The sequence below is a fragment of the Salmo trutta genome, chromosome 28 (assembly GCF_901001165.1).
Source record: "Salmo trutta chromosome 28, fSalTru1.1, whole genome shotgun sequence".
Lineage (NCBI taxonomy): Eukaryota > Metazoa > Chordata > Actinopteri > Salmoniformes > Salmonidae > Salmo > Salmo trutta.
The window spans coordinates 31967899-32112077 of NC_042984.1; the positions used below are offsets into that span (position 1 = coordinate 31967899).

A 144179-nucleotide genomic window follows, 5' to 3' on the forward strand; every position below is an offset into this window, starting at 1 on the left:
GCTGGGTTTCTGTACAGCACTTTGAGATTTCAGCTGATATACGAAGGGCTATATAAATAAATTTGATTTGATTAGATTTTTTGGAGGTATCTGTACTTTACTATTTATATTTATGACAACTTTTACTTTACTACATTCCTAAAGAAAATAATGTAATTTTTACTCCATACATTTTCCTTGACATCCAAAAGTACCTGTTACATTTTGAATGCTTAGCAGGACAGGAAAATGGTCCAATTCACGCACTTATCAAGAGAACATCCCTTGGCATCCCGTTACTGCCTCTGCTCTGACAGACTCCCTAAACCCAAATGTTTTGTTTGTTATGTCTGAGTGTTGGAGTGTGCCCCTGGCTATCCGTAAATAAAATAAAGACAGGAAAATTGGGCCGTCTGGTTTTCTTAATATAATCAATTTAAAATGAATTACACTTTTACTTTTGATACTTAACTGATTTGACTGGTATAGTGATGTTGGAAACTCCGTTTAGCTAGCCAATGCCTCCACTAATCCAGTGCTTTTAGATTTGTGGGAAGTAGTGAACGAGTGTACACTTCGAAGGAAAGGAGACGCACTTTGTGTGCAGTATCTGCGCACTAGACACACGGTGCGCATGCGGGTTTACCATTATTTTCGCGCGCTCCAGCATCCATCACTCGACTCACAACTTCACTGAGGAAAACTGACAGGTAGCTAGCAACGTTGATACTTTGCAAGCTAGAATAACATCTATTTTGTCAAAAACTAAATGTATTCAGTCACACTATTTACGATCACCATTGTGTATTTACCAAATGAAGTGTGTAATGTTGTTATGTTCAACGTACAGGAAAATGAACACGCTAACGTTATGTTCTGAATTGTCAACGTTAACTAACGACTGTAATGTTAACTGTTAACGTTAGGTGGCTAACGTCGCTAGCTAACGTTAACTATCTTATATCTGAGTGACAACACAACATGACACTTATTGTAAGCTAGCCAGCTTTAGCTAAAAATTACACTTATGTAAAGACGATCCACTTTAATTTAATGATCTTTCACAGTGCGTGAATGTATGATGGCACCACCTCAGGACCCACAGGTAAAAAAAGCTGTTGAAAGTATGTCTAGTATGTGAAAATTGTAACGTTAGCTCTATTAACTTAAACTTGGTATCTGCTAGCTAGCTATGACATTTATCTGCTAACCCTGTTCTTGCAGTTGGAGAAGCTGGTTGATGAGGTGCTTAAGAACAGCAATTTTCAGGCATTGGGTGACTTCTTGCAAGATGATGAGGGGACAACTTGGAAATGTTCCAAACAATTCCTCGCCAAATTGGACAAACTTGTTAGTAGGGTAAGGATGGACTGTAACATTACATTCTTCTGCTCAACTCACTCGTTCTGTTTCTTTGGATGCTTTTGCCCAGGAGTAATCCCACTTGTTACTTGTGAGTAAATGTACTTTATTTGCAAGTAGCTAGCTAAGGACAGTCTATTCACATTCCTCCCTGTTTTGGTTTAGTGTTTTATGTGGTTCATATTTTCTTACCTTGTTTAGGAATTAGATCACAGAAATGTCAAGCATGCTTGTTTGGGACTCACGATCCTGCACAAATTTGGGAAAAACCTGGCTTTACCTGGGGGTCAAGGCTTATCTGGGATGGTACTCCAAGGTCTTGTCAAAAAGATAAGTATTTCAACCCTATTATACACCCAGTTGCCAGTATATTAGGTATACCACCCCGTTCACGAAAACAGTTTGCTCCTACAGACACTGAGTCACGTGGCAGTTGTTTGCTATATAACGCAGGCAGATAGGCATTGTTCATTCAGTTACTGTTCGATTTAACATTAGAATGGACAAAACGAGTGACCTAAGCAACTTTGAGCGTGGTATGATCGTCGGTGCCAGACGTGCTGGTTCCAGTATCTCAGAAACAGTCAGCCTCCTGGGCTTTTCACACACGACAGTGTCTAGGGTTTACTGAGAATGGTGCTGCAAACAAAAAACATCCAGTCAGCAGCAGTACTGTGAGCGAAAAACAGCTTGTTGATTAGAGGTCGAAGGAGAATGGCAAGAATCGTGCAAGTAATGGGCATTCCACAAACAGGCAAATAACGGCACAGTACAACAGTGGTTGTCCAGAACAGCAACTCGTCAGTCCTTGTCACAGATGGGCTATTTCAGCAGACGACCACACCAGGAGTGGGGTTCGCCTCCTGTCAGCTAAAACAAGAAGAAGCAGCTCCAGTGGGCACGCGATCCTCAACACAGTTGAGGAGTGGAAAAACATAGCCTGGTCCGACTAATCCTGGTTGCTGTTGAGTCATGCTGATGGCAGAGTCAGGATTTGGTGTAAGTAGCATGAGTCCATGGCCCCATCCTGCCTGGTGTCAACGGTACAGGCTGGTGGTGGTGTAGAGGTGTGGGGAATGTTTTCCTGGCACACGTTAGGTCCCTTGATACCAATTGAACAATATTTCCACGCCCTGAAGAATTCAGGCTGTTTTGGATGCAGGGGGGGGGGGGTCTAACCCGGTACTAGGTAGGTGTACCTAATAAACTGGCCACCCTACATTTATAACCATATTATATCAGGCTTATAGGATAATGTTTGTTGTATGAGCTATACATTATGTGAATATATTTATATTGAGTGGTGGATTGAGTGAGTATCTGTCTGTGTGCACATGGTGCAGTGGTTTGAGAAAGCAAAGCTGTTGTGGATCGAGGCATGCACACAGAGGAATGAGACCTTGCTGAACCTAGCTGAAGACTTATTTGACTCTGTAATGGTGAGTATTGAATGTGGAAGTAGTCAAATGTACTTGACCAGACAATTGCTGTTTATAAAATAGTTAAACAACTTAAGTAGTTTATTTTCTAGCAATTTTTTTGCACTTTAGCTACCATTATCTGCAGCTTTGTTTTTCTTCCAATAGGTTGTTCATGAATCAAGTCAAGAGGGTATGTGTGCACTTTTTAAAAACTTATCCTGAACTTTTTGCTCCTATTGTCTTATCATAAAACATGCTAGGACACAAGCATGTCTGTGTTTAACTGATAACTTGTCCAATACATTAAATGAACTAAATTTATGACTGATCATTTTTTTAGGAACATATCAGGTCACTGAATGCTTTCTACATCTCATTGGCCAGCTGGCTGCAGACCCAAGAGTCCACATAATGATCCAAAAAGAGGTGAGGGAGAGTTATTTCAATGGAGACCAAAATACATTTCTGAAGTGTAGAAAGAATATGTCATTTACATTACATTACATTTAAGTCATTTAGCAGACGCTCTTATCCAGAGCGACTTACAAATTGGTGCATTCACCTTATGATATCCAGTGGAACAACCACTTTACAATAGTGCATCTAAATCTTTTAAGGGGGGGTTAGAAGGATTACTTTATCCTATCCCAGGTATTCCTTAAAGAGGTGGGGTTTCAGGTGTCTCCGGAAGGTGGTGATTGATGTCCTATAAAGTGATCTACATGGGTTCAGCTGCATAAGTTACTACTATAATGGATTATATCATTGTTTGCATTATTGAGGCAAATTAACCAACTTGGGTCTCATTGCCCAAGTCTCTGAACGGGATAGTGTAGCTCAATGACATGGTTTTATACTTCAAGATCATTGTTGAATGACATTTAAAACGTGCTTTTCAGGTACATTGACTTGAGTCCATGTCATTTTTCATAGGCTATTCGGAAACTGAACATCATTCTGGATAAGATCCCAGCGGAGCTCAAGAAGGAGAAGAAGATCTTATCGTCTCAAGAGGCCTCAGATGTCATGTATGTGACGCAGAGGGCTGTATCCTGATACATTCAATTCTTTACTTCAAATGATGGGTGTATTCTATTTATCATCTCACTGTGGCCATCTGTAATGCCCTGTGTCAACAGAACCCCACAGTTGGTGATAGCAAGTGGTGGGCACCTATATCAATAATTCAATATGATATTGATATGAGCGAGGCATGTCGTGACATCGTTTAACCATTGAATTCTATTGATTGGTTTGTTGGTTGATTGGTTGACTGGTTTGTCTGCTTCATTCCACAGGAACAACCTGGCCAGTCGAATTGTAAAGGGTGGAGGTAATTGCCCCTCCAGTGCCCTGTTCTGGCATGCGTTAGATTTCAACCATAATCTATGTTGAGCAATTCAATGTAAATTTAATGTGAAATCAGCAAAACATTTCACCATGTCATTGGGCCATGTCATTTTGGGCTACTGCGTGGCGCAGCGTTCTAGGGCACTGCATCGCAGTGCCAGAGGCATCACTACAGACCCTGGTTCGATCCTGGGCTGTATCACAACCGGCTGTGATAGGGAGGCGCACAATTGGCCCAGCGTCGTCCGGGTTAGGGGAGGATTTTGCCAGGGTAGGCTGTCATTGTAAATAAGAATTTGTTCTTAACTGACTTGCCTAGTTAAAGGTTAAATAAAATAAAAATTAAAAATACATTTAGTTTAAAAGTTGGGTCAAAAAAAATACTAAATTCCTTTACGTTGATTTCTTTTTGCAAATCTAATCAGTTTTCCACGCTGATTTAACGTCATCACATTGAATTATTTTGTTGAAATTACATGGAAACAACATTGATTCAAACAGTGTTTGCCCAGTGGGATGCTTACATTAGAGGCCACACACATATACAAACACTTTCTCTTGCCCACTCTCTCTTTTTCTCGCTCACTTTCTCTACCCCCCCTCCCCCCCACCCACCCCCTCTTTTCTCTCACTTTCTCTTCTCTGTAGATTATGACTTGCAGATAGCCTTGATGGAAGCCCTGTGCAGGATGACCACCCGTGCCCAGAGGAAGGAGCTGGCTCATGACTGGTTCTCCATGGAGTTTGTTGCTAGCACCTTCAGCAAAATTCAGGACTCTGAGTTTGAGACGGTAAAGCCTGGCCATTATAGCAAAACCCAGGCCGGGATTCAAACAACATCCCACCTGGCCACACTGGTTGAATCAACGTTGTTTCCACGTCATTTCAATTGAATTACATTGAACCAACGTGGAATAGATGTTGAATTCAATGGTGGGAAAAGTACCCAATTGGCATACTTAAGTAAAAGTAAAAAAAAAAGTAAAGATACCTTAAAACCTGTTGAGGCCACGGGTTAGCAATGAACCCTGAGACGGGATTGCTAGCAAGGCTGGAAATTCAAAACATCAAAAATCTAATAATTTCAATTTCTCAAACAATCAACTATTTTACACCATTTAAAAGATAAACATCTCCTTAATCTAACCACATTTTTCGATTTTCAAAGAGGCTTTACGGCAAAAGCATAAAGTTAGATTATGTTAGGACAGTACATAGCCACAAAAGTACAAACATCCATTTTCAATTCAAGGTCAGGCGTCACCAAAAGCAGAAACCAGCTAAAATTATGCACCAACCTTTGACAATCTCCATCAGATGACACTCCTAGGACATTATGTTATACAATACATGCATTTTTTGTTCCATCAAGTTCATATTTATATCCAAAAACCGCATTTTACAGTAGCGGTGAAATTCTGATTTTTTTCTTCTCTGAAATGCTTCCGGTGAACAACGTTACAATTTTCAAAATTACTATTCGAAAACATTGGTAAATTATAATATTGTCATTCAAATAATTATAGTTTAACATTTCGTAAATGATACTGTCTTGCCAGATTTCAAAATAACTTTACTGGGAAATCACAAGTTGCAATAAACCAGGTGCTGTGCTAAGAACAATAAGCTAGCCTAATTAGCTTAGCATCATCTTGTAACCATGTAATATCAATAATACTATTGTCAATAATCCATTACCTTTGATTATCTTCATCCATTGGCAGTTCCAGGAATTCCAGGTCCACAACAAATGTGGTTTCTTTTGACAAAGTTCATAATTGATGTCCAAATAACTCCAAGTTGTTCCATGTTGTTAGCGCTTCGGTGGCTACTAAAAAGTAGCACGGGGGGGTGTGTGAAGTCACGGCAAAAAGTTAAAAAAGTTACAAAAATAATCTATTTATGTTTGTTCAAACATGTCAAACGTTGTTTAGCATCAATCTTTAGAGCCATTTTTAACGTGAAACATCAGTAATGTTTCAACCCGACTTCACCTGTGTCTAGAAAAACGTTTTTTTAAAATGTCTCGTGTCTCATGATTGCGCAGGTGCAGGCCATAATGGAAGTGACGACATCCCACGGACGTCAACTTCAATGCATTCTAATTTGCTCCCTGTTAATCATGGAAGCTTCAAACAACTTTATAAAGATCGCTGACATCTAGTGGAAGCCGTAGGAGTTGCGAACTGAATCCTTTCTCACTATGGTATCTAATAAACAATGACACTAAATAGTACAGCCACAAAATTCTCATTTTTAAAAAATCTATTTTTCTCAGGTTTTTGCCTGCAATATGAGTTTTGTTATACTTACAGACACCATTCAAACTGTTTTAGAAAATTCAGAGTGTTTTCTATCCGAATGTGTTAATAATATGCATATCCTAGCTTCTGAGTTGGTGTAGGAGGCAGTTAAAAATGGGCACGTATTTTTTTCAAAATTCTCAATACTGCCACCGTGGCCCGTAGAAAATGACTCAAGTAAAAGTGAAAGTCACCCAGTAAAATACTACTTGAGTAAACGTCTAAAAGTATTTTGGTTTTCAATGTACTTAAGTATCAAAAGTACATTTAATTGCTAAAATATACTTAGGTATCAAAAGTAAAAGTGTAAATAATTTCAAATTTCTTATATTTATATTAAGCAAATCAGATGACACCATTTTATTTTTTAATTTATGGATAGCCAGGGGCACACTCCAACACTCAGACATCATTTACAAACTAAGCATTTGTGTTTAGTGAGTCCGCCAGATCAGAGGCAGTAGGGATGACAAGGGATGTTCTCTTGATAAGTGTGTGAATTGGACCATTTTCATGTCCTGCTAAGTATTGAAAATGTAACTAGTACTTTTGGGTGTCAGTGAAAATGTATGCAGTAAAACATACATTATTTTCTTTAGGAATGTAGTGAAGTAAATGTAAAAGCTGTCAAAAAATATGAACAGTAAAGTAAAGTACAGATACTCAAAAAACGACTTAAGTAAAAATACTTTCAAGTACTACTTAGGTAATTTACACAACTGGTTGAATTGACATCTGTGCCAAGTTTGATTGCACTTGAATTGACTTTGCATTGTGCCGCTGTGATTCGGCAGTTTAACCGCAGGCTTGTTACTAGGTAGAATTAGTCTAAATTAGTGAAAGACAATGCCATATGATTGAAATGACCATATACACTGAGTATATAAAACATTAAGAACACTTGCCAGTTTCCTGTGTGTATCAAGAATGGTCCACCACCCAAAGGACATTCAGCCAACTTGACACAACTGTGGCAAGCATTGGAGTCAACATGACCAGCATCCCTGTGGAACGCTTTCGACACCTTGTAGAGTCCTGGGCGGCAGGTAGCCTAGTGGTTAGAGCGTTGGACTAGTAGCCGAAAGGTTGCAAGATCGACTCCCAGAGCTGACAAGGTAAAAATCTGTCGTTCTGCCCCTGAACAAGGCATCTAACCCACTGTTCCTAGGCCGTCATTGAACATAAGTATTTGTTCCTAACTGACTTGCCTAGTTAAATAAAGGTAAAATAAAAAAAAATGTCCTAACAAATTGAGGCTGTTCTGAGGGCAAAAGGGGGGGTGCAACTCAATATTAGGAAGGTGTTCCTAATGTTTGGTATACTCATTGAACAGCAACTTTAAATTTTAATTCAAGAACAAAAATGTGATTGACAGCAATGCAAAGCAATTTGCCGCTGCCTGATAGATGGTTTAAATCCAGGCCCCAGTGTTTGCCAATTCCGTCCATGTTGCTGTATGAATTTTGCCTCAGTTATGTACGTTTTATTCTATAATGCTTAATGGGACAATGTGCAACGTGTCTTTTTGCAGGACTGCCGCAAGTTTCTAAACCTTTTGAATGGGATGCAGGGAGATGGGAGAAGGTACATAGACACACATTTGATTAGTGATCACACTGTAAAACTCACATGGCTCTACTGCTATCTCACAACATATGCCTGTTGTTTTTCTGCCCCCAGAGTGTTCTCCTACCCTTGTCTGGAGGTGTTTCTGGACAAACATGAGGTCAGTCCCTACATATACACACACACAGTTAATACATGCAAACCAAATGTTTTGCGTAAGTGTGATGTTTTTCAGTTGCTTAAGAGATGTTCAATTTGGCCGATTGAGTCAACTGTGATGTGTGCCCCCAGTTGCTGATGCCCGCTGATGAGAAACTGGAGGAGTTCTGGATTGACTTCAACCTGGGAAGTCAGAGCGTCTCCTTCTACTTCTCTCTCGCCGATGAGGATGCACAGGTACCGCTGACACATGACATGACTGTGAACACTAATGGGTGGTTTCCCGGACCTAGATTAAGCCTAGTCCTGGATTTTAAATCATTTTCAATGGAGAATCTCGATTAAAGTCCCGAGCTAAGCTTAATCTGGATCCTGACCGTCACCAAGGTTTATTTGACGTACACTAATGCACAAAGTGAAATGAGTCCTAATCTAAATGTTGATCAAATCTAGTTGCCATAGCCACAGATTTGATATGCATCAATTCCTCACTCTACCATTGGCAGCATTACATGCTATATTTGGAATTGACTTTCCCTCAGAGTCTGGAGTCCGTGTTAGGTGGATAGGATAGATTCAGAATTAGGGGAATCAGTAGTAGGACTGGTTACCCTGGCAGGTCAGCAAAACATTTGTATTTGAATTTTTCCACAGGACGGTCAGTGGGACACAGCCTGCATCCCTGAGAATGAAGTCCACAGTTACATAGTCACAGGTAACCAAACGTATATGGACATACACTCACCTTTTCTCTCAGCCCACAAGTCAAAGCTAGCCGTCTAATGCCCGTCTAGTAGGGTGGAAAGAATGTGTTGCATAGAACAGATATGATTGTCCGCCTTGTAGAAATAGGGAATGGTGTCAACTATATTCAATACATTTCTATCTGAAAAGTTTTTGCACATTTCATATTACTAAAAATCCCCAGGTGTGTACTGAAAACTCCCTTGTGTGTGTGTGTGTGTGTGTGTGTTCGGGAAAACACCCTGCTGTGTACTTTCATGTGCTCTCTGTCCAGAGGAGGGTAGGAGGAGGGTGCTGAAGCTAAAGCTGACAGAGCCGCTGTGTGTTAGCGGGGTGGAGGGCTCCCACCTCACCATCCACTTCAGCTCCTCCCTGGACATCATGCAGGCAGCTAGGAGCGTCTACGGAAACAAGAACAAAGTAGGTAGCGTTTATATCTACCGCAGTGTATTCATTAGTGCGAACCGTAGGAAAACATTTTGCAACGAAGAACGTTTTCCAACACAAATGACAGTTTCTTATTGGACAAGTTCAGGTAGGTCTTTCCCTGGTTCGGGAAGTTGTGTTCTATTTGGTTTCTAGTGAATACTACCCTGCTAACAGGAGACAAGATGGCCCCCAAGCCTGAGAACTGGTGCCCTATGTAATGTCTCGCAGTAGGAGTGCAGGTCTAGGATCAGCCTGTCCATGTAATCTTATTCTTTGTGAACTACAAGACAAAACTGATCATAAATTAGCACTCCTACTCTGACACCTATGTTCCGTGGTCTTGGATCAGTATTCTCTTCGTCCTTTAGCAGAAGTTCTGAATGACATCCAAGTTTGAGTGACAGCCTTATAGTGATATTAGTGAACTTTAAAAATCTGTAGCCATCTTAAATGGATCATTAACTAATATCACATTTGAAATAAATGGTGAAACAAAATTCAATTTCACGGTGTTCCAAAGAATCAATATCACTGTAAAAACATTTTTTTTTACAGCTTTTTCCCTGCAGACTTCACAAATCAATCCATGATAATGATAATGAATGTGTTTTTTGGCCTAACTGTTGGAGGCTTAAAGTGCATTCGGAAAGTATTCAGACCCCTTGACTTTTTCCACATTTTGTTATGTTACAGCTTTATTCTAAAATGTATTAATTCGTTTTTTTCCCCCTCATCACTCTACACACAATACCCCATAATAACAAAGCAAAAACATTTTTTAAAACATTTTTGCTAATTTATTAAAAATAGAAAACAGAAATATCACATTTACGTAAGTATTCAGACCCTTTACTCACTACTTTGTTGAAGCACCTTTGGCGGCGATTTCAGCCTTGAGTCTTCTTGGGTATGACGCTACAAGCTTGGCACACCTGTATTTGGGGAGTTTCTCCCATTCTTCTCTGCAGATCCTCTCAAGCTCTGTCAGGTTGGATGGGGAGCGTCGCTGCACATTTTCATGTCTCCAGAGATGTTTGATCGGGTTCAAGTCCGGGCTCTGGCTGGGCCACTCAAGGACATTGAGAGACCTGCGTTGTCTTGGATGTGTGCTTAGGGCCTTTGTCCTATTGGAAGGTGAACCTTCGCTCCAGTCTGAGGTCCTGAGCGCTCTGGAGCAGGTTTTCATCAAGGATCTCTCTGTACTTTGCTCCGTTCATCTTTCCCTCGATCCTGACTAGTTAATCTTTCCCTCGATGCTGCCACCACCATGATTCACCGTAGGGGTGGTGCCAGGTTTCCTCCAGACGTGGTGCTTGGCATTGAGGCCAAAGAGTTCAATGTTGGTTTCATCAGACCAGAAAATCTTGTTTCTCTGAGAGTCTTTTGGTGCCTTTTAGCAAACTCCAAGCGGAATGTCATGTGCCTTTTACTGGTGGAGTGCTGAATTGATTGTTGTCCTTCTGGAAGACTCTCCCATCTCCACAGAGGAACTCCATAGAGGAACTTTGTCAGAGTGACCATCGGGTTCTTTGTCACCTCCCTGACCAAGGCCCATCTCCCCCGATTGCTCAGTTTGCCCAGGCGGCCAGCTCTATGAAGAGTCTTGGTGGTTCCAAACTTCTTCCATTTAAGAATGATGGAGCCCACTGTGTTCTTGGGGACCTTCAATGCTGCAGCGTTGTTTTGGTACCCTTCCCCAGATCTGTGCCTCAACACAATCCTGTTTCGGAGCTCTACGGACAATTCCTTCAACCTCATGGCTTGGTTTTTGCTCTGACATGCACTGTCAACTGTGGGACCTTGTGTGCCTTTCCAAATCATGTCTAGTCAATTTACCACAGGTGGACTCCAATCAAGTTGTAGAAACATTTCAAGGATGATCAATGGAAACAGAATGCACCTGAGCTCAATTTCGAGTCTCATAGCAAATGTAAATAAGGTATTTCAGTTTTTTATTTTTAATAAATGTGAAAAAATAAACCTGTTTTGACTTCGTCATTATGGGGTGTTGTGTGTAGATTGAAGCGGGAAAACATGTATTTAATCAATTTTAGAATAAGGCTGTAATGTAACACAAAGTGGAAAAAGTCAAGGGTTCTGAATACTTTCCAAATGGACTGCATATCTTGGGGGTGATATACTGATACGAAGGCCTGTTTCCTTGTTTCCTGTCAGTCGTTTGTGGGCAAGAGAAGAACCTCTGTCGTGAAGACCTCAGTCAAGATTGTTATGGATGACAACTGCTCCCAGGTAAGGATTTGCATCCTGTGTAGTTTACTCCCTGTTCTACTTGCAATCATACAGACATTTTACAGTGGAAAGGCAGAAAAATCTGCGCTCTCAGATTGTTATGATAGTTCATACAGGGTTCTCCCCAAAGACTAAGATTGGCGCTGCCCTACCTTGTGGACTGGCTGCGCCACTATGTAAAAAAAAAAAATATATATATATATATATATATATATATATATATATATATATATATATATATATATATAGTACCAGTCAAACGTTTGTACACGCCTACTCATTCAAGGGTTTTTCTTTATTTTTACTATTTTCTGCATTGTAGAATAATAGTGAAGACATCAAAACTATGAAATAACACATATGGAATCATGTAGTAACCAAAACAGTGTGAAAGAAATCAAAATATATTTTATATTTGAGAGTTTCCCATCCCTGACATTCTGTCAACCAGCTTCATGAGGTAGTCACCTGGAATGCACACTTGTTAAAAGTTAATTTGTGGAATTTCTTTCCTCCTTAATGCGTTTGAGCCAATCAGTTGTGTAGTGACAAGGTAGGGGTGGTATACAGAAGATAGCCCTATTTGGTAATAGACCAAGTCCATATTATGACAAGGACAGCTCAAGTAGGCAAAGAGAAACGACAGTCCATCATTACTTTAAGACATTAAGGTCAGTCAATCCAGATCATTTCAAGAACTTTGAACGTTTCTTCAAGTGCAGTCGCAAAAACCATCAAGCGCTATGATGGAACTGGCTCTCATGAGGACCGCCACAGGAAAGGAAGACCCAGAGTTACCTCTGCTGCAGAGGATAAGTTCATTAGAGTTGCCGGCCTCAGAAATTGCAGGCCAAATAAATACTTAACTTCTTTGGGATAGGGGGCAGTATTTTCACGGCCGGATAAAAAATGTACCCGATTTAATCTGGTTACTGCTCCTGCCCAGAAACTAGAATATGCATATAATTAGTAGATTTGGATAGAAAACACTCTAAAGTTTCTAAAACTGTTTGAATGGTGTCTGTGTATAACAGAACTCATATGGCAGGCAAAACCTGAGAAGACTCCATACAGGAAGTGCCCTGTCTGACAATTTGTTGTCCTTCTGTTGCATCTCTATCGAAAATACAGCATCTGTGCTGTAACGTGACATTTTTTAAGGCTTCCATTGGTTCTCTAAAGCCGCCAGAAAGTGGAATGGGGTGTCTGCTGTCTCTGGGCAAAGAACAGCAGCAGAATTTGTTAGTGGTCAGCCTGGGGACAGTGAGACTACGAGACTACTCCATTTTTTTTCTTTCAGCCTTTAAATGAATACAACGTTTCCCAGTTGGAATATTATTGCTATTTTACGAGAAAAATTGCATAAAAATTGATTTTAAACAGCGTTTGACATGCTTCGAAGTACGGTAATGGAATATTTTGAATTTTTTTGTCACGAAATGCACTCGCACGTCACCCTTCGGATAGTGACCTGAACGCACGAACAAAACGGAGCTATTTGAATATAACAATGGATTATTTGGAACCAAAACAACATTTGTTGTTGAAGTAGAAGTCCTGGGAGTGCGTTCTGACGAAGAACAGCAAAGGTAATCCAATTTTTCTAATAGTAATTCTGAGTTTAGGTTGTCCCAAACTTGGTGGGTGTCAAATTAGCTAGCCGTGATGGCCGAGCTATGTACTCAGAATATTGCAAAATGTGCTTTCGCCGAAAAGCTATTTTAAAATCGGACATAGCGATTGCATAAAGGAGTTCTGTATCTATAATTCTTAAAATAATTGCTATGTATTTTGTCAACGTTTATCGTGAGTAATTTAGTAAATTCACCGGAAATTTTCGGTGGGTTTGCTAGTTCTGAACATCACATGCTAATGTAAAAAGCTGGTTTTTGATATAAATATGAACTTGATTGAACAAAACATGCATGTATTGTATAACATAATGTCCTAGGAGTGTCATCTGATGAAGATCATCAAAGGTTAACTGTGTTTTGGGTATTTGTGATGCATGCTAGTTGCTTGGAAATGGCTGTGTGGTTTTTTGTGTCTATGTACTCTCCTAACATAATCTAATGTTTTGCTTTCGCTGTAAAGCCTTTTGGAAATCGGACAACGTGGTTCGATTCAGGAGAAGTGTATCTATAAAATGGTGTAAAATAGTCCTATCTTTGAGAACTTTGAATTATGACATTTTGTGGTTTTAAATTTGGCGCTCTGATTTGTCACTGGCTGTTGAATAGTGTGGGTTCGATTTCGTCCCACCTCCCCTAGAGAGGTTAAATGCTTCAGAGTTCAAGTAACAGACACATCTCCACACCAACTGTTCAGAGGAGACTGCGTGAATCAGGCCTTCATGGTCAAATTGCTGCAAGAAAACCATTACTAAAGGAGAATTCAAGGCACACTTAACCAGCATGGCTACCACAGCATTCTGCAGCGAACATAGGCTGTGTCAGGGCTATTTGACCAAGAAGGAGAGTGATGGAGTGCTTCATCAGATGACCTGGCCTCCACAATCACCTGACCTCAACCCAATTGAGATGGTGTTGGATGAGTTGGACCACAGAGTGAAAGAAAAGCAACCAACAAGTGCTCAGCATATGTGGGAACTCCTTCAAGACTATTGGAAAAGCATTCCAGGTGAAGCTGGTTGAGAGAATGCCAAGCGTGTGCAAAGCTGTCATCAAATATATTTTGATTTGTTTAACACTTTTTTGGTTACTACATGATTCCATATGTGTTATTTCATAGTTTTAATTTAATGTCTTCACTGTTATTCTACAATGTAGAAAATAGTAAAAATAAACAAGTAGGTGTGTCCAAACTTTTCACTGGTGCTGTATGTTTTTTTACTTGGCTAAGCACCACACCCTAATGGGGTATTTGTTTTAGCTCTAGATTGCATGAAATGGCAGTTACAGGTGTTTAAAAACGACCTGGCCAGCCAGGCCTTCTAGAGAGATCAATGAATTGTGAGCTTTTGTATTCGACTTGAGCTTTGCAGATTTCCACAACCATTTTCGTGTTGCTTCCTAACGTATAACGGCAAATGCAGATTTTTTTGTTGTTGCATATTTGCGTTATTTAACAATGTAAATCATAGGTTTTGAGTGAGTTATTCCTTGAATATAAAACAGTATTGGTGTTCCAACACACAGCAAATGTCTTCCAACCATCACGAATATCAATGTATTTGCCCTCTGTGATTTCATTGCCTGGGAAATGTTCGGAAGTGAGACTGACAGACAGTCATATCCAAACAGGCTCTTGTTCCCGAGAGTCAGATGTCCCCCGACGGTGATGTGGAGAGAGAGAGGGACAGTGTCCCTTGTCTGCTACACCCTCGCCCCTCTGGACCCTTAGAGGTGACTGATAACCACTGGGAAGCAACTAGTTCGTTATCTGAGTTAGCAATAAATAATTGCTGGTGTGGAGTATTTAATGCCATGTAAATCTTGGCACAGTGTACTACTGTAAGTGGACAAAGACCGCAGAACACCAGTTAGTAAATACCATTGGTGGCTTGTGTGATATTCTAACTGAGTATGGTCTTATAATGAAATGCACACATACACACACACTGTTTTTTATCCCAGATGGTGACTCCAGCCAAGAGGAGGGTGTCTGAGTCCAGCACGTTCATCACCAGCAGCGGAGGAGGGAGGGGGACAGGAGCCAGCCCCTTTAGCGTTGTTATGGCAGCATGTGGGTACCCCCGACAAAAGTATTTAGACACTCCTTCAAATTAGTGGATTTGATTATTTCAGCCTCACCCGTTGCTGACAGGTGTATAAAATCGAGCACACGGCCATGCTATCTCCATAGACAAACATTGGCAGTAGAATGGCCCGTACTGAAGAGCTCAGTGACTTTCAACATGGCACCGTCATAGGATGCCATCTTTCCAAGAAGACCTGCCCTGGTTAAGCTGCCCCTGTCATCTGTAAGTGCTGTTATTGTGAAGTGGAAACGTCTAGGAGCAACAACGGCTCAGCCTCAAAGTGGTAAGCCACACAAGCTCACAGAACGGCACCGTGCTGAAGCGCAAAGTGCATAAAAATCGTCTGTCCTCAGTTGCAACACTCACTACCGAGTTCCAAACTGCCTCTGGAAGAAACGTCAGCACAAGAACTGTTCGTCGGGAGCTTCATGAAATGGGTTTCCATGGCTGAGCAGCCGCACACAAGCCTAAGATCACCATGCTCAATACCAAGTGTTGGCTGGAGTGGTGTAAAGCTCACCGCCATTGGACTCTGGAGCAGTGGAAATGTGTTCTCTGGAATCACGCTTCACCGTCTGGCAGTCTGATGGACGATAAGGGTTTGGTGGATGCCAGGAGAATGCTACCTGCCCAAATGCATGGTGCCAACTGTAAAGTTTGGTGGAGGAGGAATAATGGTCTGCGGCTGTTTTTCAGGGTTCGGGCTAGGCCCCTTAGTTCTAGTGAAGGGAAATCTTAACGCTACAGCATACCATGACATTCCAGACGATTCTGTGCTTCTCACTTTGTGGCAAAAGTTTGGGGAAGGCTCTTTCCTGTTTCAGCATGACAATGCCCCTGTGCACAAAGCAAGGTCCATACAGAAATAGTTTGTCAAGATCGGTTTGGAAGAACTTGACTGGCCTGCACAGAGCTCTGACCTCAACCCCATCGAACACCTTTGGTATGAATTGGAATGCCGACTGAAATCTAGGCCCAATTGCCCGACCTCACTAATGTTCTTGTGGCAGAATGGAGGCCAGTCCCCGCAGCAATGTTCCAACATCTAGTGGAAAGCCTTCCCAGAAGAGTGGAGGCTGTTATAGCAGCAAAGGAGGACCAACTCCATATTAATGCCCATGATTTTGGAATGAGATGTTAGACGAGAATGTGTCCACATACTTTTGGCTTGTAGTGTATATCTGCCTCAACCGAAATAGAGTGGAATGGAACAGTACTTTGTTATTTAGTTCTGTTGAATGTGATGTCTTTTTGCTTTCTCTTTGTTGAATGGTGGGTGTGTGTGCGCGCGTCTCTGTGTGTTTTAATGTTGCTCTTCGATGGATTCCCCTCTCCTACTTTAGCCACTCCCGGAGGCAGCAGGCCCAAAGTGAAGCCGGCAATGGAGCTGGTCAGGTCGTGTGAGAGACAAGGCCAGTCGGGCCTGGGGGAGCTGAGGATGGCCAAACCCTACTACAACGCCGCCCCTGGCATTACACTGAGCCACAGCAGGAGGGAGCAGGTGCAGAAGGACTTACCATAGAAATGGAGTTACATTTACAGCCATGCATTCATTACAGATATACAGTGCCTTCGGAAAGTATTCAGACCCCTTGACTTTTTCCACATTTTGTTACGTTACAGCCTTATTCTAAAATGGATTAAATTAATGTTTTTCCTCAGCAATCTACACACAATAGCCCATAATGACAAAGCTAAATACCTTATTTACATAAGTACTCAGACCCTTTTCTATGAGACTCGAAATTGAGCTCAGGTGCATTCGGTTTCCAATGATCATCCTTCAGATGTTTCTACAGCTTGATTGGAGTCCATCTGTGGTAAATTCAATTGATTGGACATGATTTGGAAAGGCGCACACCTGTCTCAATAAGGTCCCACAGTTGACAGTGTATGTCAGAGCAAAAACCAAGCCATGAGATTGAAGGAATTGTCCGTAGAGTTCGGAGACAGGATTGTGTCGAGGCACAGATCTGGGGAAGCGTACCAAAAAATATCTGTAGCATTGAAGGTTCCCAAGAACACAGTGGCCTTCATCATTCTTAAATGGAAGAAGTTTGGAACCACCAAGACTCTTCCTAGAGCTGGCCGCCCGGCCAAACTGAGCAATCGAGGGGGAAAAGGGCCTTGGTCAGGGAGGTGACCAAGAACCCGATGGTCACCCTGACAGAGCTCTAGAGTTTCTCTGTGGAGATGGGAGAACCTTCCAGAAGGACAACCATCTCTGCAGCACTTTATGGTAGAGTGGCCAGACAGAGCCACTCCTCAGTAAAAGGCGCATGACATTCCGCTTGTAGTTTGCCAAAAGGCACCAAAAGACTCAGAGAAACAAGATTTTCTGGTCTGATGAAACCAACATTGAACTCTGGCCTCAATGCCAAGCACCACCTCTGGAGGAAACCTGGCACCATCCCTACGGTGAATCATGGTGGTGGCAGCATCTTGCTGTGGGGATGTTTTTCAGCAGCATGGACTTGGAGACTTGTCAGGATCGAGGCAAAGATGAATGGAGCAAAGTACAAAGAGATCCTTGATAACCTGCTCCAGATTGCTCAGGACCTCAGACTTGAGCGAAGGTTCACCTTCCAACAGGACAACAACCCTAAGCACACAGCCAAGACATCGCAGGAGTGGCTTTGGGACAAGTCTCTGCATGTCCTTGAGTGGCCCAGCCAGAGCCTGGACTTGAAGCCAATCGAGCATCTCTGGAGTGGCCTGAAAATAGCTGTGCAGCAATGCTCCCCATCCAACCTGACAGAGCTTGAGAGGATCCGCAAAGAGCAATCGGAGAAACTCCCCAACGACAGGTGTGTCAAGCTTGTAGGGTCATACCCAAGAAGACTCAAAGCTGTAATCGCTGCCAAAGGTAATGCAACAAGGTGCTGAGTAAAATGTCTGAATACTTCTGTAAATATGATATTTCATATTTTTATTTTTGCTTTGTCATTATGGGGTATTTTGTGTAGATTGATGTGGAAAAATAACAATTGAATCAATTTTAGAATAAGGCTGTAACGTAACACAATGTGGAAAAAGTCAAGGGGTCTAAATACTTTTCGAATGCACTGTACGCTTTCTATTTTATTGTATTTACTGTACTACTCAGTAGTGGCCCAATTCTAACTGGAGATGTGTGTAACTATTTTGTGTAACTGACAGTCAATCTCGCACTGTCAATGGGAGATTTGAGTGAAAATTACAGATGCACTTTGTCATTACATAGATAATGCAATTCTCACTTCGGGACTAACCCTAACACATTGATACCAATGGGAGACTAAGTGAAAATTCAACTTAAATTTAAGTAAAGATTTGTCCCTTAGAGTAATGCACTTGAGACTAGATGGAAGCTAAACCCTCCCGTAGCATAGGCAGCAGCACTGAGGGGGAAATACTAACTTCAACACCAGTTGAAATATCTCATATATGACAGAGTGGAAGTTAGGATTTGCTTCTAAGAGTTTCTTATTTTTTTCCCCAGATGGATGCGGTGGTTGCTCTATCACAGAGCAAAGCTACTAAGCAGGACACCAGAGCTGGACCTGTGGCAGAGAAATACCGCAGGGTTGGTCTGGTATTTCTCCTAACTGATAGGAGTGGTAGTACAACGGATAGCAGTTTTTCATTGATAATCGTACTAGTAGCTGTAGCAATAGTAGTAGTAAGTAAGTTCTAGGTAGCCTTGTCCGTGCCAGAAAGGCTCCTGTCCTCTGGACCAATCTCCTGTTTCTGTAGCGGGCGTCAGCTTTATGTACAAGTACACCGCCTGGACAGTACTGTCCTAATAGTAGTGACATTGTGATATTCCACCAATAGTAATATTGGAGTAATTATTATACATTTATAGCAGGGTTTCTGTTAGCCGGCAATTACCGACTTTTGGCCCCCAAAAAATAAATGAAAAGCCGACAAATAGAACTGTTGCCGGGCAAAATGACCGGGAGGAAGAAAATCCCATTGCAAAATAATGCTTTTTATTCATTAATGGAAATTAATACACTGTGATCCATTGGCTGCTAAAGAAATGGGCGCATGGAAGTCATAGCCTATAGGCCAATGGAGCATTAGTTCTGTAACTTTAATTGCTCTTTCATACTGAGGATTGGTGATTATCAAGGGGGAGATTGTTGGAAAGATTTTTCAAATAGATTACAGTGAGAAACTATAGATTTAATATATTATTATTTGCCTCCCAAGTAGCGGTCTAAGGCACTACATCGCAGTGCTTGAGGCTCGATCCCAGGCTGTGTCACAACCGGCCGTGACCGGTAGTCCCGTAGGGCTGCGCACAGCGTCGTTAGGGGAGGGTTTAGCAGGGGGGGGGCTTTACCTGGTTCATCCCGCTCTAGTGACTCCTTGTTGCGGGCCGGGCGCCTTCAGGCTGACTTTGGTCGTCAGTTGAACGGTGTTTCCTCATTGGTGCGGCTGGCTTCTGGGTTAAGTGGGCGGGTGTTAAGAAGCGCAGTTTGGCGGGTCATGGTTCGGAGGACGCATGACTCGACCATCACCTCTCCCGAGCCCGTTAGGGAGTTGCAGCGATAAGACCAGATCGCAATTGGATATCACAAAATTGGGGAGAAAAGGGGGTAAAATACCCCCCCAAAATATATACTGTGTATATATAAAAAATATATATATTTTCATTTGCAGTGGATGTAAAAATAAAATACCAAACCCTACATTTCTGTGCAGCAGGCGAGGTACTTCTATGCGTACTCAGGCGCTTGCGCTCCCTCGAAATAATCAGGACAGAGAAACCAGACATGCTCATTGCTTACATGGAGCACTCCAAACAAACAAACAAAAATATCTCGTAAATTATGGTTATGAAATAAACTAAAACTTCTTTCTCACAAGTGTAGCAGGTTGTGAACTCTGCAAACAACGTTTCCACTCCGAGAATGAGAACAATACATGACTGTAATTAATACATGCACTAACAGAAATGTATATAACCAAATGATGGGTACATTTACTACAGGTGACATGTAATGGGGAATTGATTTAAAAAAATATATCTAAGGGCAAGCGATTCACACAATGAAACAATAAATGTGCAAGAATTGGCAGAAGACAGCTGAGCCATTCTGGAGAGACTTGCTTATATCTTCACCACACCCCCCACCCCTTCTTGTCTTAACATTTTTAAAAATTATACTCACACCCCACTCTTTCTAAGTTTAACAGAGATTTGCATCTCTCACATATGGAACCGCTATCAGGTGCGCTGAATTCCCGCAAATTGCATTTAGTGGCTGTTCCTTATTTGTTTTGTTAAGATGCATTATCATCATCTAAATCAGATTTCTGTCATTCGGAGCACCGTGGGTGGATGCCATAATGAGTTATGCACCCAATGCATATGGGTTTGGTAAATTCCTCAAATGGCCTGTAAATTAAAATCTTCCCGGTCAAGTTGTCCGGCACCACATTTCCCTGACGGAAACCCTGATATATAGCTATGGTTGTAGTAGTAGCATCTGTAGTGGTAATTCTATACTCTATCATTATTAGTTGTAGCTGACTAAAGAGGAGTAGTAGCAGGAGGTAGTAGCAGTAGTTTAATTATTGTACCGGTATTCGTCTTGCAGCACATCCCAGTGGACAAAGTGGTGGAGATGGTCCAAACTGACCAGGCAGAGAAAGAGGAGCTTCTTGGTACAGTTCCTTCACACTTTATATACTGTATACCATGACTGTGATATGTGGTTGTCCTAACTCAATTGAATGCACTGACTGTTTAGTTGCTCTAGACAAGTGTCTGCTTAATGACATGTAATTTAAAAATGAATGTAGATTGGTTGTGACAGTCACTTGGGCATTCACATTTTCTCTGTAATACATCTCCCATAGATGTAACATAAATGTAATGACTAAACAGTCTGTAAACACACCGTTTATTTCCCTTTACCCTCATTCCATCTAACAGACAGCAGCATTGTCCCTGACTCCCAGCCTACCATGAAAACAGAGAGAACTATGTAAGTACATGGTCTCTGTCATTGAAATCACAATTTATTTAAAATCTGATTTTGAATCAGACATGTTTACTCATGGAGGAGCTTTTAGACCACGTGTGTGTGTGCATGCAATCTTTGTTTGTTCGAACAGATTCTCCCACTGGAGGAAAGTGTCTGTATCTGAGATGCTGCTGCCGGTACAGAGAGGCTTCCAGAAGGCACTGCCCAAACCAGGTAATCTTCCCCAAGAACTTCCTCCTCCCAATCTCCTACAGTATTCTACAGTTATTTTCACAACATGTACAGGACCTATTTAGTAAAAAAAAAAGAAAAAAGTTAGACTTTAAATAAATACTTTTAGAATTATAAAAATGTTGGTAGGAATACAGTATGTAACTGAATTTAGATTTATGAGCATTTATGAGTAGGTAGTTAGGTAAGCTTTAGTAATCGCCTTACTAAATCCACACTCATCAAAAAACTCATAACAGCTGCTGCTATTACTGAAATGTCTCATGAGAACCATGCATGCACAGTGTCTCCAATAGACCTTATTCACTCTGCGGCCATTGTTGATTGACCGACCATGTTCAGCTTTTGCGGTGGTGTTCAAATGTAGGCTAAGTCGTTTTTGTTCTCCTTAAAATTATCACAAGTATTGCATCGTACGTATGCTACATCTTTGAAAACAGAAGTCTTTAAAAACATTTTTTTACCCAAAGTGGATTTCTGTTTTCTCATTGAAAGTGTTTATTGTTCTCTTGGTCTTCGTCAGAGCTTTTAAACTAAATAAAATAAATAAATAAATATATATATATATTTCTGTACGTGTCAGCACAGGGGACTCTGGATGTGGCTGCGTTATTGATGTCATGTTAATCAGGCCTTTTGATTTGAACTAGGGCTGGGCGGTATAGCCCAAATATAATATTATGGTATTTAATTAAAAAAGTAAATATGGACGGTATGACAGTATTTTATGTTTTTGAATAATAAAAGTTATATATTTGCTTTATCAAATCAAATACATTTTATTGGTTGCATACACGTGTTTAGCAGATGTTATCGCGGGTGTAGCGAAATGCTTGTGCTTCTAGCTCCAACAGTGCAGTAATATCTAAGAAGTAATATCTAATAATTACACAACATATACCCAATACACACATCTAGTACAGGAGTGGAATTCAGAATATAAAAATATATGGACGAGCAATGTCAGAGCGGCATGGAATAAGATACATTAGAATAGTATACAGTATATACATATGAGATGGGTAATGCAAGATATGTAGATATTATTAAAGTCACTATTGTTCCATTTATTATAAGTGACCAGTGATTTCAAGTCTATGTATTAGAGGTCGACCGATTATGATTTTTCAATGCCAATACCGATTATTGGAGAACCGAAAAAAGTCGCTACCGATTAATCGGCCTATTTATTTATTTATTTGTAATAATGACAATTACAACAATACTGAATGAACACTTATTTTAACTTAATATAATACATCAATAAAATCAAAAGGAAACATGTTCAATTTTATTTAAATAATGCAAAAACAAAGTTTTGGAGAAGAAAGTAAAAGTGCAATATGTGCCATGTAAAAAAGCTAACGTTTAAGTTCCTTGCTCAGAACATGAGAACATATGAAAGCTGGTGGTTCCTTTTAACATGAGTCTTCAATATTCCCAGGTAAGATGTTTTAGGTTGTAGTTATTATAGGAATTATAGGACTATTTCTCTCTATACGATTTGTATTTCATATACCTTTGACTATTGGATGTTCTTATAGGCACTTTATTGCCAGTGTAACAGTATAGCTTCCGTCCCTCTCCTCGCTCATACCTGAGCTCGAACCAGTAACACTTCGACAACAGCCACCCTCGAAGCAGCGTTACCCATGTAGAGGAAGGGAAAAAACTACTCAAAGTCTCAGAGCGAGTGACGTTTGAAACGCTATTAGCGCGCACCCGGCTAACTAGCTAGCCATTTCACATGGGTTACACCAGCCTAATCTTGGGAGTTGATAGGCTTGAAGTCATAAACAGCGCAATGCATTGCGAAGGGCTGCTGGCAAAACGCACAAAAGTGCTATTTTGAATGAATGCTTACGAGTCTGCTGTTGCCTACCATCGCTCAGTCAGACTGCTCTATCAAATCATAGACTTAATTATAACATAATAACACACAGAAACACGAGCCTTAGGTCATTAATATGGTCGAATCCGGAAACTATCATCTCGAAAACAAAACGGTATTCCTGTTACATTGCACAACCTTCAGTGTTATGTCATAATTACGTACAATTCTGACAAATTACCCAAAGTGTTGCATATACCCTGACTGCGTGCAATGAATGCAAAATGACACAATTTCACCTGGTTAATATTGCCTGCTAACCTGGATTTCTTTTAGCTAAATATGCAGGTTTAAAAATACATACTTCTGTGTATTGATTTTAAGAAAGGCATTGATGTTTATGGTTAGGTACAGTCGTGCAACGATTGTGCTTTTTTCGCAAATGCGTTTTTGTTAAATCATCCCCGTTTGGCGAAGTCGGCTGTCTTTGTTAGGAAGAAATAGTATTCACACAGTTCGCAACGCGCCAGGCGGCCCAAACTGCTGCATATACCCTGACTCTGTTTGCAAGAGAAGTGACACATTTTCCCTAGTTAAAAGAAATTCATGTTAGCAGGCAATATTAACTAAATATGCAGGTTTAAAAATATATACTTGTGTATTGATTTTAAGAAAGGCATTGAAACGCAGGACAGGCTAGATAAACTAGTAATATCATCAACCATGTGTAGTTAACCTGTTATGGCTAGGGGGCAGTATTTTCACGGCTGGATAAAAAACGTACCCGATTTAATCTGATTATTAGTCCTGCCCAGAAACTGGAATATGCATATAATTATTAGCTTTGGAGAGAAAACACTCCAAAGTTTCTGAAACTGTTTGAATGGTGTCTGTGAGTATAACAGAACTCCTATGGCAGGCAAAAACCTGAGATGCTTCTGTTCAGGAAGTACCCTGTCTGAACATTTCTTGCCCTTCTTTATTATCTCTATCGTTTACAAAGGATCTCTGCTCTTACGTGACAATTCACACGTCTCCAATGAGGTCTTTTCCCGGTCTCATAGCCCGGGAAAAACAGGAATGACGTAATTCAAAGCCCTGGCTGAAGCACAGGAAGGCAAAAGCTAAGTGGTCACTCAATGGTCTAAGCCTTAGGCGCGTGACACGCCCCGCCCCCGGCTTTCGTTTTTTTCCTCAGTTTACAGACAGGCAGATTCCCGGTCGGAATATTATCGCTTCTCTACGAGATAAATTGCATAAATATTGGTTTTAAACAGCGGTTGACATGCTTCGAAGTACGGTAATGGAATATTTAGAAATTTTTTGTCATATTTTGCGTCATGCTCGTGGCCGAGATTTAGCGTTGGGATAGTGTCTAGAACGCACGAACAAAACGTCGCTGTTTGGATATAACGATGGATTATTTGGGACCAAACCTACATTTGTTATTGAAGTAGAAGTCCTGGCAGTGTATTCTGATGAAGAACAAGCAAGGTAAGAACATTTTTCTTATAGGAAATGTGATTTTGGTGAAGGCTAAACTTGCAGGGTGTCTAAATAGCTAGCCCTGTAACGCCGGGCTATGTACTTACATTATTGCAAAATGTGCTTCATCCGAAAAGCTATTTTAAAATCGGACATATCGAGTGCATAGAGGAGTTCTGTATCTATAATTCTTAAAATAATTGTTATGCTTTTTGTGAACGTTTATCGTGAGTAATTTAGTAAAATCACCGGAAGTGTTCGGTGGGAATGCTAGTTCTGAACGTCACATGCTAATGTAAAAAGCTGTTTTTTGATATAAATATGAACTTGATTGAACAGACATGCATGTATTGTATAACACAATGTCCTAGGTGTGTCATCTGATGAAGATCATCAAAGGTTAGTGCTGCATTTAGATATGGTTTGGGTTTATGTGACATGATATGCTAGCTTGAAAAATGGCTGTGTGATTATTTCTGGCTGGGTACTCTGCTGACATAATCTAATGTTTTGCTTTCGCTGTAAAGCCTTTTTGAAATCGGACAGTTTGGTTAGATAAAGGAGAGTCTTGTCTTTAAATAGCTGTAAAATAGTCATATGTTTGAAAAGTGTAAGTTTTCGGATTTAGAGGAGTTTGAATTTCGCGCCCCGCCCATCATTGGATATTGGAGCAATCGTTCCGCTAGCGGAACGTGTAGATGTAAGAGGTTAACTAGTGATTATGATTGATTGATTGTTTTTTTATAAGATAAGTTTAATGCTAGCTAGCAACTTACGTTAGCTTCTTACTGCATTCGAGTAACCTCGTGGAGTGCAATGTAAAGCAGGTGGTTAGATGGTTGGACTAGTTAACCGTAAGGTTGCAAGATTGAATCCCTGAGCTGACAAGGTAAAAATCTGTCTTTCTGCCCCTGAACAAGGCAGTTAACCCACTGTTCCTAGGCCGTCATTGAAAATGAGAATGTGTTCTTAACTGACTTGCCTAGTAAAAAAAAAAAGGCCAAATCGGCGTCCAAAAATACCGATTTCCGATTGTTATGAAAACTTGAAATCGGCCCTAATTAAATCGGCCATTCCGATTAATCGGTCGACCTCTACTATGTATATAGGCAGCAGCCTCTATGTGCTGGTGATGGCTATTTAACAGTCTGATGGCCTTGAGATAGAAGCTGTTTTTCAGACTCTCAGTCCAGCTTTGATGCACCTGTACTGACCTCACCTTCTGGTTGATAGCGGGATGAACAGGCTGTGGATCGGGTGGTTGTTGTCCTTGATGATCTTTCTGGCCTTCCTGTGATATTGGGTGCTGTTGGTGACCTGAAGGGCAGGTAGTTTGCCCCCAGTGATGCGTTGGACAGACCGCACCACCCTCTGGATTGCGGGTGGTGCGGTTGCCGTACCAAGTGGTGATACAGCCTGACAGGATACTCTCGATTGTGCATCTGTAAACGTTTGTGAGGGTTTTAGGTGACAAGCCCAATTTCTTCAGCCTCCTGAGGTTGAAGAGGCGCTGTTGTGCCTTCTTCACCACACTGTGTGAGTGGACCGTTTCAGTTTGTCAGTGATGTATATGCCGAGGAACTTGGAGCATTCCACCTTCTGCAGTGCGGTCCCGTCGATGTGGATAGGGGGTGCTCCCTCTGCTGTTTCCTGAAGTCCACGATCATCTCCTTTGTTGACGTTGAGTGAGAGGTTATTTTCCTAGCACCACACTCCCAGAGCACACATGACCTCCCTGTAGGCTGTCTCGTCATTGTAGGTAATCAAGCCTACTACTGTTGTGTCATCTGCAAACTTGATGATTTGAGTTGGAGGCGTGCTTGGCCACGCAGTCATGGGTGAACAGGGACTACAGGAGGGGACTGAGCACGCACCCTTGTGGGGCCCCAGTGTTGAGGATCAGCGAAGTGGAGGTGTTGTTTCCTACCTTCACCACCTACCTTCCCGTCCGGAAGTCCAAGACCCAGTTGCATAGGGTGAGGTTCAGACCCAGGGCCTCGACCTTAATGATGAGCTTAGGAGGGTACTATGGTGTTGAACGCTGAGCTATTGTCAATGAACAGCATTCTTACATATGTATTCCTCTTGTCTAGATGGGATAGGGCAGTGTGATAGCGATTGCGTCGTCTGTGGATCTATTGGGGCGGTAAGCAAATTGAAGTGGGTCTAGGGTGACAGGTAAGGTAGAGGTGATATGATGCTTGACTAGTCTCTCAAGCACTTCATGATGGAAAAAAGTGAGTGCTACGGGGCGAAAGTCATTTAGTTCAGTGACCTTTGCTTTCTTGGGTACAGGAACAATGGTGGCCATCTTGAAGCATGTGGGGACAGCAGACTGGGATAGGGAGAGATTGAATATGTCCGTAAACACACCAGCCAGCTGGTCTGCGCATGCTCTGAGGACGCAGCTAGGGATTTCGTCTGGGCCGGCAGCCTTGCAAGGGTTAACGAGCTTAAATGTCTTACTCACGTGGGCCACGGAGAAGGCGAGCCCACAGTCCTTGGTAGCGTGCCGCGTCGGTGGCACTGTGTTATCCTCAAAGCGGGCAAAGAAGGTGTTTAGCTTGTCTGGAAGCAAGACGTTGGTGTCCGCGACGTGGCTGGTTTTCCTTTTATAGTCCGTGATTGTCTGTAGACCCTACCACATACGTCTCGTGTCTGAGCCGTTGAATTGCAACTCCACTTTGTCTCTATACTGACGTTTTTCCTGTTTGATTGCCTTGCGGAGGGAATAACTACACTGTTTGTATTCTGCCATATTCCTAGTCACCTTGCCATGGTTAAATGCGGTGGTTCACGCTTTCAGTTTTGCACGAATGCTGCCGTGTCAAGAGGTGAGTGTAGCTGGTGCATCGAAGTCAGGCGCAGGAGAGCAGAGATGAGTGGACAAAGCACTTTACTAAGGCAATCATTTGCACAGAAAGCAACTGCGTCACAAAACAAATGCCCAACGAACCAGTGAAGCCGCACAAACTACAAAAATACAAGTACAAAGTACAGGCCAGCGCAAACTAGCCGAAAGCGTGCCAACCTCAACAATAAACAATTACACACACAGACATGGGGGAAACAGAGGGTTAAATACACGACATGTAATGAGGGAATGAGTACCAGGTGTGTGAGAAAGCAAGACAAAACAAATGGAAAATGAAAGGTGGATCGGCGATGGCTAGAAGACCGGTGACGTCGACTGCCGAACGCCGCCCGAACAAGGAGAGGAACCGACTTTGGCGGAAGTCGTGACATACCGTCTGTCCACGGTTTCTGGTAAGGGTAGGTTTTAATAGTCACAGTGGGTACAACATCTCCTATACACTTCCTGATAAACTCAGTCACTGAACCAGTGTATTCGTCAATGTTATTCTCGGAAGCTACCCGGGAACATATCCTAGTCCGCGTGATCAAAACAATCTTGAAGCGTGGATTCCGATTGGTCAGACCAGCGTTGAATAGTCCTTAGCACGGGTACTTCCGGGTTTGAGTTTCTGCCTATAGATAGGAAAGGAGGAGCAAAAATGGAGTCGTGGTCAGATTTGCCAAAAGGAGGGCGGGGGAAGGCCTTATAGGCATCCTGGAAGTTGGAGTAACAGTGGTCGAGTGTTTTGGCAACGTGAGTACTACAGTCAATATGTTGATAGAACTTCGGCTTCCCTTTTCTCAAATGTGCTTTGTTAAAATCCCCAGCTACAATAATTGCAGCCTCAGGATATGTTGTTTCCAGTTTGCATAAAGTCCAGTGGAGTTCTTGGTCGTGGTATCAGCTTGAGGGGGGATATACACGGCCGTGGCTATAACCGATGAAAATTCTCTTGGGAGATAATACGGTCGCCATTTGATTGCGAGGTATTCTAGATCGGGTGAACTAAAGTAGTTTAGTTCCTGTATGTTATCACAATTACACCATGAGTCGTTAATCATGAAACATACACCCCCGCTCTTCTTCTTCCCGAAGAGATATGTATATTCCTGTCTGCGCAATGGACTGAGAATTCAGCTGGCTGGACCGATTCGGGCAGTATATGCTGAGAGAGCCATGTTTCCATGAAGCAGAATACATTACAATCCCTGATGTCTCTCTAGAAAGAGACCCGCGCCCTGAGCTCGTCAACTTTATTATCCAGAGACTGAACATTAGCGAGTAATATACTCGGAAGCGGTGGGTGGTGTCCGTGCCTCCTAAATTGGACTAGAAGACCACTCCGAGTACCTCTCCTTCGCCGGCGATGTTTTGGGTCGGCTTCTAGAATCAGTTCAATTGCCCTGGGGGGTGCGAACAAAGGATCTGCTTTGGGAAAGTCGTATTCCTGGTCGTGATGCTGGAAGTGCTGGTGAGTTACCACCGCTCTGATATCCAATAGTTATTCCCGGCTGTATGTAAGAACACAAAAACATTTCTGGTCTAATAATGTAAAAAAAATAATACATAAAAATGAGTAGTGTGTGACCCTAGGGTGGTAACACATACGTTCTCAGTGATTTCAATGGGTCTTTCTCCATTCTGATTGTTTTATATTGTTCAATTCAACTTCAAGCCCCCCAAAAATGCAGCATTTATCAATTTCTGCATTTCCTGCACTCATTTGAGATCAGAATTAGTGGCTAATAAGATTTAGGCTCAACTTGCTAAGAAAAAAACAACCTAGCTGTTTGCAGATGTAAGAAACACAAACGAATAGTGTAGGGCTGTCCCCGACTAAAATGAATCTTGATCAACCAAGAGTCATCTGTTCTTTCAACCAATCGATTGGTCAACATTTTTAAATTTGTATTTTTCCATATAGACGCATCCTGTGTGTTTTAATCAAATCAACTATATTCAGTGAGCCTGTCTGATGCTTTAAGCACACGGTTTGATTAAATAATTAAGATACACCAATGACTAGAGGGAGTCCGACCAGCAATTGATTTGATTGTCCCGGGCCGGGTTCAGACTTGCTGCGCTATGTTACAAGAACAGCAAGTGACTGACTAGCACCCGTTGTTTCTCTCTCCTCCCTGCTGCAGCGACCACCACGTTACATCAAACGGTTTATCGCGCTGTCTGTGTTCGCTGAAGCTGCAACATAATTACAGCCATTTCTGACTGAAAAGTTCTATTACCGAAATCCTTTATTTGTATAGGAAAAACATTCCCTATTCCCTCAACCTTTGCGTGACACATGTATGGATTGCATGCACGTGACCAAAGACCTATTTGCACGGGACTAGTATTATTAGAGAACGTTTGTTATGTAATTATTACTCCAGAATGTCCGTTGTTCCAGAGGACGATTTGGACAGGATTAGTTTTTTTTCCAAACTGCCCCCTGTAATTCTTAATTTTTTCCCAATAAATTGACAGTTATGACGGAAGCTTGGAAGTTTTTATTCTAGGCATGAAGACACTATTTCAACATGTCCAGGTGATAGGGCAACATTTAACTCAAGCCCGGTTCCCAAGTTTCTAAACCATACAAAACCATCTTTCCTATAGTGTCGCCATAATATTTGAATTGAGGAAGTGTGATCATAATCATTAGGATATTTTAGCGATCCGCAGTACGTCCTAATTTCTCGTGCAGACTTCAGATGTGAGCTGAACAGTGCAATTGCACTTGAGATGCATTTTAAGGCTATGGATGAGAAAGTTTAATTATTATTTCCAAACGTTTAGGTCAGTTGTATGCTTCTTTTTGCAATCTATTAACAGCAAGAGTTGCATTAAATAGGCTCAATATTTTTTACTGATGCATTTGGCAATATTCAACATACACACAAAAAATATAAACAAAAGCATTCACTGTGAAAGTTGATAGGCTACATGTAGGTCATTCATATATAGCTTATGCACAGCACTAGTTCAATTTATCAAATCAGTTATTGTTTCTTGCGCAAACCGCGAGCAACACCTGTCAAACTCAGACATTTCTCTCAAAACACAGGGATGTCGATTCACACTAGACAGTATTATCAGAGGACCTTGGAGTTAGCCAAAAGAAACGGTAGGTTTTTCTGCTGGAATTGTTACTCTCCTGCCATTTAAAAATGACTGACATGGCAGATTCGGAGAGGACTTAAATTACAGATGTGGCGTTTTGTGCTTGTGCACATAATTACATTACCCGACCTCCCCCAGTAAAACCAATCCTGTCTGAATAGGGCACAATAGGGCCTGACCTATAGCGTATCATAATCACATCAATAAATTGGTTATAACAAACTCTGAACACCGTAGCACGTGACAGCAAAATGGATGCGGAGGACGTGACAAATAAAGTGGCATGGAGAGAGATTACTCAAGTAGTGAAGTAAACTATAAAAATGGATGTTAAACACAACGCATTCCATTTAACATACCAAACATTCAAATACCGTTATAGAAGGTAAAGACCCAAACCAGGCCAATGCATCAATACATCGTAAAATACGGTATACCGCCCAGCCCTAATTTGAACATATGGATTGTTTTAGTTGTCAGCTAGGCTATGTATTTAATTATTTAATTTATTGATCAAGCCTTTGCAGTCTTTCTGATCTCTTTCCCAATGATCAGAGCTTTAGTTGAATATATTGCTGTCCAGCACCTCAGAATTTGCGATCTACCCGACCGTTACATGTTTTTCTGTGCAATAGCCATGACCGTTAGTGGTAGATGGTGACATTCTGTCATTGCACCACACTATCACAAGTGGGAGTTAGAACGCTGATCTATTGGTACCGTAAATTCCGGTCTATAAGCCGCAACTTTTTTCCCACGCTTTGAACCTCGCGGCTTAAACAATGACGCGGCTAATATATGGATTTTTCCCGCTTTCAAATTTGTTGCTCCTGACAGCGTGGAGCATTATCAAAAAATCCACTATCATCAACGGGTTTCGAAAGGCTGGACTGCTGCGTGATGAAGAGGGCTCAGCGGGGGATTTGCCTCCGGATGAAAGTGACGAGAGCGACAATGAAAACGATCCAATATCGGATGAAGCAATTCTGAGGCTATTCAACTCCAACACCGAAGGAGATGACTTCAGTGGTTTCAGTGCACACGAGGAGGAAGATAGTGACCAATGACTTTCTTGGTAGGCTACTGTTTACTGCAAAAGTTTTATTTTTTGTTACAAGCCGTGTTTCGTTAAAGCCTATTTATTTTTGTTACAAGCCGTGTTTCGTTAAAGCCTGTGTAAAGTTAATTTGTTTCAATGTACCGGTAGGCACCTGCGGCTTATAGGCATGTGCGGCTTATTTATGTTCAAAATAAAAATACAAAAATTATTCAGTGGGTGCGGCTTATATTCAGGTGCGCTCAATAGTCCGGAAATTACGGTAGTCTAAACTGTGGCAATTAATGGAGGCGTTTCCAATCTGAGTCTCTCCCTTCTGGCACTAGAGTCCTGCATCAGGCAACAACAACATAAACTGTCGGGGGTCCTGGAGTTAAGAGAAAACTTGGATTTAAAAAAAATATATACTTTTTTGTCATTTAGTAGACCCTCTTATCCAGAGCGACTTACAGTAGTGAAAGCATACATTTCTGGCGTTGCAAACACCTTTTGGTTTCTCTACCTCTTAAAAAGATAAATAAATAATTCTAAATAACAAACTGGCTTTATTTACAAATTAGTAAGAATGTCTCACCCCATGTTCAAAAATTGCCTTTTTCCCGTTAATCAGATTACAAATCGCTCACTTTCGGTTATTTGAAACGCAATCATCTCCAAAATATCGTTATTTTTTTAAACAAGCCATAGAAAGTTGGTTGCAATTTCAGTAAAAAAAAATAAAGGAACTTGTCTGTTGGCCCTGCATTAAAGACCAAAATTGGTTAAGGAAAATTGTGATAAATAAAAATATATACCAGTTTCATTTAACTTGTTATGGATAGGGGGCAGTATTTTCACGGCCGGATAAAAAACGTACCCGATTTAATCTGGTTATTACTCCTGCCCAGAAACTAGAATATGCATATAATTAGTAGCTTTGGATAGAAAACACTCCAAAGTTTCTAAAACTGTTTGAATGGTGTCTGTGAGTATAACAGAACTCAAATGGCAGGCCAAAACCTGAGAAGATTCTGTACAGGAAGTACCCTGTCTGACCATTTCTTGGCCTTCTTTGTCATCTCTATCCAAAACAAAGGATCTCTCCTGTAACGTGACACTTTCTAAGGCTCCCATAGGCTCTCAGAAGGCGCCAGAACGTTGAATGATGACTCTGCAGTTACTGGCTGAAAAACAGTAGCGCATTTGGTAAGTGGTCGATCTGAGAACAATGAGACGGGTGCGCGCATGCATGTGAAGAGTCCATTTTACTTTTTCAGTCTGAACGAAAACAACGACTCCCGGTCGGAATATTATCGCTATTTTACGAGAAAAATCGCATAAAAATTGATTTTAAACAGCGTTTGACATGCTTCGAAGTACGGTAATGGAATATTTTGAATTTTTTTGTCACGATACGCGTCCGCGCGTCACCCTTCGGATAGTGCCTTGAACGCATGAACAAAACGCCGCTATTTGGATATAACTATGGATTATTTGGAACCAAACCAACATTTGTTGTTGAAGTAGAAGTCCTGGGAGGGCATTCTGACGAAGAACAGCAAAGGTAATCCAATTTTTCTTATAGTAAATCTGACTTTGGTCAGTACCAAACTTGGTGGGTGTCAAATTAGCTAGCCCGGCTATCTACTCAGAATATTGCAAAATGTGCTTTCACCAAAAAGCTATTTTAAAATCGGACACCGCGATTGCATAAAGGAGTTCTGTATCTATAATTCTTAAAATAATTGTTATGTTTTTTTGTGAACGTTTATCGTGAGTAATTTAGTAAATTCACCGGAAGTGTTCGGTGGGAATGCTAGTTCTGAACGTCACATGCTAATGTAAAAAGCTGTTTTTTTTATATAAATATGTACTTGATTGAACAAAACATGCATGTATTGTAAAACATAATGTCCTAGGAGTGTCATCTGATGAAGATCATCAAAGGTTAGTGCTGCATTTAGCTGTGGTTTTGGTTTTTGTGACATTATATGCTAGCTTGAAAAATGGGTGTCTGATTATTTCTGGCTGGGTACTCTGACATAATCTAATGTTTTGCTTTCGTTGTAAAGCCTTTTTGAAATCGGACAGTGTGGTTAGATAAAGGAGAGTCTTGTCTTTAAAATGGTGTAAAATAGTCATATGTTTGAAAAATTGAAGTTTTCGGATTTTCGAGGAGTTTGTATTTCGCGCCACGCCCTATCATTGGATATTGGAGTGGTGTTCCGCTAGCGGAACGTCTAGATGTAAGAGGTTTAAGGACCAAAAAATTATAGATTGCAAAATAGTTGAAGAGATTTTGAATGTACAGATTCCATGGCACATGCTTTATGAATTGACATGCAATTTTCTGTTTATATAACCTACTGCAGGCCTAAAACCTACCTTCTGAGTTAATGATTATATTGAAGATAGAAGCCAACTCTTAATAAGTTCAGAGAGCCAATTTGTTATCCAAAGATAAAAGGTTATTATTAACCCTGCATTATAATTATATAAAAACCCCTTAGATAATCTGTTTTTATTTACAGTAGTGATGGACAGTTGGAGGCATGTGTTACTGTAGCAGGTGTAGCCCATCCTGCAAACAATGTTTCCATGATGAGCTATTAGCAGGAATATAGACTCTTCATAGCCCGGCTACTGTAGGTGTGATGGCCTTGATCAGTTCATCTTTGCTTGTAGGCTTGGCAGAGTTATGGATTAATGTTTTCAGTTGATGCCAAACAAGTTTGATCAGGTTTAAATCAGGAGACCTACATATAGAGATGAAAAATATATTTTTTAGATATACTGTAGGCGACATGAGTCTCAATAGTGTTGAGTAATGTGCTGTAAAAGTGTTGTAGGTCTTTCATTTATTTGTTTTTATTTAACCTTTATTTTACTACATAAAGGTCTACTTACTCTGCTGGTGTCTTGACCCAGTTTATGCCCTCATTTGTAATGCAAACCCGGGCGGCAGGGTGTTTTGGGTAATTGTCTGCAATTGGAGAAGAAAAAGACATTTAGCCTAACAGCCAACAGCCAACATTAGGTACAATACATGTACAGTCGTGGCCAAAAGTTTTGAGAATGATACAAATATTAATTTTCAAAGTCTGCTGCTTCAGTTTGTGTGATGGAAATTTGCATATACTCCAGAATGTTATGAAGAGTAATCAGATGAATTGCAATTAATTGCAAAGTTCCTCTTTGCCATGCAAATGAACTGAATCCCCAAAAAACATTTCCACTGCATTTCAGCCCTGCCACAAAAGGACCAGCTGACACCATGTCAGTGATTCTCTAGTTAACACAGGTGTGAGTGTTGATGAGGACAAGGCTGGAGATCACTCTGTCATGCTGATTGAGTTTGAATAACAGACTGGAAGCTTCAAAAGAAGGGTGGTGCTTGGAATCATTGTTCTTCCTCTGCCAACCATGGTTACCTGAAAGGAAACACATGCTGTCATCATTGCTTTTCACAAAAAGGGCTTCACAGGCAAGGATATTGCTGCCAGTAAAATTGCACCTAAATCAACCATTTATCGGATCATCAGGACCTTCAAGGAGAGTGGTTCAATTGTTGTGAAGGCGGCTTCAGGGCGCCCATGAAAGTCCAGCAAGCGCCAGGACCGTCTCCCAAAGTTGATTCAGCTGCGGGATCGGGGCACCACCAGTACAGAGCTTGCTTAGGAATGGCAGCAGGCAGGTGTGAGTGCATCTGCACGCACAGTGAGGCAAAGACTTTTGGAGGATGGCCTGGTGTCTAGAAGGGCAGCAAAGAAGCCACTTCTCTCCAGGAAAAACATCAGGGACAGACTGATATTTTGCAAAAGGTACAGGGATTGGACTGCTGAGGACTGGGGTAAAGTAATTTTCTCTGATGAATCCCCTTTCCGATTGTTTGGGGCATCCAGCCATGAATAAAGAATGGTACCAACACATCCTCCGAGAGCAACTTCTCCCAACCATCCAGGAACAGTTTGGTGACGAACAATGCCTTTTCCAGCATGATGGAACACCTTGCCATAAGGCAAAAGTGATAACTAAGTGGCTCGGGGTCCATGGCCAGGAAACTCCCCAGACCTTAATCCCATTGAGAACTTGTGGTCAATCCTCGAGGCGGGTGGACAAACAAAAACCCACAAATTCTGACAAACTCCAAGCATTGATTATGCAAGAATGGGCTACCATCAGTCAGGATGTCAATGCCTTTCTTTAAAATCAATACACAAGTATATCTTTTTAAACCTGCATATTTTGTTAATATTGCCTGCTAACATGAATTTCTTATAACTAGGGAAATTGTGTCACTTCTCTTGCGTTCCGTGCAAGCAGTCAGGGTATATGCAGCAGTTTGGGCCGCCTGGCTCGTTGCGAACTGTGTGAAGTCCATTTATTCCTAACAAAGACCGTAATTAATTTACCAGAATTGTACATAATTATGACATAACATTGAAGTTTGTACAATGTAACAGCAATATTTAGACTTAGGGATGCCATCCGTTACATAAAATACGGAACTGTTCCGTATTTCACTGAAAGAATAAATGTTTTGTTTTCGAAATGATAGTTTCCGGATTCGACCATATTAATGACCAAAGGCTCGTATTTCTGTGTGTTATTATGTTATAATTAAGCTTATGATTTGATATTTGATAGAGCAGTCTGACTGAGCGATGGTAGGCAGCAGCAGGCTCGTAAGCATTCATTCAAACAGCCCTTTCGTGCGTTTGCCAGCAGCTCTTCGCTGTGCTTCAAGCATTGAGCTTTTTATGACTTCAAGCCTATCAACTCCCGAGATTAAGCTGGTGTAACCGATGTGAAATGGCTAGCTAGTTAGCGGGGTGCACGCTAATAGCGTTTCAAGCGTCACTCGCTCTGAGACTTGGAGTAGTTGTTCCCCTTGCTCTGCAAGGGCCGCGGCTTTTGTGGAGCGATGGGTAACGATGCTTTGAGGGTGGCTGTTGTCGATGTGTTACTGGTTCGAGCCCAGGTAGGGGCGAGGAGAGGGACGGAAGCTATACTGTTACACTGGCAATACTAAAGTGCCTATAAGAACATCCAATAGTCAAAGGTATATGAAATACAAATCGTATAGAGAGAAATAGTCCTATAATTCCTATAATAACTACAACCTAAAACTTCTTACCTGGGAATATTGAAGACTCATGTTAAAAGGAACCACCAGCTTTCATATGTTCTCATGTTCTGAGCAAGGTACTTAATGTTAGCTTTTTTTACATGGCACATATTGCACTTTTACTTTCTTCTCCAACACTTTGTTTTTGCATTATTTAAATCAAATTGAACATGTTTCATTATTTATTTGAGGCTAAATTGATATTATTGATGTTTTATATTAAGTTAAAATAAGTGTTCATTCAGTGTTAAAGAAATAAAGAAAATCAGCCGATTAATCGGTATCGTTTTTTTTTGGTCCTCCAATAATCGGTATCGGCGCTGAAAAATCATAAAATCGGTCGACCTCTAGTCTAAAGACACTGAAACAGCAAACTTTGTGGAAATTAATATTTGTGTAATTCTCAAAACATTTGGCCACGACTGTAAATAGGCATAAACATAACAAAATATTGCTATAATCCTACCTTGATAGAAATGTGGGGAATTATTGTGGAACATATAGCAGTCCATGAGGTGTAGGCTACAATATTTTATGTACCTTTTGCTTTGTAAATAGCTATATTTACCATCAAAAATCAAATATGGCCTGGTCCCTAGCGAGAAATTGCCCCCCACACATGGAGTTTGAGCAGGACAATAGACTCTTACCGAGTCCACTAAATGCACTGTTTTCTAACCACATCTGGATGGAATTACTATGGGAATAAATATCACTGAATAACAGAAACATTTGAATAAAGTAGGCTAATGAAGGCAACAAATTGTTACTTACTGAAACTCCCAAAGTCATCCAATTGTTATAATAGGATTTGAAGCAATAGTCTACCCGCATGTGGTCAACTATTTCAGCATTGTTTTGTGCTGCTCTGAGACAAGCATGGGGACTGATCTTGATAAATCAATGACATTTTTATTTTTACTGAATCTGTTTGGTATTGGTCAGCCTACAATTAGGGTGTGGAAATGTTAGGATTATTTTGCTCTACAATGCCATATTTTCCTAATATTAAAAACTGTCATACATTCCTGAATTCAATCGCTTTAGCCGACATGTTGAGGTTTATTCATCTCTTGAGGTTTATTCATTCTTTTCCTCTCTCCCTTACTCTCTGTGCTGGCTAACACCTCGTTAGTAACCCCAAGGCTCTCATTCCGATGCGCTTCCTACATGATCAGCCACACATACTGTACAAATGCTGTACATCCGTTGGCCCAGGAGAATCCTAGAACAGCCCCTCTCTGTTTTATCATGGGATTTTATGAGCTATGTCAAATGTAGACGACAGTCCGCAATGATTAAAACGGTTACACGTTGATAGTCATAGTCGTATGTAAAACATATTTATGCAGTGTTTGGCAACGTGCATTTCCGACATCTATTAAGGATTCATTCCTCAACTGAAGAATGAGGAAATTAGCAAATGATGGTGCCACTGCGTTATTGTTTCATGTTAAAGACATGGCAGCTTATTGTAATGGAGTGAATGTATTTTAATATGGTGAATTATACGGACATGTTAAGCCAAGATTCATGAAATATGAATTTATGAGTACAAAACTCTCATTGAACAATTATATTATTCTATCCAACCTTGATGGGCTATCAGCAGGACAATAGACTCTTACAGAGTCCACCAAATGCATTGTTTTCTAATCACAATTACTATGGGAATAAATATCACTGAATGACAGAAATATTTGAATAAAGTAGGCTAATGAAGGCAACAAATTGTTGCTTACTGGAACACCCAAAGTCATCCAATTGTTATAATTGGATTTGAAGCAATAGCCTACCTGCGTGTGGTCAACTATTTCAGCACCGTTTTGCGCTGCTCTGAGACACGCATGGGGACTGGTCTTGATAAATCAATGAGATTTTTTATTTTCACTGAATCTCCGTTTGGGGTTTTGGTTAGCCTACAATTAGTGTGTGGAAATGTTAGGATTATTTTTCTTTTCACTCGCTGTCACTTAGTAGCCTACTCCCGACCGGTCACGTTGTACAGCGCCATATTTTCCTAACAAAATCCCTGAGTGTTTCATTTTTCATAATATTAATCAAATTAATTAAGATACATTTCTTAAAATCAATCCCATATACTTTGTTCTTTCAAAAAAAGGTTTTAAATTCTCAAGTACAGCCAATATTAAAAGCATTCAAATGCTTCTCAAAGAAGCCCTCTGGTGGTCTAACTAGCATTAATGGCAGCAATGGCTGACACTTAAATAACGTGCCATAGAATTCTGCGGCAGCCCGAAAGGTGTGCTGCAGTACGACACAACTTTTAAAGGAAGAACCACTGTAATGTATATACAGTACCAGTAAAAAGTTTGGACACACCTACTCATTCAAGGGGTTTTCTTTATTTTTACTATTTTCTACATTGTAAAATAATAGTGAAGACATCAAAACTATGAAATAACACATGTAGTAACCAAAAAAAGTGTTAAATAAATCTAAATATATTTTAGATGTTAGATTCTTCAAAATAGGCCCTTTGCCTTGACAGTTTTGCACACTCTTGGCATTCTCTCAATCAACTTCATGAGGAATGCTTTTCCAACAGTCTTGAAGGAGTTTCCACGTATGCTGAGCACTTGTTGGCTGCTTTTCCTTCACTCTGCGGTCCAACTTATCCTAAACCATCTCAATTGGGTTGAGGTCGGGTGATTGTGGAGGCCAGGTCATCTGATGCAGCACTCCATTACTCTCCTTCTTGGTCAAATATCCCTTACACAGCCTGGAGGTGTGTTTTGGTCATTGTCCTGTTGAAAAACAAATGATAGTTCCACTAATAGCAAATCAGATGGGATGGTGTATCGCTGCAGAATGCAGTGGTAGCCATGCTGTTTAAGTGTGCCTTGAATTCTAAATAAATCACCGACAGTGTCACCAGCAAAGCACATCACACCTCCTCCACGCTTCACGGTGGGAACCACACATACAGAGATCGTCCGTTCACCTAGTCTGCATCTCACAAAGACACAGCGGTTGGAACCAAAAATCTCAATTTAGGATGTCCATTGCTCGTGTTTCTTGGCCCAAGCAAGTCTCTTCTTGTTATTGGTGTCATTTAGTAGCGGTTTGTTTGCAGCAATTCAACCATGAAGGCCTGATTCACGCAGTCTCCTCTGAACACTGTTGAGATGTGTCTGTTACTTGAACTCTGTGAAGCATTTATTTGGCCTGCCATTTATGAGGTTGGTAACTCTAATGAACTTATCCTTCTGCAGCAGAGGTAACTCTGGTTCTTCCTTTCCTTATAGCGGTCCTCATGAGAGCCAGTTTCATCATATTGCTTAATGGTGTTTGCGACTGCACTTGAAGAAACTTTCCAGATTGACTGACCATGTCTTCAGTAATAAATATGTTGAAATGGATCCAAATTCTGTTTCTGTCTTCAGTACTTTTTAAATAGGATAGATGGGCTATATGGGCTACGGTATAGGTTGAATGTGTTAGTCTGCCTATAACCAGCCTGAGTAGGCCTATAACTCCATTCCTATTCTATTCAGAGTTAGATTGATTTCTCTAAATTGGAAATGAGCCATTATCAGGCTGGTTAATGTGATACATGTCTGTTGAATTTGATAAAATCCACCCACCTCAGCCCCACCCTACCTACTCACCCAGTCAGGAGCTGCTACTGCATTGCGGTCGTGGCATACTGCATACTTTTTACTAAATGGTATATGCTAAATTGTGTGCGACGATGAGTACATAGTATGCAGTTTAACTATGTAGTACGGTAGCATGGGTATTTGGACACAGACAATATCATTTGATTTGGAGAACTCAGAAGAACATTGCTCATGCATTTTCATTGCCGTCTGCCATGGTTTTAAAAGACGACCGTTCATTAGCTACCTGCACTAGCCGTCTATGTTAGAGCATTCATCTGTGAATAAGGTCTATATTGAGGTTTTACTGAAAGTGTTTCCTTCCGGTGTCCAGAACTTGAGAACATAGAGCAACAGGAGCGTCCGTCGTCTGCCCAGAGAGGTTCTGGGTCGGTCCCTGGGTCAGCAGTCGGCCACAAGCAGCTCCACGCCCAGCTCACCCAGCGCCTGGAGGAGGTCCTCCGCAAGAGGGACCGGGGTACTGGGCCCGAGGAGCGAGCTGGAGCCCAGATCAGAGTGCCTGAGGAGCGAGGTGGGCCACAGGACCAAGGGTTCCGAGAGCGAGCTGGAGCCCAGGGAGGAAGCAGGCCTGAGGAGCAAAGTGGAGCCCAGGGAGGAAGAGGGCCTGAGGAGCGAGATGGAGCCCAGGGAGGAAGAGGGCCTGAGGAGCGAGGTGAGCCCACTGGGAGAGGTGCCAAAGAGTCACGGCAGGATGCAGGAAGGCCTGCTCAGACCAAGGGGAAACCTAAGAGCCAGAAGTCTCAGGAAACTGAAGCCACCCCAGGGAAAGCCCCTGTCAAACCCACCCCAGCTAAAGATATACAGGAGAGGTCAACACCCAACTCCAAGGTTAAGGCCACTGGGTCAAACTCCAGTAAAGACAAGGTGAGGATATAGAGTGTTAAGAGCAATTGAATAGGAAATTTAGCTTGGCGCAAAGCTGTTTGAATACCCCAACCCAGTCCGAGTTGGAGCTTCCTTGTTAAATGGAGGCAGTGAACTATAGTCAATGGGTTGCACCTTGCTCCCTTGCTTCTGGACAATGGCACATTAGTATAACCATTCATAGCACTGTCTGTCTATCAGTGTCTCAAGTTTAGTAGTAGTAATAGTATATTGGAGTTATAATAACAATAAACACCCTTTGTCACGTGTTCCCCTCATCCTCTGCAGAGAGAGGAGGAAGTGACAGGCACCATGATGAGGTTAATCTCCAGCCACTACGAGAATAGCACATCATCCACCACCATTAAATCCCCTGTAGAGTCTGTCCCTCGCTGGCCCCTTCCACCCACCAATAGGTACTGCAGCAACAGGTACTGCAGGAACAAAATCAAGTGAATGTATAACATGGTAGAATGATGTGCAGAAGTTTGGTCTAGCGCAGCGGTTCCTTTCCGGGTACCACCAAATCACTGTCAAAAGCTCGAGGACCACGATTTGCAAATTTGTGTGAATCTTTTAACATAAAATGTAGTCAGTTTCATCAGAGAATGTAATAAAATGCCTATTATTACAGATAGATGTTTATTAAACAATATGCATTTTGAAAAGGACTACACAATCTCTTCCCCCGGAGACCGGGGTTCAATCCCTGGCAATAGTGTAATAATTACAATTTTCTTTCTTTTGTGGTAGATCTGTTTTGGAGAAGAGTTGGTTGCCGCCATCGATGGTGAGTGCCTGAGCTGTTTTCTGATTGATAAACAGAATAAGTAATATTCCTTTTAATTGTATGAATTTAGTTAGCAGGACATGGTAGCAGACCGAACAGTAAGCTCCGGTAAGAAGTGGGGTGGTGGTGTGTGTCTATTTGTCAATAACAGCTGGTGTACGATGTCTAATATTGAGGAAGTTTCGAGGTATTGCTCGCCTGAGGTAGAGTACCTCATGATAAGCTGTAGACCACACTACCTGCCAAGAGAGTTTTCATCAATATTCTTTGTAGAGGTCTATTTACCACCACAAACCGATGCTGGCACTAAGACCGCACTCAACGAGCTGCATAAGGAAACAAGAAAATGCTCATCAAGAAGCAACGCTCCTAGTGGCCGGGAACTTTAATGCAGGCAAACTTAAATCCGTTTTACCTAATTTCTACCAGCATGTCACATGTGCACCCAGAGGAGAGAAAAAAAAAACTCTAGACCACCTTTACTCCATACACAGAGATGTGTACAAAGCTCTCCCTCCATTTGGCAAATCTGACCATAATTGTATCCTCCTTATTCCTGCTTACAAGCAAAAACTAAAGCAGGAAGTACTAGTGACTTGCTCAATACGGAAGGGGTGAGATGACGCGGATGCTACAGGACTGTTTTGCTACCGCGCTGATCCTCAACACAAGGGCCCGTCAGGGGTACGCACTTGGTCCCCTCCTGTACTCCCTGTTCACCCACGACTGAGCGGCCAAGCACGACTCCAACACCATCATTAAGTTTGTTGACGATACAGCGGCGGTAGGTCTGATCACAGACAACGATGACACAGCCTATAGGGAGGAGGTCAGAGACCTGGCAGTGTGATGCCAGGACAACAACCTCTCCCTCAACGTGAGCAAGACAAAGGAGCTGATCATGGACTACGGCCGAACACGCCCCTATTCACATCGACGGCGCTGTCTTGGAGTGGTCAAGAGCATCAAGTTCCTTGGTGTCCACATCACCAACAAACTATTGTTCAAACACACCAAGACAGTCGTGAAGAGGGCACGACAACACATATTCCCCCTCAGGAGACTGAAAAGATTTGTCATGGGGTTCCCAGATCCTCAAAGTTCTACAGCTGCACCTTCGAGAGCATTCTGACCGGTTGCATCACCGCCTGGTATGGCAACTGCTCGGCATCTGACCGTAAGGCGCTACAGAAGGTAGTGCGTATGGCCCAGTACATCACTGGGACCAAGCTTCCTGCCATCCAGGACCTCTATACTAGGCGGTGTCAGAGGAAGGCCCAAAAAATGGTTTAAGACTCCTGTCACCCAAGTCATAGACTGTTCTCTCTGCTACTGCATGACAAGCGGTACCGTAGCGCCAAGTCTATGTCCAAAAGGCTCCTTAACAACTTCTACCCCCAAGCCATAAGACTGCTGAACAATTAATCAAATGACCACCTGGACTATTTGCATTGCACCCCCCCTCCCTTTATTTTTACACTGCTGCTACTCGCTGTTTATTATATCTATGCATAGTCACTTTACCCCTACATATATTACCTCAACTAATCTGTACCCCTGTACATTGACTTTAGTTTATTTAGTAAATATTTTCTTAACTCAATTTTTTTTTAACTGCATTGTTGGTTAAGGGCTTGTAAGTAAGCATTTCACGGTACGGTCTACACCTGTTGTATTCGGTGCAAGTGACAAATACAATTTGGAGGATTTGTTAGGGTTGCATAAGACATGTTTTCCCCTCATGCGTTCACAAGCTAGTGACTGAATTCTCTCCCTCATAGGTGGGAACGGCAAAGGTCCCAGGATATATGAAGTCCTACACTAACTCCAAGAAACCCTCTGCAGAACAACAAGGGTATTGCTTTTTGTCCAGTTTCATTCAAATTCTCCCCATGCTGCAACACAACCAGTGTATCTTATATCTGATAATAACCCATGACAACTTGTTTGAAAAATTAATTTAGCTAAATCTACATTTCAGGGGATTTGATTAATCAGGAATTTTAATCAGGACATCCTCTGTTCAAATATGATAGAAACTGACCTATTGTTTAGACAAAATAATAATTGTTCTATTATTTTGTCCTGATCCCATGCCTAAAATGTTGATTCTTATTTCCTGTTTGTGCATGGTATTGTTGATTTCATCCATTGTTTCTTTGTGTAGAGATGACATCTTTGCGTTCAAAGTGGATACATCTATGACCACTGGGGTAAATAAATATACATTTGATCTACGTAAATGAAATTAATGAATTAAGCCTACTATTTGTTAGCAGACTTGGGTTCAAATACCTAAGCTGTGCTTGATTGAGCTTGCCTGTTGCAATGGAACCAATAAAAATGTGCAAACCCGCCCACCTAGCACTCCAAGCAGGCTACAGCAAATGCTTGAAGTATTTGAAAGATTTAAAATAGCATTTGACACTTTTCAATTGGTTCCATCGCAACAGGCAAGCTCAATCAAGCACAGCTTAGGTATTTGAAATTATTCCATATAGTATTCTCATGCACCGGTGGATGATGATTTCTAACGCTCTGCTCTCTTTAGGAGGAGGGGAAAATGTCCTCGGACACCTCTGCCATTGATAGCAGGTAGGAGCCGTTTGAAGGCTGTACTCATTTGGTTACATCTGACTGGGGCTCTCTCAATTCGTCTTTCCTTGATTCCTTGTATCCTTTCTTCTCGCCTCCTTCTCAAAACTCATTGGAGAAGACATGGGGAGGGACCTTTGGGAGATTCTCTTACAATATGGTTGAGATGGAGGCAAGGAGATAGGATGTGAGGAATCAAGGAAAGATTAATTGAGAAAGACCCTGGGTCTCATCTGTGTTGTAGTAGTGTCTTCTAGTGTTGCGGTAAATAATCTCTCAAGTCAATGTGATGCAGTGCTGTTTTTCTTCCCAGTGCTATTCACAACTCCTGGGCATTCCCCAGCACTGCCAAGAAGGGCCAAGCAGTCAAGGTATGGAGGCAAACACTGTAATTGACAATGTGATGGGAGAACTTTTGAATGGAGAGATGGAGACTGCCTCCTTTTGTGTGTGTGTGGTTCTCTTATCTCGGTGTGGGAAGGAGTCTGTACTTTTGTCGTGTGTGTACTGTACATACCTGTCTGTGTGTATGTGTGCGTATGTATACATTTGTAAACATGCGTATGTGTACCCGTGTGTGTACACCTCACTGAATTGTCGCTGCAGTCCCAGGTAGCGGCTCCGCGGCGCCAAGTGAAGAAGCACCTGTTCAGCGACACAGACACAGACGCCATCATGGAGATCAGCTGGCTCAAAGAGTCCAGCAGGAAGCCCAAGCCCAAAGTGATCGACTACAGCCGTCAGCCCCGGCTCCACCCCCCTGCCCCCAACACCACATGTACGCTCACGCTACACGTCACTTAACCTTTCCACACTACTGAGCCAAACCTAACCGAGCCAAGCCAAACTGCATTGGGCTGGCCTGGTTAAGCATCCACCATAGTTTCTGGAACCGTGCTGGACATTTAAGGACAATGTGAAAAGAAAAAATCCAGCACTGTATGGTTTGGTCCTATAGTTTTAACTTCTTGAGGCTACCTGGGACGTTAGCGTGCCACCTGTGGCGCACCCTATCAACAGCAGGTGCATTTCAAGAGCGGCAAATTTGAAACCAAATAAATGTACAAATTCAAATTTCTCAAACATACAACTAACTTACAGCCTTTGAAAGATAAACATCTTCTTAATCTAACCACGTTTACCGATTTCAAAAAGGTTTTACGGGGAAAGCATAAAGTTAGGTTATGTTAGGAGAGTACATTGACAATAGCGGTGTGCAATGCATTGTCGATTCAAAGACAGGCTTTACCAAAACCATACAATCAGCTAAAATTATGCACTAACCTTTTACAATCTCCATCAGATGACACTCCTAGGACATTTTGTTAGACAATGCATGCATTTTTAGTTCTATCAAGTTCATATTTATATCTAAAAACAGTGTTTTACTATGGCGTTGATGTTCAGGAAATCGTTTCCCTCCAATACCGGCAGTCAAGTCATGACGACAAAATAATTAATTAATATTAGAAAACATTGCTAAAATATTATATTGTCATTCAAAGAATTATAGATTTACATCTCTTGAACGCAATGGACTTGTCAGATTTTAAATTAACCTTACTGGGAAATCACACTTTGCAATAATCTGAGCACTGCGCCAGAAAAATACGCATCGCGATACAGACTAACCGCCATGTTGGAGGAATCGAAAATCGAAAATACTATATAAATAATCCATTACCTTTGATTCTCTTCATCAGATGTCACTTCCAAAGAGTCCCAGGTCCATAACGAATGTATTTTTGTTCAAAAAAGCTCATCATTTATGTCGAAAAACCTCCGTGTTGTAGCGCATGATCTAAGCCAGCCGGACTTCACTTCACTTCAAGAACGGAAAAAATATATTTCCGTTCGTTCAAACATGTCAAACGTTGTATCGCATAAATCATTAGGGCCTTTTTTAACCAGAACATGAATAAAATTCAAGGCGGACCATTGGGTTTTCTTTTAAAACGTTTCGGAATGAGAGTACCCACCATCAAATCGCGCGCCAGGGTGAATGATGGACCATCACGTTCCATGGCTCTTATTCGGTCAGATCTCACTGTAGAACACTCAAAACACTTTGTAAAGGCTGGGGACATCTTGTGGAAGCAATAGGAAGTGCCAGAATATAATTCACCCCCTTTGTTTTTCAATGGCATAGGCTCAAAGTCAATTCAACACATCAGGTATCCACTTCCTGTCAGAATCTGTCTCAGGGTTTTGCCTGCCAAATGAGTTCTGTTATACTCACAGACACCATTCAAACAGTTTTTGAAACTTTAGGGTGTTTTCTATCCATATATAATAAGTATATGCATATTGTAGTTACTGGGTAGGTGTAGGAGGCATTTAAAAATGGGCACATATTTTTTCAAAAATTCTCAATACTGCCCCCTAGCCCAAACAGGTTAATCAGTCTGTGTTGAATGAACTCACTAGTCAAACATAGCCTACACCTTTTTAAGATTTTTTTTAATTGAACCTTTATTTAACTAGGCAAGTCAGTTAACTTCTATGGGCTAGGTGGGACGCCTGCGTTCCACCTGCGGGACACAGCAGTGAAATATCAGGGTGGCAAATTCAAAAACAACAAAATGTCATAATTCAACTTTCTCAAACATACAACTATTTTACACCATTTTAAAGATAAACTTCTCGTTAATCTAACCACATTGTCGGATTTCACAAAGGCTTTACAGCGAAAGCAAAACATTAGATTATGTTAGGAGAGTACATAGACAAAAATAATCACACAGCCATTTTCCAAGCAAGGACATGTGTCAATAAAACCCAAAACACAGCTAAATGAAGCACTAACCTTTGACAATCTTCATCAGATGACACTCCTAGGACATTATGTTACACAATACATGTATGTTTTGTTCGATAAAGTTCATATTTATATCCAAAAACAGAATTTTACATTGGCGCGTGATGTTCAGAAAATGTATTCCCACCAAAACGTCCGGTGAATGTGCACATCAATTTACAAAAATACTCATAAACGTTGACAAAATATGTAACAATTATTTTAAGAATTATAGATAGACTACCCCTGGATGCAACCGCTGTGTCAGATTTTAAAATAGCTTTACGGAGAAAGCACATTTTTCAATATTCTGAGTACATAGCTCAGCCATCACGGTGAGCTATTCAGACACCCGGGGCAACCTAAACTCAGAATTAGTATTAGAAATATTCTCTTACCTTTGCTGATCTTCGTCAGAATGCACTCCCAGGACTGCTTCTTCCACAATAAATTTTGTTTTTGTTCAAAATAATCCATATTTATGTACAAATACCTCCGTTTTGTTTGTGCGTACAGATCACTTATCCAAAGGCATAATGCGCGAGCGCGGAACGAGAGACGAAAAGTCAAAATGTTCCATTACCGTACTTAGAAGCATGTCAAACGCTGTTTAAAATCAATCTTTATGGTATTTTTAACGTAAAATTGCGATAATATTCCAACCGGACAATAGCATATTCATTCAAGAAGAAAAAGAAGGAATGGCGTGCTCGCGCATATCCAATCCCTTTGTTGCCAGGCAGACCACTCAGTAACCGAGCTCCTATTATCTGCCCAGTGACAGGAAAATGCTCAAACCACTTTCTGAAGGCTTTAGACAACCAATGGAAGCCTTAGGAAGTGCAACGTCACCCCACAGACACTAGCTTCGATAGAGAATCAAAAGAACTACAATTCTCAGACTTTTCACTTCCTGCTTGGATTTATCTCAGGTTTTTGCCTGCCATATGAGTTCTGTTATACACAGACACCATTCAAACAGTTTTAGAAACTTCAGAGTGTTCTATCCAAATCTACTAATAATATGCATATTCTAGTTTCTGGGCCAGAGTAGTAACTTGTTTAAATTGGGTATGTTTTTCATCCGGCCGTGAAAATACTGCGCCCTAGCCCAGACAGGTTAAGAACAAATTCTTATTTACAATGACGTCCTACCGTCGAAGAGTGAGTTAACTGCCTTGTTCAGGGTCAGAACTACATATTTTTACCTTGTTAGCTCGGGAATTCAATCCAGCAACCTTTCGGTTACTGGCCCAACGCTCTAACCACTAGGCGACCTGCCGCTTATCCCTCTCCCTTTTCTGTTTTAGATGAGTCCCCAGACTTACCACCTAGCTCACCCAAGCCTGTGAAGGAGAAAGCCAAGCCAAAGAAGGTGAGACTGATAATCCAATGGTTTTAAATCAGTGATGGGGAATCTCAATGAGCTAGTGCACACTTCGGGTAGAAGGGATGGGGAATCGGAACCAGCCTTGTATCTTGAAACCTTAGAATCCAAAGTGAGTTAATCAACTTTTCATCCTTACTACTGCTCTGTTGCAACCTAGAAATATGATTCCTAACATGGGCTTCCCCATCCAAATCAATGGGTGAGTGATGGGTGGAATTGTACTTGTATGGTTGCATCAGTCAGCATTGCCTCTGTCGGCCACAGTGTGTCATGCTCGCCTTTCAGAAGAGACAGAGGGTGAAGGAGAGAAGTTTAGAGCAGAAAGAGAACAGTGGAGCGGCACTGGTGGCAGCAGGGACCAGTCAAGCAGCCAGGAGACCCCAGAGAGCCGTCGCCACCAACGCCAAGAGCTACAGGGAGCCCGACAGCGCCAGCCAATCAGAGACTGAAGAGCCGCCCGCTCCTAAGGTCCTGCTTTCTTCCCTCACAAATATGCCCTTTCCTCATGATTAGGCTCTATCAGTGATTTAAATAGAATAATGAAATAAAGTACTCATTAAATAATATAGGCAATGTATCTCTGAGTTCACTTTTTGCTTCTCCTCGACATAATAATTGTTTGGTTATGAGTAAAGTTGAAATCAGTTACATTGTTATATTTTAGTTGTTTAGCTGGCAGACTAAAATTAATCAGATCACAATACATTTAGTTGCAGTGGAATAATAGATAGTTGTTGTTTTTTTTACATGACCAACTTGGAATAAAAGTAACAATTGTAATAAAAGTATGTTATGGGATTATTTTCTTCCAACAGAAGCGCTCCATCGGACCAGTGGAAAAGAGCGAGAAGGTTTGCCAAGAGGCTGTCGAGGTGGAGAAGAAAAAGGCAACTGCCCCAGCCAAGGAACAGACGACTGTACCGAAAGAGTCTTCTTGGGCTGCCCGGCTGGCCTCTTTCAACCCTTCCCCTCCTGCCTTCGAGAGGATGAGAGGTAAGACAAACCCAGCCCACCTACACCAACCAAGGACCGGTTGAACCTGGTTTTCACCTGTGTATTCTATCCATATAATGATTCAAATTCTGGTTCTGTCTACAATCTTTGAATAAATGATCATATTGTTTTTTTGTTGGCGCTACGCAATCGCTGGGAAATGTTTACTTATTCTCCTATTCATTGACATCAATGAATGACTAAGTGAAAATTGGACTTAGTTAGGATTCGCCCCTTAGTTATCCCTGGTGCAATCACTCTAAGAAACCTAAGGGCTTAATTCAGTCTGTTGCGCTGAAGATCAGCTTTGTAGTGCAATTGAAGGTAATTTGTGATTGTGCCGACATATGCAGCGTTTACTGTGAATGCAGTCTCCGCCAACGTGGGAACATTGACCTTTAAATTTCTATCCGACAGTAGCGCAGGTCTTCAGCCCCTCGGATTGAATCAAACCCTAACTTCAGTGTAGTACAGGGTTATTCAAATCTTACCCTACGAAGTCCGAAGAAATGCTGATTTTCTGTTCTACCTGATAATTAATTGCACCGAGCTGGTATCCCAGGTCTAAATCAGTTCCTGATTAGAGGGGAATAATAATAAAAAGTGGAACTGGCTTCAATGTCTAGATGTGAATTTGAGGGGTGTAGTAGATATAACACATATTTACTGTAAGTGGATATGAGGAAAAGTATTTCTGTACTATTGACCTCTAATACCTTGGCCAGCTGTCTGAGCATCTGTGGTTGTGTTTTGACCCCCACATAGCTGCATCCGAGAGGTCGCTGATAGCCTTACCCCGGTCGCCCCTCACCCCGCTGGGCTCCCTGTCCGCCTCCCCTGCCAGCGGCCCCTCTTCACCCCTTGCCTTGGAGCTGCCCCCCGAACACCCTCGCAGCAGCGCGGGCTTCCAGCCCTCCTCCTTCTACAGCGCCCCTGGGAGGAAGAGTGACCGCAAAGCTAAGGATCCCTCTCTCCCATCCCTCCCCTCTCTCCCATCCCTTACTCCCACTGGCAAGACTCCTGGCCTCTGCGCCCAGAGACCCAGTGCCTTAGAGGTAAGATACAGGGCTGATACTGCACCAATGGACCTTCTGACATATTTCAAAAAATAATATATACAGTACCAGTCAGAAGTTTGGACACACCTACTCATTCCAGGGTTTGTTAATTGAAATGCGTTCCAGGTGGCTACCTCATGAAGCTGGTTGAGAGAATGCCAAGAGTGTGCAAAGCTGTCAAGGCAAAGGGTGCCTACTTTAACAAATCAAAATATATTTGAGATTCTTCAAACACTTTTTTGGTTACGACATGATTCCATATGTGTTATTTCATTGTTTTGTTTAATTCACTATTATTCTACAATGTATTACATTTTTTAAATAAAGAAAAACTCTTGAATGAGGTGTGTCCAAACTTCTGGCTGGTAATGTACAGTCGTGGCCAAAAGTTTTGAGAATGACACAAATATAAACTTTCAAAGTCTGCTGCTTCAGTTTGAATGATGGCAATTTGCATGTACTCCAGAATGTTATGAAGAGTGATCAGTTGAATTGCAATTAATTGCAAAGTCCCTCTTTGCCATGCAAATGAACTGAATCCCCCAAAAAACATTTCCACTGCATTTCAGCCCTGCCACAAAAGGACCAGCTGACATCATGTCAGTGATTCTCTCGTTAACACAGGTGTGAGTGTTGATGAGGACAAGGCTGGAGATCACTCTGTCATGCTGATTGAGTTCGAATAACAGACTGGAAGCTTCAAAAGGAGGGTGGTGCTTGGAATCATTGTTCTTCCTATGTCAATCATGGTTTCCTGGAAGGAAACACGTGCCGTCATCATTGCTTTCACAAAAAGGGCTTCACAGGCAAGGATATTGCTGCCAGTAAGATTGCACCTAAATCAACCATTTGTCGGATCATCAAGACCTTCAAGGAGAGCGGTTCAATTGTTGTGAAGAAGGCTTCAGGGCGCCCAAGAAAGTCCAGCAAGCACCAGGACCGTCTCCTAAAGTTGATTCAGCTGCGGGATCGGGGCACCACCAGTACAGACCTTGCTCAGGAATGGCAGCAGGCAGGTGTGAGTGCATCTGCACGCACAGTGAGGCGAAGACTTTTGGAGGATGGCCTGATGTTAAGAAGGACAGCAAAGAAGCCACTTCTCTCCAGGAAAAACATCAGGGACAGACTGATATTCTGCAAAAGGTACAGGGATTGGACTGCTGAGGACTGGGGTAAAGTAATTTTCTCTGATGAATCCCCTTTCCGATTGTTTGGGGCATCCGGAGAAAAGCTTGTCCGGAGAAGACAAGGTGAGTGCTACCATCAGTCCTGTGTCGTGCCAACAGTAAAGCATCCTGAGACCATTAATGTGTGGGGTTGCTTCTCAGCCAAGGGAGTGGTCTCGCCATGAATAAAGAATGGTACCAACACATCCTCCGAGAGCAACTTCTCCCAACCATCCATGGAACAGTTTGGTGATGAACAATGCCTTTTTCCAGCATGATGTAGCACCTTGCCATAAGGCAAAAGTGATAACTAAGTGGCTTGGGGAACAAAACATCAATATTTTGGGTCCATGGCCATGAAACTCCCCAGACCTTAATCCCATTGAGAACGTGTGGTCAATCCTCAAGAGGCGGGTGGACAAACTAAAACCCACAAATTCTGACATACTCCAAGCATTGATTATGCAAGAATTGGCTGCCATCAGTCAGGATGTGGCCCAGAAATTTATTGACAGCATGTCAGGGCGGATTGCAGATGTCTTGAAAAAGAAGGGTCAACACTGCAAACATTGGCTCTTTGCATCAACTTCATGTCATTGTCAATAAAAGCCTTTGACACTTATGAAATGCTTGTAATTATTCTTAAGTATTCCATAGTAACATCTGACAAAAATATCTAAAGACACTGAAAACTTTGGAAAATAATATTTGTGTCATTCTCAAAACTTTTGGTTACGACTGTATATATATTGTGATAAACCGTGCAGTGTTGAGTGAGCGTGCAGAGATGAACACAGAGACACGGAGGTTCTAGTCAGAAAACATGACTTTACTTGGCAACAAGTAAAGTCGGTCGGTTGGTCCTCGCAGACCTCCTTGGCTAGGCCCAGCAGTCTGCATGGCCAACGGCCATACAGGAGCTCAAAGGGGGAGAACCCAGTGGACACTTGGGGTACCTTGCGAACATCAGGTGGAGCAGCAGCTGGTCCCAGTTCCTCCCATTTCTCTCGTGACCTTCAGCATCTGCTTTAGGGTCTTATTGAAGCGTTCAACTAGCCTGTCTGTTTGTGGATGGTACACACTGGTCCTCACCTGTTTGATTCGTAAAAGATTGCAGACATCTTTCATGAGACATGAACGCAGTGCCCTGGTCTGTCAGGATTTCCCGCTTAATACCCACCTGGCTGAATAAATGGAAGAGCTCCCGTGTGATACCTTTCGCTGCCACCATGCGTAGCAGGATCACCTCCGGATACCAGGTGGTTTAATTCACGATTACCAGGATGTATTGGTGTCCCCTCGCGGTTTTCACCAACGGACCCAGCAGATCCATCGCCACCTGCTCAAAATGGCACCCCTATAATGGGCAAAGGAACCAAACGGTTTCTATAATGTGCCCTGTGATCTGGCACTCCGGGCAGGTACTGCAGTAGTCCTCCACAGCGCGCCCTCCAAGTGTGCCTTGAGCAGGTGGGTGTGGGTGAGCTGCAAGACAGTTCTAACATACTGGGTGGGTATGAGTAACAAGTCTTTCGTCTCCCCATTGTACTTTACGACCTGATAAAATAAATTATGCTTGATGGTGAAGTGGGGTAGCGCCACCCATTTACCTCGGGTGATAGCGCGATGTCCACCGTGACTACCTGGCCCCTTGCATTCTGTAGGTTGGGGTCTTTTAACTTGGCCGTCCCGAACTGGCAAGTGAGGATTCCCGTGTCGGGTGGTCCGTCTGGTGCCTCCACCTCCATAAAGGGGAACCTGAGGTCTTCCTTGGATGATGGCTCGCTTCCCGCCGCGGGGTTGTCTCCCTCCTGGTACGACTCAACCCCATTGGACACCTCTCGTGGCGGGGAGTGGGTTGCGCAGACGACCGTCCTTTTTCCTCTCCTTCCTACCTCGCTCACGTGCCTCCCCAGGGTCCCTCCTCCACAGTGCCTGGAAGAGAGGGCAATCTCTACCGAGGAGAATGGGACCGGGCAGGTTAGGAACAGCCCCCACTCGCATCTGGCACTCCCCACTTGGGGCAGTTATCCGCACCGACACGGTTGGGTACCTCTTCGTGTACAAATGACACTCATCTCCTCGTTCGTCTTTTCCCTCTCGTGAGCCACTGTGGTTGGGCCAGGGTCACCATGCTGCCGGAGTCCATCAGAGCGCTGGTGTCGACGCCATCGATTCGTACTGGAACCATCGGAGGGGCTGTCTCAGTCTACGCCGAACAGGAGGTGACATAACTCGCCATCCAGTTACCCCGGAGCTGGGGGGGATGCGGAGGGCATGGACTCCTCCCGGCCGGGGCAGCTCCACGCGAGGTGTCCTGGCTCATAGCAGCACCTCAGATCTAGCTCCAGCAGTGCATGTCGTTGTCGTCGGTTTGGGTCACCCTCCCGCGTCACGGCCGGTTCTGTCCGGGCCCCCTTCAGCCCCTTGCCTCTCTGTGCTTTTCTTCCCCCTCCCCGTGTCCACTCTCTCCTTTCGGGCCCCTTTCAGCAGGTCCTGGGTGTTCTGGTGGGTTTCCACCGCTGTCAGCAATTTCTCCAGGCTCTGGGGGTTCTGCATGCTCGCCGCCTTCCTTATCTTGTAGGGGAGGGCCCGAAGGTACCTATCCAGGGTGACCTTATCGATTATTGGGCTGGATGGTACTTTGGTCACTAGCCAGCCCTTGGCAAGGTGCACCAGGTTGCTCATATGGGCGTGGGGGGAGATAGTGGAGTCAAAGTCCCAGTGTTGGACCAGTTGTGCACGGCGTGGGTGGCTGAATCCATAACGGCTCAGAATCTCACGTTTGAGTCCCTCATAATTTGCTGTCTGGTCGGCGTTCAAGTCAAAGTTGACCTTCTGGGCCTTCCCGGAGAGATAGGGTGCCAAAAGGCTGGCCCACTTGGGCTTGGGCCATCCTTCCCTCTGCTCCGTCCTCTTGAAGGTGCACAAATACATCTTCACGTCATCTTCCTCTAGACTCCTGAGCCATCCCACCCTTCAACTGGGCTACCTCCGCTACCAGTCTGAGGTTTTGTTGGCGCTGCTCCTCCAGCGCCTGTTGCTTCTGCTGGCTGAGGATAAACAGGGCCACCAGTTCCTCCATGGTAATTTCTGTACGATTGACCCTGTTGTGGAATATCTTGAGTCAAATATTTGGACAGATACCGGAACTTGTGAATTCAATTTAGACTTTATTACAAATGTAACACAGCCGAGCCCTTCCAAGGAAAAGACAAAATTCTCATATTACAGAGTCCTGCCTTTATAGTATTGCCTTTGCATAACGTATAGAGTCCCCTCCCTCTATATGAAAATAACTTCCCTTGACCTTTCTCCACCATTATCTTTCCATCTCAGTTCTTACTTGTTAACGCCCACATCTGACAGCTGTATAGGTTATAATGGTAGCGGGGCCCTGGTCTTATATGTTCCATTCCTTATATAGCCATTCTGTCTCAGCTCTTCAAAGTGGACAGTCTAAACACTGCCTGCTAATATTGGAGTCATGAGTTTCGCTACCACAACCCTACGGCGCCCAAAGCTACTGAGTTGCCCGCATTCTCCACCGTATCTGGTAAACCGTGGGGTGTTGGGTTGAGCGTGCAGAGATGAACACAGAGACAGGGAGGTTCTAGTCAGACAACACAACTTTACTAGGCAACAACAAAATAACTTAGGTTTGGCTCAGTCCTCAGATTCGTCTCCTTACCTCCGGGAGCTTCGTTCCCCTCCGTAGGCTCACTCCTTGCCTCGCTCTCGGTTTTCTTCGTGGTGTGCCACGGTGCTCCCTTTATGTGGCCTGCACGTCTGGTTGGCACTCTCCCCTTATTCCCTCTACTTGGGGCCATCAGTGTCAGGGTGCCCAGCCCCTGTACTCCCAGCAGTGGTAGGCAACATTGGTGCACGTACCTCCCCTCTGGCACCAAACCCCGGGGCAGACCTCCTGGCATACCACTAACTAACTTCTATATATATATATATATATATACACAGTGGGGAGAACAAGTATTTGATACACTGCCGATTTTGCAGGTTTTCCTACTTACAAAGCATGTAGAGGTCTGCAATTTTTATCATAGGTACACTTCAACTGTGAGAGACGGAATCTAAAACAAAAATCCAGAATGTCACATTGTATGATTTTTAAGTAATTAATTTACATTTTATTGCATGACATAAGTATTTGATCACCTACCAACCAGTAAGAATTCCGGCTCTCACAGACCTGTTAGTTTTTCTTTAAGAAGCCCTCCTGTTCTCCACTCATTACCTGTATTAACTGCACCTGTTTGAACTCGTTACCTGTATAAAAGACACCTGTCCACACACTCAATCAAACAGACTCCAACCTCTCCACAATGGCCAAGACCAGAGAGCTGTATAAGGACATCAGGGATAACATTTTAGACCTGCACAAGGCTGAGATGGGCTACAGGACAATAGGCAAGCAGCTTGATGAGAAGGCAACAACTGTTGGCGCAATTATTAGAAAATGGAACAAGTTCAAGATGACGGTCAATCACCCTCGGTCTGGGGCTCCATGCAAGGTCTCACCTCGTGGGGCATCAATGATCATGAGGAAGGTGAGGGATCAGCCCAGAACTACACGGCAGGACCTGGTCAATGACCCGAAGAGAGCTGGGACCACAGTCTCAAAGAAAACCATTACTAACACACTACGCCGTCATGGATTAAAATCCTGCAGCACACGCAAGGTCCCCCTGCTCAAGCCAGCGCATGTCCAGGCCCGTCTGAAGTTTGCCAATGACCATCTGGATGATCCAGAGGAGGAATGGGAGAAGGTCATGTGGTCTGATGAGACAAAAATATAACTTTTTGGTCTAAACTCCACTCGCCGTGTTTGGAGGAAGAAGGATGAGTACAACCAAGAACACCATCCCAACCGTGAAGCATGGAGGTGGAAACATCATTCTTTGGGATTCTTTTCTGCAAAGGGGACAGAGCGACTGCACCATATTGAGGGGAGGATGGAGCCATGTATCGTGAGATCTTGGCCAACAGCCTCCTTCCCTCAGTAAGAGCATTGAAGATGGGTCGTGGCTGGGTCTTCCAGCATGACAACGACCTGAAACACACAGCCAGGGCAACTAAGGAGTGGCTCCGTAACAAGCATCTCAAGGTCCTGGAGTGGCCTAGCCAGTCTCCAGACCTGAACCCAATAGAAAATCTTTGGAGGGAGCTGAAAGTCCGTATTGCCCAGCGACGGCCCCGAAACCTGAAGGATCTGGAGAAGGTCTGTATGGAGGAGTGGGCCAAAATCCCTGCTGCAGTGTGTGCAAACATGGTCAAGAACTACAGGAAACGTATGATCTCTGTAATTGCAAACAAAGGTTTCTGTACCAAATATTAAGTTCTGCTTTTCTGATGTATCAAATACTTATGTCATACAATAAAATGTAAATTAATTACTTAATCATACAATGTGATTTTCTGGATTTTTGTTTTAGATTCCGTCTCTCACAGTTGAAGTGTACCTATGATAAAAATTACAGACCTCTACATGCTTTGTAAGTAGGAAAACCTGCAAAAATTGGCAGTGTATCAAATACTTGTTCTCCCCACTGTGTGTGTGATATATATATATATATATATATATATATATATATTCTGTTCATTGGGATTTCTGTTTGTCTACAAAAAGAAAGTTGGAGAAATGGCTAGATTTTCTTCCCACAATCGACAGAAGTTGAATTCTTCAGTCAAATAGTGAAGGAAAAAAACTTGAGGTGGAATTTATAGGTGTATTTTTTACTTGATAGTTATTGAATTGAGGAAGTGTGACCGTAGCCCGCGGAAACAACTCACATGTAAATTCCCCCCATCCTATTGTGTGCTGTGTGTGTAGCTGGTATTGGTACGAATAGAACGTAGCCTACTCCTGCATGTTGCCCAATAGTATTGAAATGTTTTGAAAACTAGATTGAACTGTAGGCTATTGCTGTGATTCTTTCTCGCTGCCGGAGATATTTTACTATTCACCCTATGCAGCAGTCACATTTAATGAGAATGTCTACTACTGTTGTAACAGATGTGATTTTAATGTAGCGATTGGCTATTCCTCATCATTTGGGATGAATTGATTGAACACCATTCATAATTTTCTCATGAGACCTTAAGAATTATTTTTTACAATTTTGCTGTAAGTAGGTGTGATAATCTTTCACTACCTTTTTTAAAAACCTCTTCGGGATTGGTGTTCCCATACCGGGACGGTTGAGCTAACGTGTGCTAATGTGATTAGCATGACAGTTGTAAATAACAGCAAACTTTCCAGGACATAGACATGTCTTATATGGGCAGAAAGCTTACATTTGTGTTAATTTAACTGTACTGTCCAATTTACAGTAGCTATTACAGTGAAAAAAATACCACACTTATTTGAGGAGTATACACAACAACAACAAAAAACGTGTCACGGCAACAGGTTTCGATACATTCACCTCTGAAGGTAAATAATGTACTTATATTTGAAGTCGGAAGTTTACATACACTTAAGTTAGTTATTAAAACTCGTTTTTCAACCACTCCACAAATTTCTTATTAACAAACTATAGTTTGGGCAAGTCGGTTAGGACATCTACTTTGTGCATGACAAGTCATTTTTCTAACAATTGTTTACAGACATTATTTCACTGTATCACAATTCCAGTGGGTCAGAAGTTTACATACACTAAGTTGAGTGTTCCTTTAAACAGCTTGGAAAATTCCAAAAAATGATGTCATGGCTTTAGAAGCTTCTGATGGGCTAATTGACATCATTTGAGTCAATTGGAGGTGTACCTGTGGATGTATTTCAAGGCCTACCATCAAACTCAGTGCCTTTTTGCTTGACATCATGGGAAAAAAATCAAAAGAAATCAGCCAAGATCTCGGAAAAAAATGTGTAGACCTCCACAAGTCTGGTTCATCTTTGGGAGCAATTTACAAACGCCTGAAGGCACCACGTTCATCTGTACAAACAATAGCACACACGTATAAACACCATGGGACCACGCAGCCGTCATACTGCTCAGGAAGGAGACGCGTTCTGTCCCCTAGAGATGAATGTACTTTGGTGCGAAAAGTGCAAATCAATCCCAGAACAACAGCAAAGGACCTTGTAAAGATGCTGGAGTAAACAGGTACAAAAGTATCTATATCCACAGTAAACCAAGTCCTATATCGACATAACCTGAAACGCCACTCAGCAAGGAAGAAGGCACTGCTCCAAAACCGCCATAAAAAAGCCAGACTACGGTTTGCAACTGCACATGGGGACAAAGATGTCCTCTGGTCTGATGAAACAAAATAGAACTCTTTGGCCATAATGACCATCGTTATGTTTGGAGGAAAAAGGGGGAGGCTTGCAAGCCAAAGAACACCATCCCAACCGTGAAGCACGAGGGTTGCAGCATCATGTTGTGGGGGTGCTTTGCTGCAGGAGGGACTGGTGCACTTCAAAATAGATGGCATCATGAGGAAAGGAAAATTATGTGGATATATTGAAGCAACATCTCAAGACATCAGTCAGGAAGTTAAAGCTTCGTCGCAAATGGGTCTTCCAAATGGACAATGACCCCAAGCATACTTCCAAAGTTGTGGTAAAATGGCTTAAGGACAACAAAGTCAAGGTATTGGAGTGGCCATCACAAAGCCCTGACCTCAAGCCTATAGAAAATTGAAAATGCGTGTGCGAGCAAGGAGGCCTACAAACCTGACCAAGTTACACCAGCTCTGTCATGAGGAATGGGCCAAAATTCACCCAACTTATTATGTCGAGCTTGTGGAAGGCTACCCAAAACGTTTGACTCAAGTTAAACTAAATTGTTTAACTTGAGTCAAACGTTTTGTGTAGCCTTCCTCATGATGCCATCTATTTTGTGAAGTGCAATGCTACCAAATACTAATTGAGTGTATGTAAACGTCTGACCCACTGGGAATGTGATGAAAGAAATAAAAGCTGAAATAAATCACTCTACTATTATTCAGACATTTCGCATTCTTAAAATAAAGTGGTGATCCTAACTGACCTAAGACAGGGATTTTTTACTAGTATTAAATTTCAAGAATTGTGAAAAACTGAGTTTAAATGTATTTGGCTAAGGTGTATGTAAACTTCATCTAATGTGTTATATTCTCCTACATTAATTTCACATTTTCAAACTTCAAATTGTTTCCTTCAAAATAGTATCAATAATATGCATATCCTTGCTTCAGGTCTTGAGCTACAGGCAGTTAGATTTGAGTATGTCATATTAGGCTAAAATTGAAAGAAAGGGTACGATCCTTAAGTTAACAGTATTATTTAAAAAATATTATGATTTGTGGGACCAACCCTATTGGCTTCCCACATACTGTACATCTCGCTCTCTCTCTTCCACCCCAGCTGAGCCCAATCCAGCCCGCTCTCTCCCTGGCCCAGTCTCCCCTCTGCACTCCCTCCCAGCTCCTCTTGACCTCCACGGCCCTCCAGAAGTCAATGCTGCCCTCCCCTCTACTCCAATCACAGCCCTCTCCAGGAGAGACGAATCAGTTCACCCTCCATTTTGGCTCCCCGGGCCAGCCCGAGTCCGTCGACAAGGAGTCGCTGGTCTCCAGAGTGAAGCTGAGCCAGTCCTCGTCCAGGTCAGAGATCTCATCGACCCGAGTGGAGGTGGTCAACCCGGCAGCGCTGACAACCGCACTGGAGGTACGGATACTAAGGGCCAGTTTGCGAGAATTAAGCCTAGTCCCAGAATAAAAAGTTATTTCAATGCAGATTCTCCATTGAGTATGCATTGTCGCCCAGTACTAGGCTTAATCTGTGTCCGGGAAACACGGTTTCTGTGTAGTAGGCACTAATTTGCAGTGTCTGCCCGAGCACTTCATAACCAGGAATTAACTATAGGGCTGTGTCTAAAATAGCACCCTTTTCCCTATGTAGTGTACAATTTATGACCATCGGGCTCTGGTCAAAAGGAGTGGACCAACGCCATATTTCTAACGCAAACTTCTGGGTTAACGTATGACTGTGTTTCCCCTAGAAAACCCCATACTCCGAGCGAAGGAACAATCTGGATCAACGCAGCTTTCACCTGTCAGGTAAAAGACCACAGCTGAACGCCCTGAAAGAAAATGCTCTTATTAACACCAGTGTCCACAAAGACAACAATAGGTGGTAAAAAAATGTATGCACAAATTGTGCTCTAAAGCAGGGATCATCAAATATACTGCTCAAAAAAATAAAGGGAACACTTAAACAACACATCCTAGATCTGAATGAAAGAAAGAATCTTATGAAATACTTTTATCTTTACATAGATGTATGTGCTGACAACAAAAATCACACAAAAATAATCAATGGAAATCCAATTTATCAACCCATGGAGGTCTGGATTTGGAGTCACACTCAAAATTAAAGTGGAAAACCACACTACAGGCTGATCCAACTTTGATGTAATGTCCTTAAAACAAGTCAAAATGAGGCTCAGTAGTGTGTGTGGCCTCCACGTGCCTGTATGACCTCCCTACAACGCCTGGGCATGCTCCTGATGAGGTGGCGGATGGTCTCCTGAGGGATCTCCTCCCAGACCTGGACTAAAGCATCCGCCAACTCCTGGACAATCTGTGGTGCAATGTAGCGTTGGTGGATGGAGCGAGACATGATGTCCCAGATGTGCTCAATTGGATTCAGGTCTGGGGAACGGGCGGGCCAGTCCATAGCATCAATGCCTTCCTCTTGCAGGAACTGCTGACACACTCCAGCCACATGAGGTCACGCATTGTCTTGCATTAGGAGGAACCCAGGGCCAACCGCACCAGCATATGGTCTCACAAGGGGTCTGAGGATCTCATCTCGGTACCTAATGGCAGTCAGGCTACCTCTGGCGAGCACATGGAGGGCTGTGCGGCCCCCCAAAGAAATGCCACCCCACACCATGACTGACCCACCGCCAAACCGGTCATGCTGGAGGATGTTGCAGGCAGCAGAACGTTCTCCACGGCATCTCCAGACTCTGTCACGTGTTCAGTGTGAACCTGCTTTCATCTGTAAAGAGCACAGGGCGCCAGTGGCGAATTTGCCAATCTTGGTGTTCTCTGGCAAATGCCAAACGTCCTGCACGGTGTTGGGCTGTAAGCACAACCCCCACCTGTGGACGTCGGGCCCTCATACCACCCTCATGGAGTCTGTTTCTGACCGTTTGAGCAGACACATGCACATTTGTGGCCTGCTGGAGGTCATTTTGCAGGGCTCTGGTAGTGCTTCTCCTGCTCCTCCTTGCACAAAGGCGGAGGTAGCGGTCCTGCTGCTATGTTGTTGCCCTCCTACGGCCTCCTCCATGTCTCCTGATGTACTGGCCTGTCTCCTGGTAGCGCCTCCATTCTCTGGACACTACGCTGACAGACACAGCAAACCTTCTTGCCACAGCTCGCATTGATGTGCCATCCTGGATGAGCTGCACTATCTGAGCCACTTGTGTGGGTTGTAGACTCCGTCTCATGCTACCACTAGAGGGAAAGCACCGCCAGCATTCAAAAGTGACCAAAACATCAGCCAGGAAGCATAGGAACTGAGAAGTGGTCTGTGGTCACCACCTGCAGAACCACTCCTTTATTGGGGGTGTCTTGCTAATTGCCTATAATTTCCACCTGTTGTCTATTCCATTTGCACAACAGCATGTGAAATGTATTGTCAATCAGTGTTGCTTCCTAAGTGGACAGTTTGATTTCACAGAAGTGTGATTGACTTGGAGTTACATTGTGTTGTTTAAGTGTTCCCTTTATTTTTTTGAGCAGTGTAGATTCAGCCACAGGCCAATTTTCTCTTGAGCGGATGGCCTTGAGGCCGGAACATAATTACAAATTTATACACTGCAAATTGACCGCAATAAGCCCAAACGGATATAATGTTTTACTAAAACATAAGTTTCAAAACTTGCTTACATTTGTATACGATCACGTGTGTCTTATGCGTGGGAAAACTCTTAAACAGATTTCCAAAATCAAAATCACTTGGAGCTGATTTCCTGGTGTTATGTCCAATAATGAATATTATAATTTTTGGCGCAGAAAACGTAGGGGGCCAAATAAGACCACCAGTTGGAAAACCCTGCTGTAAAGGATTATGGCACTCAAAATTATGATTTCTAAATATTACAATTAATCTTATTTAAGATATTTTTTGTGGGGGTTTACATGATGACCACCAAAAAACAACACTTGTTTAGTTTACATTTAATAGGTACAATTTAAACATCTGTCTATGGCAGTGGATAAGAATGCAGAAGTTTGTACTGAAGCACCACAAGCACACTAATAAACATGGGCTGAATGAATTAAACTTATTCTCAAAGTAAATCTGAAACTGCGCAAGTCACAAGGTCACAACCAATTCAGTGAAATGCAGTTTGTAATGTCACCAAATAGGTGTCAGCGTCAGCATTTTTATTGAGTGGATTCACTACAGTGCTTTATGAAAACAAGTACCTTATGGCAACCTTGCAATTAAAGTGTGCTATGTTCTTTTATAGCTCAATAGTTATGACAAGCATGTGCTAGCTGTTCGTTAAGACAATGTTTTCTTGTTGAAACCATCATGTAAATTACACTGTTATTCAATACAAAATCGATTGGCTATATATTTCAACTGCAAATGGCATGCGCTGATGACTGAAAATGCTTGCCACACTGGTTTTAGTCACACGTTCTAATTTAGCTAGCTAACAATCTACCTTATGAATGCAAGCACATGGCCTGAATGATATGTCTGCGCCAAGTGTCTTGCTTTATGCAGATTGCACACTTCGGAAAACTAACTAAATAAACTCACTAACATAATAAGCCCATACAGTAACAGTGTTATTTTTGTATCAAGGATGAGTGTTCACACATACTTGCTTGCTAGCTAAGTCAGGGGTCTCCAACCTTTTCTAGCATGAGAGCCATTTCTTTTAAATAAAAGATGTCGCAAGCTACAATTTTTTTTTTAAAGCTTTCAAATAGGTACATTCTTCTCGCCCCTGGGTCTTTAGTGTACAAGATATATCTGGTAAAATAATGGTTAATAAACAACTCCAAGGGGGGCTCTATAAAAACATTTTCTTTACCCCAAATAAGTTTTTTCTTTTCCAAAATTATGTTCTCAGTTTTATTTTAACTGGTTTTATATATTTTTTTGGTTTTTCACTCAATTACAATGGTTCATAGAGAAACAACAAAATTGGATGTTCTGAGTCCATGTCCAAGCTTAACCTCTATGGGCTAGGTGGCACGTCACTGTCCCACTCTATTCCATTGCCAGTGGAAGGGCGTGGCGCGAAATACAAAACCTCAAAAATGCAATAATTTCAATTTTTCAAACATATGACTATTTTACACCATTTTAAAGACAAGACTCTCGTTAATCTAACCACATTGTCCGATTTCAAAAAGGCTTTACAGCGAAAGCAAAACATTAGATTATGTTAGGAGAGTACATAGCCACAAATAATCACAGCCATTTTCCAAGCAAGCATATATGTCACATAAACCCAAAACACAGCTAAATGAAGCACTAACCTTTGATGATCTTCATCAGATGACACTCCTAGGACATTATGTTACACAATACATGCATGTTTTGTTCAATCAAGTTCATATTTATATCCAAAAACAGCTTTTTACATTGGCATGTGATGTTCAGAACATGCATTCCCACCCAAAACTTCCGGTGAATTTACTAAATTACTCACCATAAACGTTGACAAAATACATAATTATTTTAAGAATTATAGATACAGAACTCCTTTATGCAATTGCTATGTCAGATTTTAAAATAGCTTTTCGGCGAAAGCACATTTTGCAATATTCTGAGTACATAGCTCAGCCTTCACGGCTAGCGCATTTCGAGACAAAAAAATTCTAAATGTTCCTTTACCGTACTTAGAAGCATGTCAAACGCTGTTTAAAATACATTATGGTATTTTTCTCGTAAAATAGCGATAATATTCCAACCGGACAATAGTGTATTCATTCAAAAGGAAAAAGAAAAAAACAGCATGTTCGCGGGACCGCGCATATCCAATCTCTTTGTCACCAGGCAGACCACTGACAAACTGAGCTACCATACTCTGCCAAGAGACAGGAGACACCTCAATCCGCTTTCTGAAGGCTTTAGAGAGCCAATGGAAGCCTTAGAAAGTGCAACGTAACCCCAGAGATACTGTAGTTTCGAAAGGGACTAGAAAGAAGAACTACAACTTCTCAGACAGGGCACTTCCTACTTGGAATTTTCTCAGGTTTTTGCCTGCCATATGAGTTATGTTATACTCACAGACACCATTCAAACAGTTTTAGAAACTTCAGAGTTTTCTATCCAAATCTACTAATAATATGCATATTCTTGTTTCTGGGAAAGATTAGTAACCAGTTTAAATCGGGTACGTTTTTTATCCGGCCGTGAAAATACTGCCCCCTAGCCCAGACAGGTTAAATCACATCAGAATACCTTTTTTTGTGGGGGACTGGAAGAAACCTAACACTTTAATTGCACATCTAGCAAGTGAGGAATGTGCCGTCTAATCTGCTGGTCTAGCAATGGTTCTGCTGCTGCTAATTTCATTGCAACGTTTGCAAATAATAAATAGATACAAATGATATACTTACTCATGATATACTTCTGCCAGGTAAGCCTACTTTGCAGTTAACATTTAATTGAGGTTTTAGGGAAAGTATTTGTCAACCCACAAGACGGTTATCACACCAACTGGTTACACACGGATTGATAGACAAACATTCACCACAAAGACAGACGGGGGCAATATTGCTGGAAATTAATTGGCAGATATTGTGTTAGGTTTGTAATTTTTAAACCAAGTGTAGGATAATGTTGCGTTGATTAGATCAGGTATTCCCAAACTGGGGTACGCGCAATGCCGTCGGGGGTACGCCAAATAAAAATGTGATTCATTTGGGTGAGGTTTTTTTCTCGTCTGAGTAGCCTCGTTTCACTGCCTAAAATAAAATGAAACCATCTAGTGTTCAGCAAAATAACAACACAATGTCAAAAACTGGTGCCTAGTCAAATAATTAACATCCAGTCACATTAACAGTTACTCTCTCACGGGAATTCCACTAACGGTCCTTATGTAGCCAAACATTGCTGCTGCTCATTCCGTTTGCTCAAAAATTGATAAATGTGACTCACCACATGGATTCAGTCTTATGTAGCAACATTTTAAATAGTTTTTTTTAATTTATTTTTTTACATTTCATAGAAGTATAGAGCTACGAAATGGTATATCATACACAGCATTTGTTCACACCCTCTTAAGCCAGCCCCACCCATCTCTTTCAGGATTCACATGAGGGCATGTGCTAAACAGTGAGTAGTGTAGTAAAGATTAAGACTAAAAGTGGTAGTAGCCTACAATAAGGAACATTTCCAGGTAAACAGAAAGTATCCAGATAAAAATATTAGATGACGCTTACGCATACACACTTGTCTAAATTGATGGGTCATGTGAAAGAAATGCTTTAACCCCCAGCCACATCCAGTGGTGGAAGAAGTACTAAATTGTCATACTTGAGTAAAAGTTGTAGCAGGCTCAAGGGTGTAGGGTTTCCACATCACCAAGTTCAATAACAAAACATGCACCAGTAGCACAATGTGAATGGGGAGTTTTAGGTGTTTTTGTACACTGGGGAAGAAGGGAGAATTCACCAATTACTTCACAGTACACAAGCCGTTCTCGTTGTCCATTCCATTCTCCAGGGGTAATCCTAAAACTCGGGTCCTCAGCCAATCCGGTTCGGTACACCAGGGTGATAATCTCACAGATATTGTTCTCTCTTCTCCCACTCTTCATAACACACATTTTTCTCTCCATTCTCTGCCCCTTTTGTGCAGGCCGCTTCCTCTTTTATCCCCAAGCACTCCCTGGCTTAATGATACACAGCCTCGCATCGTTGGGGCAGGAAGTCCATATAAGGCTCGGGGATGGAGCCAGCGGGCTGCAAGATATCTCCCCTCAATAACCACTCCCCTCACCTCTCCCTGCCGTCTGCCACAAAGTATAAATCATTTCAAATTCCTTATATTTAACCAGACGGCAAAATTGTATTTTTTTATTGACGGATAGCCAAGGGCACAATGTACTTAAGTATCAAAAGTAAAAATATAAACCATTTCAAATTTCTTATATTAAGCAAACCAGGCGGCACAGTTGTATTATTATTCTTTTTTATTGACGGAGAGCCAGGGGCACACTCCAACACTGAGACATAATTTACAAACGAAGCATTTGTGTTTAGTGAGTCTGCCAGATCGGAGGCAGTAGGGATGACTTGGGATGTTCTCTTGATAAGTGTGTGAATTGGACAATTTTCCTGTCAAAATGTAACGAGTACTTTTGGGTGTCAAGAAAAATGTATGGAGTAAAAAGTACATCATTTTCTTTACGAATGTAGTGAAGTAAAAGTTGCCAAAAATATAAATAGTAAAGTAATGTACAGATACCACAAAAAACTACTTAAGTAGTACTTTAAAGTATTTTTACTTAAGTACTTTACACCATTGCCCAAATGCCTTCACACCATTATATTAGCATACTTTATATACTGTTACACATGCACTTAACTTATGTATGGAATACTATGTGATAAGGCCATGAAACCTGAGGTTTTTTTTTTTTTGCACATGTACATTACATAAACAGATGCATGCGCCATATATTTATGTGGTGGACACTTGATACGGTCACATGATATTGTTGTGGTATGTCACAAAATCGTGTTCGACCACACATCAATATTCATTTTATCTATCAATATTTTGCTAGGTCTTGCTAAGTGGATGGTCTCTTCAGAAGGTGTAAACAGTACAGCCCAATGGTTACTTGCATAGTAGCAATATCAGAAAAAGATAGTGTCAATATAAATAAAATATACAGTATGTACAAGAACATTATCAGTGATAGATAAGGTAGTTCTATGCATACAATCAGGGGTAAAGTGGCTGAACAGCAAGATAAACCAAAAAATTGTGGCAGCAACGTATGGCGTGTGTGTTAGGAGAGAGTCATGTGAGTAGAGCCACTGCAGATAGTGCTGATGACTGGTCCTCCAAACCACGCATGAACAAGGGAATCTATATTCGGAGAGCCTGTTTCTGTCTTGCCCTTGACTTTTGTGCAGGGCATGTGATGTCCATAGCCTCTTCGTCGCAAAACTCCCTGATCTTGTCAAAAATATAGTTTGTCTAGCTGTGTCCAGTCCAGGTGGTGCTTTTAAGGGCAGATCATCTATGGGAGGAAGGATGTCAGCGTTGCGCAGCAGCTGAAACCTGGTCCCGACAGTCCGAACGCTCCTTGGCGACAACATCAGGCTCCAGAGCATTGAAGATGTACAAGAGGGAATATCAACAAAAAATCAGAAGACATTACAACCCTGCACAACATCAATTCACCTCCCCAGTTTAGATAAGAATAACCTCATACAGTGAAAATATTTTTTTACCTGAAGTGCTGGTACTGTTTGATCTGTGACAGAGGCCTGAAGTACGGAGTCAGGTGTTGTTGCCAGCCATAGCTTTCCACCAGCACCGTACCATCCTCCAGTCCAACCAGCTGTGGGATGTTGACCTCTGTAGCTAAATTCTTACCTGTATACATGGATGAAAGCTTCACGGCAGACTGCAACCCCTTTTACAAGACATCCTGTGTTGTTTCCGTTTAGTTTGCACAGCTTGTTTGGCCCGTTGTGTTCCACTGAATTCTATGTGTTACAGCTGGATGAGTCAACAGACTTGGCGGACCTGGCACAGCTCCTCGTATACAGTTGAAGTCGGAAGTTTACATACACCTTAGCCAAATACATTTAAACTCAGTTTTTCACAATTCCTGACATTTAATACTAGTAAAATTCCCTGTCTTATGTCAGTTAGGATCACCACTTTAAATTAAGAGTGAAATGTCAGAATAATAGTCGAGAGAATGATTTATTTCAGCTTTTATTTCTTTCATCACATTCCCAGTGGGTCAGAAGTTTACATACACTCAATTAGTATTTGGTAGCATTGCCTTTAAATTGTTTAACTTGCATCAAACATTTCGGGTAGCCTTCCACAAGTTTCCCACAATAAGTTGGGTGAATTTTGGCCCATTCCTCCTGACAGAGCTGGTGTAAGGTTTGTAGGCCTCCTTGCTCACACACGCTTTTTCAGTTCTGCCCACAACTTTTCTATGGGATTGAGGTCAGGGCTTTGTGATGGCCACTCCAATACCTTGACTTTGTTGTCCTTAAGCCATTTTGCCACAACTTTGGAAGTATGCTGTGGTCATTGTCCATTTGGAAGACCCATTTGTGACCAAGCTTTAACTTCCTGAGTGATGTCTTGAGATGTTGCTTCAATATATCCACATAATTTTCCTGCCTCATGATGCCATCTATTTTGTGAAGTGCACCAGTCCCTCCTGCAGCAAAGCACCCCCACAACATGATGCTGACACCCCCGTGCTTCACAGTTGGGATGGTGTTCTTTGTCTCTTGCAAGCCTCCCCCTTTTTCCTCGAAACATAACAATGGTAATTATGGCCAAAAAGTTATATTTTTGTTTCATCAGACCAGAGGACATTTCTCCAAAAAGTACAATATTTGTCCCCATGTGCAGTTGCAACCGTAGTCTGGCTTTTTTATGGCGGTTTTGGAGCAGTGGCTTCTTCCTTGCTGAGCGGCCTTTCAGGTTATGTCGATATAGGACTCGTTTTACTGTGGATATAGATACTTTTGTACCTGTTTCCTCCAGCATTTTCACAAGGTCCTTTGCTATTGTTTTGGGATTGATTTGCACTTTTCGCACCAAAGTTCGTTCATCTCTAGGAGACAACGCGTCTCCTTCCTGAGCGGTATAACGGCTGCGTGGTCCCATGGTGTTTATACTTGCGTACTATTGTTTGTACAGATGAACGTGGTACCTTCGGGCATTTGGAAATTGCTCCCAAGGATGAACCAGACTTGTGAAGGTCTACAATTTTTTTTCTGAGGTCTTGGCTGATTTGTTTAGATTTTCCCATGATGTCAAGTAAAGAGACACTGAGTTTGAAGGTAGGCCTTGAAATACATACACAGGTGCACCTCCAATTGACTCAAATTATGTAAATTAGCCTATCAGAAGCTTCTAAAGCCATGACATAATTTTCTGGAATTTTCCAAGCTTTTTAAAGGCACAGTCAACTTAGTGTATGTAAACTTCTGACCCACTGGAATTGTGATACAGTGAATTATAAGTGAAATAATCAGTGTGTAAACAATTGTTGTAAAAATTACTTGTGTCATGCACAAAGTAGATGTCCAAACCGACTTGCCAAAACTATAGTTTGTTAACAAGAAATTTGTGGAGTGGTTGAAAAACAAGTTTTAATGACTCCGACATAAGTGTATGTAAACTTCCGACTTCAACTGTATGTCCATTACGTTTATGAGGGGTCAGTTAACAAAGACATCCTCTTCTGCAAACCACTGGAAACCATTACAACAGGAGAGGATATTTTTAAAGTACTGGACAGCTTTGTGACATCAAATACACTTTGGTGTCTGTACTGATGGCGCAAAAGCCATGACAGGGAGATATAGTGTAGTGGTAACGCTCTTGCAAGCATTTGCTCCCGATACCACTTGGGTACACTGCAGCATCCACCAAGAGGCTCTTGCTGCCAAGGGAATGCCTAACAGCTTGAAAGACGTTTTGGACACTACAGTGAAAATGGTTAACTTTGTTAAAGCAAGGCCCCTGAACTCTCGTGTTTTTTCTGCACTATGCATTGGTATGGGCAGCAACCATGTAATGCTTATACAACATACAGAAGTGCACTGGTTATCAAGGGGCAAAGTATTGGCTCGTTTTGTTGAATTGAGAGACGAGCTTAAAGTTTTCTTTACTGACCATAATTTTCACTTGTCTGACTGCTCGCATGTTGATGAATTTCTCACACGACTGGCCTATCTGGGTGATATTTTTTCTCACCTTAATGATCTGAATCTAGGATTACAGGGACTCTCCGCAACTATATTCAATGTGCAGGACACAATTGAGGCTATGATTAAGAAGTTGGAACTCTTCTCTGTCTGCGTTAACAAGGACCACACACTGGTCTTTCCATCATTGTATGATTTTTTTTGTGTGCAAATGAACTCAAGCTTACGGACAATGTCAAATGTGATATAGCGAAGCACCTGAGTGAGTTGGGTGCGCATTACGCAGGTACTTTCCCGAAACAGATGACACAATCAACTGGATTCGTTAACCCTTTCATGCCCTTCCTCCAGTCCACTTACCGATATCTAAACTAGAGATCCTCATCGAAATTGCAACAAGCGATTCTGTGAAACTTGAATTTAATCAGAAGCCACTGCCAGATTTCTGGATTTGGCTGCACTCATAGTATCCTGCCATGGCAAATCGCGCTGTTAAGACACTGATGCCCTTTGCAACCACGTACCTATGTGAGAGTGGATTCTCGGCCCTCACTAGCATGAAAACTAAATACAGGCACAGACTGTGTGTGGAAAATGACTTAAGACTTAGACTCTCTGTCAATACAACTCAACATTGCTGAGTTATGTGCATCCGTTCAAGCACACCCTTCTCATTAACCTGTGGTGAGTTATTCACTATTTTTGATGAACAAATAAGGTTTTATATGTAAGATGGTTAAATAAAAAGCAAAATTATTGATTATTATTATTATTATTTGTGCCCTTGTCCTATAAGAACTCTTTGTCACTTCCCACGAGCCGGGTTGTGACAAAAACTCACACTCATTCTTATGTTTAATAAATGTATCGTATAGTAAGTGTGTGTGGCAGGCTTACAGTGATGGCAAAAAACAACATTTGAGAGTGCACTGACCCTGGTGCTAGAGGGGGTATGCAGCTGGAGGTTGAATGTTTGAAGGGGTACGGGACTATAAAAAGTTTGTGAACCACTGGATAAGATAGTAGCTGGGAGCTTGTTCAGTCTGATACTTGTGAGAATTCTTTATGACAGTTTGCAGTGGAACATAGAATTGATTGTACTTTCCAAAAAATTGTCGAGCTGCTCATAGGTGGATTGCGAGCTACTGGTAGCTCGTGATTGACCTGTTGGAGACCCCTGAGCTAGGCTAACTACAGTACCTTACTGGCTAGATAGAGCATAACTACATTGCTGGCCAGCTAACGTTAACTAAGTGAAAATGTGATGAGTACAGGAGCGTATTCATTATGTTTATTCTGTTGAAAATAAGTGTCTTAAACCTAATGAAACGGGGAGGGATCTTCCTGCATTTGTCGAATAGAAACTCTCATTTTAGTTTTGCAACTGTTTGGCTAATGATTACACCCCTGGGGTTCTTGCTTGGTGAAGTGTACTTTTGATAATTGACTTATTCAAATATGCTGTCGCTGGCTGTTGCGATCTACTCACCGTCAAACCATTCCCTCTCACGTCATGACCTAGGACTGAATGATGTTCAATGAGCAGCTCATAGAGCGCCCTCTTCAGGCAACCATTATAATTGGCAGATAATATCAGTTCACCAGTTTATTGGTCAGGCTCTACTGGTTTGGTCTGGTTCAATCCTTTGATTCCCCTTTCATAGGTCCCTGCACCGGGCGCAAGCGCCACAACTCCCGCCCCTCGTCCAGTAACTCGGAGGAGGAGGGAAAGAGGCGCACACGAAGAGGGAGGCAGGCGGTCAAGATGAGGCCTAGGAAACTGTTTAAACCCAGTGAGAACAACATTTAATATATATATATATATTTATATATTTATATATTTCAACACTATATATATATATATATGTATATATATATATATATATATATATAATTTCAACAATATATGCTTTTCATGTTCACATAATTGGTGAATCAGTTTTCACTTCATAAAATAGCCCTTTATTCAACTAATTTCTCTTTTATTCAATTCTTTCCCTCCGCTTTAGCAGCCAAGCCCAACCTCCACGCTCAGGCCCAGGCATGGGAGGAACAGAGCAGCTCTGACGAAGAGGAGAAGAAAGGACATGGAACAAAGGATAGGGCCTCACGGGCAACCACGAAAAGATATCACCACATCCAGAGCAGCAAGAGCGCTCGTGACACAGGTACAGCCATAGAATTGAATAGAACACTTAAATGTGTTGCATTTCTATGGGTTCAGCGATCTACAAAACCTTAGGACAAACAGCTCCACCTGCCCCCATGGTTTTCCAGAACAAACTGTAGGTCTCACAAAAGGCACTGCTTTTGAACTCATAGTTATAGTAATGATTAGTCAAACCAACAGCCATATTTATCTTCAAGGTGCCATATGCAAAAATCGTTCTGCCATTACCTGGTTACTAAAATTTTAATAGTTTGTCTAATTTCAGTTTGTGACAAAACAAACAAGTATAGATAATCATTGTAGCATCTAAACCACTGAAATATATTTTCAATAACCAAAAATATTGTATTTTTATGTGTTTGAAACTGGTGTACAAAACCGAAAGTAAAAGACGCAAAAACTAAACTTAAGAATGGAAAGCATAGAAATGGAGCACATAGAACAGATATACTGCTTCTTAGACTTGCTTTCAATGAGAATGACAGGTCTATAACTCAGATTTCTAGGTGAATTTGGTCAGGTCACCCAAAGAGTTACATATTGCAGCTTTAACTCTGAGTAGTTTGGAGAAGGATGCACTTGCACATCCAGTAGATATGTGTGTGAGATGGGGTGGGTGCTATTGTTAGCAAACTATTCCTCTTTGTGTGTTTGTTCATGACTGCATGTGTGTGTATTCGTAACTGTATATGCCTGCATTTGTGTGTTGTCCCTAGTCATGGACGTTTCTCCGGAGGGGGACCTGAGCCGGGTGGTGTCGTCCCACATGGTGACGTCGTCCAGCTGGGAGGCCGAGGTGGACGTGGAGGCCGAGGTGGAGGGTGAGCTGGGTCACCCCCCTCACGACATGGGCAACATGTGTCGCCAGTTCAGCTCCGAGCTCCAGAGGAAATTCCAGGTTGCACCCATAGAAAATAGAATGTTTTTTTTTTACTTCCTGCTTTACTGCTATGGGTACACTCAATATGGCCACTGGTCCACCCATCACTGACCCACCCATTGACTTCAATGAGAAGGATATCTATTTATTTGGTTGGACACAAACTAACAGGAGAATATGTTTCTAAACGTTTCTACATTCATGTGGATGCCACCATGATTACAAATAGTCCTGAATAATTAGTGAATAACAATGAGTGAGAAAGTTACAGATGCACAAATATCATACCTCCAAGACATTGATGATAATGCCCGTTTGTTGGGAGGGAGTTTTGGCCTTCCATGGTGGCATCACCATGCGGTAAATGAATGAATAGATCAATAAGAAATAGAGTTACAAACCTTTCTGCCAATAACAGCCCATTTTCAGTTTTCCACCCACTCCCAGACAGTCCTAGCAAAATTTTTGCTTGAGAAATTGCTCTTTGCTAAGAAGTTGTTTTTCTTTCTTTTTGACCATCTTATTTGAAAACAATCACAGTAAGGTACTTCATTGTTACCCAGAAATTATAAAAGAAAATTGATAAAAACGGCTGCATTGGACACTTTAAAGGATCACATTTGGGATCTAGCTAAGGAATGATTTTAACAAAATGTTTTACCAATATGTTTTTGGGCTTTTTATTTTTTTATTTTATTTAACCTTTATTCAACTAGGCAAGTCAGTTAAGAACAAATTCTTATTTACAATGACGGCCTACCAAAAGGCAAAAGGCCTCCTGCGCGGACGGTTGCTGGGATAAAAAATATATATAAGACAAAACACACGTCACGACAAGAGAGAACACAACACTACATAAAGAGAGACATAAGACAACAACATAGCATGGCAGCAACACATGACAACACAGCTATTTTCTGGAGGTGGAAATTATGGTGTCAGCATCCTTTTATTTTAATTCATTTTGGATGAGAAAGTCCTTTTAAAAAGTCACCCGAACTGAGCTTCTCAGACCTACATAAAGAATTATCCAGGGTGGACCACGGACCCCCAAAACAAGGTGAGGAGGCCCGCTCAACCATCCCCCTCCGAGACCTTTTCCCCCACTGCTACAAACGTTTTCAGAGGAAACACTGCTGTAGGCTACTTTCGAAACAACACTGTATAACTCAAGAAGATCTAAATGCATATCCCCATAAACTGATTGAGATCAAATGGTTGGTATGCAGATGCTCCATGGCCGTTTCACTGGTAAAACTTGAAGAATTGTCATTCATGTTTGAGAGTGTGAAATGTGAAGGGAAGGAAACCACAAAAATGTGTGCATGAAGTAGAGGTAAGGAAACACATGGTCAGAACGTGATCCGCACATGCACAGAAGCGTCGGGAGATAAAGGTCAGGATCCGCAGCCACTGCCTTTTTAAAAACCTACTGTTTTCTTGATGCCCCGGTGTAGCTCCCCTGCAAAAGTCCCATAGGCCTTTAAGTTGTAAAATCCTGAATTTCCCCTTTAATGTTAGATTATTCCTTACCTTGAAAGTAGTCTATGAGCCAGGAGAAACTGGAATCCAGCCACTACAATCTTCAGCTAACTTTAGCCACCACTAGCTAACAATCAATGGAAGTGAATGGGGCATGTGCTCAGTTGTTAAAATTTCCTGGCTTTTTCATCTAAAATCTCCATATTTGATTTGATGTCACTTAAAGGTGATTTGGCCTTTGTGAATGGGATTTTGTATTCTATGGGAGACCCTAAATATGTTCTACTTACCTCTTACATGTGTCAGAATCGCTCCAAACGTATGGAGCTGTACACCAAGCAGTCTCTGAAGACCGTCCAGCAGCACGTCTCTTCCATCAGTGTGAAAGTTCAAAACTACAGGTCAGTTAGTATACACTCAATAGTGAACTGGCAACCGCAGAGTTGCTGACATCAATATCTCAGGTGCCACTGACTGCCTATGTACCCTTGAGCAAGGCACTTTTAACCCTTTACCTGCTCCAGGGGCGCTGCTCTGCGGCTGACCCTGTGCTGCTCCCAGCCTGTTGTGTATGGTGGGGCTGGGTACTGTGACAGCAAAAATTACAAATGTCCATTGTCTCTGTATAATCGACCAAGAACATCTCAATCTCTCTGTCAGATTGTGGACATGCAATCTCCCTTGGTCTCCTCAATATCTCTCCCCTTCCTCCTCCCCCTGTCTGTGTGTGTAGGTCTCAGAAGCTGGAACAGGTCAGGGGTGTTCTGCTGAATGAGATCAACAACTTGGAGGAGGACGAATCCACTCTAAAGAACATGGAGAAGGAACTGACTGTAGGATTACTTACATTACATTGACATTGTAGTCATTTAGCAGATGCTCAGTTGGTCGCATGTATGTGGTGGAAACTGACCAGGGCCCTTATAATATGGATATCTGCATTCCTTTTAAAACGGTAAATCAACCTTGCACAACAGATTTAACATTGTTAAATTCCAACATTAACAGTATTTAATAGTAAGAGGCCTCCCTGACAATGCAGTATACCAGTATTCCAACCCTTTCAGGTTTGGATTGTCTGGGAAATCCTCCTATGCTTTAGTTGACTGTATGTTGATATAATCAGTGTTATCAGTTCACTTCTCTCTCCTTAGACATACTGGAGGAAGCAGTCTGTGGCTTTCCACTCCTACCAGGAGAAAGAGACTAGAAGGTGTGTGTGTTTCTCTGCCACATTCAGGGAGTGAAAAGTCCCAGGTGGGAAAATGTTGTCCCACCTGCTCAAACAGACACACTGCAAAGATTGCAATTTAGCCTCTAGTCCTCCCCTGCTCCATTTCAAAAGGACCACATAACACATTGTATAATTTTTTTAACCTGGGGAAATTAACTGTGACCAAAAATACAAGTATCTCTGTTGTCAATGAGGCCAGATCTCTGTCTCAAAAGAACTGAGTTATTTGTTTCTCTGGGATGTGGTCATAGCATGCCTAGTCACATGACTGTTTAGAACTGAAGAAAAGTATCTCAAAGGCTAGAGCTGCCGCTTTCAAGGAGTGGGACACTAATCCGGATGCTTATAAGAAATCCCGCTCTGCCTTCAGACGAACCATCAAACAGGCAAAGCATCAATACAGGACTAAGATTGAATCCTACTACACCGGCTCTGACGCTCATCAGATGTGGCAGGGCTTGAAAACTTTAGCCGATGTGAGCGAGACCTTTAAACAGGTCAACATTCACAAAGCCGCTGGGCCAGACGGATTACAAGGTCTGGTACTCAAAGCATGCGCGGATCAACTGGCAAGTGACTTCACTGACATTTTCAACCTCTCCCTGACCGAGTCTGTAATTCCCACATGTTTTAAACAGACCACCATAGTCCCTGTGCCCAAGAAAACGAAGGTAACTTGCCTAAATGATTACTGCCCCGGAGCACTCACGGTAACCATGAAGTGCTTTGAAAGGCTGGTCATGGCTCACATCAACACCATCATGCCGGAAACCCTAGACCCTCTCCAATTCGCATACCGCCCCAACAGATCCACAGATGATGCAATCTCTATTGCACTCCACACTGCCTTTTCCAACCTGGACAAAAGAAACACCTATGTGAGAATGCTTTTCATTGACTACAGCTCAGCATTCAACACCCACAAAGCTCATCACTAAGCTAAGGACCCTGGGACTAAACACCTCCCTCTGCAACTGGATCCTGGACTTCCTGACGGGCCGCCCCCAGGTGGTATGGGTAGGCAACAACACATCCGCCACGCTGATCCTCAACGCTGGGGCCCCTCATGGGTGCATACTTAGTCCCCTCCTGCACTCCCTGTTCACCCATGACTGCGTGGCCAAGCATGACTCCAACACCATCATTAAGTTTGCTGATGACAACAGTGGTAGGCCTGATCACCGACAATGATGAGACAGCCTATAGGGAGGAGGTCAGAGACCTGGCAGTGTGGTGCCAGGACAACAACCTCTCCCTCAATGTGAGCAAGACAAAGGAGCTGATCGTAGACTATAGGAAAAGGAGGGCAGAACAGGCCCCCATTAACATCGACAGGGCTGAAGTGGAGTGGGTCGAGAGTTTCAAGTTCCTTGGTGTCCACATCACCAACGAACTATCATGGTCCAAACAAACCAAGACAGTTGTGAAGAGGGCACGACAACACCTTTTCCCCCTCAGGAGACTGAAAAGATTTGGCATGGGTCCCCAGATCCTCAAAAAGATCTACAGCTGGACCATCGGGAACATCCTGACCGGTTGCATCACCGCCTGGTATGGCAACTGCACAGCATCTAACCATAATGCGCTACAGAGGGTAGTGCGTACGGCCCAGAACATCACTGGGGCCATGCTTCCTGACATCCAGGACTTACATACTAGGCAGTGTCAGAGGAAGGCCCCAAAAATTGTCAGACTCCAGTCACCCAAGTCATAGACTTTTCTCTGCTACTGCACGGCAAGCGGTACTGGAGCGCCAAGTCTAGGTTCAAAAACCTCCTTAACAGCTTCTACCCCCAAGCCATAAGACTGCTGCTGAACAATTAATCAATTGGCCACCCGAACATTTACATTGACCCCCCCTCCTTTGTTTTTACACTGCTGCTACTCTGTTTATGATCTATCCATAGTCACTTTACAAATTACCTCAACTAACCTTTACCTTTAGCCTCGTTATTGTTATGTCATTTTCTTGTTACTTTTTTTATTGAATTTTTTTACTTTAGCTTATTCCGTAACTCTTTTTCTTGAACTGCATTGTTGGTTAAGGGCTTGTAAATGAGCATTTCCCGGTGAGGTTGTTGTATTCGGCGCATGTGACAAGTGCAATTTGATTTGATTTACTAGTTTGATGGTTGTAACAATCGCCCCATATTATCAAACTTATTTCATTTCAAACTTTACATTTCTCTAGTATAGGCTACTTATCGTAATGAACAATATCAGCAAAATGCCTGCAATAAGTGATCGGTATGGTCAGTGTCAATCATTTTCAGTTTATTGTTACAGTTCTAAGCCTGACTTCTCTACTTTAAACAATGCAACACCACTGTGAGGTCATGCCCCTGATACATTCATGTCCCTCATTACTTTTTATTATTTATGAACAACTGGTGTTTTTCTATTCACAACACAACAAAAACACGCAAATGTGATAGTATTTTAATATTTCATTTTCTCCTCCCTCTCTCCTGCTCGCACTCTCTCTCTCTCACCAATGGCTCATTTGCTCTTTCGTGTGCTCTTCTTCACCTTTTCGTTCTTTGCCCTCCTCAGACTGCAGAGCCTCAAGAGTACCTTCCAGACCGATGTGTGTCACAGCCTGGAGTACGAGGAGAGGATCTTCACCTCTCAGGTGTGGACCATCCAAACTTTAGCACTAGACTTCATCTAAACTGTAGCCCCCTACTTAATCTACACTGTAGCCCCCTACTTCATCTACACTGTAGCTCTCTACTTCAATTAAAATTTAGCCCCCTACTTCAACCAAACTTTAGCCCCCCACTTCATATAAACTGTAGCCCACTATGTTGATCATAAACACAACAATTCCATACGGCACATGTACAGAGAATAAGGAAAGAGGAACAGCCGACCCACAAAATCTAAAGTACATGTCACCTTGTGTTTTGATCAATGTGCATTCCTTATATGTCTCACAGGCGTACCTGTTACAATGTTTTAGTTTTTTTTTACCTGAAACTCGGCTCATCTTTAAGCAGTAGGATTTCAGTCCTATGTTGTGCAGTATGGCATTATGCTTATCCCCATTTTCTGGTCCGTCTACTCTACCATGTAGCACTGTGAAGAGTTCAAACCTAAACAAATATTTTTTGTCACCCACTGTTTTCAGATGTGCCTGATGAGGAAAGACATGAAGTCAGTTCAGGACAGACTCTTCAAGGAAATGGTGAGTGGAAATGACAGTTGTGACTAGGCAAGACACTAAAAAAACAATTAGACCCATGTCTCTTTCCACCGCACGGCATTAAATCCCCCTAAAAAATCTGTCAGTTTAAGCTAGAGATATTTTTTTTTGTAATGGATGCATCTCAATTCACAACATCCACCGATGTTGCACTTCCGTATCTGCGGTAAAAGGTGACAGAGCTAGAGCTGCGTTTGTCAGACCATGAGACATCCCGAAAATCTCACAAAATCGTCTGTAGTGTCCGAACGGTTCGGCCCACAAACTATTATGACCCCTATGGAAAGATGAGGCTCTACGACCCCCACAAGAGTCTTGGGACTCGTCTGAAGTCGGCACAGCTGATATGCCAACTTCTGTCTGTAGCGTCCTAACAGTTTGGGCTACACACTAATATGACCCCTCTGTGGAAAGGTGAGACTCTCACGAACACGTCAATTGTTTTGCTCTAGGATGCCCACAGGACACGCAAGACTCGTCTGAAGGTTTCCCGGCACCAGTTGAAAAAATTAATGGAAGTATATCTGGAGACTGTTTAGTGCCACAAATACATGTTTAAAAAATAATATATATATATATAAAATAAAGGTTTCCTGATCTTTCTTAGAACTCTCAGATATAGGACAGACACTTCAGAACAAACTTCCTTCAGATGTTTTGGGGGGACAATCTGTTATTCAATGCGTTTGTATGGGCTAAAAGCAGTAAGTCCAAAAATATTTTTTCATATACTTCTAGGGGTCTTAAAATTAAAAATCAAATAGCTAAATTATGTCCTTCTTAAAACAATTACATATAGTTTAGTAGAACCCCCCCAGCTTAGATATATGGGTTATTAAAGAGGTCCCTCTTTTGAAAGTCCTACTCAAAGTGCTACCTTTACTAGCGCAGACTGAGACTGCATCCCCTGAGGTGTTGCAAGTGTATTTGAGGGCTGTGTTTTTGTGTGTCTCTCCTCAGCAAGACGAGGAGATACTGAGTGTGAGGAGAGGACTACAGGCTCTTTTCCTGCCAGAGGGACCGAGATTTTAAACCCAAATCAAGTACCTCTGCACATTTATAAGATATGTTTGTGTTCCGTGAAGTTTGCCCGTCATTCTACGTTAGCTGCAATCAAATTTAATATATTAAGCATGTTAAAGAAATATATACATGCCTTATTTAAAAATGATCAAATGTGAATTTATATTAACATATTTTTTTATGAGAATTTTTGTATTATTGCAGTGATGTTTGACACTGTTAATAACTTTTTATAGTTTTAACTGTCTCTCCATAAGAGTAGTATTTTCAATATAAATAATGCATTTCTGTGAAAATTGTTTGAATGGCATTTTATCTGTACAAGGTTGCCTGCTATTTGTTTGCTGTTAAGGTTGCCTAAGTTTATTAAACTTTTTAAAACATTTATTTAAAAAAAGAGTGTATTCAGAGAAACCATAGTGTACCTTACTTGGCAGGGAAAGATGAAAGCAGTATGTCAACATATTCACGTTATTCTAATGGACAAATATCAATTTCAGAATCAGCTATTATGCTTTACAGTGCATTTGGAAAGTATTCAGACCCCTTGACTTTTTCCAAATGTTGTTACGCTACAGCCTTATTCTATAATGGATTAAATAAATCATTTTTTACACATGTAAGACTATTCGCTATGAGACTTGAAATTGAGCTCAGGCGCATCCTATTTCTATTGATCATCCTTGAGACGTTTCTATAACTTGGAGTCCACCTGTGATAAATTCAATTGATTGGACATTATTTGGAAAGGCACACACCTGTCTATATTAGGTTCCACAGTTGGGAGTGCATGTCTGAGCAAAAACAAAGCCACGAGGTCAAATTAATTGTCCGTAGATCTCCGAGGCAAAATTGTGTCGAGACACAGATCTGGGGAAGGGTACCAGAAAAAGTATGCAGCATTGAAGGTCCCCAAGAACACAGTGGCCTCCATCATTCTTAAAATGGAAGAATTTGGAACCACCAAGACTCTTCCTAGAGCTGGCCGCCCGGCCAAACTGAGAAATCGGGGGAGAAGGGCCTTGGTTCAGGGAGGTGACCAAGAACCCAATGGTCACTCGGACAGAGCTCCAGAGTTCCTCTGTGAATATGGAAGAACCTTCCAGAAGGACAACCATCTCTGCAGCACTCCAACAATCAGGCCTTCATGGTAGACTGGCCAGACGGAAGCCACTCCTCAGTAAAAGACACGACGGCTCACTTGGAATTTGCCAAAATGCACTTACAGGACTCTCAGACCATGAGAAACAAGATTCTCTGGTCTGATGAAACCAAGATTGCCAATCGTCACGTCTGGAGGAAACCTTGCACCATCCCTACGTTGAAGCATGGTGGCGGCAGCATCATGCTGTGGGGATGTTTTTCAGCGGCAGGGACTTGGAGACTAGTCAGGATTGAGGGAAAGATTAACAGAGGAAAGTACAGAGAGATCCTTGATGAAAACCTGCACCAGAGTGCTCAGGACCTCAGACTGGGGCGAAAGTTCACCTTCCAACATGACAACGACCCTAAGCACACAGCCAAGACAACGCAGGAGTGGCTTCGGGACAGTCTTTGAATGTCCTTGAGTGGCCCAGCCAGAGCCCGGACTTGAACTTGATCAAACATCTCTAGAGAGACCTGAAAATAGCTGTGCAGCGAGCCTCCCCTTTCAACCTGACAGAGCTTGAGAAGATCTGCAGAGAAGTGGAGAAACTACCCAAATACAGGTGTGCCAAACTTGTAATGTCATACCCAAGAAGATGCAAGGCTGTAATCGTTGCCAAAGGTGTTTCAACAAAGTACTGAGTAAAGGGTCTGAATACTTATCCTGTTGAGGCCAGGGGGCAGGATCTTATCCCGGTATTGGGATTCATTGTCATGTGACCATGGCGGGGAATTCAAAACTGCAAGAGTAATCATTTCAAATAATCAATAATCAACTATTTTCCTCCATTTCAAAGATATATCTCCTAAATCTAACCACGCTGTCCGATTTTCAGAGGCTTTACGGAGAATGCATAAAGTTAGGTTATGTGAGGAGAGTACATTGACAATAGCTGCGTGTAATGTTTAGCCAATTCAAAGAAGGGCATCAACAGACAGAAAACTAGCTAGAATTATGCACTTACCTTTGACAATCTGCATCAGATGACACTCATAGGACATTATGTTAGACAATACATGCATTTTTAGTTCCATCAAGTTCATATTTATATCCAAAAACAGCATTTACAGTCGCGGTGAAATTCAGAATTTTTTTCGGCTCGAATGCTCCCAGTGAATCCAGCATTACAAATCACGGAATTACTATTCGAAAACATTGGTAAATTATAATATTGTCATTCAAAGAATAATATATTATCATCTCGTAATTGCTACCGAATGGCCAGATCTCAAAATAACTTTACTGGGAAATCACATTTTGCTATAAACTGGGTACTATGCTAACAACATAAGCTAAGCTATAAGCTAAGCTAAGCTATACCGTTAGCATTAGCATCATCTAATATCGATAATAACATTCTAAATATCCCCTTACCTTTGATTATCTCCATCAGAAGGCGCTGCCAGCGATCCCAGGTCCAGAACAAATGTGGTTTCTTTTGACAAAGTTCATAATTTATGTCCAAATAGTTAGCGTTCAGTAGGCTCCCACAAAATGAGGTGGGCAGTGTAAAGTCACGCCGAAAAGCTAAAAAAAAACTAGTAAATAATCTATTTATGTTTGTTCAAACATGTCAAACGTTGTTTAGCATTAATCTTTTGGTCCATTTTTAACGTGAAACATCAGTAAACATCAGTAATATTTTCACACAACCTATCAAGTGTCTAGAATAAACGATTATGACAAAGACACTCTTCTCAGATTCATGCGCAGGCGCAAAAAATGAAGTGATGACGTGTCAACTTGTAAGCATTCTAATTCGGTCTGTATTCATGACAGATGCTTCCAACAACTTTCTAAAGATCGTTGACATCTAGTGGAAGTTTTTTGTTTTTTATACATTTTCTAAAAACCTGTTTTTGCTTTGTCCCTATGAGGTATTGTGTGTAGATTGATGAGTGAAAACAAACATTTAATCTAATTAATTTTAGAATAAGGCTGTAACATAATATGGAAAAATTCAAGTGGTCTGAATACTTTCCAAATGCGCTGTATGTTAGGGCTCACCAAACCTGTTCCTGGAGAGCTACCCTCCTGTAGGTTTTCGCTCCAACCACAGTTGTAACTAACCTGATACAGCTTATGGGTCTTTCTATAAACTAGGGTACCAGTGAGCATTTCTTTTAGTGGACATCTGTTTGGATCTGTTACAAAGTCATTAATAATAATTAGCCTTTTTTTCACGTGAATACATTAGGATATAAAAGGGGAACATAGATACATTCAACATAATTAATGAGTTGAATCACCTATGTTTAACCCTTTCTCATGCTTGGAGTCTTCATAGATTTGGCAAAAATTATGTGACATAAAACACTACCGTTCTTTCCTTACATTTATGATACTGCTGTTTGTCATTATATCATATACTAAAGCATTTCACAATTGAATTTACACATTGAATTTGATCCTGTAAAATTTCTGAATATTGCATGGAGGTCTTGGAAGTGCACTGTAACCTCGTAACATTTCATATCTCCCTGTGTTACAGTGTGAAAACAGTTTATGGGCACACATATCCCAAATAATGTATGGATTGCAAAATCTAATGCTTCTAACAGAAAGACTAACTTTAACCAGATGAGTCAAATAATGCATAATAGTTGTTTGATGCACATTTGATGGCTAGCTATTTAGTTACGTGGGGAAAGGATTTTCTGAATGACAGTCAAGAGCGGGTGTGATACTGCACGCGATTGAACAGTAACCAAAGTGAGGGAATTAATGTTGATCTGGAGAATTGACCAAACATTTTGGTGTCTGTTGTTACGGTAGTCAAGATAATTAGCCTATGTCATGGACAATATTGTCAAGATTCCTGAGGTAAGATTACGGTCCATGTAAATTTTGATTTTGTTTTCCAAATTAAAATGGAGCAATCGGAACGTGAAAACAGCTTCTTTATTCATTTTTGAATTGAAATGTAAAAAAAATGAAAATGGCTTGTTTTTTTGTATAAAACCCCAAAAACAACTTGATATTTAGATTTTCACATGTGGGTGGGGTTAAATGTGGAATGCCTGTCATTGGTTAAGTGCACAGCCAACACTTCCTTCCCTTTCAAAGTAGGAGTTCACCCTTCTAACTCCATTCTATGAATCTATTAATTAAATTGAGCTACAGTGCCAAAATAAGGTATGATTTCTTCATTTCTGCGTAAGATTTAGTGTGACTGCTGTTACAGTAAATGGTTAGCTGACTTGTATATCCTAGGTATCTAACTAACCATTGCTAATCTTGTTCAATGATGCCATGCAGCCAAAACAACAGTATCTATTGCTAGACTAGAGATATTCCCTTAGCTATAGTTAGTCAGTGGTTGCACATCTAACTAGCTGGAATGAAGCAAGGGTGTTTATAGTAGACATGTAAATATACTGCTCAAAAAAATAAAGGGAACACTTAAACAACACAATGTAACTCCAAGTCAATCACACTTCTGTGAAATCAAACTGTCCACTTAGGAAGCAACACTGATTGACAATACATTTCACATGCTGTTGTGCAAATGGAATAGACAACAGGTGGAAATTATAGGCAATTAGCAAGACACCCCCAATAAAGGAGTTGTTCTGCAGGTGGTGACCACAGACCACTTCTCAGTTCCTATGCTTCCTGGCTGATGTTTTGGTCACTTTTGAATGCTGGCGGTGCTTTCACTCTAGTGGTAGCATGAGACGGAGTCTACAACCCACACAAGTGGCTCAGGTAGTGCAGCTCATCCAGGATGGCACATCAATGCGAGCTGTGGCAAGAAGGTTTGCTGTGTCTGTCAGCGTAGTGTCCAGAGCATGGAGGCGCTACCAGGAGACAGGCCAGTACATCAGGAGACGTGGAGGAGGCCGTAGGAGGGAAACAACCCAGCAGCAGGACCGCTACCTCCGCCTTTGTGCAAGGAGGAGCAGGAGGAGCACTGCCAGAGCCCTGCAAAATGACCTCCAGCAGGCCACAAATGTGCATGTGTCTGCTCAAACGGTCAGAAACGGATTCCATGAGGGTGGTATGAGGTTCCGACTTCCACAGGTGGGTGTTGTGCTTACAGCCCAACACCGTGCAGGACGTTTGGCATTTGCCAGAGAACACCAAGATTGGCAAATTCGCCACTGGCGCCCTGTGCTCTTCACAGATGAAAGCAGGTTCACACTGAACACGTGACAGACGTGACAGTCTGGAGACGCCGTGGAGAACGTTCTGCTGCCTGCAACATCCTCCAGCATGACCGGTTTGGCGGTGGGTCAGTCATGGTGTGGGGTGGCATTTCTTTGGGGGGCCGCACAGCCCTCCATGTGCTCGCCAGAGGTAGCCTGACTGCCATTAGGTACCGAGATGAGATCCTCACACCCCTTGTGAGACCATATGCTGGTGCAGTTGGCCCTGGGTTCCTCTTAATGCAAGACAATGCTAGACCTCATGTGGCTGGAGTGTGTCAGCAGTTCCTGCAAGAGGAAGGCATTGATGCTATGGACTGGCCCGCCCGTTCCCCAGACCTGAATCCAATTGAGCACATCTGGGACATCATGTCTCGCTCCATCCACCAACGCCACGTTGCACCACAGACTGTCCAGGAGTTGGCGGATGCTTCAGTCCAGGTCTGGGAGGAGATCCCTCAGGAGACCATCCGCCACCTCATCAGGAGCATGCCCAGGCGTTGTAGGGAGGTCATACAGGCACGTGGAGGCCACACACACTACTGAGCCTCATTTTGACTTGTTTTAAGGACATTACATCAAAGTTGGATCAGCCTGTAGTGTGGTTTTCCACTTTAATTTTGAGTGTGACTCCAAATCCAGACCTCCATGGGTTGATAAATTGGATTTCCATTGATTATTTTTTTGTGATTTTGTTGTCAGCACATTCAACTATGTAAAGAAAAAAGTATTTAATAAGATTATTTCTTTCATTCAGATCTATGATGTGTTGTTTAAGTGTTCCCTTTATTTTTTTGAGCAGTGTATATATATATATATATATATATATATTATATATATATATATATATATATATAAGTAAATAGCTCGAGTGCGGTTTTAGTGCCAGCATCAGTCTGTGGTGGTATGTAGACAGCTACGAAAAACACAGATGAAAACTCTCTAGGTAGATAGTGCGGTCTACATCTTATCACGAGATACTCTACCTCAGGTGAGCAAAACCTTGAGACTTCCTTAGATATTGTGCACCAGCTGTTTACATATGCATAGGCCCCCGCCCCATGTCTTACCGGAGGCAGCTGTTCTGTCCTGTGTATAACCCACCAGCTGTATGTTCTTAATGTCGTCATTCTGCCACGACTCAGTGAAACGCAAGATATTACCATTTTTAATGCCCTGTTGGTAGGATATACGTGCATTCCGTTCGTCCCATTTATTTGCCAGCGATTGAACGTTAGCTAGCAGGACGGAAGGCAAGGGCAGATTAGCCACTCGTCGCCTGATCCTCACAAGGCACCCTGATTGCTCGCTGCGAAATCTGTTTCCTTCTCCGACGAATAACGGGGATCTGGGCCTGGTCGGGTTTCTGTATTATATCCCTCCCGTCCGACTCATTGAACACTTCGTCCAGTTCGAGGTGAGCAATCGCAGTTCTGATGTCCAGAAGCTCTTTTCGGTCATAGGAGACGTTAGCAGCAACATTTATGTACAAAACAAGTTACGAACAACGCAAAAATAGCATGGTTGGTTAAGAGCCGATAAGACGGCAGCCTTCCCTCCGGCGCCATCACATTTCTTTGATTCGTCGCATCCGTTCTCAAAACCCATTAGATGAGATGGTCAGTAGTCCTTCCACGCTCACCTTCTTATCCAATGGGTTTTGAGACAGTCGAGGATAGAGGACGTGAGGAATCAAGGAAATGCAATTTAGATTCTCCCCTTGTTTCGCCCATTCCTCACCTCCCTCTCAGAGCACATTGGGGGAGAGGAGTGAAGGTTCCTCCCCATAGGCTACAATGCACTTTCAAGGCGAGGCAAGGAGTGGAGGAAACAAGGACAAAGGAAGCAAGAATTTGACAGCTAGTTTTCAAACACACAATGCTTGAAGAGTTTACTGATTATAATGATTTCATTATCGTCAATGATTTTGTTGACAGAACCCATTGTATTATATTATTGTATTATATCAACTACTAAAGTATATCAAAATGCTGTTGTTTATCTTTTTAATTCTTCAGGAGATGTTTAGCATGGCTATAAATGATAGAGAAGTTTACTAAAGCACAAAAAGACCTGGCAACTAGGCATGACAAAGAAACATTCAGTGTCCATGTTTCTTGTGACATGTAGATGTTTTGTTGTTACTAGGTGGAGTTATGGTTTTATTGTGCCTAGCTAGACATTTATTCCTGTAACTACACGTGAAGCTGCAAGAAAATCGTATATCAAACCATTGACATTTTTACCCTGATGTCACACCCATTGGCCCCTTTATTTTTAGAAAGACCCTTATCAACTAGGTAATTATTAGGGTTGGAGCAAAGACCTACAGGGTGGTAGCTCTCCAAGAAAAGGGTTGGAGAGCCCTGCTGTATATTATCTCATATTGCCTGTCAGACTCATAAATCTCACATTCACTCTGCTTACTACGGTATCTTGCTACTTTCTGAGCAACAAAGGGGAAGGCTGGATTGAGGCTTTTACCTGTTCAGCTACCTAGCAATCTGTTTATTAATACTTAAAAAAATGCTGATTACCAAAAATAAGATGCATACAATTTTTTTTGAAGACCTTGTATTTTGAAGACAAGTAGTGCTTACAAAGGTTCTCTCTTTTGAGTGAAGACATTGACAGTCCGGTTCAGATTGACATATATACAGTTGGTACGAAATTCACCCACAACCGACCACACAGTCTCCTCCTCCCCCCCCCCCCCCCCCCCTCAAGTGACACGTTATTCAAAAAAAAAGGTGAAGCTGGTCACATGCACAACATCATCTTCCCTGTACGTATTCGCCACCTCAAAGGAGTCAGTTTGAAAAAACACGCACACACAGGCATAGTTCTTCCCTCAGCTCCATCTTAACCGACGGGCAGGTAGACGGAGTCCGAGTTCGAGGTTCTGTCTTTAGTCTTCTTCCTCCAGTCAGCTCCCACGTTGGAGACACAGCCTCCGGGATTCACTGCCACACCCCCAAACATCACCGTCTCTCCACCTCCCCTCGATGAAACCTAGGGGCGTGCTGGAGGAATTGAAGACACCCTGCAGACAAAGGAATGGGCTCTGGAAGAATGTCCTCCGGGCTCCGGCAGTTTCTAACCGCCACCGACGCAGCAACCGAAAATTCTAGGCTCAGCATTATTTCTTCACGGAAGAAACTCCCCTTCGTATTCACGGCCTGTGGAACCTACAAAAGGAGAGGGAGGTGAAAGAGTGAGGGGGGGGGGATCGTGAGCACAGAAGGTGCCTTTGTAATCACTCCAGTTATGATTACAGCTATTCATCAATCTTGGGCTATTTTTAGCACAGCTTTGTGTGCCGGGTGAGTGGGGCCGCTGTCTCCCTAGGTCACTCACAAATTGACTGGAGGATCTTCGTTTACCACACATGCGTAATTGGGGACAGACAGCATTTGTCATTTCTCTTGCCAATATCAGGCCCCCCGGGATGGTAAGCAAGGACTCCCCTCCTCCCCCTTTTAAGCATGCACATCGATCTTTAGCTCTGTGGACCTTTTCTGGGGAGCTAAAAATAGAGGCAGCTGCAGCAGAGAATAGAAGCAAACACACCCACTTACCTTGTGAGGTGCTTGCTCGAGGCGTGCACCTCCATCTCGGTGCTTTTGAATTCGTTCAACTCCTTTCGGATAGCCGCCTGTGGAGGAATAAAATGAGCGTTAGACTAGAGAGCATCCTTTAAGCGGAGACGGACATCGCACATCGACCCACGGACCAAGAAAATTGTCACGTAGCTCGAGAGGGTAGTAAACAAAAAAAATACGACAAGGTCTTAGCCATAACAGTGAGACATGCTGGCGCTATGGAGGTGGTAGCAAGGACAACAGTATGTTTTCACAGTTCCAGAACTCAATGCTTTTAGGCCTTTAATAAATAGGCCCTACATCACAGCATGCTCTGATAAGGGTATGTGCCAGTCACTTTAAGTGGTAAATTTTGTGTGGAATGTGAAATGGAAGTGATGCTGCAGGAGGGTTCCTTGTTTTTGACACCGCTGACACGCACACACACCTTATCGGCTGCAGAGAGCCTGGTCCAGGGCTTGTCTGCTCTTCGGTCGTAATCCTGAGCTTTGGCCACCTCTACATAGTCACTGAAACGGATGAGAATCTTTCGGTCCCGTAGCTCGTCAACTGTGGGCCGCTGATTGAGCTGAAATACACAATGGGAACAGAGAGGCATTGGTATGAATGAGTACAGTCATTTGACAGGCACGTGTTTGGTTGAATAAGGATTACATTAGCTGGCCAAATTTTGCATCAAAATGCTGTTCTCAGAAAAGTAACGATTTTGCCATACAAGGTCTTTTTGGACAAATGTACATATTTATATGTTCTTATCCAGAGCAAAATAAATATTTATATAGTGCACAGTATGAGATTAACACAAAATATACAAACAGAACAAGTACTAGTCAGAAGAAATAAATCGGATGTCAGCAGGTTGCATTTCTGTAATATTGTATTATTACACTAATAATAGAGTAATTAATTAGTATAATAATGGTGTAACATACCTTTCTGTTGAGCCGCTGTTTGATCTCCCTCCTCTCTTCTTGTTCCGTCTGGTCATTTCTCTCTAAACCAAGGAGAAGAAAATAATTCGTTTTCATCACTGTTTTCCCTCTAATCCACATAACAGTGAAGTCACTGTTTGACCCTAAACCTTATCTACTGGTGAAAGAGTGTCCCACTGTGTTCCACACTGTGACTGTAGAGACACAGATTAGGCTTCAGACATTACGAATGAAGTCTAATCCATGGGGATATATTTGAAAGTTTAAAAGATAATTCCTTACAGGAGTGGAAATCTTGTTCCACTGAGGGTCAGATTCAGATCCTAATAAAATGGCCTCCTGAGAATGCCATCACCAACATTTTGGCTAACATCAAGTTGGGTTATGTATGTTGGAAGACTGCGCTCATCTGTTCCACTCGTCTCCTGAATTTTACATGAGTGAATGTATTTATCATAATACATTTATGTAGGCCTATTGTCTACCTTGGTAGATTTATTCAGAAATTGTGCATGAATTTCACATAGCTTAATGAAAATATATATATATAAAAAGAGCAGATATTAAAATAATTTTACAACTCACGTTTTAGGATATTCCGACTCTCCAACTCTTCCACATTTGGTCTCTGGCTGAGTCTCCTGCGAAAAAACACCAGAACCACATTCTGAACCATTTTCGATTCAAGCTTCGTCAACATCCAAGAAGTAACTTTTAAACCAAGTCCGCCGGATCAATTCTTCTCAGTGTAGTTGTTCTATTGGGGAACTCCCTGTCTTTCCATCTCGCGTCTAGACCCCGACTATGATGCTTTGGTAGAGACACTCCCCACATCTGGAATACCCACAGACGTGCAATTTCTTGTATTTTCCGTTATACTACTGTTGAGCTCTGGCTGCCTTATACTATTGTCTCAAATCTTGAAATAAAAGAGAGACTGGGAACAAACACTAGCTCTACTGTCATCTGCTGTTGCCTGTGCAGCTGCTCGCTTCACTGTCATCCCTTGCAGTCTACGCGACACACACACGCAGCACCCTTTTTGAACTGGGTCGTGATGTGCTACTCAGGAGAGCCTGCCTCCTTTTTCCGACTGCATGCATAATTTGTTGTCAGGAGGATGTGCATACGAGATTTCCACTTAAGGTATCCCCCATTGCTATTCAGACAATTACACTTCTCATTTTCACAAAGCTGCTTCTTTTGTACACACACACACGCATACATATATTTTTTTTACCTACAGTAAAATAGGTTACAATTACCCTTTATTTACTATCTTGACTCGCCTATCAAAATGTACTTCTGACATTGGTAGCTACACATCTATATCTCAAACTGGTAATTAAACAATCCAATTATTATTTTATTTAATAATGATTGCATATTAATAAGATTATACAGGCTCATACAATAGAAAATAATGACTAATTCATGTTTGCTTATACCTCACTATCAAAGCTTCAAACAATCCACATAAACCAAAATGGCGCTGACTTTGGAGTCACCTGTGCAAGGGAACATTTCAAAGACTTCAATATCAATAATAGATAGGGGTCAGCTCCACACAGTATGGGTCAAACCCACCGCCCGAAAGATGAAGGTATCAAGACAGAGGGCACAGCACGCCTTGCCCCAGGCCACCTTCAAACCTTTTAAAGTCCAACGCTTTAAGTGAGGACCAAAGTCAGGTCACACACCCTGAAGCCGCACGCGTTGACCTCGCCACTTGCTGCTCACTCCCTCTGAAAAGATGATGAAGGTGCTGGAACCTTAACATTTATAAGCAAAGTATTCTAATGGAGAATGCTAATAATGCAATGCATTATTGTATTCAAGAAAATGACAAACGTGTTTAATAGGATCATTACAAGATGATGAAATGTAGGTTATGAAACCTATATGCTACATTATTGAGTTTGGGTTATGAGGTAGGCTAAGTCAGTTGTGCATTTATACATTTACAGGCCTACTGGAGTAATACATTTATGAGAATCAATAGGTATATCAATAATTGAAATTACATTTAAAACAGCAGGAAATCTTAGACTTGCGACTAGTAATAACTGCAGAATAATTAATTAATTTGATATGTTTCCCTTTGTCCGATAGATACATTTTCCAAGGAAAAATATTAGCTCATGTTATGTGTATTTTTAGAGATCATGCTCAGAATGCACAAGTTACAAAGTGCCTGTTTAACATCTAGGGCTACTATTTATTCAATAAATTGTATTGTAGCCTACATTAATTTATGTAAAGTTTTGTCACGGATACACAACCTAGTGTCAGATCTTCCCACTTCATTTGAAGCTTGTTTTGTCTAAGACATTTATTTTTGAACATGGTCTACTTTCCAATCACCAAAAAAAGCCCTTCACAACACAAGAGCCACCATCTATATACCACATCTGCCAGTCCAGTGCGAGTGAATGAGAAAGGCATTCCAACAGATGTGGTTGCATAACATTTTCAAAAGATGAAATGGAGAATCACTCTCAAAGCCCCAATGGATGCTATATCACCATGATATTGACCTGGTCGATGGGTTGCTTAGCAACACGTTTCTCATGGAAATCTAATACAATGGATTCTTCCCGGGGAACCCTTACTACAGTACACCTCAGCAACCCACCAGTGGGTATTATGTTGCAGTGTAGGCCTGCCTAATCATAGCTGTGTGTATGTGTAGATTACAACGTTTACTTTTCTTGGCAACAAATAATATCTTAACTTGGGGGATTTGGAAAGGTAAAGTCAAGAGACAGAGGGCTCATACAAATATTAATGTTTTGATGTTTCCTACCCTATAATTACATAGGCCTATATTGACCGAAGGACAGCTGTCTAAAATACAATACAGTTTAGAAATTCTGTTTTTCATGAACACAGAACATGAGATGAATGCACAGTATATTCTGCAGGTGTATAAGGTAGCCTACCCACTGTCCTACAATGACTCACAGAATTTGTGTCAGCACGAGTTTGCAAACACTGTGGCCTGGATTCAATTGGGCATTTTTCACAGATGATCGCATGGTAAATGCTGCGCATGTTGGCTTAAGCCTAAATTACCTTTAACTAGTGCCTACTACACAGCCGCCAATGTTCCTTTTAAAAGGTTCCCATTAGATAAGCCACAGTCAAAATTGGCTATACCGTAAAAATAAAGATTAAGAAGATCAGATTGTAGAAATAGGTGGGTTTATGACTAGTGATGACCCCTTTTAAAGGCATTTTTTCCAAACACTCACAGAGATCGCATTCATTTACGCACTGAAGCGTAAATTACCATTAAAAAGGTCCGTAGTGCGCTGTTCTGTAACCCGTTTGGATTGAATCCTTAGTACTATAACATATAGCCTATAAAACAATACTAGGATAAATATAAAGCCCTGCTAGTCGTGCCCGGAAAGAAAAGGAAAGTCAACTTTGAGTAGGCAGTTAAAGCAGGCATTAGGTCTCTTTTATCCTTCAACCACAAATTGACGGCCAAAAGAAGGCAGCCAGACTGCAGTGAGCAGTCACAGTAACCCAGCTCTCCGCAAAACATCTTTTGATGGCCTGGAGTCTGGTCAAGCGTGTAACACTCTCGCTTCTGTAACCATATAGGCCTGATTCCCCTGCAGCGTGGATCCCGGTTCTATCCCGGCATAAACGCTACTCATTTCTGCTCCCTATATTTTGTCTCCCAGCCTGTCATAAAAATAGGAATGAGTTTGGAATTCCACTCTCCTTCAAAATAAAAATAAAAAATCTGCATTCTGGCCTACTGTATATTGCACTTCCCCACCATTTCTCCTCAACACACACAGAGACAGAGAGAGAGAGAGACAGAGACAGAAAAAGAGAGAGATACAGAGAAGTGCACCGGGATGCATTATTCAATAGTATTGGAGCTAAGAATAGCCCTGCCGTAGCGCCGCCGCAGCAGTGGATGGCAGAGAGCACTATTGATAGAAAGGTTATTTCACACTGTGATAACGGACAGAATGTGTCATTATCCCAGTGATAAGCTAGGACAGCATATGTTTTTCTGCTCCCACCGCAACACAACTGGCAGTTTCTCTCATCTGGAGAAGCTAGGATTTTTTTAAAATTAAATCTAAACTAGGAGCCGTTAGGGAGATCTAAGCCGGGAGTGATGGACTGTTTTTGCCTTTCAGTAAGGGTACTCTGGGGAAATATGCTTTACTGCTCTGCTAAGCTTCCATCTTCTCCGCCATCTTCAGGGCTAAATATAGTTGGGCTTTCCCTTCTCTAAAAAAGTGCAGTGTCACCAACATATGGAGCATACACAGCAAACTGGCACATACAGTGCAGACCCCTTGACTTTTTACACATTTTGTTACGTTAGCCTTATTCTAAAATGTATTGAATTATTTTTTTCCCATCAATCAACACACAATACCCCATAATGACATTTTTGCAAATGTATTAAACATTTTACATTTAAATAAGTATTCAGACCCTTTACTCAGTACTTTGTTGAAGCACCATTGGCAGCCTCGAGTATACTTGGGTATGACGCTACAAGCTTGGCACACCTGCACTTGGGGAGTTTCTCCCATTCTTCTCTGTAGATCCTCTCAAGCTCTGTCAGGTTAGATGGGGAGGCTTGCTGCACAGCTATTTTCAGGTCTCTCCAGAGCTGTTCGATCTTGGTTTCATCAGACCAGAGAATCCTGTTTGGCTTCCGTCTGGTGGAGTGCTGCAGAGATGGTTGTCCTTCTGGAAGGTTCTCCGATCTCCACAGAGGAGCTCTGTCAGAGTGACCATCGGGTTCTTGGTCACCTCCCTGACCAAGGCCCTTCTCCCTCGATTGCTCAGTTTGCCTGGGCGGCCAGCTCTATGAAAAGTCTTGGTGGTTCCAAACTTCCATTTAAGAATGATGAGGCCACTGTGTTCTTGGGGACCTTCAGTGCTGCAGAATTCTTTTGGTACTCTTCCCCAGATCTGTGCCTCGACACAATCCTGTCTCGGAGCTCTACGGATAATTCCTTCGACCTCATGGCTTGGTTTTTGCACTGACAACTGTGTGCCTTTCCAAATTATGTCCAATCAATTGAATTTACCACAGGTGGACTCCAATCAAGTTGCAAGGATGATCAATAGAAACAGGATGCACATGAGCTTAATTTCAAGTCTCATAGCAAAGGGTCTGAATACTTACGTAATAAGGTATGTTTTTTTATTTTTAATCAATTTTATCAACAAAAAAAACGGTTTTCGCTTTGTAATTATGGGGTATTGTTTGTAGATTGATGAGGACATTTTTTTATTTAATCAATCTTAGAATAAGGCTGTAATGTAACAAAATATGGAAAAAGGGGAAGGGGTCAGAACACTTTCCGAATGCACTGTATACTACTAGTGTTACCACGTAAAGGAATAAGCAGCTCAAATAAATTTCTATTCTAGTGTGCGAATCAAAATGTTTACAAGTCTCAATATTTGCAGTGGACCTTTTCATGTGGTCTCTGTTTTGTATGGAGGTAACTGTGACTAGGGCTTTTGAGATGACGAAATTACTGCCATACCGACAGTCAAAGGCAGTCAAATTCCACGTGACCGTTTAGTCCTATAATTAGGCTTCTCCAAGTTCTGATGCTGCTGATGGTCATTAGTAGCCTACCAAACCTGCTAACTGCCTGGTACTCATCACTCTATTGTCCCTCTAATCACTGACATCAATGCAAATGTGTTAGACAATCTAATCAAACACTTCATGAGAGCCCATGAGGTCATGTTGTGCAACATTTCAATAGGCTATGCAATTGCGCAAGAAAACAGAGTGATGGCCTCTACTAAAAAGAGGAGGATCAGCTTTCCTTAGGCTAGATCTATTGTAAGGACCGACACCGGAGATGAGAAGCAGGTACGGGGTGTCAACATTTAATCAGGAAACCGACCAAGACAAGAACAGCGTCAGCACACGGGTACAAAACGGCAAACGACAATTAATGCAGAAGCAGGGAACATAGCGGGGAATCAGACAGAGATAGGGGAGGTAATGACAGAGATAATTGAGTCCAGGTGAGTCCAATAATTGCTGATGCGCGTGATTGGGGGGAATGCATGTGTGCGTAATGATGGTGGCAGGAGTGTGTAATGCTGGGGAGCGGGGGAGCGGGAACAGGTGTGACACCTACTATGTTTATTTTTCAACTTTCCTAATATTAAGCACATTGCTTATATTTACAACAGGAGTATAGCCTACCTGGCTGGCATGAAAATAAACCACGGGGAAACGCATCATCCATTCGCTATTTAAGTGCATAGATGACATGAATTTTTCCAGCTGCCCGTTTTGATACAGGTGCATGATAATTGTCCATTCTAAATGTTTTCCGCTAATGGAACATTTGCGCTTATAGCCTGCTACCTTATGCGCATTGGGGCGCTTAAGGTGAATAATATAGCCTAATAGTTTATCAACATTTTAAGCTAAATGTTCTGATCTGTTGCGTACATATATTTTTTTTTGATGCTAGTGGTTGTATTAATTTGGGATCTATCGCATCCCACAACTGTCCCAGACCATTTTAAGCTAGTTTAGAATATTTATTTATTCTCGCACAGAATAGAATACATCGGCCTTTGTACTATGGGGAATAGTAGATTGACATAGGCTAATGCTTTTGCTGTACGTTAAGCCAACTCATCTTGTTGGCTGATGAAACGTAAATGTGGACAGTTCTTCCAATATCTTCAATATGCACCTCGGAATTGGATAAGGACGTGCACAGTTGTGTCCCTGATGTCTTTTTTTATTTTACCTTTATTTAACTAGTTAAGTCAGTTAAGAACAAATTCTTATTTTCAATGACGGCCTAGGAACAGTGGGTTAACTGCCTTGTTCAGGGGCAAAACGACAGATTTTTACCTTGTCAGCTTAGGGATTCGATCAACCTTTCGGTTACTAGTCCAACGCTCTAACCACTAGGCTACCTGCCGCCCCACACCTGCCGTCTTCACTTGTAGCCTGTGAGAAAGACCCGATGGACATGATGGAGCGTGAAGGGCACAACGGCCACTGGCCTGAAAAGGCATGGATTTTTTTAGGGTGCATTATGGCCACACAAAGGGGATGCCGCCGTGAAATTCTAGGCATTATCAAGTGCTTGTCAAATTGTGACTGATGTAGCATTACAGCCTGCACAAAAAAAACTAAGCAGAGCTCATGCCTTTCATGCAACTTTTTTCATTAGAGTCGCAACATGCAGCCTAACAATGTATTAAAATTCAAAACATATCGCCCAATGATTGTAGAACAACTAAAGTTACATTAATAACTCAAAAATTAAGCATAAAGGAGTACCTATTTCTTTGTTAACCACTCAACACAGAATAGCCACGTGCGCACTCCCTCAAATCGTTTGGAGAAAATATCCTTCCCATTTTATTCAGATTTATTAAATTCGTCATACTATAAAATAATGCCACGGAATTCTAAGAAAATCTCGTCTGCTAAATGAACTTGTAGCCCACAGCCATTTGGTATAGCATGCTATTCTGTTCTTCTGAAATAGACTACATTTTCTTCATCTCATGCTTCTTTAGACCCGTCTAAAATAAATAATGGATTTATTGTGTAGGTGTAGGCTATATTACATGGATTTATTAGACTTTTTGAAAGGTCAACATCAGTGGCTTGTAGTGGAAGCCAGGAGATGCTAAATGTGTTTGTTAATACCAGTCAATTACCGTGAGACCGACAGTTATTTGCTTGACAATCAGCGGCTGACAAAACTTGTGACCGCCACAGCCCTAACTGACCGCCACAGCCCTAACTGACCGCCACAGCCCTAACTGACTAGACGATGAGAGCACAAATGATAGTATACTGAGATAAGAGTCCCTACAGCCGGTCCGAAATCACTCCCTACCGCTACCCCTTGGTCCTAACCCTTCAATGTTTGCTGATCTGAAGGGTCTGGATAGGTAGGAGCAATGTAGTGGTGCTTCCATCACATCGCTTCCACTGTACAGATGTGAAAATCTCTGATCTGTAGGCCTCAGATCAGAGGGCCTAGGGGAAGATGTAGGGAACAAATTGGGACCGACTGCTTGGGTGGTGCCCTATGCTCCTGTGAGTTCTCTTCCACAGTGTTCACACAGGTCTCCAACTCGTGGTCCTGGAGGCCCACTGTGTGTGCAGATTTTAGTTTCAAAATCACATCATAAACCAGGCTTAATTCAACGGTCAAAACCCTGACATTTAGGGGGAGAAATGTTAGAGGTATAGTGGTCCCCCTGAAATATGTTTACCAGTTCATCTCAAATGGGGTCTAATTCAGTACACATAGCCTATAGGACACACAGTTGGTTTCCAAGATCCCGATTGGGATGCAGTTCTTTACACAAAATGGCAGAGACCATTGAGCAGTGAGCAAAATAACTATCATATTTCAAATAGAATGGAAGGCATATTATTCAGTTCCAAATACAACTCGCAATTGCATTGTGTGCACCCCTCTCAATGAAATCATACCACAAATGATTATGTTTGATGTTAGTTTTTGCATCTATGCTCTTTTGTGTGACAAGCCTACAATGGCGACCTCAATGCGACCTTCCTCAGACAGCTCCACATCTCACTCCCATGCAAGAGGAATTCCGTCTTCACAGAGCACACTGCCTGACCCTGGGGCTCTTATGCAAGCCTCTTACAAGTCATGCTGCCACTGCTGCTCTGACGTGGCCTTTTACATAAAGTGTTTGTTTGCAGCTGGTAGTGAATACATTCTCTTGTTGTCCTGTGACAAAATTACAATTTGAGTATCCTGTTAGTTTGAGCGGAACTAAAAATAGCCTGAGGTCGATTGTTTTCCTGGGAGTCTCCGACTGTTAAATCGCTTTCTCGAAGGTGAGTATCACTCGACTGAGTTATTACAGGGCACATTTATAAAAAGAGACCTAGGCCTCAATATGTTTTCCCTGTTAAAATAAAGATCTAAAAAAATTAAAATGTGGCTGGTTACAAAACACATTGGTGTGAAGGAATAGTCCTGAAATGCCTTCACATTCTGTACTCATACCGAACTGTTGTTTTCCACTAATGTGAAACAGTGCAGTAAAAGTACTGTTGGTTTAGGGGAGCGTTTTGTTCCATTACTATTCTGGAAGTCTCGTGTCCATATGCTAATATCTACAGTGCCCCCCTGGTCTGTACATAGCGAAGACTGTTACTGGAGGTTGTGTTCAAATTCTAATATCTTCCTGTGATTGAACGTCTTGTGTGAAATGGTATGGACAGTACAACTAAACAGTACACCAACAAAAAGGAGTCAATAGAAAAATGGTAATGCACGATTCCTGATTTCTTATCTCTAACCCTCCAGTAGCATTCTTGAAATCATAAATAGTTTTTCTTGAGAAGGAATCTGGGTATTTTATCACAGTGCGCCACATTCTACTTGTATAACCCACGTCAAAAATGAAGTTTAGAGTTTGCAGGATTTTACTCCAATTGGCCATGAAACCACTCAGTGTAATTATTCATCTCACTCCCTCAACTAAGGATTGGTTTTGTCAAAAGCTTGATTTGGTCAATCAGCAGGTTTAGCACTTGGCTGCTTTAAAATCCCTCCAACACAATAGAGCGACTATTTAGGATTGGCCAAGTCCAAGCGTTGATTCCAAAGAATGTACAGAACAATGCCAGATTAACTGGGCGACGCAAATCAAGTCAATGCAAGGCAAGAGGATAATTCTCCTCGATCAGATTGTCTTTCTCACCTCCACTCTAAACCCCCCACCTACTCCAACATTACCACTACCAGTAAGCTTATAGTTTCATCCTCTTCTATCACTGTTCAGACTCTCTTCTCTCGTGGACATTCACAGATTTCTATCTGTATTTATGTTGACATTTTATACACAATCAATAGTGTTGTCTTATGTCCCAAAAGAGCCTTCAGGTTCATGTTGTCCATCCAGACCCGGGTTCAAGTACTATTTGAAATAATTTCAAATACCTTCTGTGCTTAATGTGCCAGTATAATAGTACTATTTTAAATCATTTCAGATACTTTATCTGTGCTAAAAATGGACCAGTAGAATAGTTCCGAAACTGCAAACCCTTCCCATCTGACAGGTATTTGAAAGATTTAAAATAGTATTTGAACCCAGGTCTGCATCCATCCACTATAGCAGGGGTATTCAACTCTTACCCTACGAGGTCCAGAGCCTGCTGGTTTTCTCTTCTACCTGATAATGAATTGCACCCATCTGATGTGCCATGTCTAAATCAGTCCCTGATTAGAGGGGAACAATGAAAACAAGCAGTGGAACTGGCTTCAAGGTCCAGAGTTGAGTTTGAGGGCACGGGGTAGGAAATATGTTGAAAATTAAGGGGGTCCTTGCAGTAGATCTGGATGTGATCTAGGTGGGCTTTTTACCAATTCCAGTATTCCTTGAATCCTATCTTCTTGCGTGATTCCCAACCATATTGGAGAAGGTCCAAGGTCCCGTTCCTTGGACCTTCTTCTCCAGCGCCTTTTGATAAGGAGCAAGAGGAAGTGAGGAATTAAGGGAAGATGAATTGAGAAAGGGGTGGGTGAAGATGACACCACTTACTTGGTGAGTTTCATCTCAATCTGCTGGCGTATTTCCTGACGTTCCTGTTCGGTCCGCGCTGGGAAGATATTCCGGTCTTCCAGCTCCTCTTTGCTGGGTCGATTCCGAAGCTTCACCGCCAAGAGCTCTTTCCTTAGCCTGCGAGGTAGTGTACCTACATACACACACAAGGCAGAAACCTAACCTAAAATGTGCACATTCAACTCAAACCTCATAAATCACTTGCAGGTCTCAAGTTTAGGAGAGTCCATAATGCCCAAAAACAATGTCTTAAAATTACTGTAACCGCTGTTCAACCGTTTCAACCCATCGTCTGTTTTCCCCCCGATGTTGAGCCCAGGAGTTAGAATGTTTGAAAATGAAAGTCTATTTTTGAATTGTTATATATCGCTTGGGAAGGGGGATATAATTAATATGTTGTTTATTTGGTGGATGTCGTTGTATGCAATCTTTCCTTTAAGAAAAGACCCACCAGAGATGACAGAGTCGTTCCAGTCGTCCTGATCGTGGGGGAGGCCCGAGGCGTCGGAGAAGCACTGGTCCAGCCGCACGTTCTCCTTGTTCTCTTCCGCCTCCTTCTTCCTCTCTGCTTGGTGTAGCCAGTCGACAACGCCGCCGCTCGCCACCGATGGATTCTCCGAGCTGGAGGAGCGAGAGATTCGCCCATCAGAGCGCCGCCAAGGGGTTGAGCCCGGCTCAGCAGGCCCATGCACACTGAGGGAACACGGGAGGGAGGAGGGAGCATGGGGGTTAACAGCACGGGGGTTAACAGCACAAGAGGGGGTTTATGGATGGGTGAGCATGGCGGTGCAGGTCCATTTGAAAGGTAACATACAGGTAGGAGTTAACATGGAGACAGTGGGTGAGCATTTAGATGAACATACCATAGGAGTGAACACTGGATTCTTCAATGGGGGAGTGAACATGCAACATGGCGGATGTACGCTGAAATCAGCTATAACATCAATGAGGGATTAAATAACGCTTTACTTAACCTGCAGGTATAATGCATTATTATCCAATTATAATGCATTGTAAGACTTGCCATGAGCATGTATACATAGAGAGACATATAATATAAGCCTTATTATAAGACATTATAAAAGGCTCATACATGCTTATAACAAGTTATAAAGCCTTATACCTACAGGCTTTAAGTTCCAGAACATGAGAGACAACATGAACTCCCCGTCACATAATGGTGAGGTTATGTGTCTGTTTGCAGTGAATTTGCTGTGCTGCTCACCTTTCCTGACGGTTCGCCTTTGAGGCAAAGGCTCGTTGTAGCTCCTCCATGATACAGCTAGGGGGCATGGGAAGGTGCATAATATTGGCGAGGTGAGGAGACCCTGAGGGGTTGGAGACGGGCCCTCGCAGGGCCACCATGGGGGCCAGGCTCTCGGGAGTCCTAGGCGGCTCTTTAGGCAGGAAAGAGTTGACCAAGTGTGAGGGCACAGCGGATGGGTCTGAGAGGCAGAGAAAGACAAAGAGATATTAGTTAAAGTAGTGGTGGGTGCGTGTGGTCCATATCCTCTTTGTGTATGGATGTGTGGTCCTTTAATATGTTGTTTATGTACAAGATGTTAGCTGTTTGCACTAGTAGTAATATACAGTTGAAGTCGGAAGTTTACATACACTTAGGATGGAGTCATTACAACTTGTTTTTCAAACACTCCGCAAATTTCTTGTTAACAAACTATAGTTTTGGCAAGTCAGTTAGGACATCTACTTTGTGCATGACAAGTAATTTTTCCAGCAAAAGATTATTTCACTTAATCACAATTCCAGTGGGTCAGAAGTTTACATACTAAGTTGACTGTGCCTTTAAACAGCTTGGAAAATTCCAGTAAATAATGCCATGGCTTTAGATGCTTCTGACATCATTTGAGTCAATTGGAGGTATACCTGTGGATGAATTTCAAGGCCTACCTTCAATCTCAGTGCCTCTTTGCTTGACATCATGGGAAAATCAAACGAAATCCAAGACCTCTGAAAAAAAGTGGTGGACCTCCACAAGTCTGGTTCATCCTTGGGAGCAATTTCCAAACGCCTGAAGGTACCACGTTCATCTGTACAAACAATAGTATGCAAATAAACACCATGGGACCATGCAGCCGTCATACCGCTCAGGAAGAAGACGCGTTCTGTCTCCTAGAGATGAACGTACTTTGGTGCAAAAAGTGCAAATCAATCCCAGAACAACGGCAAAAGGACCTTGTGAAGATGCTGGAGGAAACGGGTACAAAAGTATCTATATCCACAGTAAAACGAGTCCTATATCGACATAACCTGAAAAGCTCAGCAAGGAAGAAGCCACTGCTCCAAAACCACCATTAAAAAAGCCAGACTACGGTTTGCAACTGCACATGGGGACAAAGATCGTACTTTTTGGAGAAATGTCCTCTGGTCTGATGAAACAAAAATATAACTTTTTGGCCATAATGACTATCATTATCTATGGAGGAAAAAGGGGGAGGCTTGCAAGCCGAAGAACACCATCCCAACCGTGAAACATGGGAGTTGCAGCATCATGTTGTGGGGGTTCTTTGCTGCAGGAGGGACTGGTGCACTTCACAAAATAGATGGCATCATGAGGAAAGGAAAATTATGTGGATATATTGAAGCAACATCTCAAGACATCAGTCGGGAAGTTAAAGCTTGGTCGCAAATGGGTCTTCCAAATGGACAATGACCCCAAGCATACTTCCAAAGTTGTGGCAAAATGGCTTAAGGACAACAAAGTCAAGGTATTTGAGTGGCCATCACAAAGCCCTGACCTCAAACCTATAGAACATTTGTGGGCAGAACTGAAAAAGTGTGTGCGAGCGAGCAAGGAGGCCACTAAACCTGACTCTGTCAGGAGGAATGGGCCAAAATTCATCCAACTTATTGTGGGAAGCTTGTGGAAGGCTATCCAAAACGTTTGACCCAAGTTAGACAATTTAAAGGCAATGCTACCAAATACTAATTGAGTGCATGTACACTTCTGACCCACTGGGAATGTGATGAAAGAAATAAAAGCAGAAATAATCATTCTCGCTACTATTATTCTGACATTTCACATTCTTAAAATAAAGTGGTGATCCTAACTGACGTAAGACAGGGAATTTTTTACCAGGAATTGTGAAAAACTGAGTTTACATGTATTTGGCTAAGGTGTTTGTAAACTTCCGACTTCAACTGTATGTTATTTACAGTCATGCGTGCATACATTTGTATTTAATTTAACTAGGCAAGTCTGTTAAGAACAAATTCTTATTTACAATGACGGGCCTACCCCGGCCAAACCCGGATGACGCTGGGCAATTGTGCGCTGCCCTATGGTACTCCCAATCACGGCCGGATGTGATACAGCCTGGATTCGAACTAGGGACTGTAGTAACGCCTCTTGCACTGAGATGCAGTGCCTTAGACCGTTGCGCCATTCGGGAGCCCATTTTATGCATGGGTGGTCCCAGGAATCGAACCCACTACCTTGGCGTTACAAGCGCCATGCTCTACCAACTGAGCTACAAAGATAATAAGCTACTAGCCATCATGTGGTGACATTGCCACCTGGCCTGAGACTTGAAGTAGTGTCACCTTTGCCAACCTAAACCATTGGTAAGGTAATGGTAGGAAGTATGCTTGTTTTTGGAATACGAATTGTCATTGTTAACGTGAGATCGAACCCCGGGTTGGCCGTACAGGTATGATCCGTCAGAAAGTACTCATACAACCTTGACTTATTCCACATTTTGTTGTGTTACAGCCTGAATTCAAAATTGATTAAATCATTTTTTTCCTCACCCATCTACACACACACAATACCCCATAATGACAAAGTGAAAACATGTTTTTAGAATTGTTTGCAAATGTATTGAACATGAAATACAGATCTCATTTACATAAGTATTCACACCCCTGAGTTAATAGTTTGTAGAGGATTGTGCAACATTTGCCAATTTTTCCTTTCAAAATTCTTCAAGCTCTGCTTTTTACCCATCTACCAATAGGTGCCCTTCTTTGCAAACCATTGGAAAACATGCCTGGTCTTTGTGGTTGAATCTGTGTTTGAAATTCACTGCTCGACTGAGGGACCTTACAGATAATTGTATGTGTGGGGTACAGAGATGAGGTAGTCATTCAAAAATCATGTTAAACACTATCATTGCACACAGAGTGAGTCCATGCAACTTATTATGGGACTTAAGCACTTTCTACTACTAAACCTATTTAGGCTTGCCATAACAAAAGGGTTGAATACTTATTGATGCAAGACATTTCAGCTTTTCATTTTTAATTCATTTGTGAAAAACATAATTCCACTTTGACATGGGGTATTGTGTCTGTAGGCCAGTGACAAAAACAAAAAAAAATCTCTATTTAATCTATGTAACACAATAAAATTAGGAAAAATTCAAATGGTGTGAATAATTACTGAAGGCACTGTATGCATTTGTGAGTGTGTGTGTTTGTACATGTGGGGTCCACACTACCCCTCTCAAAGTGTGCAGTGCAGTGTTTTGGCATTATGGTCCCCTCTTAGTACACTCCACCAGGTTGTGGGTCAATTCCATTTCAAATCAATGAATTCATCAAGTAAACTAAAATTCCGATTCCACATTTTCTCAATGCCTTTCATTAAGGAAAACTTGGAATCGGAATGTCTGTTCACTTCCTGAATGGACTCTTCAATTCGAATTGACCCCAACCCTGGTACACTTAACTAGCCTTCTTACCATCGCCACTGCTCATCTGTGGCATCACCGGTTTGGCCGCTACTGGAGGTGGTGTGGTTCCTCGAGGTATTTCCTCTTCATGCCTCTCCGTCTTTTCTCCTTCCTCCTGGACCTCCTCAGAGGCATAGGCACCAGGCTGCGCCTCCTCCTCTTCCTCTGTATTTTGACTGCTATTTCCCTCTGGCTCACAGTCCCCTGGAGGCTCAGCCACTGAAAGACGTGTTCAATTAATTAAGTTTAATCGAAGTCTAATCTCGTAACGCCAGGACAACATTTACAGTGACAGTTGTCAGTGAATGATGCCGTTTCATCACCACTGGTGGTTGTTTTCCGATGTCTCCGCTGCTCCCTAGTGGATCGTGTGAGTATCATGTGGTTCATTTTGAGGGACTTCTATACATCTAAAATTGCCACTGTGAATAATTTATTTATAAGAAACACACATCAACCAATCAAAAGTTTGGGGTCACTTAGAAATGTCCTTGTTTTTGAAAGAAAAGCACATTTTTTGTCCATTGAAATAATATCAACTTGATCAGTAATACAGTGTAGACATTGTTAATGACTATTGTAGCTGGAAACGGCAGATTTTTTATGGAATATCGACATAGGCGTACAGAGGCCAATTATCAGCAACCATCACTCCAGTGTTCCAATGGCACGTTGTGTTAGCTAATCCAAGTTTATCATTTTAAAAAGCTAATTGATCATTAGAAAACCCTTTTGGCAATTATGTTAACACAGCTGAACATTTTTGTTATGATTAAAGAAGCAATAAAACTGGCCTTCTTTAGACCAGTTGAGTATCTGGAGCATCAGCATTTGTGGGTTTGATTACAGGCTCAAATTGCCCAGAAACAAAACTTTCTTCTGAAACTCGTCAGTCTATTCTTGTTCTATTCCATGCGAGAAATTGCCAAGGAACTGAAGATCTCATACAACGCTGTGTATTACTCCCTTCACAGAACAGCGCCAACTGGCTCTAACCAGAATAGAAGAGGAGTGGGAGGCCCCGGTGCACAACTGAGCAAGAGGACAAGTACATTAGTGTCGAGTTTGATAAACAGACGCCTCACAAGTCCTCAACTGGCAGTTTCGTGAAATAGTACCCGCAAAACACCAGTCTCAATGTCAACAGTAAAGAGGCGACTCCGGGATGCTGGCCTTCTAGGCAGAGTTCCTCTGTCCAGTGTCTGTTCTTTTGCTCATCTAAATCTTTTCTTTTATTGGCCAGTCTGAGATATGGCTTTTTCTTTGCAACTCTGCCTAGAAGGCCAGTATCCCGAAGTCGCCTCTTCACTGTTGAAGTTGAGACTGGTGTTTTGCGGGTACTATTTAATGAAGCTGCCAGACGCCTATGTACATAATTCCATTTAAATAAATAAATAAATTAAAAAAAATTAAAAAAAATCAGCCGTTTCCAGCTACAATAGTCATTTACAACATTAACAATGTCTACACAGTATTTCTGATCAACTTGATGTAATTTTACAAATGGACAAAATAAAAAAAAGCTTTTCTTTCAAAAACAAGGACATTTCTATGTGAACTGAAACTTTTGAACAGTAGTAATAAAACACACACACACACACACACACACACACACACAACCAGTCAAAAGTTTGGACACACCTATTCTTTCCAGGATTTTTCTTTATTTTTACTATTTTCTACATTGTGAAGACATCGAAACTACTTTTTATATTTGAGATTCTTCAAAGTAGCCACCCTTTGCCTTGACAGCTTTGCACACTCTTGGCATTCTCTCAACCAGGTTCACCTGGAATGCTTTTCCAACAGTTTTGAAGGAGTTCCCACATATGCTGAGCAATTGTTGGCTGCTTTTCCTTCCCTCTGCGGTCCAACCAGGTCATCTGATGCAGCACTCCATCACTCTCCTTGGTCAAATAGCCCTTACACAGCCTGGAAGTGTGTTGGGTCATTGTCCTGTTGAAAAACAAATGATAGTGGGACTAAGGGCAAACCAGATGGGATATCGCTGCAGAATGCTGTGATAGACATGCTGGTTAAGTGTGCCTTGAATCTAAATAAATCACTGACAATGTCACCAGCAAAGCACCCCCACACCATCACACCTCCTCCATGCTTCACGGTGGGAACTAAACATGCGGAGATCATCCTTTCACCTAAGAGATGGCGGTTGGAACCAACAATCTCAAATTTTAACTCAGACCAAAAGGACAGATTTCCACCGGTCTAATGTCCATTGCTCGTGTTTGTTGGCCCAAACAAGTCTCTTCTTCTTATTGGTGTCCTTCAGTAGTGGTTTCTTTGCAGAAATTCGACCATGAAGGCCTGATTCACAGTCTCCTCTGAACAGTTCAAGTAACAGATGTGTCTGTTACTTGAAGTCTGAGGCATTTATTTGGGCTGCAATTTCTGAGGCTGTTAACTCTAATGAACTTATCCTCTGCAGTCTTCCTTTCCTGTGGCAGTCCTCATGAAAGCCAGTTTCATGATAGCACTTGGTGGTTTTTGCAACTGCACTTGAAGAAACTTTCAAAAGTTCTTGAAATTTTCCATACGGACTGACCTTCATGTCTTAAAGTAATGATGGAGTATCATTTCTCTTTGCTTCTTTGAGGTGTTCTTGCCATAATATGGACTTGGTATTTTACCGAATAGGGCTATCTTCTGTATACCTTGTCACAACAAAACTGATTGGCACAAACGCATTCAGAAGGAAAGAAATTCCTATAGTTAACAAGGCACACCTGTTAATTGAAATGCATTCCAGTTGACTACCTCATGAAACTGGTTGAGAGAATGCCAAGCATGTTCAAAGCTGTGATCAAGGCAAAGAGTGGCTACTTTGAAGAATCTCAAATATAAAATGTATTTTGACTTGTTTAACACTGTTATGGCTACTACATTATTCCATATGTATTATTTCTTAGTTTTGATGTCTTCCCTATTATTCTACAATGTAGAAAACAGTAAAAAAAAAAAAAAAAAAAATTAAATAACCTTGAATACGTAGGTGTATCCAAACTTTTGACTGGTACTGAATATTGTAATAGTCTATGGTAAAAACTGTCAAAACATAATTGTTTACAAAACAGAATGGTGGTTACAACATTGTTTTCTAAATCCCCTTGATATGCTTAAAAAATAAACACTAAAGGATTTAGTCAAATTCCATGGCCCTCTCACAGTGATTACTCAAAAATGTATCTAACTGGATTGGAGCCCGACCAATATATTGGTTCACCGATATTGTCGGCCAGTGCTTGACTTGGGCAGGAGCTCACCGGAGCTGAGTACCGACACCTTACATTTTCTACTGCTTGAGCTCCTCTTTCAAAAGTATTATGGAGCTCCTGCACCTAAATATAAACAGTACCGGCACCCAACATGAGTACCGGCACCTATTTCAGTTCAAGTCAAGCACTGCTTTTACCGCTATATCAGTAGATAACTCCACCGATAACAGCTTTTCAATAAATAGGATGAAAAAAGGGAATCTCATGCTGATCTGAACACTTGCGGCCATTCTCATGATGCGTCTTTAATTACACAATGTAAGAAATCAACATTTTACGCATATTTCTTGGACAATTGCTGTTTTGGATGGCAATTTATATGAATTCAATGTGTAAAATGTAACTTTTTCCATTTTTCTGGCATAAAATAGAATCTCAGCAGATATCGGTATCGCTAAGTTTTGTCCCAAATTTTGACCCCAAAAAACAGTCACGCTCTAAACTGGATAGGCAAAAGCAATACGGATGATTGTAGACTTCATCATATTGCTGTGACTACCCTATCCTGTGTCAATATACAGTGGCAAGAAAAAGTATGTGAACCCTTTAGAAATACCTGGATTTCTGCATAAATTGGTCATCAAATTGGATCTGCTCTTCATCTAGGTCACAACAAGACAAACAGTCTGCTTAAACTAATAACACACAAACAATTATATGTTTACATGTCTTTAATGAACACACCGTGTCATTCACAGTGCAGGGTGGGAAAAGTATGTGAACCCTTGGATTTAATAACTGGTTGACCCTCCTTTGACAGCAATAACCTCAAATCAAACGTTTTCTGTAGTTCCGGATCAGACCTGTACAACGGTCAGGAGGAATTTTGGACCATTCCTCTTTACAAAACTGTTTCAGTTCAGCAATATTCTTCGGGTTAGGGCAGGACTCTGACTGGGCCACTCCAGAAGGCGTATTTTCTTCTGTTGAAGCCATTCTGTTGTTGATTTACTTCTGTGTTTTGGGTCGTTGTCCTGTCACGTCAAACTTCTGTTGAGCTTCAATTGGCGGACAGATAAAGACATTTTGTAGGAGAATGTTAGGCTAAAATGAATTCAAGTTTTCTGTCGATGAGAGCAAGCTGTCCAGGCCCAGAGGCAGCCCCAAACCATGACGCTCCCTCCACCATACTTTGCAGTTGGGATGAGGTTTTGAGGTTAGTGTGCTGTGCCTTTTTTCTCCACACAGTAGTGTTGTGTGTTCCTTCCAAAACAACTCAACTGTAGTTTCATCTGTCCACAGAATATTTTGCGAACATCCAGTTGCACTTTTTCAAACTTCAGACATGCAGCAATGATTTTTTTTGGACAGCAGTGGCTTCTTCCGTGGTGTCCTCCCATGAACACCATTCTTGTTTAGTGTTTTACGTATCGTAGACTCGTCAACAGAGATGTTAGCATGTTCCAGAGGACAAGTCTTTAGCTGACACTCTAGGATTCTTCTTAACCTCACTGAGCATTCTGCACTATGCTCTTGCAGTCATCTTTACAGGACAGCCACTCCTAGGGAGAGTAGCAACAGTGCTGACCTTTCTCCATTTATAGACAATTTGTCTTACTGTGGACTGATGAACGTCAAGGGTTTTAGAGATACTTTTGTAACCCTTTCCAGCTTTATGCAAGTCAACCATTCTTAATCTTAGGTCTTCTGAGATCTCTTTTGTTCGGGGCATGGTTCACATCAGGCAATGCTTCTTGTGAATAGCAAACTCACCTTTTGTGTGTTTTTTTTAATAGGGCAAGGCAGCTCCAACCAACATCTCCAATCTCGACTCCAGGTTAGCTGACTCCAATTAGCTTTTGGCGAAGCCATTAGCCGAGGGGTTCACATACTTTTTCCAACCTACACTGTGAATGTTTAAATGATGTATTCAATATAGACAAGAAAAATACAATAATTTGTCTGTTATTAGTTTAAGCACACCATGTTTGTCTATTGTTGTGACTTAGATGAAGATCAGAGCAAATTTGAGGACCAATTTATGCAGAAATCCAGGTAATTCCAAAGGGTTCATATACTTTCTCTTGCCACTGTATCTTCTTTGAAAGGAGGACTTGGAAAAGGTGACATTCGGTACGTTCGCCTCATATTCAAAATGTTATCTTGAATCCAAAATGCTGGAGTATAGAGCCAAAATAAAACATTTAGCTTCCCTGTCCAAATATATGGTGAGGGCTATAGCTCCACCTTGCCCTATGATAGGCTAAGAGGTAGAAGCTTCATTATACGAATCAAATCTTCTTAGATCTCCACAAGTGCATAAAGCGTAGGATCTAGGAAACAATTTTGGATTAAGCCTTAGGTTTTCCATGGAGGTGGGCTGTCCTACCTGGTGGGGGGAGTTCCTCTTCGGGGCCCAAATACTCCACACTGCTAACTGTGAAAGTGGCATTGAGCGACCCCCCAAACCCCCCCAACATGCATGTCCCATCGGAGGAGCCCTGCAAGGGGGAACCGGGCTCTGGTGAGAGACACCCACTGGACAATGCCACATCTGCAGGGAGAACATAAAGAGACAACATACACGGCTTAGTTTTACAACCATGTTTACCCTCTATTTCACACTCATCATCTCCATAGCATGACTACTAGTCTCAGAAATCCCAGACCTAGGGCAACAGCACTATGCTGTGTGTGTCAGAGGAGGCTGGTGGGAGGAGCTATAGAAGGACGGGCTCATTGTAATGACTGGAATGTGGTTTCCATATGTCTGACGTGTTTGATACCGTACCATTCAATCCATTACAATGCACCGTCCTCATATAGCTCCTCCCACCAGCGCTTTCTGGCATGTGTATGTTGGAACATTGTTAATGTGGGCAGCAACCCATCTGTTTAGGGAGACTACATGATATCCATATATTCTAAAATGGCTTCCTTTCCTCATTTCCTTTCTTTCATGACCACGTACTGATCTAACAAAACTTGAGACCAATATGCAAAAGTTCTATTTGGGGTCATAATAAGTTGACAGAGAGAGAGAAAGCCAATTTAAATAGTTGGGATATTACCCAAGTGCTTTTATTCATAATATGCTACGCCTGGCCTAATTTGGTAGGGAAGAGGAAAAGGTGAGTGTGCGTGTTTGTGTAGTTTACCGATGGGTCTCTCTCACCTGTGGAGCTCTGCTTCAGCTTCTCGTTTTTCTTTTTCCTCCACTTCCAGGGTTTGAAGATGCGCCCCAGGCTCGCCAGCTTGCTGTTGCGGCGGATGGGCGGGGTGTGCACCCCCGATACCAGGCAGCCACTATGCAGAACCCTCTGCTGGTCCATCACCTCCACTGCAACCAGGGCGAGAGGTGTGGGGGTAGACAGGGAGGATGGAGAGACAGGAGAGAGAGAAAAGAGAGAGGAGGAACGGAGTAAGGAAGGAAGGGGTAGAGAGAGGGATGTGGAGAGATGGGTGAAGAAGAGAGGCATGGGTAGGAGGAAAGAAATTTGTTAACATTTAAATATGCAAATAATCCCATCATACATGAGCATTTCATGGTTTGGCAAATCATGCCATGGTGTCATTGTTCACTCAATGCATTAAGTAAATGAAACATATTTCAATTCAATTGAAATAACAAAAAGAGATAAAATAGTTTATGAACATAGAGAACGTGCCATCCCTATGTCTCATATGGTTTTCCCCTTTAAGACTTGAGAGGAGAAACCCTACAGCAAGACCCTACAGCTGCTAAAGATGGAGCACCAAATAGAAAAGCCACACCTCCCAAGAGGAAAACAGGTGCATCAACCCAAACAAGTTTCTCATGAAGGCATAAGCAGAGTATGTACAGAAAAACTGCGTCGCTGATAATCTTGCTCCATCTATTAGTCTGATTTGACGAACTGACTGTGGTGACTGATTTGACACTCCCACATCAAGAGCTCCTCAACATCAGAAGAGAACACGGGTTTCAATGAATGACTGCATGAGTGACACGGCCACGCACCCACACAACAGCTATACTGACTTACATGCGTTCGGACTGTCACGTTGTATTAACATTCAATCTCAAACAAACAGAGGACATACATTAAAATGTACAGTAAATAGACCAGAAAAAAATCCAAGCGGAAAACAGTGTGACTAAACCCACTACAACAGGAACAGGCAGGAGGCAGACATTTTGGTGTCTTTATTCAGAGGTGGCAGTTTAATCAAAACGGGGAAATTACCTCAGTTCACTGAGGCTCTGTGTGAGTAGAGTGGGAGAGAGGGAGGGTGGATAGAGCCCCGATGCTGTAAGCGACACGATATTCTCTCTTCTTACAAACTCATGGCCTGGGGATGGGATGTGGGGGAGGAGCGGGCTCTGGCATTGGACCCCAAATAATGGGGAAACACCAGCACACCACGGAATCCAGGTCAAGCCTGAAGACGTGCAGCGGTGAGCATTAGCACAGCGAGCTTAGAAAAAGGGGGGAGAAGGAGAATGGGGTGGGGGGGTTGGACCATTGCTGTTGCCATGGCGACCACATCCAGATGCTGCAGTCAGTCGGTGGAGAGGAGCCCCCTCGGAGGCAAAGCAGTCCAAGTGCATCCAAGGAAGAGGGTAAGCAGCGTGGAGGAGGTCTGTGAGTAGAAAAGGAGAGGGGGACAGGAGTAGAGAGGGGGGGGGGGGGATTCCAGGCTGTTGCCATACGGAAGGAGAATCTCCAGCAGCCAATCAGAGCCCAGCAATTCATAATGTATATCAAGTATTTTTTTTAATGTTTTTTTATTAAATGTAGTCGCATAACATTGAATTTGAAGAAAACTCAGCCTTTTTTTTCAAAGGATGTTGAGATATATATATATATATATATATATAAAAAAGAGACATTTCCATCATGAAAGGTCTGTTATGAACAATACTATTTAAATGACTATGCTGACGTAAACTTTGGACTCATTAAATCCATGTATCGTGTTTAGGCAGCACACCTTTTCTTTGCAGTCCAACAAACAGTCTGTATTAGGCCAGCAGACTAATAGCCTATACAAGCACGAGAAGTCTGGAACACTTTCCTAACTGTAAAATTTAGATGAAACACATTTTGTGAGGAAAAAAGGTAGAATTCTAATTGTTTGCAGCATTAGAGTCCAATGATTTTCATAGTATATTGTGCATACAGTATTCTAGTTCTCAGACTTGCTAGATGTTTTATATTATGAAGACAGTTGCCATGTTACCTAATGATACTGAGGATTCAATAAAGAATCATAGTATACTAAACTCAGGGATTCGATAAATAGTCAAATTCTACTAAACCACTGTGCTTCTGCATGTCACTGGGGAGGGACCCCACCCTGTTAAACCATGCTGTCAGCAAATTCAAAACCGGAATTTTAACCAGCAAGCCTGCTCTGTATAGCTCCACAGCAACTCATCTTCTAGTCTTTTACTGAGGAAGTAAGGAGAACAAAGCAAATGTAATTGTAACTGCCATTATGATAGTCACTCATGGAAATATGATATATATTTTAACATTTAAAAGATGTTAGCTACATCTAAAATACTATCTTTATTGCTAGCTGAATATCTGATTATGATACACTCTGTTTTCCTGTGACTTAGTGTCTTTTTGATTCAAGGCCAAGTGCACAATCAAGTGTGACGGTCAGATATAGAGCAAAATGGATATTTTCATGCGTGACTGACAGTGTTGTGAGAGGTAACTGCTGTACCGTCACAATAAAACAATGAAAGAAAACAACAAAAAAAAACACTTGAATTAGGCTTTATTATGTTGTAATGAATACCCTTTAGTGTGGATGCTATGGTAAGGGTTCTTCAAATTGTGGAATTAGTTACAATGGTAACTCCCTCACTTTTCACACACTTGAAGACCAGGGTTGTGTTCATTTGGCACCAAACAGAAGAAAACTGACAAAAACCAGGAGGGACTACTTGAATTTACAAATCATTATAAAATGTTCTCAGTTACGTCCACCAATGAACATGACCCTGCTCTGTATTTTGGTCCAACTTAACCTGCCATATCGCACTCATACATAACACTAAATCTCCAACAAATAATTGGAATGAATTTCCTGTCTATCTAATGACAAAAGTCAACAGACATAAAACATGACTGACATAATGACAGACACGGTTGTACCTAACGTCTGCTGTCCTAAGGTGGAATTGAAAAGGTGGGCTGTTTATAGGTGCAATTATATTATAAACAGCCTTATGTCCGTATTACAAGGGCATTGTTGAAGTGCACTTCGTGGTGCAATGTCACAGTCGGTGGAGGTCAGACTCACGCGATACACACACATAGCTTGTAGAGTAACCTAACGTAGCTGGTGTAAAAGACATGCCTGAAACTAGATCCCCTACATACTGGTCTTGACCAGAAGAAGAAGAAAAAAAATGTTGGAGGAGATCCTCTTCTGCACTGTTCAACCAATCCAGTAAACGCGGAGGAGGAGTTAAGATGGAGTGTCACCTTGTTAACGTCCAAAAGTGGAAGTCGTGTCACAGGCTCTTTCCATTTCCCCTGAAAACCGGAACATCTGGCTGTCGGGGATTCGAAAGAGGCTACTTGTAGAGTAGCATGGCTCCAATCCCACAGTGAAAACTAATGGATCAAACAACCTCCAGAAATCCATTCACAGCTCAGGATATGACTGTGTCTAGAGATTTATATATGTCAATGGCTTCATCATGCCCTCTGATATGGCGACAATTCCACCTGGCCTATCACTTTCACCTATCCAATTGTCTCAGATATATCCAAGTGTATAGGGGGTAGGGGCTAGCAGTTGATTTGGGATTCAGGGTCTTCTCAGTTCAGTCCTGACTCCTGTTCAAAGCTACTTTCCATCACCCCATTTTTCCTTCACCGGGGGGACTAACAATGTGCCCTTGAACAGTCCACCTCCTTACCCACTGCTATGCCAGCTAACCTCCTCAGTTACACACACACACACACACACACCCACCCACCCCGGCACTGCAACTTTGCTGCCATCTGTCCATGGCCTACGGGGCGGCCACAATCAGAGCACACAGCTAACTACCAGAACACACACAGAGAAAGACTGACTGTGTATGCTTCCTAGTGAGCAGCCACACTGTGATTTAAGAGGGAAATCTGATCGAGACTAGAGAGCACCTGCACCACCATAACACAAAGGAAGGTGCAGAGTTCAGAGCCAGCTGGTCTCTATGAAGAGTGGAGTGTCCACACTAGCAACTGGTTGGTCAATGCATCACTTAGATCTTTGCTAATTGCTTAACACTGAATTGAATGATAACATCGTATAAATGGCAAATATAGTTAGGGAATACAAATGTATCAAACCCTCAATAAACAAATGACTAAACAGTTTTAAAAACAGTAGACCCTTCCATACAAAGCTATTTTGAGTTGCATCCTTACGCAAAGTCAATGGGTGAGTGGATGTTGTATGTGAGATCGAGCTATATCACAAATATCATCTACATGTATTCTACTCCTTGGCCCGTATTCATAAAGCATCTTAGAGTAGGAGAGCTGATCTAGGATCAGGTCCCTGGTGTCTGTGTAATCTTAATTAATTAGGATCTAAAAAGGCACTGATCTAAAGGCAATCGTACTTTGAGACGCTTTATGAATACGGCCTGGACTTAAGAGATTCTGCATTGAATATGCTTTTCAGTTCAGGAGTAGACTTACCTAACTCAGCTGAATAACTCAGCTGAATAACTCAGTTATTCCGGAGTCTGAGAACCCGGCCTTATGTGTGGTATTCTCATATGTGTGGGCTACTGGCTTTAAGAAACAATGTCAGCAATGAGAGCAGCCAATAGTAAGTGCCCGAGGGCCTTGTTTGTTACCATATGTTTGAGTTAAGAATGAGGACTGGTGGGGGAGTACACAAATAGACCGACTACTGCAGGCAGCCTCACAAAGAAACACTTAGGATCAAGTCCTGTTTTACATCGTTTCAAGTAAAGAACACTTAGGATCAAGTCCTGTTTGTATGTCTTTTCGAGGAGGCTTATTTCTGCCCTTTGTCTTGTATCTGCATTGGATAAGCGCTGTGTTGGTTTTGATACACACAAGGCATATGCATATACTATACACAAACAACACTGATGTACACATGCAAATATATGTGCACGCACGCACCCACAATTTGTCTCATGGCCTGAACCTGGCATGCTGCTTTAAGGTTAAATCACGTAACATACAGATGTAGGATCTTAATTTGGTCACTCTTTTGTTGCTGTATTTGAGTTAAAAGGCTTCTAAAGTTTGTAATTTCCAATTTGAAATTTCAGACTTTACTTGCCCTAACAATTTTTTTTATCAACACCTACAAACATTTTCACTAATGATAATCCACATAATAATTCACATTTCCTGTTGCTGCAGGATTGTTTTCCTGCTGTAGCAAACTGGTTCAAATTAAAATCCTACATCTGTACACTCTTAGAAAAAAAAGGTGCCATCTAGAACCTAAAACAGTTCTTCGGCTGTCGCAATAGGAGAACTCTTTGAAGAACACTTTTGGTTTCCCTGTAAAAACCCTTTCCACAGAGGGTTCTACAGTACATGGAACCCAAAATAGTTATCCTAATAGGGACAGCCCTTTTGGAAGTGTACTGTACACACTGACCATGGCTGGTCTTTGACAAGCAAATAGTAAGGAAATCAATTCACACACAGTAAGATCAGAGCCTAACAGGCAAAACACAGAGCCACACTCCTTATTTGTAGTATGTGTTTGTAACACACACACACACACTCTCTCTCCCACACAGGCACGCACGCAAACACACACTGATCATACCACCCTAAGGATCCAGCATCTCCCTGAAAGCAAACAGATTAAACCAGTTGGATGTAGCTAATCATGCTAAAAGTGTCTTTCGTGCCCAACTCCTGTCACTCACACAATAGGCTCAGGCACTAAGAATAGATCTGTATCGAGAGAGAGAGAGAGCACCCTCAGCTCTCTGGTTTCAAATAGTCAAGTGTCTGTTCGTGTCTGTGACTAAACATATAAGAGGATGCAGGACATAAGAAAATACCTAATAATATCTAATGGATAAGTCTGCCCTCTGAAAATGTAATTGCCTCTATCATGAATACAGCACCACATACTGTAGGTTTTCAGGTTTCTTGTGAATGGTGGTGGTTTCGGTCTACTTGGCAGTTGTACACTAGCAGGCTCAGGTGTGAGTGTGCTCTTGTGTAATTTATTGCAGTTATTCCGCTGATTTAGGTCAATGCCTGAAAGATGAAAACGTGTGTGTGTGTGTGTGTGTGTGAGCGTGCATGCATGCAGAAGTGTGCGTGTGTTAGGGTTATGCACATTTGTGTAGCAGTTGAAACATACTTGTATGTGTGCAGTGGGCCTGCGTGTGTAGGTGTGTGGTGTGCACATACCGGTGCGTGTGTATGCGTTCAGTATGCGTGTACTGCATGTGTGCTGAATGGCTTCCATTGGTCCCTTTACAGGCAACACTGTACTGGCAGTCTACTACTACAGCGTCATGGTCGCTAGGCAGAATAGACAGAGGGAGGCGCACAGAACTCCCCACTGGTGACATGTTAGTGATACATAAAGTACCAGTCAAAAGTTTGGACACACCGACTCATTCAAGGGTTTTACTTTATTTGTACTATTTTATGCATTGTAGAATAATAATAGTGAAGACATCAAAACTATGTAATAATAAAGAAAAACCCTGGAATGAGTAGGTGTCCAAACTTTTGACTGGTACTGTAAGTGGAATGGTTCTGATTCATACTGGTTTAACAGTCACATATATCCACGAATAAGAACAGCTTAAGAAATAAGTTGAGCAGTGAAAAACAATATATTGACAAAGTCACTCCACAATATGCAAGTACAGTACTACCTTGTTATGGGCTAAAGTGTGTCTCTGAATAAAAATGTATAAAAAAAATAAAAAAACATCTGGATTGCAATGCTTTAACTCAACAAACACATGCACAAAAAAAGAGCATGGCAAATTCAGTTGGACATAGAATACAGCAGGCAATAGAAAAGCGTTAGTGAGCAAATTCTTAGCTTTCACAGACAATAAGTACATAACTGTATTAATGGCAAGTGTGTGTGTGCATGCGGTGTGCGTCCGTGTGTGTGGTGTATGTGCGTGTCAGCAACGTGTCTGGTTTGCCATAAGAACACAGATACATGAACTGAGTGGGTTGGGAGAACAAACCCATGTGTTTGTACATATAGACAGATAAACCCAGGCAACATTTAAAACCTCTCTCCCTCCCTCTTTCTCCTAACACAGTCCCAACCAATAATGTAAATAAACCCCAGATTGCTGATGCTATGAATTGTTCATTGAAAGCAGTGGAAGCTGCTGAGGGGAGGACGGCTCATAATAAGGGCTGGAACGGAGCAAATGGAATGGCATCAAACACATGGATTCCGTTCCAGCCATTAGCACGAGCCCGTTCTCTCCAATTAAGGTGCCACCAACCTCCTATGATTGAGAGGGTTTGAAACCACCGGGTTTGAAGCCACCGGTCAGCCATATTGGCACTCACCAGTAACAGCAGTTCTCAATAGGAATGAATGGAATTCCACAGTATTTCAATGATGAAATTAAGTATTTTGTTTCAGTGGGGACCATAATATTAGTATTCGAAAAAGATGTATATTAAGGAAAATATTGAATGTTTCTTCATTTGTATGTTTAGCTCACATAATATTACACTGAAAAAAAAAATATAAAACGCAACAATTTCAAAGATTTTACTGAGTTACAGTTCATAAGGAAATCAGTCAATTTAAATAAATTCATAAACGCACTATAGATATATATTTTTTAAAGTCAGTATCTGGTGTGACCACCATTTGCCTCATGCACATCTCCTTCGCATAGAGTTGATCAGACTGTTGATTTTGGCCTGTGGAATGTTGTCCCACTCCTCTTCAATGGCTGTGCGAAGTTGCTGGATATTGGCGGGAACTGGAGCAGGCTGTCGTACACATCAATCCAGAGCATCCCAAACATGACCCCTATTACAGGGGCTGAGTCACTGGCTTACTGGTGTTCTTCCATGCCGTCCCTGGGAGGGGTGTGTCACTGACGTGGTCTTTGTGGGCTATACTCGGCCTTGTCTTGGGATGGTAAGTTGGTGGTTGGAGATATCCCTCCAGTGGTGTGGGGGCTGTGCTTTGGCAAGGTGGGTGGGGTTATATCTTACCTGTTTGGCCCTGTCCGGGGGTTTCCTCAGATGGAGCCACAGTGTCTCCTGACCCCTCCTGTCTCAGCCTCCAGTATTTATGCTGCAGTAGTTTATGTGTCGGGGGGCTAGGGTCAGTCTGTTATATCTGGAGTATTTCTCCTGTCTTATCCTGTGTCCTGTGTGAATTTAGAAATGCTCTCTCTAATTCTCTCTTTCTCGGAGGACCTGAGCCCTAGGACCATGCCTCGGGACTACCTGGCTTGATGACTCCTTGCTGTCCCCAGTCCACCTGGCCGTGCTGCTGCTCCAGTTCCAACTGTTCTGCCTGCGGCTATGGAACCCTGACCTGTTCACCGGACGTGCTACCTGTCCCAGACCTGCTGTTTTCAACTCTAGAAACAGCAGGAGCGGTAGAGATACTCTCAAAGATCGGCTATGAAAAAGCCAACTGACACTTACTCTTGTGTTACTGACTTGTTGCAGCCTCGACAACTACTATGATTATTATTATTTGACCATGCTGGTCATTTATGAACATTTGAACATCTTGGCCATGTGCTGTTATAATCGCAACCCGGCACAGCCAGAAGAGGACTGGCCACCCCTCATAGGAAGAAACCTAGAGGAACCAGGCTAGGTTTGGGCCTTTCTAGGGAGTTTTTCCTAGCCACCATGCTTCTACACCTGCATTGCTTGCCGTTTGGGGTTTTAGGCTGGGTTTCTGTACAGCACTTTGAGATATCAGCTGATGTAAGAAGGGCTATATAAATACATTTGATTTGGTGAATATGCAGGCCATGGAAGAACTGGGACATGCTCAGCTTCCGGGAATTGTGTACAAATCATTGCGATGTGGGGCTGTGCATTATCATGCTGAAACATGTGATGGCGGCGGATGAATGGCACGTCAATGGGCCTCAGGATCTCGTCACGGTATCTCTGTGCATTCAAATTGCCAGAGATAAAATGCAATTGTGTTCGTATGCCTGCCTGCCCATACCATAACCCCACCGCCACCATGGGGCACTCTGTTCACAACGTTGACATCAGCAAACCACTAGCCCACACGACACCATACACCCTGTCTGCCTGGTACCGTTGAAACCGAGAGCACACTTCTCCAGCGTGCCATTGGCCATCAAAGAGTACATTTGCCCACTGAATTCGGTTACAGCGCTGAACTGCAGTCAAGACCCTGATGGGGACAACGAGCATGCAGATGAGCTTCCCTAAGATAGTTTAACAGGTTTGCAGAAATTATTTTGTGTAAACCCAGATTCATCAGCTGTCCGGGTTGATCATCTCAGACGGTCCCGCAGGTTGAGAAGGCAGATGTGGAGGTCATGGGCTGATGTGGTTACACATGGTCTGTGGTTGTGAGGCCGGTTGGACATTCTGCCAAATTCTCTAAAACGATGTTGGATGGCGGCTTATGGTAGAAAAATTAACACTAAATTCTCTGGCAACAGCTTTGGTGGACATTCCTGCAGTCAGCATGCTAATTGCACCCTCCCTCAACTTGAGACATCTCTCGCTCACCCAATGGGCGTAAATCTTGGGCTGTAGTTATATGTCAACTTACCCTTGTTCTCTCACTTGCTGTTTTCAGCAAAAGTTTTCGATAAACCATCCGCCAGCTATAAGGCCAGTCATTGGAACTCCTTTCCCACAGTGGGGGGTTTCGATGTCAGCAGCCCCACATAGGGCTACCTGCCATCACATCATCTAGCTCCAAAGATCTTCCCTCAGAGACGAGGCCATTCCCCAACCTATTTAATAAAATGTCATGTTACATTCTGTCTTTGTTGTTCATTCAGTTGAGCCTGTACTCGATCGAAGTTCGATTAGGCCTAAAGCTAACCTGTATTGAGGGATAATATTTCCATGTACTCCAGTCTAAAGCCTGGCCTATGGGTTCAGGGCCCGTATTCACAAAGTGTCTTAGAGAAGGTGTACAGCTCTAGGATCCGATTTTTCCCTTCATACCATGATGAATAAGACAGGGGGGACTTCATCCTAAATCAGCACTCCTACTCTGAGAAGCTTTGTGAATATCGGCCCAGGAGTGCCACTGCAATGCGAGTGTTTCGCTCTCCATGGTGCTGAAAGAATATAGAATGCCCACCATCCATACAATACTGGTATACCTCTCTCTCTCTCACACACACACACACACACACGACTGCCCTGCATTCTCCCACGTACTCCAAACAGTCCGGTGAGACAATGAATAGATAGATTAATCTCCCTTACAACCGAAGTCCTTCTATTACTGTCATCTGATACAGCCATGCATTTAATTTACCATCTCAAGAGAGGGCCTGTAAGGATCGTTGTGTTCAATACTGCTCTATTCTAAGTGCTTATCAAGCTAACAGTTACTCTGAAAGGGCTTCCTCTAGTCTCCCTCTGTAATGATTTGATGTTGGCATCCCTTGAGTGGCTGGGAAGTCTGACTACCTTTTATAAAGTATACCCGCCTTGGGCTCATTGTTCTTTTTCAGTCCTCCCCCATCTCCTTCTCTCTATAGCCTATATAGCCCCCTCTCCTTCTCTCTATAACCATCCCAGAAACAGTTTATTTGAGTAAAAGACTGGGGAGTTCCCTCTCCCTTGATCATCCATCTCTGACAGAATCACACAAAAACACACACACACACACACACACATCGTCGGAGTGGGAAACTCAGGCTATACATGGGCTGGTGAATCCATGGGCTGGTGAATCCTAACTTCCATTTAAGGGGAATTTTCACTTAGTCATGCATACATTTCAAATGGTAGGCTAGAAGTGAAAGTTCAACGTAAATGGGAGTTAGGGCTGGCCTCTGTAATACCAGCCAAAACCAAGTGTGTGGGGGGGCTCATTAGTCTACATGTTCACTCTCCTCATTCTCATTGATTGGAAAGGACTGGATAGGTGAAAGTGTAACAGTGTTGCTTCCGCCTCTCTCCTCGCACCAAACTGGGCTTGAACCAGAGACCCTCTGCACACATAAAAAACAGTCACCCTCAGAGTATCGTTACTTATCGCTCCACAAAAGCTGCAGCCCTTGCAGAGCAAGGGAAACAACTACCTCAGTCTCAGAGCGAGTGACGTCACCGATTGAAACACTACTAGCGTGCACCTCTAACTAGCTAACCATTTCACACCGGTTACAAAAGCAACCTCCTACCAAGCCTCCAGTGGGCTTCAATTGTACCATATGGTTTTCACCGATCCAAGATTTTGTTTCGGATTAGAAAATGACCAATGAAATGATACAAGGGAAAAAAAACTATAGAAGAATACCAGAGCATGGTATTGGTACGCAACCCCCAAAATTTGAGAAGTTGATGATTGATGAATATGGCAACAATCCAATAGACCTCAGGTAACTTTTAATACAAGTGTCTATTTATAACAGCTTCACAGTCTATCCCTCAATGTAGGCCAGATAGCCCAGGAGGGCAATTGTACAGTAGCGCTCTGGCTTTTCACACAGGCAGAGGTTGTCTCCTCCTCTGTTGTGCAAGGGCCAAAACTATAGTATTCCTCTCATCTCTCTGCTCTACTGTAGCATGGCCTCCTGACTACACTTAACCTAGCTTTCTTTAGCTCCATTACTTTCTTCCTTAAGATAATTCACCCAAATGACATATTGGTTTGGCAGTTTATGGACAAGGTGTGACAGCAATCAATGCTTTGGTTTAGTTTCCCCGGCACCGTTTCCACATGTAAATGTTTTAGTATTTGTGGCAGAAATCCCATTCAAATCATGGGACCGATATTAGCGTTTTTCAAATTGATTGTGAAGCTCAACAAGTCACATAGATGAACATGATGCACAAAATATCCTGATATCAGTCCCATGATTTGAATTGGATTTCTGCCACAAATACTAAAACATTAACATGTGGAAACAGTGCCATGGAAACTAAACCAAAGCATGGATTTCTGTCATACCTTGTCCATAGACTGCTTACAGGGTAAGAAAACCAATGTCTAATTTGGTTGAACTATCCCTTTAGCACATGACAGGTGTTTCGCTTTGCTCGGGTCCTAGTTCCAAGACAGTCTCACAGGGCTATCGCTGAACTGCCTGGCTGCTTTCCCACTCAATCTGATTCTTCGGTATTGCACAAGCTCAGGCAGTCGTGCTAGTTCTCCAACACATCAACAAACACACATGCAAATACACACACGTTCCCAAGCACATGTATACGTATAGACGCATGGACGCACACACACAAACCTATCCGCACGCATGCACACACCAATGCTTATTCCCTGTCATTTGACACAGTTCACACACTGTCAAATGCCTAATCTGCATCCACAACCTCAGGGAATAAGCATAAGGAAATGGAAAGGGGGATACCTAGTCAGTCGTACAACTGAATGCCTTCAACTGAAATGTGTCTTCCGCATTTAACCCAACCAGAGAGGTTTGGGGGGCGGCCTTAATAGACATCCAGTCTTCGGCGCCTGAGGAACAGTGGGTTAACTGCCTTGCTCAGGGGCAGAACGACAGATTTTTACCTTGTCAGCTCAGGGATTTGATCCAACAACATTTCGGTTACTGGCCCAACGCTCTAACCACTAAGGCTTGTTGTTGCTGTGTTTCATTTTCATGTGTGGAGAAAGACAGCGATCCCAGTGAGCTGTGCTCAACCAGGCATACACTAACAGTTTGTCCCATTTACTTCACTTGCAGTTCTTGTAATTACAATGTCCCAGTACAACATGCAGTAGTGTTACAGTACAAGTTGAAAGGTAAGAACAGAGTGAGATGGTGTCAGTGTAGACAGTATGATAGTAGTGATGATCAAGGTTCCCTCTAAAACTGCACTCGGGCGCACACCTCCTCGACTGCAGCGCAGAAGAAATGCCATGCCACGCAGAGACGCAAGAGATTGAACTTCACCCATTAGTTTGCACAATATAGACTTACGTTTTTTCTGTGATCGAAGCAACATACCAGACACTTTTCAATGCAACAAAACAAATCTAACTTTGCAAGTCTGAGTTTGGTTTTGTTGTAGTTAGAGCCACAGCACAAAGGAGTATAATTCTATTGGCGGTGTAGACCACAAGCGGTCTTTCAATCACCTGCGAGTAAATGCGCTTTTCAGATCAGAGCCACGTGTGTACACATTTGTTCATATTCTTTGCGAGTTATTAGCCCAGTTATAGACAAGTATTAGGTCAGCAATGGGGAGTTACTGCTTTCTACAAGAGCACAAAACGTGTAGGCTACATTTCAAGCGGTCTTAGAAAAGCAAGTAATGTAAAAAGCTTGTGTCATCCTGATTAAAGGAGGAGCGTTGTATTTTGACAGTCTTGAATATGCAAATAAGCCAACAGGCAGAGGGGTTGCCTACATTGTCTAATTATCTGTATGGTAATAATAATTAATTGTAAAGTGGTTTCTTGCATCATACAACACAATGTAATTCACAGCCTCAGTGTTCACTGTAAACGCGCGCAGGAAGTTGCACAAAATTTTCACAATGTTCAAGTTTCCGCTCACAAGACCTAAAATTAGCTCAGGGCCCCCCCCAAAAAAATGAGGGAACATTGGTGGTGATAATCATGTGACAGATGCTGTAGATGGTCCCATGGACTTACTCTGATTGACCAAGCTGTGATGAGCTGTACATATATAGGATCTTCAATTTTAGCCAGTTTGCCAAAGCAGGAAAATAATCCTGCAGCAACAGGAAATGTGAATTATGTGGATTGTAAATAATGGACATTTTTGTAGGTGTTGATACATCTGTAATAAAAGAAAATCAAGTCTAAAATTTCAAAGTGGAAGTTACAAACTTCATCAGCCTTTTTAAACCTTAAATACATGCATTACATATGTCCTTGCATTGCAGGAAAGTTATCCTGCAACAGTGTGATCAAATGAATATCCTTCATCTGTACCACAGGCATTGTGACAAGCTGAGAAGAGACACGTCACTCACTTTTAAAGTAGATGCTAAATTTACAACTAACTGATGAAATGTATGTCCATGGACAAAGTGTACAAGTCGTGGCCCAGATCGCTCATGAAAACGAAATGTTTAAAACTTCTTCAGGATTGATGGGTCCCCTGCGGGACGGTTGAGCTAACGTTGGCTAATGCGATTAGCATGAGGTTGTAAGTAACAAGAACATTTCCCAGGACATAGACATATCTGATATGGGCAGAAAGCTTAAATTCTTGTTAATCTAACCGCACTGTCCAATTTACAGTAGCTATTACAGTGAAATAATACCATGCTATTGTTTGAGGAGAGTGCACAGTTTTGAACATGAAAAGGCACATTTGGGCAGTCTTGATACAGAATTTTAAACAGAAATGCAATGGTTCATTGGATCAGACAAACTTTGCACATACACTGCTGCCATCTAGTGGCCAATATCTAAATTGCACCTGGGATGGAATAATACATTATGGCCTTTCGCTTGCATTTCAAAGATGGTACAAAAATAAAATTTAAAAAAAAGGTTGTTTTTCTTTGTATTATCTTTTACCAGATCTAATGTGTGATATTCTCCTACATTACTTACACATTTCCACCAACTTCAAAGTGTTTCCTTTCAAATGGTACCAAGAAAATGCATATCCTTGCTTCAGGGCCTGAGCTACAGGCAGTTAGATTTGGGTGTCATTTTAGGTGAAAATTGAAAAAAAGGAGCTGATCCTTACGAGGTTTTAACCTGCATGGGATTCATTTGTGCAATTACTTAGGAGTTCCTCTAGTAAGTGTTTCTCCTGCCTCTATGGAGAATGAGTGGCTCAAGAGGGAAATTAAGAGTTTTTGCTGCAACAAACAGGTGGCCTTGACTGACTTCCTGGTTTTGGCCCGGCCGAGATGAATGAGTCGCGAGCTGACAGCTTCGTGAATTACAGCTCTAGTTCCATAATAGAAATGTGATTAAAGGAATAGTTCACCCAAAGTCCATCATTGATGAATTGTTTTGTTACCTTGGAAGTAGTCTATAGGCGGCCTATGGGCTATCAAACAATCAGTGTGTCAATAGATGTATCTACAACAAAAATATAAAACGCAACATGTAAAGTGTTGGTCCCATGTTTCATGAGCTGAAATAAAATATCCCAGTAATGTTTCATATGCACAAAAAGCTTATTTTTCTCAAATGTTCTGTCGATTTTTTTTACATACCTGTTACATCCACCTGACAGGTGTGGCATAGCAAGAAGCTGATTAAAACAGCATGATCATTACACAGGTGCACCTTATGCTGGGGAGAATAAAATGCCACTCTAAAATGTTTTGTCACACAACACCACAAATGTCTAAAGTTGAGGTAGCGTGCAATTGGCGTGCTGACTGCAGGAATGTTCACCAGAGCTGTTGCCAGAGAATTGATGATAATTTCTCTACTATAAGCCGCCTCCAATGTCGTTTCAGAGAATTTGGCAGTACGTCCAACCGGCCTCACAACCGCAGACCACGTGTATGACGTTGTGTTTGCTGATGTCAACGTTGTGAACAGAGTGCCCCATGGTGGCAGTGGGGTTATGGTATGGGCAGGCATAAGCTACAGACAACGAACACAATTGCATTTTATCGATGACAATTTGAATGCACAGAGATACCGTGATGAGTTCCTGAGGCCCATTGTCATGCCCTTCATCCGCTGCCATCACCTCATGTTTCAGCATGATAATGCACGGCCCCATGTCACAAGGATCAGTACACAATTCCTGAAAGCTAAAAATGTCCCAATTTTTCTATGGCTCCCATACTCACCAGACATGTCATCCATTGAGCATGTTTGGGATGCTCTGGATCGATGTGTACAACAGCCTGTTCCAGTTCCCACCAATATCCAGCAACTTCACACATCAATTGAAGAGGAGTGGGAAAACATTCCACAATCAACAGTCTGATCAACTCCATGCGAAGGATGTGTCGCGATGCATGAGGCAAATGGTGGTCCCACCAGATACTGATTGGTTTTCTGATCCACGCCCTTACCTTTTTCTTAAGGTATTTGTGTCCAACAGTTGCATATCTATATTCCCAGTCATGTGAAACTAATAGATTAGGGTCTAATTCATTTTTTTCAATTTACAGTTCATAAAAGTATGTTGAGTTTATATTTTTGGTCAGTGTATCTACAGCTATCTACCCATCTGTCTGCCTGCCTGTCTGCCTGCTCACCTGTCTGTCCGTCTGTCTGCCCACCGGTCTGTTTGTCAACCCACCGAGTCCTCCAGTTAAATGAGTCCCAGGATACAGCCGCTATATCTAAATGAGGTGGGAAGAGACAGTCAGAGAGTGGCCTCCCTCCCACCCTGTAGTGGCCGTGCTCTTTTCAGCAGCCACTTAGCAACACAAGGGATGAATCATATCCTGCTTCTGGCTCGTCAATTACCCTGACATGGCATGCAGCGAGAGTGTGGGTCATCCAACAGAGCTAGGTGCTGAGGAAGACGGCACAATCAGGGTTACTGAGACACACTGAAGCAGCAGGATAGATAGTTGCCAAAGGGAGAGATGGAATGAATAAGAAAAATGGAGACGTGGGGAGGAGGTAAATAGAGAGTGAGGTGTAATGGAAAGTCAAATGTGAAACTGAGGTACTCAAATCAAAATCAAACCAAAATGTATTGGTCACGTACACAGATTTGCAGGTGCAGCGAAATATTTGTGTTTGTAGCTCCAACAGTGCAGTAATACCTAGCAAAAAGTAATACAAAAAAATATATAAAAACTACTGAGGTGTGAATATCTGCTTAAATACATTTTGCGTTTATATTTTTGCTCAATAGCATGTAGGTCACTTTCACAAAAATTGTCCAATTGAGAGAGTAGCGAAGCAAAGCATTTGGTTTCATTCAACTTACGTTTATAATAGGCTACCACATTTCAGCCATATTTTGAACACAAAATGTGCTAAACATGCTGTGGAAACGTGAACGAGCAGAATGAAGCTACAATCTGACAGTATTTCAAGTGTCACAGATAAATGGAGTTATCCACAAATGCCCATTAGTCTTAATGCCGGTTTCTCTTTACAACTGCACTTGAAAGCAACTTTAAAAAAAAACTGATGAAAAGACATAAGTGCAAGGCTACTAGCGTTGCTGTAACTTCCAGTCCATAAACTGCATGACCAGACTGACAGCACTGAGGACAAACAGGACTACTTCTAGTTCAGTGCTCCTGACTACAGGGCCAGGCTGGTGTCAGGATTTCTTTCCTACTGTAAGACATTTTCTCACTGCTGCTGTCCTGTCTTTTCCAGTGAGGACTTCACCATGGGCCTCAGATCAGAGGTATTTTCCCATTGCCTCTTCCTACAGGAATTTGCTTTTCTGCAAATAGGGCTCGGGTTATATGTATCAAGCATCTCAGAGTAGAAGTGCTGATTTAGGTTTAGTTTTGCCTTTTAGATCACAAAAAAATTAAGATTACATGGACGGGGGGGACCTGATCTTAGATCAGCAGTCCTACTCTGAGACTTTATACATACGGCTCCTTATCTCCTTTATTTGGTGCCCTGGTTCTTAGGAGCAGGACGCAGAGAAAAGGTGCACGAAGTGGGAACTTAGTCCGGTGGGGGAAGAGGAGGCAGACAGGCAGCTCTTTGACCAGTATACCTGGGTCGTATTCATTTGGGCACCCTGTACCAAAATGTTGGGCAACGGAAACGGAAAGAGTGTTTCTTATTGGACGACTTCAGATAGTACCTCCCAGTTTTGGACTGTTTTCTTCCTTTTAGTGAATATGACCCTGTTCTGTCCATTTTATGGAATAAAGAATGAGAGCCTTCTAAGATTAAATACATCTCTCCTTGAGTTATTTTGAGGGCTTCAACATATTTTTTCATGAAATAGTCCACTATTGGAGGTTTTTCCAGTATGGGTAGGCCTTTTTTGGATTCCTGTCTTTGTTGTTGAGCACCGCTCTTACTTTCCTTTGTTGGTTTAAGTGCTGAGGCCTATCTGAACTTGCTGATCAATGAGCATTTGAGCAGATTCTGAAGGGTTTGAATGGTGAGGTGTGTGTGCGTGAATGAGTGAAAGGTTTTATGGTATCACTTTATTTGGATAGTCCACAGTAGAGGGTTTATTGAAAGTTTTTAGATGTTCAACTAACTACTAGTCTGTAGAGTCTTGCATACTGTCAAACTAATAGTGTGGGGGCAAATTATTTTAGGCTTCTGATAAACTTCTCGTCTACATTCAGAGAGTGAATGGGACGGTAATGATGTGTGAGCGTGACTCAAACCTTTTACATCAGTAATCAAATTGTTTTTCTTCATAATAAAAGCACGCTTGGCTAACTGAGCAAGTATGCAAAAGAATCTGAGTCAGAAAATCTCAGTTTAAAATATCATATTATAATAATACATGCCCTTTAGAGGATACTTTTAGCCAAAGCAACTTACAATCATGCATACATACATTTTAAGTATGGGGGTGTCCCAGGAATTAAACCCAAAGCGCCATGCTCTACCAACTGAGCTACAATGGATCTACATGGAGGAAAAGTATACGAGGCATTATCCAGAGTGCTTTGCAACTGCCAAGAGTTATCTGAAAAGAGAAACCCCACTGATACTCTACCTCGTCTCAAGAACTTTTTTAGAGTAACTGCCCCTCGACTCAGAATTGGTGAGGTATCAGCAGTACTTACACTACATGACCAAAGGTATGTGGACACCTGCTCGTCAAACATCTCATTCCAAAATCATGGCCATTAATATGAAGTTGGTCCCCCCTTTGCTGCTATAATAGCCTCCACTCTTCTGGGAAGGCTTTCCACCAGATGTTGGAACATTGCTGCAGGGACTTGCTTCCATTCAGCCACAAGAGCATTAGTGAGGTCAGGAACTGATGTTAGGTGATTAGGCCTGGCTCGCAGTCGACGTTCCAATTCATCCCAAAGGTGTTCGATGGGGTTGAGGTCAGGGCTCTGTGTAGGCCAGTCACGTTCTTCCACACCGATCAACAAACTATTTTTGTATGGACCTCGCTTTGTGTACAGGGGCATTGTCATGCTGAAACAGGAAAGGGACTTCACCAAACTGTTGCCACAAAGTTGGAAGCACAGAATTGTCTAGAATGTCTTTGTATGCTGTAGCGTTAAGATTTCCCTTCATTGGAAGTAAGGGGCCTAGCTCGAACCATGAAGAACAGCCCCAGACCATTATTCCTCCTCCACCAAACTTTAAAGTTGGCACTATGCAGTCGGGCATGTAGTGTTCTCCTGGCATCCGCCCAAACCAGATTAGTCTGTTGGACTACCAGATGGTGAAGCGTGATTCATCACTCCAGAGAACAAATTTCTACTGCTCCAGAGTCCAATGGCGGCAAACTTTACACCACTAAAACCAACACTTGGCATTGCGTATGGTGATCTTAGGCCTGTGTGAAGCTGCTCGGCCATTGAAACCCATTTCATGAAGCTCCCGCCGAACAGTTCTTAAGATGACGTTGCTTCCAGAGGCAGTTTGGAACTCGGTAGTAAGTTTTGCAACAGAGGACAGATGATTTTTACGTGCTACGTGCTTCAGCACTTGGCGTTCCCATTCTGTGAGCTTGTGTGGCCTACCATTTCGCGGCTGAGCTGTTGTTGCTATTAGACGTTTCCACTTCACAATAACAGCACTTTACAGTTGACTAGGGCAGCTCTAGAGGGGCCAAAATTTTTTTACGAACTGACTTGTTGGAAAGGTGGCATCCTATGAAGGTGCCACATTGAAAGTCACTGAGCTCTTCAGTAAGGCTACTGTTTGTCTATGGAGATTGTAAGGCTGTGTTCTTGATTTTATACACCTGTCAAGGTGTGGCTGAAAGGGATTACAGCCTTGAGTCTTCTTGGGTATGACGCTACAAGCTGGCACACCTGTATTTGGGGAGTTTCTCCCATTCTTCTCTTCAGATCCTCTCAAGCTCTGTCAGGTTGGATGGGGAGCGTCGCTGGACTGCTATTTTCAGGTCTCTCCAGCAGGCGCTCATCAAGGATCTCTGTACTTTGCTCTCTTCATCTATCCTGACTAGTCTCCCGGTCCCTGCCGCTGAAAAACATCCCCACACCATGATGCTGCCACTACCATCATTCACCATAGGGATGGTGCCAGGTTTCCTCCAGATGTGACGCTTAGCATTCAGGCCAAAGAGTTTAATCTCGGTTTCATCAGACCAGAGAATTTTGTTTCCCATGGTCTGAGAATCTTTTAGGTGCCTTTTGGCAAACTCCAAGAGAGCTGTCATGTGCCTTTTACTGAGGAGTGGCTTCCATCTGGCCACTCTACCATAAAGGCCTGATTGGTGGTGTGCTGCAGAGATGGTTGTCCTTCTGGAAGGTTCTCCCATCTTCACAGAGGAATTCTGGAGCTCTGTCATAGTGACCATTGGGTTCTTGGCCACCTCCCTGACCAAGGCCCTTCTCCCTCAGTTTGGTCAGGCAGCCAGCTTTAGTAAGAGTCTTGGTGGTTCCAAACTTTTTCCATTTAAGGATGATGGAAGCCACTGTGTTCTTGGGGACCTTCAATGCTGCAGACATTTTTTGGTACCCTTCCCTAGAACTGTGCCTCGACACAATCGTGTCTGAGCTCTGCGGACAATTCCTTTGACCTCATGGCTTGGTTTTTGCTCTGACATGCACTGTCAACTGTGGGACCTTATATAGACAGGTGTGTGCATTTCCAAATCATGTCCAATCAATTGAATTTACCACAGGTGGACTCCAATCAAGTTGTAGAAACATCAAGGATGATCAATGGAAACAGGATGCACCTGAGCTCAATTTCAAGTCTCATAGCAAAGGGTCTGAATACTTATGTAGATAAGGTATGTTTTTTTTTTTGTAATACATGTGCAAATTTTTCTAAAAACCTGTATTCGCTTTGTCATTATGGGGTATTGTGTGTAGATTGATGAGTAAAATATTGTATTTAAAATACATTTGGTAATAAGGCTGTAACATAATTGTAGAAAAAGTCAAAGGGTCTGAATACTTTCCGAATGCACTGCATAGTGTAGCTAGCTGAGGAAGGCCTCCAGTCACAACTAATGTTGAAAACTTATCGTTACTAGTGAGATTTCAGTAACCAATCATATTGTCGTGATATGTTTAAGTTGACAGCTATTACTTCAATCTTCTGGGCCTTCCTCAGCTAGCTACACTATACAGTGCATTCTATAGGCAGGATATATGGCCAATATAAGTCGATTGTACTACTGATGTACTTCATTCATTTTGAGCTCAATGTACAAATTTCACCATTTCAATATTTACTCAAGGTGATTCATTTTTTGTAAGTATTTTTATTTACAAAATACAAGCCGGCATTCTTTTCCTAAATTATTCAGTTGTGCGGTTTTCATTTCTCCCTACTGCTCCAGTAGCGAACCTAACTGCTCCAATAGAGTTTAATCTTAAAGATACAGTAGCCCTTCGTGTTAAGCAATTGTTACATAAAGTGGCGAGCTTGCCAGGAAGAACATCAAGATGGGTTTCCAGTCATTCCTCATTTGTCAGAGAAGGAGCTGATGGAAAAACAAAGAGCTGACGCCAGCATCAGAGAGGTCGTCACTCAGTTGGAAACAGGGGAGAAACCTCCTCCCACTGTTAGAGCCAAGCTCCCAGAACTCTCTCTGTTGCTACGTGAGTGGAACCGGTTGGCGCTAAAGAATGGTGTTCTTTACAGGAGAAGGCAGGAAGGAGCCAACACTACTTTGCAGTTAGTGCTTCCAGAAGAGCTGAGAGCAGTTGCATTGAAAAGTCTGCATGATGATATGGGCCATATGGGCATGGAGCGCACGATGGATCTCATATGATCCCGGTTCTATTGGCCCAAGGTGTCAATGTCTGTGGAGGAGAAGATTAAGACCTGTGACCGCTGTGTGTGACGTAAAACCCTCCCAGAGAAAGCTGCACCTCTAGTTAGCATTAAGACCTGCAGGCCTTTGGAGCTAGTATGCATGGACTTCCTTTCTTTGGAGCCTGATCGTAGTAACAAAGGATATACTGGTAATTACAGATCATTTTACCAAGTACGCAGTGGCCATACCGAATCCCAACCAGAAAGCCCGCACCATTGCAAAGTCGCTCTGGGACCACTTCATTGTGCACTATGGCTTTCCTGAGCGCCTCCACAGCGACCAAGGTCCTGATTTTGAATCACAAACAATCAAAGCGCTGTGTGAGATTGCTGGAATCAAGAAAGTGAGAACAATGCAATATCATCCAAGAAGAAATCCTGTTGAGCATTTTAACAGGATGATACTCCAGATAATTGGTACTCTGAGCATGCATGACAAAACTCACTGGCGTGACTTCGTTAAACCACTTGTACATGCATTCAACTACACGAAGAATGAAGTCACCGGCTTCACTCCATATGAACTAATGTTCGGGAGACAACCTAGACTATAAGTTGGCATAGCCTTCAAACTACCTGTTAATGACCAGAAGAAATTGCATTCACAGTATGTGCAAGACTTGAAGAGTCACCTGCAAGAAAGCTACAGGATAGCCACCCGGAACGCTCTCAAAACAGCTGAACAAAACAAAGCCAGATTTGACAGGCATGTCACAGAGTTCACCCTTGACGTTGTTGACAGAGTTCTTGTGAGAAATGTTAAACTGAGAGGGAAACATAAGTTGGCTGATAAGTGGGAAACCGACATTTATGTAGTCACCAAATGTTCAAGTGATATACCGGTGTATATACAGTCAAGCCTGAGAGCAAGGATGGTCCACTATGCACACTGCCCCATGACCTTTTACTGCCTTGTGAATTCTTGTCTGCGACTACACCTGAAAAACCTGTCACGTCGCAGCACATCTGAAAACCTCACACACACGCCTTCTTCCAGTTACTGAAGAAGATGAGACACATTCAGATTCTGATGATGACTTCTGGGTTGAAAACGCAAAAAGTCAAAAACCTGTTAGGTTTACCAAGGTCTATGATAGGTCGTTCCAACGAGGCAGAGCCTGATGACGTTACAGCAGACCAAGAAGTCCTTGCAGAAGAAGTTAGAACAGTACATCAGACTGATAACTTACCTGAAGAACCTGAAACACCTGACAGTGAGACAAACAACTTACCAGAACATTCTGCAGATCCTCTCGAAGAAGTTTCTCTCATCATAGACAAAGAGTTACCCATTTTCCCTGACATGTCTGAAAGTGCTGAAGAGACATGACACAAGGGACAATGTCCCTATTGAACATGCTCCAGTTGACCCTCTCTGTGGAGAAAAATAATAGTAAGCAGCAACATGAGGAAACTGCCAGCGCTATCCGGCATTCTTTCAGGCAGTGAGAGGGACCAGAAAGATACTATGTCTGGAAACCCCCTAACCTTTGTTATTCAGTCCTTGTTCCAAGGGTTATGTGCAGCCCTCACAAGTTCACTGAATGGATTTGATCAATCAGAAGTTAAAAGTGTTTCCTGTGCAAGGTCATCCAGTGACCATATAGCCAACAAGATGCAACGGGACATGCGTACCTTCAAGAGGGGAGGTTGTAACGCAGGTCAACTAATGTTGAATACTTAACATTACTAGTGAGATTCCAGTAACCAATCATATTGTGATCTGTTTAAGTTGACAGCTATTACAAATCAGCTGTCAGAAGCTGCACGATGAGCAGTTTATTTTGAGCCAATCAAAACTCAATATTCTCTTAGTCCCTCTCCTAACCTCACGTTATACACCAGTTGGCGCCAACATGCTGAAAAAGAGCTAGAACAGAACGTGAAGAGCTGCCGCCATTCCATAGAAGAAAAACAAACTAAGTTTCAAATTGTTGAGAAGTTGTATAAAACTGAACTAAAAAGAGAACTGGATATTAACACTCACTTATCTATACGAATGTGCTGTGAAGGGATTGAGGGAAAGATTGACGCTAGGATTTGGTGAGTTTTCGTATGGAGAACGAGCTGCTAGCGATTAGGCTAGCTAAGCTATTGCTAGCATTTTGTGCGTGTTCATACTGAACCAAGCATACGCACAAGCCGTTAACATTTAGGCTAGCTCAGCTATCAATCAATTTAAATAGCAAATGTTAGTGATCATGCTAATCATGCAGGGCAAACTATTTTAGTTTGACTTTTATAAAACGTGATTAGCTAGTACCATAATCCATTTTGGTACACTTATGTTTTATATTACTTTATAAGAAATTACACGTAGGTGTAAGCACTAGTACTTTTCATTTGCCCGGGCTAGTCTATTGTTCAGTCCACATGAGCCTAGTGCTGTAGTTAAAGTGTAAAGCATTTTGACTAAGTTCTATTTTCTTAGTCCTGTAAGAGATTAAAGCTAAGCACTATATTAATGGTTATATGAAAGGAGATAGATAGATACTGCTCAAAAAAATAAAGGGAACACTTAAACAACCCAATGTAACTCCAAGTCAATCACACTTCTGTGAAATCAAACTGTCCACTTAGGAAGCAACACTGATTGACAATAAATGTCACATGCTGTTGTGCAAATGGAATAGACAACAGGTGGAAATTATAGGCAATTAGCAAGACACCCCCAATAAAGGAGTGGTTCTGCAGGTGGGGACCACAGACCACTTCTCAGTTCCTATGCTTCCTGGCTGATGTTTTGGTCACTTTTGAATGCTGGCGGTGCTTCCACTCTAGTGGTAGCATGAGACGGAGTCTACAACCCACACAAGTGGCTCAGGTAGTGCAGCTCATCCAGGATGGCACATCAATGCGAGGTGTGGCAAGAAGGTTTGCTGTGTCTGTCAGCGTAGTGTCCAGAGAATGGAGGCGCTACCAGGAGACAGGCCAGTACATCAGGAGACGTGGAGAAGGCCGTAGGAGGGCAACAACCCAGCAGCAGGACCGCTACCTCCGCCTTTGTGCAAGGAGGAGCAGGAGAAGCACTGCCAGAGCCCTGCAAAATGACCTCCAGCAGGCCACAAATGTGCATGTGTCTGCTCAAACGGTCAGAAAACAGACTCCATGAGGGTGGCATGAGGGCCCGACGTCCACAGGTGGGGGTTGTGCTTACAGCCCAACACCGTGCAGGACGTTTGGCATTTGCCAGAGAACACCAAGATTGGCAAATTCGCCACTGACGCCCTGTGCTCTTCACAGATGAAAGCAGGTTCACACTGAGCACGTGACAGACGTGACAGAGTCTGGAGACGCCATGGAGAACGTTCTGCTGCCTGCAACATCCTCCAGCATGACCGGTTTGGCGATGGGTCAGTCATGGTGTGGGGTGGCATTTCTTTGGGGGGCCGCACAGCCCTCCATGTGCTCGCCAGAGGTAGCCTGACTGCCATTAGGTACCAAGATGAGATCCTCAGACCCCTTGTGAGACCATATGCTGGTGCGGTTGGCCCTGGGTTCCTCCTAATGCAAGACAATGCTAGACCTCATGTGGTCTCATGTGTGTCAGCAGTTCCTGCTCAAAAAAATAAAGGGAACACTAAAATAACACATCCTAGATCTGAATGAAAGAAATAATCTTATTAAATACTTTTTTCTTTACATAGTTGAATGTGCTGACAACAAAATCACACAAATATAATCAATGGAAATCCAATTTATCAACCCATGGAGGTCTGGATTTGGAGTCACACTCAAAATTAAAGTGGAAAACCACACTACAGGCTGATCCAACTTTGATGTAATGTCCTTAAAACAAGTCAAAATGAGGCTCAGTAGTGTGTGTGGCCTCCACGTGCCTGTATGACCTCCCTACAACGCCTGGGCATGCTCCTGATGAGGTGGCGGATGGTCTCCTGAGGGATCTCCTCCCAGACCTGGACTAAAGCATCCGCCAACTCCTGGACAGTCTGTGGTGCAACGTGGCGTCGGTGGATGGAGCGAGACATGATGTCCCAGATGTGCTCAATTGGATTCAGGTCTGGGGAACGGGCGTGCCAGTCCATAGCATCAATGCCTTCCTCTTGCAGGAACTGCTGACACACTCCAGCCACATGACACATGGACACTACGCTGACAGACACAGCAAACCTTCTTGCCACAGCTCGCATTGATGTGCCATCCTAGATGAGCTGCACTACCTGAGCCACTTGTGTGGGTTGTAGACTCCGTCTCATGCTACCACTAGAGTGAAAGCACCACCAGCATTCAAAAGTGACCAAAACATCAGCCAGGAAGCATAAGAACCGAGAAGTGGTCTGTGGTCCCCACCTGCAGAACCACTCCTTTATTGGGGGTGTCTTGCTAATTGCCTATAATTTCCACCTGTTGTCTATTCCATTTGCACAACAGCATGTGAAATTTATTGTCAGTCAGTGTTGCTTCCTAAGTGGACAGTTTGATTTCACAGAAGTGTGATTGACTTGGAGTTACATTGTGTTGTTTAAGTGTTCCCTTTATTTTTTTGAGCAGTGTATTTTTATTTACGAAATACAAGCCGGCATTCTTTCCTAAATTATTCAGTTGTGCGGTTTTCATTTCTCCCTACTGCTCCAGTAGTGAACCAAACTGGTCCAATATAGTTTAAGCTTAAACATACAGTAGCCCATAGTGTTAAGCAATTGTTACATAAACATTTCACTGCACCTTTTAAACCTGCTGTAAACTGTGTACATGACAAATAAACTTTTATTTGATTTGAGCTTCACCTTACACCAATCAAGTCCTTCCAGATCTGAGTGTACTAGGACTTAATTACAGTGTAGGGGATGTAGGTAGGGATCCATTCTCGACCGGAGCACTGAACACGCCACCTGAGCTTTTGTTAATCCTTACCCCCTACACAGTTTTCTCCTAGGGTGCAAAGCATCCCATGCTTCGCTGCCTCAATGGTCAGATGCTGCTAATAGACTACAGTAAGTGAGCCTTTGCGCTAGTGACTCGGTATTAGCAGGAGTGGGTAAAGGACTTGTGCCTGAACAAACTGATTGAACGGTAGGGGCTTTAGGAAACCATTACCGTGTCAACCATGCGTGGTATTACATATACATTCTAAGTGGCGTATTTAAGACCCTGTAGTGTTTTTCCCAAATGTCTTCAGACTGGGTGCAAAACCATTCAAAGTAACATCCTGGCAACAACATCTCAGGCTGTAAGTATTTGTTTAAGCCCGTTCATATCACCCATTGTGCTTAAAATAAAAAGCCCTTAAAAATAATGCAAATGTAGTGCATTGCCTCAGCAAGGATGAAGGGTCAAATTGCCTTGAACGCTCTACAGCTAATGCGGTGTCTTTGTCCTCTTGTTTTGTCTTCTCTCTATGGCGTTAACGAAGTGGATGAATACAGTGTCAGTCTCTGCAGCTGCAAAGGCCACTGCGTAAAAGGCTTAGTAATCCTTTGGCAGAGACCGCGGGCCGAGAGTTCTGCGACGCTTACACAGTGACGATAAACTGAGGACGGACCATGTGTACTTTTGGTCACCAGACACTGCTACTGTTCTCTTGAATGAACTGTGTTGACAGTATGCTCCATTAGCTGTGCCCTGGGAATGGACGTAAGTCACATGTGTAGGCACATTAAAGTATAAGACCAGGTTCTCATAGTCACTGCTTCAATCCCTGTTCATGTGTGATGTTGTTTACTAAGGTGTAACTAGAGGGCATACTGTTACATTATCACTTACAGGTTTGTGACAATTAGATTAGACATAAGCGGAGCAGTTTCATAAAACATTTGCTGTATACGGTTGATGAATGAAGATGGTAGAGACAGTTGTAAAAGTGCAAAAAAAAATAATAATAATCGAAACAGATAGCTGGTTGAAATATGAATAGACTTCAGTGGTTTTGTGAATCATGCATACTTGACCACCATGCGTCTGGTGCGTGCGTGTGCGTGTGTGAGTGAGAGGGACCAGTAAATGTTGAAGAAGAACCCACTCAATCCATAAATATGCCATAAACATACTGTCTTCTTCAACAGACACGGGCCGGCACCAACACTAAACTGTCCAATGAAATATTTTATGCAACTGTGTTAAAAATAGGCCCATCATCATAACAAAATGCCATTAGGCCTGTTGCCGTTGTCTAAAAGCACTTGAGAATAAAAACGCTTGGTTGATAAACATTCTAGGGAATGAGGGCATGTCTGTTTATGATGGGAAAGTGATTAATCAGCCATATAGGTGAAAACAGCTGAGAGGTAGGTTAACTGAAAGGGGAATAGCCTAATGATTACTCAAGGTGCCCCGTGCACGCCTGCATGGTCCACGCCACAGTGAATCGATGTTCTATAGGGCTGCACAGATGTGGAAGTCTTTGATCCTACACATCATGTGGAACGCAGGGTCATTGATCATAGGACTGTTTGATCTGCTCAGCATGGGAACCAATTGATGCTGTCAAACGCAATGGCTGAGTTGGGATGGGCAAGGGTCCATGGAATGAGCGTCCAATATAGGCTACTATCCGAAACCCAGTCTTATGCTTAAGGAAATTGTTCAAATAATCATAATACATACACTATGTATACAAAAGTATGTGGACACCCCTTCAAATTAGTGGATTCGGCTATTTCAGCCACACCCATTGCTGACAGGTGTATAAAATCGAGCACACAGACAGGCAATCTCCATAGACAAACATTGACAGTAGAATGGCCTTACTGAGGAGCTCGGTCAGTTCGTCAAATTTCTCCCCTGCAAGAGCAGCCCCGGTCAACTAAGTGCTGTTATTGTGAAGTGGAAACGTCTAGGAGCAACAATGGCTCAGCCTCGAAGTGGTAAGCCACACAAGCTCACAGAACGGGAGCGCCGAGCGCTGAAGTGTGTAGCGCATAAAAATTGTCTGTCTTCGGTTGCAACACTCGCTACTGAGTTTCAAACTGCCTCTGGAAGCAATGTCAGCACAAGAACCTGTTCGTCGGGAGCTTCATGAAATGGGTTTCAATGGCCGATCAACTACACACAAGCCTAAGACCACCATGCACAATGCCAAGTGTTGGTTGGAGTGGTGTACAGCTCGCCTCCATTGGACTCTGGAGCAGTGGAAACACATTCTCTGGAGTGATGAATCATGCTTCACCATTTGGCAGTCCGACGGACTAATCTGGGTTTGGAGGATGCCAAGAGAACGCTACCTGCCCGAATGCATAGTGCAAGCTGTAAAGTTTGGTGGAAGAGGAATAATGGTCTGGGTCTGTTCTTCATGGTTCGGGCTACGCCCCTTAGTTCCAGTGAAGGGAAATCGTAACGCTACAGCATACCATGACATTCTAGACAATTCTGTGCTTCCAACTTTGTGGCAACAGTTTGGGGAAGGCCCTTTCCTGTTTCAGCATGACAATGCCCCTGTGCACAAAGCGAGGTCCATATAGAAATAGTTTGTTGAGATCGGTGTGGAAGAACTTGACTGGCCTGCACAGAGCCCTGACCTCAACCCCATCAAAAAACCTTTGGGATGAATTAGAACGCCGACTGCGAGCCAGGCCCAACATCAGGCCCCGACCTCACTAATGCTCTTGTGGCTGAATGGAAGCAAGTCCCTGCAGCAATGTTCCAACATCTAGTGGAAAGCTTTTCCCGAAGAGTGGAGGCTGTTATAGCAGCAAAGGGAGGACCAACTCCATATTAAATGCCCATGATTTTGGAATGAGATGTTCGAGGAGCAGGTGTCCACATACTTTTGGTCATGTAGTGTAGGCTGTCTGCCCACTGGGTACATTATTTTGTAATCAACCTTGTTCCCACATCATTTCAACCAAACAGAATGTATGTGTTGGTTGAATCAACTTGGAAAACGGATCGGATTTGCAAAAAGTCATCAATAAGGGAATTGTCACCCAACTTCTTACCTAAATCCAATGACTGGGTCATATGTTTGGTTGATGTCACGTTAGTTGACAACTCAACCAAATGTAAATAAAAACTAGACGTTGAACTAACATTTGTGCACAGTGGGAGTGTCTGTGCGCTCAATGTAACGAATCAAAATATAACCTAGCGACGAAAAAAGCGTCTAGACATTTCGCCTAAAATGATTGACCACACCACATGCGCTTTCTTCACTGTAGGCTGTGTCATCTTCGCGTCCAATCTTATTAGGCCAATAAATAAATGTAGCAATGATTCAATTATGATTTAAATACTATGGGTTTGTGTAAAATAGGCTTTGCAGTATAGTATAGGCTAGCCTACAGTTAATTTCTAATCAGCACATTTACTGCAAAACCATGCGCGTATACGGCTCCAAATATTACGCACAAATAGCGTATTTTGGGAGAGCATCCATTCATTTTAAATAGAACTGGATGAAAATGGCAAACGCGTCAGGATATTTCTCTCTGAATTCTCAGAGAATCACTTTTATGAAATGTTTTGCTGTCAAATGGAAGCATGGGGTGCTTATTATTCCGATGTGGTCCTCATATCCCATTTAGCAATACCAAAGCGATTAGACTTATAATAAAACGCCAATATCATAGCCTATAGAATATCCTGACAATAAAATATGTAGGCCTATCTTACCTGTGTTGTGCACTAGATCGATGCCGGATTCGGTGAGTAGGTTTGGGTCACTTTGAGATTTGCCTCGTTGCAAAAGACAGCCGTCTATTCCATTTCCATCGGATGTAGCCATAGGGATAGAGCACAGGAATTCTGAATAAAATATTGAAAACCCTACCAGAGGCAGGCAACTTCAGAAGTAAACAGCAGTAGTGCAGATATAATTCGTTATGACAACAGCAGCTTTGAGCATCTAATGGGGGGCCATGGGTGCTGAGCAGAAATTCCTAGTATGTTGGAGCGCGTGTGGACGTGGGAGCGGTGATACGGATGTGCCCATCTATATTCCTGCGTTCATAACCAAGTGGGAATGTGGTAAATATCGGTTGGATGGATTCAAGTACTTTGCTCGCAACACTGGCTAGGTTTATATGCTGGTTTATACAGACAGACCCATTATTCCCCCCCCCACTAATTGGTCTTTTGACCAATCACATCAGATCTTTTTCAGCTCTGATTGGCCAAAAGACCAATTAGTGAGAAACAAATATCAAAATTGGGCTTCCTGTGTGAATGCAGCCATTGTAGCCAGCAACACACATGTAGGCCTACATACAACATCTGAATTGATTAAAGTACTTTCTGTCACCACATCAATGTCAACAAAGCATTTATGATTTCTGAAGCTGGTTTGGCCAATTCGAATTATCCTAATATCCACATACTATGAGCATGGATGGTGATGAGGTTGAGTAGAGCAGAACATCAAGACGTGGTTAAATTGGTTCATTGAAGAAATCTCAGGACTACAACGATTTTGAATTATAATTTTTTTTAAATACTGCAACTTATCCTAATATTTCAATGTAATTATGAATGGCATAGAAGGGAATAAAAATGCACTGTAGAAATTGCTCCACCATTTCCTGTTTGCTAAAATTATAAAGAGTTCCCTAATATCGGTTTGTGACACAACAAGCAATTATAGTGTAGAGAAACATGGTAACATCTAAACTGCTGTGAAATATATTTTCCGTAGCCAAAAAATATTGTATTTTCAGCTGTTTGAAGCTGGTGTAC

The 144179-nt window shown here is 42.3% G+C and overlaps 2 protein-coding genes across 5 annotated transcripts; one reads left to right on the plus strand and one right to left on the minus strand.

Moving 5' to 3' along the window:
* Nucleotides 1-636: 636 nt before the first annotated feature.
* Nucleotides 637-81553, plus strand: sycp2 (synaptonemal complex protein 2). 3 transcript variants are annotated; one of them, XM_029719646.1, is made up of 46 exons: nucleotides 637-689; nucleotides 1047-1084; nucleotides 1204-1338; nucleotides 1543-1671; nucleotides 2676-2780; nucleotides 2928-2952; nucleotides 3103-3188; nucleotides 3696-3790; nucleotides 4061-4095; nucleotides 4761-4903; nucleotides 7947-7999; nucleotides 8096-8141; nucleotides 8273-8377; nucleotides 8795-8855; nucleotides 9159-9304; nucleotides 11489-11563; nucleotides 14827-14928; nucleotides 15160-15268; nucleotides 16628-16785; nucleotides 18766-18849; nucleotides 20876-20942; nucleotides 21214-21265; nucleotides 21396-21478; nucleotides 40911-41461; nucleotides 41750-41892; nucleotides 42215-42251; nucleotides 44033-44106; nucleotides 44419-44464; nucleotides 44803-44846; nucleotides 45160-45217; nucleotides 45453-45624; nucleotides 48954-49018; nucleotides 49319-49501; nucleotides 49849-50026; nucleotides 50792-51081; nucleotides 60619-60921; nucleotides 61256-61313; nucleotides 72827-72955; nucleotides 73172-73330; nucleotides 74049-74230; nucleotides 76001-76095; nucleotides 76428-76527; nucleotides 76849-76907; nucleotides 79482-79560; nucleotides 80059-80115; nucleotides 81094-81553. In XM_029719646.1, exons 2-46 carry the CDS (start codon nucleotides 1058-1060, stop codon nucleotides 81163-81165), a joined length of 5055 nt encoding a protein of 1684 aa, XP_029575506.1. In that variant the 5' UTR covers nucleotides 637-689; nucleotides 1047-1057; the 3' UTR covers nucleotides 81166-81553. The 3 variants fall into 3 exon arrangements, 2 of the variants coding, with proteins under 2 accessions (XP_029575506.1, XP_029575507.1); XM_029719647.1 differs by having other exon boundaries at nucleotides 41750-41877; XR_003870261.1 differs by lacking the exons at nucleotides 80059-80115; nucleotides 81094-81553 and having other exon boundaries at nucleotides 74049-74153; nucleotides 79482-79550.
* Nucleotides 81554-89164: 7611 nt separating this feature from the next.
* On the minus strand, nucleotides 89165-143401 carry LOC115166027 (phosphatase and actin regulator 3). 2 transcript variants are annotated; one of them, XM_029719649.1, is made up of 12 exons: nucleotides 143121-143401; nucleotides 112687-112851; nucleotides 111901-112065; nucleotides 106288-106497; nucleotides 102813-103032; nucleotides 102039-102208; nucleotides 101567-101720; nucleotides 91571-91626; nucleotides 90986-91047; nucleotides 90481-90621; nucleotides 90030-90106; nucleotides 89165-89639 (listed from the first exon to the last, which is right to left on the minus strand). In XM_029719649.1, the coding sequence occupies exons 1-12, from the start codon at nucleotides 143230-143232 to the stop codon at nucleotides 89624-89626; spliced, it is 1548 nt and encodes a 515-aa protein (XP_029575509.1). In that variant the 5' UTR covers nucleotides 143233-143401; the 3' UTR covers nucleotides 89165-89623. The 2 variants fall into 2 exon arrangements, with proteins under 2 accessions (XP_029575509.1, XP_029575508.1); XM_029719648.1 differs by having other exon boundaries at nucleotides 102039-102280.
* Nucleotides 143402-144179: the final 778 nt, after the last annotated feature.

What these genes read in the sequence shown, in the direction of transcription:
- sycp2 (XM_029719646.1), top strand. Translation starts at nt 1,058, where the DNA reads ATGATGGCACCACCTCAGGACCCACAG. An exon ending in ACATAATGATCCAAAAAGAG is followed by an intron (nt 3,189 to 3,695) that starts GTGAGGGAGAGT and finishes CATTTTTCATAG; the next exon opens with GCTATTCGGAAACTGAACAT. An exon ending in CAAACTCCAGTAAAGACAAG is followed by an intron (nt 41,462 to 41,749) that starts GTGAGGATATAG and finishes CATCCTCTGCAG; the next exon opens with AGAGAGGAGGAAGTGACAGG.
- LOC115166027 (XM_029719648.1), bottom strand. Translation starts at nt 143,232, where the DNA reads ATGGCTACATCCGATGGAAATGGAATAGACGGCTGTCTTTTGCAACGA. An exon ending in ATTGAGATGAAACTCACCAA is followed by an intron (nt 91,627 to 101,566) that starts GTAAGTGGTGTC and finishes GTTTTTTCGCAG; the next exon opens with GAGACTCAGCCAGAGACCAA. An exon ending in AACAGCGGCTCAACAGAAAG is followed by an intron (nt 90,622 to 90,985) that starts GTATGTTACACC and finishes TGTGTATTTCAG; the next exon opens with CTCAATCAGCGGCCCACAGT.